This window comes from Fundulus heteroclitus, chromosome 6 (assembly GCF_011125445.2).
Source record: "Fundulus heteroclitus isolate FHET01 chromosome 6, MU-UCD_Fhet_4.1, whole genome shotgun sequence".
Lineage (NCBI taxonomy): Eukaryota > Metazoa > Chordata > Actinopteri > Cyprinodontiformes > Fundulidae > Fundulus > Fundulus heteroclitus.
In genome coordinates, this window is record NC_046366.1 from 6,891,219 (window position 1) to 7,035,397 (window position 144,179).

A 144,179-nucleotide genomic window follows, 5' to 3' on the forward strand; every position below is an offset into this window, starting at 1 on the left:
TCCGGTGACTTAATGGCAGCTAGAGTACAGAATGAGACTGCACACATCCTGCCATTGTCTTCATCCCTTCCTTTCTCCTCTATCTGTCCACAGAGTGTCCTCCAGTGCCCCCAATGCCTTTTAAACTCTCATGATCCAGGAATAGGTTTTCAGACTTCAATGGATCTCCGAGAGAGACAAAAGCAAAGTTTAGACAGCTTATCTATAGTATGCAGTGCTAATATGTCCTGAGCGGGTTTAAGTTTTGATACAGACTAAATTAACATAATCAGAAGACGTTATCTTTTAAAACATTTTCTGGCAGAAAATGACTGCACCTTAATATACAATAGAAAGTGGTGTGTTTTATAAAATATTCAATGGTTTCAACAGGTTACAAGTTTTACAATTTACCATTTAAAAATGGTGTAAAAACTCTTTAAAATAGTTTCTTGCCTGTACGCAACACTGTTCCATTGTGAGAAGAAAACAAATCCCTTGAGTCATTCATGCAATTTTAGTTTGAATCTTTACAGTTTGGCATTTGATGTTGGTTAATGTAACGTGAATTTCAGGCTATTACTACAGGCTGTAGACATTTAACTCCAGTTTACAGAGGGAATTCTTTCTACTTTTAAGACCAAAAGCCTGAACTTACCTTTACCACAGCCAACATGGAATTTATCGGTTTATAATTGTAAAGATCAAGGCAAAATCAGGACGAATGGCATGTGTTAGAACATTGTATAAACACATTTATAAAGTACCAAAGTAACAAACTGCCGTGACAATTGTGTATATATATATATATATATATATATATATAATTTTTTTTCTTCTTGTAGGGCAAAATTGCTAAGCTGTTTCCTTTAAAGGTATTTGAATGCAATACTACAATTACATGATAAATTAAAGCACTCTTTCTGGTTCCCTCTCACTACCTAATCATTGTAGAGATGTGGAAGGCCAAAACTGGGTATATTGCCTCAGCGTACCATAATGCCATATATGTTTTTAGTATGACCGATTGTGTGACGATCCTTTGAAAGAAAACACAAACAACTACATAAGTTGACAAAACTCTTTTCAGTTTATTGTCTTTCAGCAAGATAAAGGTCAAGATCTCACATTGCTTAGCTTTACCCGAGGAGTTTCCTCAGTCCTCCAGTGGAGTAATATTTGTCAAGAGGATCCATCCACCTCCTCCCATGAACCAACATGAGCAATACATCTTATGGCATCTCTATACAAAGTGTCCTTTACCTTGGAAAAATGTGCCGGGTTTAACATGGATTCCTTTCCTCTTAAGCTATGTAGGCTGCGTGTTATGAGAAAACAAAAGAACATTCATAGCTAGAGCGACGCCACAATTCAAGTAATGGAGGCAGGATACTTCCGGACCTCTGGCAGTTCACACAAACGACGGAGGCCGCACGATCCCAACAAACCACCGAGGAGAGTGCATTTTTTTTTTTTTTTTTTGTTGTGGCAAATGTCAACCTCTCAGAACAGCGACACCTTCACCACCTCCCGTCATTCTCATCACACATTGCAACAATACAAATACTGTTGGATTGCACTTTCTTCAAGCTTTCATCTTGTGGCGCGTTTATAGAAAAAATATATATAGAATACAAAAAGCTTATACTTCTTTGAGTAACAGAATATAACATACAGTACTTCAGATTATGTTTTCGATCAGCACATCAGCAGGTGTACATACATTGCCCTACCCTTGCCAAAATGCAGTTACCACACTAAACAGAGATGTAGTTTTGCTCACTATTAAGTGCTTTGGTCAATGGGTACAACATTGAGTATGCTTTTACAATGGTTTTCTACAGTATGTTAATGCTACATAATTATCCATTGTGTATGAATTCTTTTATAAAAAAAAAGAAAATAAAAAGGGGGCAAGTAGTTAAGATGCACCATGACTTTGTAACATATTCACACGGGGCATTTTAACCCACCTCACTGATACCAACCTGTTAACAGCATTGTGTTTTTGTTTTTTTCCTCCCTCACAAATGCACTTTGTAGTAGCAATACATCGAACATATTGGTTAAATCTGTAGAGCTGAATCGATTTCCCACGTCGGAAATGGACATCTCCAGCAACGTCAACTCGAAGGCGCAGCACCCGACGCCAGTGAACGAGCTTCCCGGCCGCGAACCTTCCCCCCGCCCTGGAGAAAGGGACCTTTGAACCGACGGCACTAAAACGTGAAGTAGAAAACTTGTTTGAAACAGTCAGGCTGACATTCAAAGGTCCGGTCCCACTTCAAACCAGCGAGACGCCATTCACGAAAGCTGATGGAGTCACCGTAGTGCAAATCTTTACACAATGCACTCTTAATGCAGTCCTTCTCACAGGATAAGACGAAAAGCCTCTTTTGCCGCTCGATTACATCTCTGGGGCGGCTGGGGGGAGTCCTGGCGGCACGCGTTTGGGAGTCTGTAACAGTTTGTGCTCCTCAGAGAGCTGGGAAGCGGGGGCCGCCGCTTTGGCGTGCACGGGGTGCAGCAGCCGGACGTCCAGGGCGTCGTTGTGTTGCGCTAAGGAGTGCAGGTGATAGTGCAGGACGAGGTCTTTCAACGAGCAGTGCGCGTCGTAGGGCTCGGCGAAGCCGTATCCAAGCGGCGTGCTGTAGATCATGCAGTGCTTCACCTCTTCATTCACACTGTGGAAAACGGAGAACACCGGTGAGCGACAGCCGGCCACGACATGGGTGAGTTCTAGGGGTGTAGCAGAGCAACCTGCTCATGAGACCAGACAAATCTCGTTATTGGGTTTATGTGAATGAGACGAGATCCATCTGTATTTTTGGGAAACTAGAAATCCCTCGAAAACAGTGTTGCGATACTCCATTTTCGATTTGATTAGTTAATATTTTATAGTTTAAGGTCTAAGTTGGTCCTAAAATACAAAAGGACACTAAAAATTGTCTGTTTTCACAACTTGAATCAAAAAGTTTCCAAATCTCAAACTGGGTTTTCCATGAATCAGTGTCAGGCCCAGTATTCTGAACTAGACATAAAAAAAAACAAAAAAACATAAACTTATACATGCCCTTGGTTTAATGCCTATAAGAAGCTCTGTAGCAGCTGTTGACTTTAGCGTCGTTAGCTGCTGGCAAACAGCCAGCGTGTACAATTAAGTTGCATCTTGTGTATCAGTCTTTCAACATTTATTTATTTCAACAAAGCACGCAACATGCTGCCGCACAAAAGGCTGATGAGTAGTGGAGGTTTTTGTCAACGCTTTTTGTAAGCTAGCGTAATGACGACCTACTAGTCAAATCTGTCTGCTCAACATCTCAACAGCCTCCTTTCTGACTTCAAAATAAGTCTCAAACATACTGTAAGTTGGCCAGGGTGTAAAGAGCGGCCACTTCCATGCCTGACTCCATATACAAGTTAGATGTCTGCTTTAACAAAGGCCCATGCCCAGACAACATGAGACAGATTTCCACAAGAGCTACTGTGGGGCCCTAACATTGAGATCATCTCATTTCACCTAATCTTTTACACCCCTGGTAAAGTGGATCTCTAAGGACCCTCCATTGCTGAATACTTACACAACAGAGCAGGCGTAGCATCCCTGCTTGCTGCTCTCTCGGATCAGGAAAGTTCCGGAAACTTTGCCGTGGAGCATCTCCTCCGCCTGCGTTCGGCTCAGTTCCCCGACAAACCAGCTCTCCTCATCCTGGTGTGGCAGGTTCTTTTCATCTCCCTTCAGGACGTACGTGCTGGAAGAACAAGCGTCGTATCATGAATACACGACACCAGCTAAACACGGCCTTTTCCTCTCCTGGCTGTAAGAGCATCTGGGAAAACTTACTCATCAAGGTTCTCGCTGTGTATGCCAAGCCAGTCGTTTATGCGTTTCTGCCGTACCCCTTTGTGATTAAGCCAGCTGGAAGAAGACAGGATTTTTATTAAAATTCTATCTACAATTTTTTTCTTCTTAATGAGCTTGGGGTGGTCACCACAGATAAAGTACTTACTTCAGATACAAATCTCTGATGTTGCGGAGCTGGATGAGGTCTGGCCGCAGGTTGTTAATCTTCCTGTCGGTCTCTCGGTAGTCCTCCACCTGCGTCCTCAGGTCCTCCTCCAGGTGCAGTTTGCTGTCGTAGATCTCGCCAAGTCGGCACTTCAGCTTCTCGTAATTGATCAGGAAGCTACGGAGGGGGGAAGCAAACGTCATGGCTCCGGCTGAGGCGAACAGGATTAAAGTGCGGGAGCAACGCTTTCTCGCACGGCGTCATGGTTAAGTACCTCTCCAAATCGTTGTCCACTCCCTCCGAGTGACTGTTCCTCTCAAACTCCTCTCCGTACCGCTCCTGCTCGCGGCACTGCTCCTCGAAGATCAGCATGGCCTCGTTGAACGCCTCTATTGCCGTGCGCTTCATCTGGATCTCCTGCACAACACAAAGGGACATTTGTGAGAAACCGCCCGCCAACAAAAATCCATTTCTAATGAAAGATGTCGACATAAAAAAAAATGAGGTGGTCACCTGGGAGGTCTTGGTAAAGGCTTCGTAAAGACGGTCAAACTCCTTCGACTTCTCTTGGTACTGATTGTGGACCTCTTTGAGTTTTCTGCCAGCGACGTCAACGCTGTCTTCCTTCACCTGCAGTCAAAAAAATCACATCCGATCAACAAAAGGCGCCCTTTGCATTCGGTTCGTCGGGAAAAACAAATTCTTCGGTACAGCAGGATCCATTTAACGGCAGCGGACCTCGCTGACCTGCTGGAAGCGGGACACGGGATGTGAGAGCATCAGATCCAGCATGGCGTTGTATTCCACCAGCGAGTGGTGCTGGTAGTACCAGATGAGCTCCACCACCGACGTGAACGTGAAGGGGTCAGAGAAGCCATACTTCCCGTCACGGTGGTAGATCTTAATCAGCTTGTTGTGCCCATCTTTCCTGCAAACGAGCAACAGCGATCGCATTGAATTAGTTCGGTTTAAAACATAGGGAAAGGAAGAATTTCTCTCTCTTTTTTTTCCCCCCTCTCTCTTTCAACTTACCGTAAGGTCAGAGTGAAGTCTCCTTGCAGCTTGGTGGAGGCGTCCCGTACCAGGAAGGAGCCGTCAGGCGTGTCTCGAAGCTTCTCGTTCACCTCGTCCCTGTGGAGAAAATCAGTACGGGGCTCTTATTTGTCAACCACCAACTAGATGCTACTCTGGGTAAGAAAAATAAAGAAATAAATGAAATCATGCATCCTGAAAAACCGTCGCTTTACCTTGTTATATCTCCCCAGTACCATTCAGCATCCTGAAGCGAACACACCGGGGGAGAAAGACAGTTGTTGTTGTTCACGGTGGACATCGCTGGCTTCGTGGACCGAGGAGGAAGAGCTACGCAAAAGGAAAAAAATAAAAAAAATTAAATAAATGAAGTGAACTTTCTGGAGGTCGGTGAAGGAAATAGTCATTAACTAATGAATGTCATCACCCCTCCCCGTTCTCACCAGCAGACACACACCCACTTCTTTGAAAAAGCCGTGCGGATGGAACTGGTTAGGATCTAAGGGCAAGCCCAGGCATGTTTCCAACAGATGTCAAAAGGCCAAATAATTAGGAAGCCCCCCGGGTGGGGGTCATTATCTCCTCCGAAGTTGTGGCGATAAACCGTAAAGTTTGAATTACTCAAAAATGTTGGAATTATCACAAGGCTATCACAGAGTCTGTATTTCTGCTTCTGGCAACCCCGCGGAATTATAATTTGATCCCTTTGGACCACCCCTCCTATGCTTTAATGACTCCAAAGTCAACTATTTTTCTGGTAGAAAAAAATAAAAAATCTAAGACTAAGCATTCCCCTAAAAATAACCCCTTACATATATAAAAGGATGGCAAACCACATCAAGAGGAGCTGAAGGGTGGTACATTTCACCGCTGGACAAAAGTGCCTTTCATGAGGGGGTTAGGGGGAGAAAATGTGGCTGTCTCGCAGCATCGCCTCACCTCTTTTTCAGACCTTAGACGGAGGAAAAGGCAGGGGCAGCAGGCATGAATGCAGCCGACTTTGAAAAAATTAAATCTGCGCAACTTCCTCCTCCTCCTTTGTCTCTCTCTCTCTCGCTCGCTCGCTCTCCCTCCAGTCCCTTTGCCAGAACACTCCGCTGGCTGCCAAAATCCACATCCTTGGGATGGGTCAGAGAGGGGAATGTAATATTTCATAATTAAAATACTAAATGTGACCCAAACTAAGCTTTTCTTTTCTAGCTTTCCTCGAGTCTTAACCTGTAAGGAACAGTGGCAAAAACCCAGCATAAAAGGCTCGCTGAGAGAGCATCATCGATCTGGCCCCCTCCCCTAAATGAACACATTTTTTTTTTAAACTCGAAAATGAGTTATTCTGGTTGTGAATCCAAAGCTTGGAATCAGAACTTTGTTCTACTGAACGTGTACAGGCATAACTTGTGAGAGCGTTTTTATTCTGTAGGACACAGGTGGGAACTGGAAGGAAAAAGAAGAAGAAAAAAAAAAAGGACAGAGAAGTTTGCCTCCTGTATTTTTGTGAGTGCTCCTGCCGCCCCCTGGGGCCATGCCGCCCTGGGCACTGAGACATGTCACCACCTCATTAACTGCAGCCAAAGCTGCAAACTCCACATGATGCGTGCCTTATGGATACCTTTTGACAAACCAGAATAGACGTGCATGTGTAATGTTTCAGCCTGCAGTATTTCGTTCTTACATTTATCTCACTATTACAACAGGGAAATAACGCATTAGTTCCATGGTAAAATAATGGTAATAATAATGAAAAAGGCAAAGCGAGCTGCTCGTCATGAGACCGATCTGTCGGCTCTTCCTTTTGCCCGTAGCCTACTTTCAGGAGCAGGCGGACAAATTAAGCACGGCTGGCTGCGGAGGAGGACAAAGCGCTCGTTTCATGGAGTCGCTCATTAACGCACCCTCAGCCAAGCCCGGCCAGCCTCCGTGCGCTTCTTTCCCCCCCTCGCATCCGTGCGCATTTACTTCTTTTCTTTTTCTTTGGCTCATGCCAAAGCAGACGTCCGCAGCCTCGCAGGACGGACTCCGTCACAGCCGGCCCTGCGAGTGCGCGCCGAGACAAAAGAAAAAAGGAGAGCAGGCTCGCTGCGCCCGATCCTCCGAGAGAGAGAGAGAGGTATTACGTAATCGCCAAGTGAATTGCGCTATGCGTGCCCGGGCAACGCCGCTGGGGGAGCGCAGCAGCAGCAGCAGCAGCAGCACCCACGGGATGGTCATTGAAGCCGCCTGCATGTGCATTATTTGATCATCTTTAATATATGACAGGGGAGGATGCTTTTGCAAAAGGGAGATGGAACGAGAGAGAGAGACAAGCTTTCAGGGACCCGCAGCCGAGACAATGGCTGCCTGTAGTTTAACCCTAACTTACCTGGTGGTGCTTGATCCATTTCGATGTAGAATAAACCGTCGGGAGGATAAACCATTCCGGTTTTACAGTAGTCCCGGTCGGAGTTCTTTTCTTTGCGCTGGCAGAATAATAAAAAAAAAAGAATGACCCCTTTTTTGTTGAAGAAAAAAAAAAAAGAAGAAAAGAGAAAACCTCCCCAACTAATTTAGGCTGCTGCTTCGGTGCAGACGCAACGTCCCGCATAGACTGAGACAAAAAGAAACCTTCTTAGATTCCGAGTTGGAAAACATTCCCGAGTCCAGATGTGTCGTCTCAGCATAGCCTGGCCAGGCTAAGGTTTTCTGCTCTTCTTTGCCCGGAGATTGTCTGACAGCGGGACGTTGTCAGAGCGCAGCGCAACTCCTCTTCAGCTCGGCTCGGAAGTGCAGCGGCTTTAAAGCGCTCCTCAGGCATCATCTTGGCGCAGACCAACCCGCAAAAAGGGAGGGTGGGGGAAGGCTGTGTGACAAGTGCACATTGTTTCCACGTAAATCCCACCTAATCCTCATTAAATGACATTCTCGCAAAAACACAATTGCTTATAAGACAACCCCAGCAGCCTGTCCTCTACGCGACGGGACACAGCTGCGTAGATTTGGGGGTATTTGACGCGGATGCCCCCCTAAAACGTAATGGTACTTCCCAGACCGTTTCATTCAACTCCCCTCAGCTTAGCTGAAACAGCTGAAAGAAATCCTTGCAGGGCATGAATGGAAAAGGGAAAACTGCTTGGAATCATTAAACGAAAAGAGTTCATGCTTCAGACATCCAGGGGTTAAGCAATTCTACTCAGTAAAGACAAAACAACTGGACTTCGGTTCTTGTGGTTGAAAACGCTTTGCTCTTCATCCGGGGGGGCTTTCTCGGTTCAAACCTATTGAAGGAGCAGTCCCAAGCTTTTAAACTGCAGGGAAGTCCCATTCTGCATGTCTAAATTCACCTCCCCTAACAACAGGACATGGTTGGTTGCGTTGGCTCACTGAGAGATGTTTGGACACATGCAAGAAGGTGTGAATTCTTCTGTCTCATGCTTAAAGCTGCTGTAGGTAACTTTTTTTGTCAATGTGTTTTTAAATATATTTGTTAAAACTGTCTTGACAGTAAAACATGGTACAGATAATCTGAAAAAAATAAAAAATAAAGCCCCACCAGCTCCTACCAACGGTCCTACTGTCGTTTGCAGAAATACACCGCTCCCGGTCAGAAACAACCAATCAGAGCCACGAGGAATGTCTTGCTCTGATTGGTTGTTAGCAGTGTCAATCACTGTCGTTCAAGGCCAAGATTGTCGGTGGGCTAGAGCTGTGGGGAGAAATGGCGGAGAAAGAACCCAATTTTACAGGAAAACTATCAATTTCTGGAGAGGCACCTGCTCAGAGAACAAAGACAGGTAAACAGCGGAGCTCCCTACTGCAGCTTTGCAATTTAAAATCTGAGGCCTGCCCCTTTGTTTAGAGATATATTATTTTCTTTTGACTCAAATGGCCTCCTTCACCCCCCCCCTTTAAACTAACTATCTTCTTGTCCAAAATATTTTGATCATCAGAAGAGTGTCCATCATCCTTTAGGTGCAGTTGCACAGCTGAGGCCTGTCCTGAGGAGATGGCTCTCCTGGCTTGTCTGTTGGAGAAGTTATTTAGTTTCCCCCATACAGACATCTGGACATTCCTTGCTGGACGAAATTGCATTCGCCACGCTGCCCAGTATGTGTTTGGTAATTTTATCCTTAGGATGGACCAACCTCTGCCTCGGAGTTCAATGCAGCCTGAAATGGACCAGGGTGTTGCGTTCGGAGCAACTCCTGAGTTTCTTAGAGGTTCGGGCGATTCCCTACCGCCTGAAAGCGTGGAACTTCTCCCTCACTGGCTTTGAAAGCTCTTCAGATCAAGAGCGGAGCATCTTCAAGTACAAGAACTGAAGTCCGGTTTGAATCCCACTGACTACCACTATGCAATGGGTCCCTGAGCAAGGTGCTCAGCCCCAGAATAATATTTTTACTATGTAAAAAGTTGCTATTATAAAATTAGATAATTAAATTAAAATTTTACTTGAGTCTGGTGTTATTTAGCTGGCCCACAACCATGAGTCTGGCACACCACGTTAGTCACTAATGTCTACTGCTTAGGCTACAAAAGAGTAGGTTCCCAAAAATATCCCATAACCTGGATCACAAAACATATAATATTGTGTTTAAAGGGAATGATTTTTCCCCCCCTGTCCATTTTTGTTTCATCCTTGTAGGGTCCGGGTGAGCCTGGTTCCTAACCCTAGTGGTTAAGAGGCAAGTGGCGGGTTACACAGGGCAAAACAGCTGCATGGGTGTCAGCTGTTTTAAGGCAATTTGGAGTGGCCGGTTAACCTAACATGCAGGTTTTTGGTGGTGGAAGGAAGCAGAAATATGAGGAAATAATATGAGGAAAAAAACAAAGTTAGCAGTCTTATATTGTATTTGGATAATACAATATAAGACTGTATTAACACTGTATTATATATATTGCTTGTTTGGATTGATTTGTTTGACCTGTTTATTGGGGATAAAGTATGAATGTTGAAAATGTATACATCTAGCTTGTGGGTCCACCAAAGCCACTGCCGTTGAAATTGTTAAGATGCACCATTTTACCATCATACCTTTTCGTATTTCATTCTCTAAAAGAGTTTCTGAGAACTCGGATTTGGTCTTTATACGGCATTCTGTCGAGGACTTATGAGACTGAGTCATCGTGTCTGACCCTATGTTTAGTGAGAACCGACTAACTCCTGTCCCTAAAGCAAAAACCAACTGTTAGAGAAAGAACCCAGCAGCTTTTAGAGGGTAGCCTTGGGTTGTGCGGTTTCCAATGCAGCACTGGGCCTTTTGTCTATGAAGCAACGGCCTCCCATGTTGGCAACGGAGCATTATATTCTTGCTGAGCTCGTCAAACACGTTCAGCAGCAAAAAATGGCATCTTGGCTGTCACCGCTCCTAATTATTGTTATAAGCAGTGGCACTCTATGAGGTCATCCCGTTGAAGAAATCCTAACAGGTGTGTTAACAATGACAAAAAAAAAAAACCTGTCGGTGTTGGGACTGAAAGAACCGATTATTTTTGCGATGAGACATTTTGGGCTCTCTTGCTTCATGTGCTAAAAATGGCCAGTTACTGTCCTGTTCATGCTGGATGAATACATGCATTGTGTGGGGCCGCCTGTGACACAGAATGACACTGTGCTGTAAAATTAAACAGCCAAGGCCTCTTCCTCCAGCTGACATTAGAGGCTGCACGGAGAGGGAAACAGCGCCTGGTTGATCAGAGGGTCTGTCTCTGTTGGGTTCCAGGCTTTTATGGCCAAATCCCTTTTGACCCCAGTCCAGAACGTTACAGGACATAGTTGCCTGGAGCCTTCCTTCTCTCTTCGGCCCCATCAGTGTCCAGTCCGAGCTCAGAAACTAAATGCCAGACCTGCAAACATATGGCTGATTGGTTATGTCTTTAACCCAAACGGCGAGTTTAAATACTACTGCAACAGACGTTGGGTACTTGTTAATTGTGTTTATGAAGTATCATACATTTCTACAACAGTCATTTTATCTCTCTATAAAAACAAGGCAAAATGTAAAGAGCTTATACAGATTGACCCTTCGAACAAATAAAAACAGGACAAAATTATTGGAGGGAGAGGAACTCATGAGTTGGAGAACTAGTCAAATAGCCATGTTTCCGTCCAAGTGTCATGCAAATTTTGAGCGAACTTTTAAAATGCAGCAAAAAGGGAAATGCGATTCGCGTGTTTCCATCCACTGGTTTGTAACAAATAAATCAGGCAAAGAGTAATTTCGTCAGAACTTGACGTCACACATGGCTGTAATCAACAGGAAGTTGAGGTTCCAAACTAGCATGGATCACACTTTAAAAAAAAAAGGAGGGAGGTGTTCAGGAATGTGTTGCTATCAGGAAAGTTGTAATTGTTCCGTCATGCCATCCAGCATTGCCGATGTCACCTGCGGTCCGAAGATGTAGAGAAAGAAATGCAGTTCTGTGCGCGTTTTAGGATAGCAGGGAGGACGGTGACAGCAGAGACCGCTGATCAGTCATGTGAGGTGAATGGTTGCTGTGTCAGAACTCATTCAGCAAATGTGTTTCCATCACCTGTTTTGCACATTCACTGTCCTTCACCTCAGGAGAGCGTAACATGTTTTTTTTTTTTTTTCACAAAATTGAGGTAGTTATATTGAATATGACCATTTCCATCAACCTTTACTAATGCAATATTTCATAATGCGCATTAAAAATGTTGCTACTGAGATGTCTTTTCCTGATTGGTGGAACTGGAAAACAGTAATAGGGTAATTAGCATCTGAATGTTGAAAATGAACCTTTACGCTTTAAACTGTGAGATGCAACAAGAAGAAGTTGAAGCACAACAAACACGAAGAGATGTCGGCATAGAGCCTGTCCTAGGATAAATGCAAAGGTAACAATAAATCCTGATTTTGTTTCAGGGTTTTTCGGTCTGACAGACATGCTATGGTCTTGTGTCCAACAGGAGAAATAGCTGATAGCTACCTGCGTTTGAGCTGCATGGAGCTGATTGCCAGACTAGGTTGCAGAATGATGCCCTACTGGCACTGCTTCCACAGTTTTCAATTTTGAAAAAGAATGTGTGTATTTGGCATCAAATGCACGTTATTTGTCTTTAATTTAAATAAAATTGTTGTCCCATATAGGGTATTTTAACCTTGTAATAGAAAATGAAAATAAAAGTGTTCAAAATAACAAAAGTAACCAGTGAATTGCAAAGCATGTCTTTAAATCTAATTTATCCAAGAATAAAATTTCCAGCTCGATGTAAAGGCTCTGTGGTTTGTAATTGGCAAGAACAGAGAAATTTGCTCTTTTATCTGGAAGGAACTGCAAAGCTATTTCAGGCCAAGACATTTAATACTTCACAGGAACTCAGTTGCAGAACTCTTCACACGTCTCTCCCACCGACTTCGTACTTCTCCGACACCCCTCACAAAAAAAGTTCTGCCCAGAATTACATCAAGAACAAGCTGCAAGAACTCCCAAACCAAGGCTGCAAGAACAGAACCACACCATTTAGTTCTGTTGGAACTAGGAGAGAGAATGAGTTTCCCCGTTCTTGTGGATTTAAAAATGCATTCCTATATGATCTTATTTTCTGCTCAACTAAATCTGTATTAAATTTAATCGACTGAGATGTTGCGAGAGTTAGCCGACTAAATGTTGGATTTAATTGTGACTATAACCAAAGTATATTTTATTCAGAATGCTGTGATCAAAGCTAAAGGTTTATACTAATTTGAGCCCAAAGTTGGGTCAAAAAGAATGAGCAACATTTTGAGGTTAGAGATGAGACTGGTGGACAACTGCAAGCTGGTCAGACTTTTCCTGAACCTCTTCTACTTGATAAAATAAGATGCTGCACAATGATGGTAATGTCAGTTGAATGTGTGAAATGACTTTAGCTTACCTTAGACAGCAAGTTTGTTATCTTAAGATGGCAATGGTGTTTCAACATGACTTCTTCTAGCTGTGTACATTTTGGAGTTTTAACCAAAGCTACACAAAGGAGAACAAAGATACAATTAATTTATTTTTTTATTTCAAGTGCTTTTGAATTTTGCTACCCAAAGTCAGTTGCTTTTTGGGGATCTTTTTGGGGCATTATGTATAAACTTGCAAACGTATAAACTGTTACGTTTTAAAGGCAAAATTAGGCAAAAGAACAAAACGATTCATCCATTATCTATACCCGCTTATCTTTGCAGAGTCATGGGGGGAGGCTAGTGCCTGAGAGATCGCCAGTCCATCACAGGGCAGCATAGAGACACAAAGAACAAAAATTAAAATGTGCAATCACACACTCAAACCTGAGGGCAGTTCAGAGTTACCCATTAACCTTCATGCATTTGGACTGTGCGAAGCAGCCAGAGTACCCAGGGAGAACCCACACACGTACAAGGAGAATATGCAGAAAGACCCAGACCGCGTTTGAAAGCCAAGACCCACTGCTGCACTTACTACGCTGCCCCAAATAATCACTTTTAACCTAAATAGTACTTGTAACTATCATTAATTTTATGTGTTAGACTTTCCAATGAAAAACTACGACCATTTTTTTGGTTAAAAGAGGGAACAACCTAGTGTAGTTTAATGAATATTTATCAAAATTAAAAATATCCAGATTCATTTCGAATTGCATGGAAATGCAATTTAACTTTTACCGTTAAAGAGGTCAGAGGAATAATTGTACAGCAACAGACGGTGCAGGTGGCTGTGCACCCACATCAGGCCAACGTCCTGGCATGTGTCTGTTTATGAGTGATAGATATTGTCCAAGTGTTGCTCTTGGGCCTGCCATGTCTTCATACTTGAGCTTGGAAGCATGTCATGGCATGTCACGGCATGTCACTTGGCTGAAACCCAACCACCTCCCCTCCCCCCCTCCCTACTCCCCCACCCCTCCCTCCTACCCCCCGCCGTCAGCTGAGCTCAGAATGTGCCCCTTCAGCTTCTAGGTCTGAGCTGCGCGACACATCGTCACCATCGTCCTGAAACACAACCACAGTGGAGCTCAGGATATGTTAGCCAGCAGTGAAGGAAATAAGCAATGTGCATAGCTTCTGCTGTGTTAGCGATGCCTTTTTCTTTCTTCCTGGTCTTCCTCCTTGTTGCTATCTCAGTGAAACGGTCACACCGAGACAGGGCCGACTTGTTTGTTAAATCTCCAGGCTCTGCACCCCCAACCCTGGCAGCCCTGATGGGATCATTGAAAGCTAATCGGAAGATTAACAGGATCGGCTGATACTGCAAGCATACCAGCTGCCGTTTGGCTGATGTGACCCGTCTTGATATCCACCGCTGCAGTCCGACCACCAGATTGCAGTGACGCTTGGAAGCCTTGTGCAAGTTTAAAAACGACAGGCAGCCGTTTCTCACTAATAAATGCAGAAAGCGGCCGAAATCAACTGCCTTTCACGGTTTTCAACCTTAATCTTGGAATCAGCCCAGAGTGGGCACCATTAAAGCAGGAAGAAGGAGAGATATATATTGTGCTTTGTATGCTTTGCTGGTAAGCAAGGCCAGGAAAAGAAGTTGAGAGACTGTCGGGAGTGATGCATGTGGGGTTGTAGAGATTATTAGGTCAGCGTTGTTTAGTGTGTGGTATGTGAACTCTGCGGTGAAAATATGAAACAAGTGTTAATCCCCTTATTCAAGAGTGTTAAATGCGTATGTGATAAGCTTCCAGCCATCAAGCTCTTTGCCAGTGTAAGCCCTAAAAACCGAGTCGGCTGCACAATGCACTGTCATTCTAAAAGAACGCTTGCTGTGATTTTTCGTCCGCTTTTCAGGTTTTCTTTAGTGCGTAACGTTGGGCATATCTTATCTAGTTTTGTTTAATTGTTGTACATAGGAAAAACAAAACTCGCAGACACAACTGAGAAGTTCTAAGAAGGATTTGTTTAGTTTACCAGTGTCAGTGTCTGTGTCACTGTCTTGCATTGTAGCCTTGAGCAAACTGCACGTCCCTTAAATCCTCTGTCCTCTGTGTGCTACTATTCATGGCCAATAGAGGGATACATAATGGTCCTGGCAGTGAGCTCGACGTTCACCATGGTGAAACTGCGGGGTTTCCCTGATTTGCAGCCAGAACCAGCGCACAAAGCATGCAGCGGTCCTGCCAGAGGCAAATCAACTGTGGGCAGAGTGTAGGGCGGCTTTGGTCTGGACCCCAGGACCCTGCCATTGTGGAAATGAAAGTAGGGACACTGTCTGAACGGCTTGACTTGGAACAGAAAACCTAGGAAAACCAAAACTATGAGCTTCAAATAGCCGGGCCCTGGGAAACATAGCTTGTTCTTTTAAGGAGGTCAAAGAGAAGCCAGAAAGAGGGAGAGAGAAAAAAAAACACAAACCAATGTTTGATGGAGGGAATGTCAAATTGGAGGCTACTGTTACTATAGACAACAGCAAAACTGACATACCGTTTTTTTCCCCCAAGTACTTTGGTGTCTAACTGACTGCGTCCCCCTTTTAAGTCTGGCTGCCTCCTTCTCTGTCCCTGTCGTCTGAATTACCACCCAGTGGTCATACCCACCACTCATCATCTGCCACTTCCTTTTGCCGGAGCTTAATCTTACTAACAGAGGTGACAACTGAGGAACCCGTGGCATGCCGCCGCGTAAAGTCTACCAGCTGAGTGTCCGAGGTATGCAGAGGATGATGAGCCTGTGGTTTCATCAGCCTGTTTCCCCGGAGGGTTTCCCCCACCCCTTTGGAGGTTCCAAATAAAGTTTTGAGTATGTGCAGCGTAAGCAGAATAGATCTGCAAGTTTATTCCTTAGTTAGAGTATCATTGGGTTTGCATTGAAGCAGACTGTAGACCTTGCATACCACAGTGTTTAGTGACCACAAATAGTTTGAGCTACTGTGGATTCTTTTTGGTAATCTATACAGGGTAACAAAATCACCATGCAAGTTTAAACACATACAACCATTTGCATAAATCTTTTAATGAGTGGTGCTGAACATCCTAGAGTGAGAAAGCCTAGGTCTGAAAACTTCTCGTTAGTGGTTGGTATTGATAGCAGTTGGTGGTTTCTGTTTGCCAACAGCGTAAAAGGGGTTTGTCAGACAACACTCTTCCGATTGACCAAAACTCTGAAACAATAGGAAAGTCAAGGAGCTCCAATAATATCTAAGGAGGAGACGTGTAGATTGACACAGTGTGGGAAGGTTTTTCAGTACCGTTTCTGTATGTACCTACAATCACCAAGGCCCAAGTCTGCTATGGACTACAAACTACATGAACACCAATCTTTGCATTAACATTCAAGACCCTTTTTCATCTCCATACACTGAGAAGGTGCCAGCCAAGAAATAAGCATTTATGCTAAAATTGACATCTTCAACCTGGCTGGAAATTTGAAGCAATTCCTGAGGACAAGCTAAATGCCTTTTGAGTTATGTGGCCCCGATGACAGCTTCCTTTGCTTTTCAAGGTCTAATTTTAAAATTATCCCAGACTCACGATCGGCTGCTTGCTTGCATCAGCTCATCAGGTCTATGTACAGTCATCAGCCTTCACAAATACAACTCAAGGGTGGCAACATGGACGTCCTTTTGTAAAAGTGTAGTTGACTAATATCTGCTAATATAGGCTTCAACCCCACAGACAAAAACATATTTAGTTTGAATTGCTTTAAGCTGCTAAATCAGCTAGAATGGGGATCCACTCAATTCACTTTAACAGGATATCCATCTACAACAGGTAAGGGATCAATTACTAAATATATGTTCACATAACCTTAGTTAAACAAATCCTAACATTCCATGTACGTAAACTGAACCAGCTATTTAGCATGGTGGTGGCAGCATCATGCCGTGGTTAAACTTGTTCACAACAGGACGTTCAAACAGAAATATGACCACAAATCATAAATCAAAACAGTTTGGGACTATATAAAGCAGACTAACAGCCTGGAACGTGGTTCTTAAAGATTTAACTTTAAGGTGTCTGAACATTTGTGGATAATCCTAAAGGCCATGTCTGTGCTGGGAAACAAACCAGTGGTCTGAAATACCAGTCAAAATTACGTCACAAGCTTCTTGTGGGCAACAAAAAAGAAACATGCAATCCATGAGCATCTTGCTGAGAGACAGTTAACTAAACATTACTTTTGTGGACATTGTTCTTAAAATGTACTGCAAAACAACTTTTACTGAACAGGCTTAGATTACACACAATGAGATCAGGCAGGAAACACAGGCAAAAAACAAAACAAAACATTGGGTATGGTGAGAGGAACGGAGAAACAGGGAGCAGAAAATCAAACAGAGGGAAACCAGCAATGAGAAACAAAAACCAGGGAGTTTAAATACAGAGGGATGGGTGGAGAAAAGTGAGGGAGATAAAGGTGAAGGTGATCTCGAGGTGATGAGGAACAGCTGAGATCAAGAAAACAGATGAGCGGGGAGGGGGGAGGGGGGAGTGCAATGAACAGGAACAAAAAGAAAACACATGGAAGGACTCTGACAGGAAATATTACAAAATATACAAAGAATGAACTAAGAACATAATCCACAAGAATACAAACAAAAAAGGGAGCAACTAGAAAATATTAACTGGAAAAAAAAGAAGCTTAAAGAAATCCAACACCTAAAAAATACCTAAGAATAAAATGCATAAGGAAACAGCTAAAGAAAAATCGACCCAGGAAGCATAACAGCAAAGAAAACAAAATGACATGCACAACCGAAAATCAAAACACCTGGAGATCATGACACTATTTACTTTTCTCCCCTTGCTAGTCTCAACACAAGGGTTTAAACTCTTGTTTAAACTTGTCCAAATCTTTTTTCAAAACATAAACGGAGTTCACTGACCAACGTTTTCAATGCACTTTCAGGAAAAATTGAGAATCACAGGACTGGACTGCAGGATCTTTGACAGAATCATTGTTGAATGGATGTCAACGGCAGGTTTGTACTTTAGGCTGCTGGCTGTGTCTCATCATCAGCCAAGATATCAGCAGGACAATTATGGATCTCCACAAGCCTGGTTCACTCTTACAAATTCCCTGGCGTCCAATAGTGCCGCATTCTTCTGTTAAAACAATCAGTCTACACGCAAGTATAAAAACGCCCATCATAATGACGAGCCATCATAGCATTCAGGAAGGAGGTGGGTTCTGTATCCCCGAGATGATTGAGGTTTGTGTGAAACGAGGTTTGTGTGCAAATTCTCAAACAACGTCTAAAAACCATGAAAGATGTTTGCTGAAGCATGTGTGAATCAGGTGTCATTACCCACAGCGAAACAAGTTCTATACCGACATGAGCTGAAACGCCACTCAACTCAAGAAGAAACAATTACCCCAAAAGGAAACAGGAATACCCAGATTGCAGTTTGCAAAGACCTACAACTTGTGAGATACGTCCTGTGGCCTGGTGAAACTAAAATGTAAGTGTTTGGCCAATATGTCCAGCGGTACAGCTGGAGGAAAGAGTGGAAAGCTTGCAAACCTGAAAACAACATCCCAGCTGCAGGTACAACGGTGTCCTGATGCGGCTTTGCTGCAGGAGGGATGGGCACACTTCACCAAACAAACTGTAGTGCGGACGGCTCTTCCAAACGGAAAATGACCCTGAGCACACAGCAAAAATAACTTTCCTAAGGCGAACAAAGGCCATGTGGCTTTCACAAGCCTCTACTCCATAGGAATGAGTGCATGAGTGCAGATGAAAAGATGTGTGTGAGCAAGGTAGCCAACAAACATGTTCCACCAGTTCTGTCAGGAGCAACGGGCCAAAATGTGAGCAAACTGTTGAGAAGCTTATGGAAGCATGCTAAAAAGACTGAACCCAAGTCATACAGTTTAAAAGGCAGTTTCGCCGAGTATCAAATAAATATGTGTAAAATTCTGAATTTGAAGAAAGTTTAAAAAATTTAAATACAAACATTGACTCAATCTTCTGGCATTTAGCAAAAAACAAATAAAGCGACCTAACACGAGAAAAATGCCGTCTGATTCAATGGAAGACGGTGGGAAAATAAAGCTATGTGGCTTTTTGTGGAGCGTATGTAAACATCTGGTTTCAGCTGTATATGTTGTCCCGTTCTGACACCGGAGAATGCAGTTTATTCCAGTGGTATGGTTAAAACAAGGAATGAGGTGTCGTCCGCGCAGTCTGACCACTCCGCGCCCCAAACCGATAAGTCACGCAGGCGTCGGCCCACCTGCGCGGCGGAATCGGCAGAACTTCTGCGACGCGTCTTGTCGGCCGTGACGCTATAAAGAGAGGAGTCATGGGTGTCAGCGAGCAGAAGATCCATGGCTTGAGGCTTACTGGAGTCAAGGGAGAAAAACGCTCTCTTTCTCGGTCGCGCACACAAAACAAATGCAGCCGCACAATCGCAGGCTTTCATCCCAAGTGAAATTGAAAAGCCGAGAACTCTCTCAAGCTCCTGGGCAGTTTACCCCCCCCCTCATATGAAAGGACACTACTCTACTCTGCTACACAGCCATCACATTAGCACTATAACTCTATTAGGCACAGCTCCAGGACACACCAAGCAACCCGTAGCCCACAAAGGCATCATTGTCAGTGGGGATGGAGGCCATTGTCGTCCGTGCTGCAGGATTTATCCCCCTCCTCCCATATTGGGACCTTCAACTCTGACCTCAGCTGCCATCTCACATGCTCTGGGCCCAGGAGCTTGTGAGGCCTTATGCCTTCCAAGCCCCCCCCTCCCAAAAAAAAAATCTCCTCCACAATGCCTCAAGCTTACTTAAGTGGTTTCTGTCCACTGCACCAGTGTTGGGGTTATTCAAGTTAGCGTCAGCATGGGCAGAAAGTAGGGGGTGAGGGTAAGAGCACGGAGCTGTGGTCGGACTGCTTGACCCATAGGAAAGGTCATTTGCGTGGCATGAGAGGAGAGGAGCTGTCTAAATGGCTCCTTTCTCTCCCCTTTTCTCTCTCCGGGCCAGGGCAGGCCAGAGAATCTGTATAGTTATTTATGAGTGTGTGGGAGAGCAAGCGAAGTAGCACCAAAACCCACCAGCTGTCTTTGTCGCAAGGACCGGGCTGAGGTTAATGTCATCGGTTCTGTCATGTATGCACATGCTAGCCCTCACACAGAATGATGAACTCCATCCCAGAACCCAGGACAGGACTGTGTTGGGAGTCATGAAAACCGCTATCAGCAGTTTAATCAGTGTCTCAAAGACTTTTCAAACCCCACAAAACTTTATAGAAATGAACACTTCGCCAGACAAATACTTTTTTTTTTAAACATTATTATTTATTATTTTCTATGAACGGTGTTTAAATCACTTTTCTGTTGTATATTATGTGATCTGCTCACAGTGCATTGCTAGATTTTTACCTTTTGTATTTTATTTTGTACTGCAAAGGGATTTTAGGACTGACCAACACAGAGTGGTGCATTTTTGTGACGTTGAAGTGGAACGTATACATAGCTTTTAACATTTTTACAAAAACAAAAGTGAAGAAGAAGAAGCTGTAGAGGTCCATCACTCAGGCGGGACGATCTGTTGACGGGACAACTTTTAATCGTGGACAAGACAAAACTTGCTTCTAGGGAAGGGCGGCTACACTGCAAAAATGGAATAAAAATAAGTAAAATGTTCATAAAATTTGTGTATTTGTCCTTGATTTGAGCAGGTAAATAAGATGATTTGCCAATGGAATAAGATTTTCGCACTTAAAATAGGAACAATTTATCTCCATTATCTTATTTCAAGTGCGGGGTGTCTAATTACCTTATTTTAGGGGTCAAAATACTCATTCCATTGGCAGATAATCTTATTTACCTCCTCAAATCAAGGACAAATACACTATCTTTAAGAACATTTTACTTATTTTTAGTTCTGTTTTTGCAGTGTAGAAGAAAACCATTGGTGACAGAAACCCATTAGAAGGTCCTGTGCCACAAACCATGTAGAGGACACAGCATGGAGAAGAAGACCAAAATAGTTTTTTTGTTGACCTAGAGGCAAAATGCTTTGTATGGTGGAAAAGTGACACTGCCCATCATCTTAAGCACACCATACTCACCATGAAAGGAGGTGGTGGCAGCACCATGCTGGGGGGTCAGAGGAACTGGTCAGAGTTGATAGGAAGATTGATGGACTGGACAATCCTGTTAGACGCTAGAAAGAACTGTAGCCTTTGGTGGGGAATGGCCTTCTAACTGGGCAAAGATGCTAAAGATCCAGCCGGGTGGACACGATCCATTTTAGAAAGGCAAAGTCAAGGTCCAGACCAAAGTCCAAATGAGAATCAATGACATGGCTTGAAGACAGTTCTCCAAGCTGGCTACGTTGCAAAGATGAATACGCAAAGGTTTCAGCCTTTACACAGAGCAACGCTGGACATAACCCAAGACTGGCAGCAAAGGGTGGTTCTATAAAGAATAGAGTTAGGAAGATTAAATGCACATGTAATTTTAACTTGTGAAAACTTTGAAACCCATGTATTTTTTTAGATTCCACTTCCCGTGTTTGTCTAGCACATACAATTAACTTGGTGTGACGTTTGAAAAAGTTCAAGGAGTAACGATATTCAGAGATGTCTGTGCTGTAAAAACACAGACATCAGAGATAGTTAGCGCCTACTTAGTATAACGCAGCTGCATCCTGATGCATGTTCCTGCCCCGTTAAGATTTATCCAAGTACGCTGATGATTGGCTTGGGTCATGTAATCCTCATGAGCTTGATGCCCTGAGAATAAATTAGCTTTGCCTTCTCAGAATTGCATAAAGTTACCGAGAACAGCGCCGCAGCGCTCTGCCAATGTAACGCACACCACAAGCTTTTTTTTTCCCCTGACAAATTTAAATTAAGCTTGAATTTCACGCTGAAGTCAAATGGTCATGATGTCATGGTTTGAGGACAGAATGACTCGGTTTGTCTGTTGACTGAGAAGGCCTATTCTTGCATGTTTGGGTGGAGAGTGCAGCATATAATTGCAGAGCGGGTTAGCGTGAGGGGATGGGGGGGGGGGAGGGAGAGAGTTAGCACGCAACATGAGTTTTGGCCCACGGTTGCGAGTGCGGGTGCCAAACTCGTCCCGAGGACTGCTGTGTGTGTCTGTGTGCAAGGGAAGCTCTCCTGCGCCTCGAGGTGAGCAAGACACATCTTTCATTTGCACACGCTGAATAGCTTAGGGGGAGCCCAAGGCAGTTTGGACAGGGAATAATCTGGTTTACTGGACTTTTTTTTTTTTTTTTTTTTTCATGGGATGCTCGGCTAGTAGAGTAGGTCGGTTGACAGTTCAGATCCTTTTTTGGGGATCTCGATTTTTTTTTTTTTTTTTTTGGACAAAGCAGTAAAGCATTTTTTTCGTTGTCAAGTAAGTTGTTAGGGAGCAACCAAACCGCTGTACACGTGTTCCAGCCATCTGAGGATTACACTGATCCAAAAAATCTGACAGTAAGGGAAGAGAATGGAAAGCTCTGTCGGCCTTTTCATATCCTCTTGGTGGGAGGTAGAAAGCCAAAACCTCCAGACATAGGCTTGCACTGGTGGGTGTTAATGGTGGGAGAGAGGAGGGAGGGAGGGCGCGGGGGGGGGGGGGGGGTGTGTGAGAGCTCTCAACTGCCAACCAGATGGACAACCCAGTCCTGTGTATTTAGGGAGATCATATGGGATAACCTTGCAAAGACAGATTGACATTTTGCTGACAAAACAAAACCCCCCTCCAGTTTGGCACGCGAGAACGCCACCACCTTGTTGCCCACCCACATGCACTCCAACTCCCATGAGCAACCCGTACAAGCCCATTCAAGCGCTGTTGGTCGTAGTAGTAGGTCTCCAAGAAGTTATTTGAACATGTGCTGCACACTCAGACAAGAGCCATAACAATAAGGGGATAGGACGGGAGAATCTAGGATTACACGGCTCCTGCACAAACAACAGCAGCATCGGTGACCTGGCTGAGTAAATGACACAGCCTTGAGCCACTGGAGGAACAAATAAACCTATTTTCTGCGTCATGCGTTGGGATTAAATCCAGCCTTTTGAGGTCATAGTTTGAGATGCGCCTCCCCGAGGGTTAAAAATACCCTTTCGTCTGTTTGACTTTACTTGACTTGACCTGGGGAATGGAGTTTGGCCTCTGAAAAGATCACATGTCATAACTTCATTACATCTTAAGCGACTGTTTAAATGTCAATATATGTTAATTTAATACTGCATCACTGTGGGGATAACTCAGACGTTGGAAGGTCGTTATACGTGTGGTTATTTACTCTCCATTTGCTTGAGTCAAGATAGTTAACTGAATTTTGGATTATATTGCGACATAAAAGGAGATAAAAAATGCACAGTTGAAATGAACAAGAGTTACAGTGTTCTGCTTTATCACGTATCTAAATCTTTCCAGTATGGGGCCACATATGCCCTAGTCAATTTGTGGGAAATGATAAAAAAAAAACCTTCTACAAACCATACACATTTAGAATATTAGGACAGCTCTTACCCTGCCTGTTCCAAAAATACTGATTACATTTGTTGTTGTAACATATAAGTCAAATTCATGTAATCTTTTCTCTGTTAACAGTAGGCTGAGGAGCTTTTTCTTTATACTAGCGCCTTAATCTCAGCACACAAGATTCTGGAGGGCAGGCGACCGTCCAGTAAAAGTGCTGACTGCTCAGGCTGAATTTGTCAGGGTGACACAAGCAAAGAATGTGTTTATTGTGAGCCGGGGATTTTTTTTTTCTTTTTTTTTTCCCTCAACCTCTTTCTGCAGAAATAAATTCTAATACATTTCATGCTGGCATGACTGAGATTAAACACAGAATTGGAAAATAAATTTGTTTGAGTTTAATTATGTTAGGGATGGTTGTTCAAGGTTTATGACAGTGTTAGTGTCCCAACATTACCTGTTAGGGAAATACAAAAAAGCGTAGTTGTGCAGGGTTATGGTAAAATCCTGTATATTATTTGTAAATAGTAGTTTATTTCAGCAATAAGAGCCAGGAATACTCTGCACTGTACCATATATGCTATATTGCAAGAAGTGTTATATTGCCTGCCTTCATACACGTGATCTTAAATGACATCCTAATCTTGATAGGTTGGGTTTAATAGGACGTTGGCTCAATCTCTGCTGCTATTACAGCCTCAACTGTTCTGGGAATGCTTTCCTGAAATGTTTAGGAGAGCGTCTTTTGGAACATGTGACCATTCTTCCAGAGCCACATTTTTAAGGTCAGACACTGATGTTGGACCTGAAGGTCTTCACTCTCGTTCTGTTAGGTTGGGGCCTGGACTCTGTGCAGGCAAGTCATGGTCTTTCCCACCCAACTCAGCCAGCCATGTCATGGGTTAGTGAGTTTGTTTAAGGTCTATAAAGAGCTTGTTTCTTCCACTGGTGCACAATTATGTCATATCAGGAAGATGTTGCTACAAAGTTAGGAGTATTTAGTTGTACCAAATACAGTAGTGGTAACATTTTTTGGGGAAGGTGTATTGTTGGTCAGAGATTACATTGGCTCAATAAATTCTACTTGAACACTAATCCATTCTATGCTCACTGGCCTGCTGCTGGATGTTTAAGTTGGTCCAGTCCAAATTCCTTTATCCAATGTTTTTACTTAAGTTTTGTAAAACAACTTTTTAAATCATTTTTGTTTTTGTTTTTACTGCTGCTGCTGCTGCATTGCCTCCTTTCTTTTTGTTGTTTTGGTCTGCATCAGGTTTGCATCAGGTTTGAGTGATGTTTGCACCTGGACACCTGCGCATCCAAGCTACCAAGGGTGACTTGGATTAACAGGTATCATGAGTTCAAACTGGTTGAAGAATGACACAAAAAAATAAATTAAAAAAAATAATAAAAAAATGCTGAGTGGCCAAAGGCACATATTAGAATCTTTAAGTAACCATTAAATCACATGGAAGACAAATGTTTTAGCTACAGTCTTATAAAAAGACACAAGCGGCTGCGGGGGGGGGGGGGGGGGGGGGGGGGTCTGAGTGGCTCTCTGTGCTGCTGCTGGAATAAATGCGACATTGGGCAGATGCGAACGTGTCAGTTTATAAAGATTTCGAGACAAATCTGGATCTTAGAATAATACATTTCTTAGTATTGATTATATCCCGGCATTATTTATTTTGACAACCCTACCTAATACCATCTTTGGTATCACTATTGTCTATAACAACACGTATTTAAAATAAATGAACAAAGTTGCTTAGCTTGGACGGTGGGCAAGTTAAGCCTGGCATCCCGGCAGGATTATAAGACAGTGGGGAAAACCCTGCATACATACTCACTTATCTGGCCTACACCCCTTACCACTGAAGCACTAAAAATAACCCTAACCTTACACTTGACTCAATGCAGTCAGACTAGTACCAAACCCAGACTCCTCTATTGGATTGCCATGCAGAGAGGAATTGCTCATTACCCCAGACACCATATCTCCACATGCCGTGTTTTACACCACTGCATGTGATACCTAAGACTGCAGTTGGTGATGGAAGGCTTCCATTCAGCTGCTTGGTCATTGAACCCCATTCATTGAAGTTCTTTACATACTGTTCTTTAGCTAATCTGAAGGCAATGAGAAGTTCAGACGTCTGTAGCTATTGAGAGACCTAGGTGCTCTTTGAGCCTCCGCTTTTACATATATTTTACGTGGACTACTAACTCATGGGTGATTTTCTTTCATTCCTAATCACTTACTCTTTGTGATAATACCACCGGTGAATGTGGAACACTTAGCTGTGAGAAAATCAGAGTGGATGGTCCATGCACTACCTGGTCAGAGATACTGGCATTGAGTGATAGCCCTGGTTTTTAACTTGTCTAACCATTCTTACTGTTCAGTCACTTTACCTAGATGCTGGAGAAAGTGGTGGAGTGGACTAATTTAGTGTTCTCCCTTCCCCATCCTTAGCTGCAGACTGATAGTGAGCAGGCTGAAAGAAGGCTTCTTCGTTTTTATCATATTTCTGAAAAGACCAGTTTGGATGTTTGGAGATTTTTTCCAAGCCCTAAAAAAGCAGAATGTCCTTCAAAGTCACCAGAATGTCTTCTGACTTTTGATTTAATATGCAGCCTTTATCTTAGGCTACCAAAGAGTGAAAAATCAGCGACAAAATTGTTTCAGTCATGGCAGTCTCGTGATTGCTTTATGTCCACAGTAAATTTCTGTATGGTTTTAGCTCAGATCTTCAACTTACAGTCTCAGTGTTCATGCCTAACAATAAAGAAACTGACTAACGATAAAGAATAATGTAATTTACAGTATTCTGCTGTGAAACGTAATGTCAGTGCTATATGAGGGTGACTGTGGATCAATGGGTGGAGTAGTTGTCTTGCAATTGGAAGATTGTGGGTTTGATTCCAGCTTCCAACGTCACATGACAATGTGCCCCTGGGCAAGGCACTTAACAAAGCTGCCTACCGATCTGTGTATTAATGATGTATGAATGCGAGTGCGATTGGGTGAATGTGGCTATAGTGTACCGCTTTGAGCGGTCAGCACAACTGGAAAAGCCCTATATAAGTTCAGTCCATTTACCAGTTATTACAAAGGTTATTACAAAGCACTTGAAAAGGTGATAAACTGATCTCGTTTTGAAGTACAATACTCAAGTTTAAAAAGTGTGAAATATATCCTGAATTATGCACAACTTAGCTAAAGAACACACGTGCCACTATAATAGCAGCCAACCAGCGTCTTACTTTAGTCTCGTTTTTAGAATGCTGCACTGTATGGTTTAATGATATGTACAGATGTAAATATTGTTTTAATCTTAGATATTTTCTTTAAAATATCAAAACTTCTTTCCCAACATAAAATATGGTGGTGGGAGAATCATGTTGTGGGGATCCTTTTTTATTCATCAGGGACAGGGAAGCTGGTTGATGGGAAGGTGGATGGAGCTAAATACAGGGAAGTCGTATCAGAAAAGCTGTCGGAGGTGGAAAAAAACTAGAGACTGGGCTGGAGCTTTCCCTTCTAACAGATCAGCGTCCATAAACACACAACCAGAGCTACAAGGAAATGCCTGAATTCAGAGCATGTCTGTATATTTGGCCCAGTCTGATGTTCACTGTCAGCCCGCCAGGCCTTCGCTACCGTGAAGGTAGTGTTCAAGTATTATTTTCAATTAATCGTGACGGTGTAACAATACCAATCGGGGGCAAGACAAGAAAATTGCTTTTCTCAGAAACTCTCCATTCAGTGATGGAGCTTGAGGTATTTTTTATACAAAGAATGGGTGTAAAATTCAGTCTCCATATGTTCAAAGATGGAGGAGGCACCCCCCCCCCACACACACACACACACAGACACTCAAGAAAAATGAACAAAAGGTAATTTTCTTCAGCAAAAGGTGGATGTAGAAAGTATTGAGTCGCCATTGACTAAAACGTCCTGAAAAATGTTTAGAAAACTATTGGTCTCTTTCCTTCCTCTTAAAAGTTATATGCTGCTTTGTGTTGTTCTCTCATATGACATCAGCAAAATATAAACACAAAATCCACACGGAGGTTTGCAGTTGTAACATGACAAAATGTGACAAAGGTCAAGGTGTATGAACACTATTACAAGGAGCTGTGTACTCTGAGCGTTACAGCAAACTTTGGAATTGAACTCGGATCTTGAGACCACCGTGTTGGTGCAAAAGCATCTGCTTACTAATGCATTTTTCAGCATAACTGCTTAGTTAGCTGGTCAGGTTACAGTTATAATGACATTTGGTAGCATGGCAGGCAGCTCGAGTGTGCTCTTTTAAAACCGTCGGCCAACTGTTTTCCAGATTCTTCTGTAAAATCCCATTTGGCGCAGACAAAATGACCTCGGTTAATGGATCCGATCCTGTTTATTCATCTCGTGGAGTTAGAGCAAGCTGCTTGAAACTCTTAAGACCTCTTAAGCCCTTATGACCACTTTGACAATTAAGCCCGTCACAGAGCGCTGGCCCTTTATCAACAAGGGAAATGTCAGAAGGTAATCGGGTCACAAGCAGCCCGTATACCTGGGCTGCAGAGGCGTCCCAGTGGGACGTTGGGGATAAAGGCGAGACGATCAGACAAACAATGAGAACCGGCGACCGAGCGAGCTGGGAGGCGAACCCAGTCGTGACAAAGGAATCCCTAACATCACAAGGCGTGTTTATGTTGCATGTCTAGGCCTTCTCCCTTTGATTACATTCATCATGTGCAAATTTATGTTACCCGCAGAGATTCTTCCCTGCGCTATTTTGGTGAAGGCTCTGTAGCTCGCGGGCTCGTCTCCACGACGATTCAGCTCTGTCGCTCTCCCTCTCTCTCCATCCAGCACACGCACCTCTCTCTTCCTTTCTGTGTCTTTCCCTTCTGACCGCCGTAGCCACTCTCAGTTTTCCATGGCCTCACATTCCTGCGTGCTCTGCAAACTGAAGTAAATGAACAACACAATCCGGAAATAGTGTCCCAGCCAGCGATGGTGGGAAGGAAAATCCCTTGGCCGGTGCACGCAGGAGGGTGGGAGAAAATAGGAAATAGTTAGACCAGCCATTCGCGTTTGATTTCGTAGCTTATTCCGCTTTCAATTCCAAGTCTTTGCACTGCATTTCATCTGTGCAGGTTACGCCTTCAGGAGGGAAAAAAAAACAAAACGACAACCTTAAAACTAGCCTTCTATAAGCTTAGAAACTACATATGTGCACCAACAAAACAGGCAATACCGGCGGCAAACTTGATGGCAGAGGTTAACTTTTCTTTAGCCTGTGACCAAAGATCAGCACTGACATGGGCAAATGTCTAAGAGGAAGCTGCTGTTATCGAAAAAATGAAGTGCAGGGAGCTGTACCAGTGCGGTCTGGACTGGCCTGGAGTTCTGCAGATAGAGGGGGGGGGGGGGGGGGTGAAGACAGGAGGCTCACCGGCAGGTTAAAAGCAGGGTCAACGCTTTGTAATCAGGGTTTTATCTGGAAACCTCTCCAGGGTCGCCAGTCACAATCAGGGTGCAGCGAGCACGAGGAGCGCTCTGGCAGACAGACATCCTCAGGAAACGTTCTCGCGCAACGGCCTCTCCTGCCAAGGTGGTGAAAATGTTCCACCGTCATCCGTCAGAGGATGTGGTTAGGGGTCAGCAGAGGCACTGCAGTCAGAGGCATGAATTTTAAAAGATGTTGTTCGCTTTGGCAGAGATGTCTCCAATGGGTGCCTCGCAGATTACAAAATGAGCTTAATCTGGTTGCCTTTTAAACTGCAAGCCAACAGATTTTTTTTTTTTTATTATTTTTTTTTTTTTACAAGGGAAGGATCGCCTGTGTGAGTAACACTCAGAGAACAGTGAGTAACATGAGACGTGGAGCTGCGCAACCGCTAGATCAGTAAAATTGGAACCCAGAGTCACTGTAATTTGGGAGAGAGCTGGTTAACCACTCCTTATAATGGATGGTGTTTCTGTTTAGCCTGAGGCGTTGGAGCTGAGGTCATATGCAAACAAGGCAGGTCAACTTCTCGATCTGGTTCGCAACAGAATACGCTGAACTGAAGTCTGCACCACAGACTGTTTTGTTGTTATAAAGTCGCTGTTTGGTGTTTTCCTAACTGCGAGCAGCAAAACTACATGCTTTGCCAAACTGGTGCTTATTTTTTAAATGAACAAGCCATACAATAGGATACAGATAGCAACAAAAAAACTGACAGATTACCTTCATTACCTTTCTTGTCACACTTAAATGTTTCAGATTAACTAATCTAATCCTGGACGACTATGGCACAGGCGTCAGGGAGTTATTCCTGTAACTGGCGGGTTGCTGGTTTGAACCCGTGCTCTGACCGTCTCAGTTGTGTCCTCGGGCAAGACACTTCACGTGCATTGCCTGCTGGCGGTGTTCAGAGGGCTCGGTGGCGCCGATGCACGGCAGCCTCGCTTCCGTCAGTCTGCCCCAGGGCAGCTGTAGCTGCTGACACAGTCAGCGCTGTCAGGGTGTGAATGTGTGTGTGAGTGCAAAGCGCCTTGGGGTCGTCGGACTTGATAAAGCGCTATAGCAGTACAAGCCATTTAACACTTAAAATAGACAAAAATAAATAAATAACCTGAACAAATACAAACTAGTTGGTTAAAAAAATCCACCCTGAGCAACGTAATCGTAAATGAACTGTGATTAACAGCATTCTTTGGAAAGATGAGTCTGATTACTGACAGACCTGTAGCATCAAGAAATTACATAAACATAACCCATATAATTACATGAAGTAGGCCAAAGACAGAGAGATTCAGGACAGAAAAAGTAAAGTTATTGACACACGCCTCTGTAAAGCCCGTTCTAGGTTTCTGTACGTAGCTATGTCTCTTTAAGAAATTCCTCCCACGAGTTCAGCTCAAGGCCTTTTCATGCTCCACGAGAAGTGGGAGACTTTGGAAGTGCTCAAAAGGCCCACCTTCTGCTTCAGAGGTAATTATCTATGATGTTCACTTCAGAATTTCTAACAATCACACAACAGCTGACAGATACCAACCACACGGGTAAAAGGATTTTGCCCAGATGATGTGCAGAGAGGGAGCCGCAAAAAACTCCCAGACCACTGCCGTAAGAGGGGAAGTAGCTTCTCAGTTCGTGTGGAGTCTGCACAGGCCTCAGTTTAACAGAGGCAGTGAAAGCGTTTCTGGCAAATAAGTTAGGTGATGTCAGACGCCTCAATTCACCACACAACACGGTGAAGAGAGCGTCATGGTTTGGGTGTGTGGAGCTGCAGTTCATTGATGGAAACTATAAATACCAGCATGCAGAGTGAGATACTGAAGCAGAGCTGGATCCCGTCCCTCTGGAAACTGGGCTGCAGGTCAGTACTCCAACTAGCCTCATGAGACCATCCTGATCTCGCGAGCTTTCAAGGTTTCACTCGCAGATCAGTCTGGCTACTCTCCGTTAAAGAAAATTTGGAGCCGTTCACCAAACGAACGTCCAATCAGCGTTGGCTTTGAGGCGGGTTGAGGTGTGACGCAACGGGAAGCGCGACAGTTCAGTCTAAAGAACATGGCGGCTTCAGCCGATGAAACTAGCGTTAGCGTGGCTATCGAGCAAGTTTTATCGGAATTACAGAGTATTTCTTTGCTGAGCTAACGAGCCTTTACCTGCAGCAGCAAGAGTAGCTTGGCTTGTGGTTGTGTTTTCGTCGTCGCTCGTAACAGAGCGACGAGGAATCTGATTGGTTCATTTGGCCCGTCTATCACCAACATAGGCCAATCAGCTAACCAGTATTTTCGCCCCTTCCCAAAATGACTTCAACGGAAGGTTTCCAGATGGATATGAGGAGCAAATCTATCTGGCGGAGTCAGGTAATACTCCAACATATAACGAGCCCAAAAACACCTCCAAGATGAACACTGGCATGCTAAAGAAACTGAAGGTAAAGGTGCTGCGCTGACCAACCACGTATCCAGACCTAAACCCAGTTCAGTATCTGTGGTACATCCTCAGACAGAAGGTAAGGTCTCCAACATCCACCAGCTCCGTGATGTCATCATGGAGGAGGGAAAGAGGACTCCTGTGGCAGCCTGGGAACTTCACATAAACTCCGTGCCCAAGAGAGGTAAGGAAGCGCTGGAAAATAATGGAGAAAATACAAAATATGGAAACTTTGGACCCAATTTGGACATTTTTACTTAGGGGTGTACTTACTTTTGTTGCCAGTGGTTTAGACAGTAATGGCTGTGTGCTGAGTTATTGGTAGGAGACAAATTTATACTGTTATACAAGCTCTACACTGACGACTGTACATCGTACAAAAGTTTCATGTTATCCCATTTTATATTAGAACTATAGCTATATAATACAATATTTACAAAAATGTGACTGGTGTGCCAACTTTGGAGAAAGATACTGGAAAATTTTAGTTTCTGGGTGTTTTTGATGTTTTACAAGTTTCATGTCTATTATTTTCTAATATTATATGAACGTTTTATAAGTAAATTATGTTTGAAGTTCCTGGAAATCCCCAAAAAACATGCCGATAACCAGACCCTGAACAGTTTTAGCTGATAATATGTCTAAATAATGTTTAAGTACTTTACAAAGGTGTGAGCTAAAATTGGTATATTTTTGGTGGAAAAGTAAAAGAGTTTTCCACATGTCTAAACATTTTTTACGAGTCTAATTTTAGATTTATTTTAGAAAACACTGAAAAGCACAAGAAAAAGAGCAAAAGAAGCCTCTCCATTACAAACACATCATCTTTACCATATGAGGTACACAGTCAAACAGTTCTCAAATTGTCATGTAATTCAAGGTTTTAATAAGTATTGCTAAAGAATATTCAACGGAAAATTAAAACATCCATCTTCATTTTGCCTTTGAGACATTCTGCCAACGCTGCATCATTGTCATGTTATGAGTGGCATGGTTACAGATGCTGTCACTGTTTGCAGTTCTGCCTTGAACAAAATAAACACCAATAAAATTAAGACAAAATCCTCAAAGTATTTAGTGCTGCTCTCAATTTGCCCCAGAGGTCAGAAATCTGAGGAGGAAGCAAAGTCACACCCAAGGTGGTTGAGTTCTAAGTTCAAGAATAAAAACTGTAGATTTGTTAATCGTTTTTGGTGTTAAAATCACAATAAAAGCTCATAATAATGTATTTTTTTAGGTTCTTTTATGCATTAAAACACAAAAGGAAACATGTTCACAAACACGTAGATATTTTTATTCTAGACTCTGTACCACCGATTTAAAGAGATGCAAACAGTCAGTCCACAGTGCAAGAAGAAGATTATATGTGCAACATCAAATAGATTTTATGTGCACACATGCATACTGGATACTAAACTCAGGGTTGCTGTGTGAGCTCTGACTTCAGCGGCCATTCTTATTGTCTTTTCTGACTGGCAACTTGGAAAATCTGACAACCCCCCATAATTAGACTTTTATGGACAAACAATTGAATAACAAGACCCCTTCTCAATGCGTCACATTGTTTGAACATCACCTGTGTGTATTGTCATTCTTCGCAGCACTATAGGCTATAATGACCTGACCAAATTTCACTGAGCCTGCACTCCATGAGATTTCATAAGAAATGGTAATAAAATGCTGCGTAATAAGTTAAATTTCAGCAGGGCGATGCCTTTTGTTCACACGAGAGAATGAGTTTGAAGGTTAGCCTTTTAAATCCGAAGCAGTAATAAGTCCAAACGCTCTGGCGCTGGCTATGTTCAACATTCCCATCGCCAACAAAAGGGTAAAATTCCCGATAACCCTCTCAAACCGATTATTTGAACCATTTAGGAAATGTGGGTGTATTCTAAAATGTGTTTACAGAACTCAGTGTTGCCATAACCTTAGACTAGGACCATAACCATCTGTAAAATAGAAACAGTAACATAGAAATATAAAAACGTGGAGTTTTTATATGATGTAGACAGTTTCTTTGCTTTTATTCATGGCTAAAAAAATGTTGCCTGTACATGTATGCACATGCAACTATTGGTGATGGTTTCAGCTGTACATCATGTGTCCACTGTCGCCGGCTTCACATTTTGTGAATGTTCCTTTAAAGGATTACATCATCCCTATTGCTCCTTTCCTTCCCCTGGTGATTCTCAGTGCTGAGCCTTTTCTGCCCAGAGACAATTGGTTAATTCACCGGTGCATAACACCGCCACCTCCCGATCCCCAGTTCCCATCGCTGGCTGCGAGGCTGCTGTGTTTTTATTGGCGAGTTTTGGTTGTCATGGCATCTGACATCACATACCTCCATGATCGGATTACAACACGTAGCCTGCAAAAAAAAAAGAAAAAAAAAGAAGAAGAAAGAAATGCTTTAAATAAACGATATAATTTTCACAGCTCTTCGGGCGAATTTCATGTGTTCATGGATGGATCATTCGCAACACACGCAAGATTGTAAATGTTGACGACAAAACCCAGACTGGCTGGGTTAATGTTGCTGATAATATATGGCCAGCATTCACAAGGCTACTCTGCCATCTAGCGGTAGAAATACTAAATACACCCCATTGACACGAATGTATGAGCTTCAGTTAAGGAAAAATAAATAATCCCCGTTAAATTCAGTCCTTTATTAAACAAAAGTGTGTTTTCCATTTGAGAAAAAAGTTAGCACCCTGATAATTCCATTTTAAACTGAAATAACCTCAGTTAGACCCTTCCTGTGGACATCTACCAGTGTCTGAAGTTGGTCTGAAGAAAGTTTTCATTTCAGCAGTCAGATGATGGAGGGGTTGCTTGCATGACAGCCTCTCTCAATCAATCAATCAATCAATCAATCAATCAATCAATCAATCAATCAATCAATCAATCAATCACGGTACAGAATATAAAAAGCGTAAGGATGTGGTCTGTGACTTGGCCCTGGACTTTCCATTTCTTAATTCTCAGCAGGCCCTTGATGGATATTCTGTTATGTTTTGGGTCACAACGATGCTGTCATTGCAATACCAGTGTGTGCAGTATTTCCTATCCCAAAGGACTTGTTAGCTGTTATATTCAAAGTGTCATGAATTTGCATTTTAGGTGCTAATGTAATATTTAGCAAGTCTCGCAGCACCATATGCTCCTTCCAGATAATAATAACATTGCTCAAAATGCCAGGGGTCACAGAGTGATGGAAGCCCAGATAAGGAAGAGAGGTAACATGATATAATCATCACAATATTTACCGTTAATATTACCATTGCAGGTTTTTTAAAACCGTGTGTACCTAACCTAGTCACAGTCTAGTTCAAGCACCCACTGATACATGGTAGAATTTATTGTGGGCTCTAAGATGGCGAGCTGGTCAGATCTAGCAGCAGCAAAGCATCCCTGAACCATGAAACTCCCACCTCCATGCTTCAAATTAGTAGGACTTTATTTTTGTGAGTGTGAGTTTTTCCTGGAATGCCAAACCTATGAATTCTGGTGTCCATATAATTAAATTTGAGACTCATCTGTTTAGATAGCATTACTCCAGAAGTCCTTGACTGTCATGATTTGGTTAGAAAAGACTCAGATGCAGAGCAGGACGCAAGTAGACGAAGCTTTTAAAAAAAAGAAAGGGAGAAAACAAACAAAAAAAAGATTCTTACTCAAGAAAGTCACCGGGAGGAATGGGAACAGACATCAGAGCAACGAACATCAGAACAAGAGGCAAACAAAAGAATCCAGCAACAGGAAATGAGAGCCAGGGAGTTTAAGTAGTGGGTGATGCAGATGTGCAGAATGAGCAAGACAGATAGAGCTGGACGAAGGAATCAAGGGGAAGAGAAAAGAAGAATTATTTTAGAACAAACAAAAGAATAAACTACCAGACTAAGCGCACAGGAAATAAACTAATAAGGCAACATCTAATAAAGAGCCCTAAAAATGTCAAAACTAAAGAACAAGGTAACGACCAAAACACACACACAAGAAAACCAAAATCCAAACAGCTCTAGATGGTGACATCATCTTTGTCTACGTTCTCCCGGGCAAACATCTTTCTGACCTTCATGTCTTTCTTAGAGAGCAAATGTTTTCTCCTTGCACTGCTCCCATGTTGGTGAAAACCCGGGCGGCCTTGTTGGGCTCGTTCAAGCATCCACTTAGACAGAAGCAGCAGCAAGGGCCTGCTGTAGGTTCTGCATGGCATTTCTGGAGATTTCTTTTCTTGCTGTCTGCTTTCAAAGTGAAACTGCTTGGATGGCCAGACTTGGCCATCTAGGCAGTTGTTTTGAAAAGCCAGCACTGTGACACTTATTTGACTCCTTTAGATTTCAGGCCATAATATTGAAGAAAGCTCTATAAAATTCTGTAGCATCTCTTTGAAATGTCTTAGCTACTCAGGTAACCAGCCCGCAGCTGGCTGTTTAACAGATATGCCACAGGTAGCTTAGAAACTATAAACCCATCCCTTAGGGAGCAGTGGGCAGCTATCAGGGAGCAATCTGGGGCTAAGGGTCTCGCTCAGGGACCCACAGTGGCAGTCTGCAGGGATCAAACCGGGTATTTGCAACCTCCTCAGAGTGCAAGCACACTGCTCTCTAACCACTAGGCCACCACTCCCCAATCAAGAATTCAATCAAGACCCCTTTCAAAATCCTTTTAACGTTGAAATGGTTCATGTGCTGTAAATACACAGCTGCCTTACCAGTACACATTAAAAGGTGAGGGATCAGCACATTAAAACCTGCGGTTGTGAATCTGCCCTGTGAAACATTTACTGGACGCACCAGCAGAAAAGACGTACCACCTTCCAGCCACCAGCAGGCGCTCTGCATCTATCCCAGTAAGATGTCTTAGAACCATAAAGTGTTCCATAAAATTCAGGATGTTTTTTTTTTTTTTTATCTCCTAAACAGACAATCCTAATTTAAAGTCATTCCTTATGGATTAAAAATGATTAAGTTGATCATTTTGATTCTTTAGTAGTTCTGGCTAATTGTCCAGTAAACAAGGCCAGGTTGTCATGGTATAATAGACTTGACAAAACATAACACACTTTCACAGTATTTCCATTATGTAAAAAAACATTCGGAAAAAAACTGTGAAAAAACAAAAAAAAAAAAACCCGCAGACAGCCGGAGGAAACACTGGTCACCCTGACACTTTCTCTAGGACCTCATTGCCATGACTTCAATTCCCACACACAGGATGGAGATTGTGGTTTTCACACTTTAAACATTAAACCTTGATATACATTCATTCCTGTAACCAGCCTATGCTTGAGTGCCTACTGCTCAAAGAACAATTCAATTGGCCATTCAGATATTCATGTCATTTTGATATTTTCTTTTCTTAGAATAAAAAATTACGTTTTGGTGGGGGTTTGTGTCATTTGTATAAAAAACCCTATCATGACATGCACTCTATTTGTCACATTAAAGGCGCCAAAACTATTTCTTCCTTTATTTACAAGACAGATTTAGACTCTGCAAAAATTATTTGGCAAAACTATTTTTTATATGATATAAATATATCTCTATAAAAACATTTTCTTGGCAAATTCAATGTTATGCCATGCTTTATATATTACTGGCAGATGTGTGGTTGCCTGGCACGTTATCCAGAGTTATAAGGAGTAAATACCCATTAAGGAGATGAAAATAAAGAGTTCCTCCTGGTATTTTTATTTATTGGTGTTTAGTTCTGTTTGGTGGTAAAAGATAGACAGGGAGCTTAAGTGGTAGATTAAAGTTTTCTTCCATATGAGATTAAAGGTCTCGTTAATATAAACTACATAAAGGGAATCAGGAAACATAGTCAGATTGATGGATGTGGTTATGAGAGTCAAACATGGTGTCATACACAGTACTTTGCGATCTAGCCGACCAGACTTGCAGACTTGGCAAGGTTAGACCAGCAGCCCACGGCCAACAGCAACAACACGGCCCATGCTGCTGTCGACCCTGAGGAGTCGTGTTACTTTGAAGCCAGAAGGATGGACAGCGAGGCTCTCACACAGACTGGGCTGCTTCTGTTGATGGATTAAAAAGTCACATAGCAGCAACTCAATTCCTTTAGGCTCTCAGACAGGGTAGGACAACTTTTTGAAGTTCACACTCGGCATCAGAGTAGGGAGCAAAGGGGATATAAATGACTGAACATGGAGTGGTTGTTGGTGCCAGACGGGCTGGTTTGAGTTGTAGAAACTCCGAATCCACAGGGATTTTCACATACGACCATGACGTTAACAGAAAGTATTCAGAAAAAGAAAAAAAGAAATCCAGTGTGGGGACAAAGTCAGAGGAGCATGGTCAGAGAAAGCTAATAGTATACTGAGCAAGATCCAGGGTCCAACCGAAAAACCTTATTGGGTAAGGACTCTTCATTCTCCTGACTTTATTCTCGTAAAGAATAAAAATAATTAAAATAATCTAACCTGGCCCTATTACTCCAGGACTGAAATAGTTCTGCAAACTGTGACTATTCTGGAAATGTCCCCTCTTAATTCTCATATAACGTTTTCCTCATAATATTACCACTTTTGTCTTTTTTTTTTTTTACTTTATTGTCCTAGGACTTTTTTTTTTCATATTAGTAACTTTCTCTTTAATACTCCCCCAAAACGTCTGTTTCTAATCTGTGGCTATACCAGAACTTAAAAGCTTCACATGTGACATGGTTTTATGAAATAATGAAGACCACAATGTTTAGATTTAACCAATTGACTTTTATATTCGTAACACACACACACACAAACACACACACACACACACACACACACACACACACACACACACACACACACACACACACACACACACACACACACACACACACACACACACGTGTATATATATATAAACGGTTGGTACATTTCCAATGCAGCACAGGAATGAGGCATCTTCTCTGATCGACGTTCATCAGAAGTTAACTTCTTTCTGCCACATACAATATGGCGGTGGGTTAAAATCCCAGTGGATGAAACTTTTCTGAAATACATGGACCACCAACAACCATACCACATTCACAGAAACGTAAATCCCCTTTCTTGTCCTTTTTCAACTTCAACAAATTGAATTTACCACCTCTCGATTAACCAGGCCAGCCAGATTGATAATGTGTAGCACTCTCCGTTCTACACATTATCAGTCTGGTACCGCTACCATGGAATTTGTTTGGGGGAAGGAGGGACATTCAGCAGAACTCTCCGAGCTGATTGGGCGAAGCGACGCCTAGTGCCCGCCTACCAAAGGTTGATTTCAGCCAATCATGGTATCAAATTGAAAACGCAAGTCGAGGCGATTCTTGTTCTTCTTTCAAAGAAGAAATCATGCATTCTGACAAAACAGATGTGATAGCAGCAGCTACGCATGCGTCCTCCTGCGCTCCCATGTTTGTGTTGGTTCAGCTGTGAGCTCGTCAGCTGCTTTCGCTGCACCGGTATGTCCCGCCTTAAATCACAATACTGCAACGTGATTGGTCCAAACCCTATCGGTTGAAGCCATAGACATGCAGTCCTTCATTGCTTCATGCTACAGCTGTAGTTCTGTTTTGGTACCCAGGAGTAATGTTGTTCTTTTAACATACTTGTTTTATGCCGAGCTGCTCGATTTTCCATGTGCTCGGTTTGGATGAAAGATTGCCCTGCTTTCTGGATCTTCTAATCCTTGCTACCGTGACCTCTGACCCCTGGGTGGCCTCTTAGGTAAGAAGGAAAGCACACGGGAATGCATTAACAACCGTTGCTGGTAAGCTCATTAACAACTATTGCTGGACGCTCAAGGCAGCAGCAGGACCCAGAAATAAACCTCACTGCTGACGACTAGATCAGGACCATGTGGTCACGTTCTGGGTTTATTTTGTTCTTGTTAATTCTGAACTTTCAGGGTTCAAGACCTTTATCTAACATTTGGTTTTATGAAAATAAGTTTGCACCTCAGTGTGTTCGGCTGTGCTGAAGTTATTTACAAGAGAGATCTGAACCAACAGAAATAGACAACACAACTGAAGAGATTTTTGTCTTTCAAATTTCATCACGGCTGCAGCAGAGACGTCAGCTCCCACAGCAATACACCGCAGGCCTTCCTAAATTACCTTCCCATCCTCGTTGCTGTCACGTAAATATTTTGCGTCCACCTTTTAAACCTGCAGAACATTTAAATGACAGCTTTCACCTGATTACATCTTTGATACTCTGTTGCACATGTGTCACATAGACAGAGGGAAATATAGTCTGCCGTTTCATTTTCCTTTGGGCTAAAATTAGTGAATGTGATAATTACAGCTGACAGTTTTTGTCTTGCACGTGCTAGAACCGCTGTTGCTATTCTGTTGGGTAGATAACCTGACTCCGCCAGATAGATTTGCTCCGCATATCCATCTGGAAACCTTCCGTTGAAGTAATTTTGGGAAGGGGCGAAAATACTGGTTAGCTGATTGGCCTATGTTGGTGATAGACGGGCCAAATGAACCAATCAGATTCGTCGTCACTCTGTTACGAGCGACGACGAAAACACAACCACAAGCCAAGCTACTCTTGCTGCTGCAGGTAAAGGCTCGTTAGCTCAGCAAAGAAATATTCTGTAATTCCGATAAAACTTGCTCGATAGCCGCGCTAACGCTAGTTTCATCGGCTGAAGCCGCCATGTTGTTTAGACTGAACTGACGCGCTTCCCGTTGCGTCACACCTCACCCCGCCTCAAAGCCAACGCTGATTGGACGTTCGTTTGGTGAACGGCTCCAAATTTTCTTTAACGGAGAGTAGCCAGACTGATCTGCGAGTGAAACCTTGAAAGCTCGCGAGATCAGGATGGTCTCACGAGGCTATTGGGTAGAGTCCAAACAAAACAAATAAACTTAAGGGGATATCTCAGGTTTTTTCTGAAGTGAGGCGTCATTAAGTTACTATCAGGAACAGTTTCTTTACTTGTAGTAGAAAGATGTTCAGTCACAGCCAGTTTGTTGCAAGCTAGTGATGTGGACACCCATTTTAGCTTATTTTAATGATTCAAAAACAATGAAAATATTGAAATTTGTGAGGCACAATGCAGTATTGAGAGATAGTATTGATGACCATTTCCTAAGAGGCCTTTGCAAAGTTTGTTGCTGTTTTCTCAGCCGAACAATGTTTTGGTTAAGCCAAGTTAAAACTCATTCATTTATGCAAACGTATTCCTACTCCTTGGCAATTTTTCATGTTTTCTTACCTCACAACCTGGAATTAAAATAGGTGGCTTGATAGTCAAATCACAGATACTCAATTGGATTGAGGTCTTGACTTTGACTAGGCCATTCCAACACATTTAAATGTTTCCCTTTAGATCATTTGAGTTTTGGACCAACGTCCTGCTGGAAGTTGAACCTCTGTCCCAGTCTCAAATCACAGGTAGACTGACCGGTTCTGCTAAAGAAAATCTCTTCATTTAGCTTTTCCTCCACTCAGACCAGATTCCCAGTTGCATGGTGTTCTTGGGGTCTTGGGATGTGTTGGGTTTGGGCCGAGCATAGCATTTTCCTTGGTGGTCAAAAGGTTTGGCAAACTCAAAATGTTGTACTTCTCTACAACTTTGTCCCTGACTTGTCTGTAGAGCTCCTTGGTCTTCATGGTGTGATGCCTGCTGTTTAGTGGTTCTGCAGCCTCTGGGGGCTCTCAGAAAAGTTGAGTTTGTATACTGACAGATCATGTGATGCTCAGGCCCTGTCCACACAAAGACGAATATGGTAGCCAGGTCACTTAATAACTCCTGCTGCACGCAATTTTTGTTTCTCATTGATGAAACACTGAAATGTGAGACATTTTTGGGGACAACTCTTGCCTGGGACAGGTTGTCCAAATCGGGGACATCTGGACATCTGGCTGTTAGTACCATCCTGTCTGAGGATGGTACTAACAGCCATAACAAAGCTAATATTTGCCTTGGCATGAACGCAACACCCGTTTACATTCACAGCCCCTCATAATAATGTCATTATAATGTCATTATGGCGATAATGTCCTCTTAGCATATTCACATTTTTAACCTCCCTGACTTCTGTTTTATTCCTTGCTGACATAAACAGTGTTTTATTATGACCTAGTTCCCAACACAACTACTCTGATTCACACATTTTTATTCAAATTCAACTATAATTATGACCGAAAGGAAGTTCATTTAGATTGAGTAATTATCCCTTTTTAATCCTCTCATTGTCACCAAAACAGCAAGCTGAAAATTGAAGTTGTCTTGGAAAAAGGCGGTGAAACACTCACTCATTCCCCAATTTTTCACCTCCGCTACAGCCATAAAATCTAAAATACATCCAGGTTGTTAAAAGATCACCATGCTCCTCCTTAATTAAATCCTGACTGTTTCAGCACAATAATTATTATTCCAATTATGTCAATCAGACACAACCTACTATTATTGTGGCTTTACTCATTTGCATGGTGGTCCAAAAGAAAAGTGATAGAATGTACTGCTGCAGCTTCTCTGCTTGTCTTAACTGTCCCCCCCCCCCCCCAATAAATACAATCACGGTGCAAAACAACTTTGATTTTGATCTGTTCGGTTTAAGAGTTAGTGCCTCTAACACCAGGCGAAGCCCAAGGGTAAAATAAGGTTAATTTGTTGGAACTCCATCCCTTTCTTTCCCAGAGATACCTTTTCTTAGCGTGCATTCAAATGGGAATTTCTCTAAATAAAGAACTGAATGTTTATCTCAATTACTGCGCAACTCCTCATCACTACGAAGCTGAGATTTTTACAGCAGGCATGCAGCTGAGCGCCTGCTAAAGGCAAGGAAAGACGGTGCTAAGGCATTAGAGGACAGCGGCCATGTGACCATGCTTGCAGGGATTGGTTTCCTGCAGATGTGACATCAGAGAGCCTCCCACTCCCCTCCTCCTCTCCTGTCTCTCCCACTCTTCCTCTGCCTCTCTCTGCCCATCTATCTCCCTGCACTGCTCTGTCTCCCTCCTCAGCATCCCCCCCCTTCTCAGAGATGGCGTGTGTCGATGCTGCTCAGGCGTCCGGGGCCTAGTGCACTCAGGGAGGACCCCCCCCCTCCTCCTTTCCCCTTATTTGGAGCCTATTCCCTTGGTTTCTCTTCTAGCGGCGTCCTCCACGGCTCCTGCAGTCTTCATTGCGCCTCTCTGCGCTGAGGGTGCCAGCGAGCCCGGCCCTCTGGGGCGGAAGAAATCATCATCGTGCTTCGCAGGGGAGCCGTGCACAATTAGCCATGCCCTGCCCAGGCTTCATCTGACCGCCTAGATCTGTCTTCTGCTGTCCACGTGTGCACCCGGAGGGCAACATAGGATGAAAATCTGCCACTATGATGCAAGGTAAATGTTCTGTGCGCTGCTTCTCTCCCGTATCTCTCTGCGTCCGCCTCTTGCCCTCTTGTGTCCCGCTTGGTCATTAAAGACAGGGAATCCGTTGATGTGATCTGTCATGCTGTGTGGAGCAAATGAGGTATGTGCTTGAACAGTTTAACACCCTGGCTGCAGTGTGTATGTGTGTGTGTGTGTGTGTGTGTGTGTACACGTGACAGTGTGTGTGTGACAGATTTACAGAAGGGCAACAGTGACGGTTGGGAGTGTGATGTAGGTTTAACATGTGACAGTGTGTGCCTTTGTATTGCTGGGTTTGTACATTCACAGGATACGGATCCACCTTGTAGACCTTGTTTTCAGAAACCAGGGAACAGGCTGCACTCATTCAGCACCGTGCTGCTACTGACCATTTGGTGTCTCGTTAAATGAAAGGTAGAAAGGATCACGCTTGCCGTTTGCAGAGAGTTTAGCGTGCACTTCTCTCCCTGCCTGGTGATGGATGGTGGCTAATATTAGCAAAAGGCCTGCAGTCATCCTGCTATGATGTGTTCACTGGCACGTGGGAATCCACACTGAAAGATGTCGCTTAAATTGGTCGCAGACCTCGGCAGCGGCACATTCACTGTTACATCATCTTAGAAAGGTATATCACTTTAATTTTTCAAGTTACAACTGCATAGTTTCCTGAAAATAATAAAAAGTGTGCAGTGTATTTGGTATTTAGCCACCATTTAGCCACCATTCTTCTGTAGAATGACTTTTAGCTGCAAAGACTGTTGGAGTATGTTCTGCATGTGATCCAAAAAGTAAAAGTTTGGTCTACATTGTTGAATTTCTTCAACACTTTTAGCCTTGACCTGTCTCTGCTGTGTTCCTTGGTCTTCATGATGCTGTTGATTCATTCATGTTCTCTTACAAATCTGTAAGGCTTTCACAGAACACTACTGAACACTAGTGAGGTCAAACTACACACAGTGGACTTTGATTTCTAGTTATGTGACCGCCTAAGGCAGTTGGTTGCTCTGGATTTTATTTATGCTAGTTATCTGAGTTGAGTGGCCGAACACAAATAAGGCACGCTTTTCAGTTTTTATTATTTGTAAAAGAAAAAAAAGAAGTTTGTGGTTGCAGTGTGACAAAATGTAAAAAATAATTAAGTGACATAATTTTTTGTACAAGCCACTGTAAAGATATGCATAATATGGAAATTCTGATGTTATTTTTTGCAAATAGGTAGAGAGTGTGATCTAAATGTAAAGTAGGTGCTGGTGTTACAAAAACTTTAGTTTGATACATTCCAGTTCTACATTTAAAACCCTTAAGAACCACAGAGAAAGACCTCGTAAATTTATTGTAATGGGCTTTGTCAAGAACCCTACTTTTGAGAATTTACCCTGCAAAAATAACTAAATGGACCTACTTTCCTGCCTTACTCTGAGAAAGGTTGCCTTCACAGTAAAAGTCTTGTTTGAGTTGTGACAAAAGCACATATCTAAATCATAAGTACTTCCAACCTGTGCTAGAACCATAGTGGAAGCCAAAGTAATGATCTCTGGTTCAGATTTTACTTTGGTGTGTTATTTCCAGATGCTGACAGTAGTTTTTGTAGGTATTTCATTTTCTGCTTTCCAGGACTCTGGCTGGAAAGAATTCATACACTGGTTTGGGAGTCAAATTTCAGAAACGTGACCTTAGCGATACATATCTGGAAGAGATGTGTACCCATTGGTGTTTGAATTATCTGAAATATAAATATGTGATAGATAGACTCAGCATCTTGAAAGGTCAAAATGATCAGATCAATCACTTCACATGTGTAAGACAGATATTTAGTGGTGATGAGTTAGTCTCTCAAATTGAACTTAAGCTGCATAACGGTATTGTGATGGCACTATTTCTACACTATTCCAAAAAAGACACCTAAATACAACTGTATTTTTCCTCAGTGCCTGACAATAAATCAGAATAAACCCTATATATTTTTAGCCAGTTAGGGTTGCTATGATTATTTCATTTTGCTCAATGCCAAAATAATGAAAGAGTTTTTCATTACCTTCGTCAAACAATTACATCCAAGTATAAACACCATGGGAATGACCAGCTAGCATATCATTTCCAGAAGAAGATGGTTATGACACAGTTGCACCAGCTCTGTCAGGAGGAGTAGGCTAAAACTTCAGCTAACTATTGCGAGAAGTTTCTGAAACGGGACCCCAAATTTGTTCAACCCAGCTCATACAAGTCAAGACCTATTCTATCCTGTAGTAAAGGAATTTAAGTTAGCTTCTGATTGTGTAGAAATTTGATCTTATTTTTTTGGAGTTTAGTATATGTAAAACAAGAAACGGACACAATTTAAATCATAACTGACCTTAAAGACGAAAGGTTTAGTCTGATTTAACTAAAGAAAGTGAGTGTATGTAATTATTAGGTTTAAACTGTATAAGCTTGAAAACTCTGTAGCTTTAAGTTGCCATAAAATAATACCCTAAATCTAATCAGTATCATGATCTACAGTAGTATTGTGCCCTTTTTAGATACCTGACCAATACAGTTTAGGGAGCTGCAGTCTCTACTTTTGGTCTTCCTTAACAGGAAGAGATATTTTCGTCCTGGCAAGAATGTTGGGTGTGTGGAGAAGTTAGATGCCCTTTATCTGACCCTAGACATGTATAAGTCCTGGATAGAGGGAAGGTCAGCCATCATGATCCTCTCTGCGGACCTAACTGTTCGTTGTAGTCTAGACCTGTCCTGTATAGTGGATTGGCCAAATCACACGGTGTGAGACAAACACAGGACGGGCCGAATAATGGCAGTATAGACGGTGAACAGGCTCAGCAGCTCCTGTGGAAGGTTGTTCTTGTTGAGTTGCTGCAGGAAGTTCAGTCTCAGCTTGCCTTCTTCCAAACTGTCTTATGTGGGATGTTGTGCAATTACATGCTTTTAAGTTATTTAATATTTATCAAATAACTCTCGGTCTGTTAGGTATTGTCTGGTGAATACTAGCCCAATTTGCTTTGATATTCAAGCCTTCTTCAAACAGCAAACTCTGCATTCATGTGAAATAAATGAGTGACAACTTATCTTTAAGTATCAGAATTTATAAACAGAAATAAATGGTCATCCAGGAAACACATTATATAATGTTGCATTAACAATATATTTCAATCAACAATTAGTCTTGACTAGGCTAGTGAGACTAAACTAAAGCTACTGATCAAAATTTATATTAAAGAAACTAAGGATTTATGTACTCACAAAAGAACAAAAAGACAAATAAAAAATGGTTGGTTGAAAACCATCACTGTAAGAATTATTCAATGAATTTCAGAAGTCAATGAGGATCTAAGTTAGAGAATCAAAGTTAATCTTAAAGAATTTGGAATGAGGTTAATTTACCTCAACTGCTTTAGAACAACATTTGGTATATGCTCAACCCATTCACAATACAAATCCATCCATATGTGCATAGATCCATGATCCATACATCATCAACCCTTCCTCTTCCGCATATCCAGGGTCGGGTCTCGGGAGTAGCAGCCTTAGTAGGGAGGCCCAGACTTCCCTCTCTCCAGCCACTTGGGCCAGCTCCTCCTGGGGGGGAGGAGCTGGCCCAGCAGAGAGACATAGTCCCTCCAGCGTGTCCTGGGTCTTCCCCTGGGCCTCCTCCCGGTGGGACGTGCCCGGAACACCTCACCAGGGAGTTGTCCAAGAGGCATCCTGACCAGATGCCCGAGCCACCTCAACTGGCTCCTCTCGACGTGGAGGAGCAGCGGCTCTACTCTGAGTCCTCCCCGGATGACTGAGCTCCTCACCCTATCTCTAAGGGAGAGCCCAGACACACTACGGAGAAAACTCATTTCGGCCGCTTGTATCCGGGATCTCGTTCTTTCGGTCACGACCCAAAGCTCGTGACCATAGATGAGGGTAGGAACGTAGATCGACTGCAGACGCAGCACCAATCCGCCTATCGACCTCCAATTCCATCGTTCCGTCATTCGTGAATAACACCCTGAGATACTATAACTCCTCCACTTTGGGCAGGATATCCTCCCCGACCCGGAGAAGGCAGTTTACTCTTTTCTGGCTCAAGAGCAATGCAACTCAGAGTGAGATAAAACATTATTTGAGAAAATGACATTTTAAAGAATGATTTACTAAATAAAAAAAACATAACCTTTAGGACACTCGATTTTAATTATTGTAATTATTTCTCCAGAAATATTTCAACTCAAATTGGTAACTTAAGAATGTCAAGGGCACTGTAAGGGGATGATGACTGAAGTTATGTTGGGAGCGTATCAGGGTCAAGCCGTTAGCTTGATAGCTTTACCTTAAGTTACACAAAATACTATTAATCAACATTAATATTCAGTGATGTCATATAGAAACGTCAACAGTTTCACAGATGATGTGCAGTCATTTATGTTGAGAGAGGAGTCAAAAAGAACACACCCCTGGGGGTGCTATACTGATGGTTCTTGTGCGGGAGAATATGCTCCCCAGTATTACCTGCTGCTTCCAATTAGTCAGGAAGAAGGTGATGCGCTGACTGCTGGAGGCCAGCACTGTGAGCTGGGTGAGCCTCTGCTGAATGATGTTTGAGTAGGGGTTGAAGACCGAGCAGACGTTTAAAAATAGGATCCTGACAGTGTTGCATATTTGCATAAGGAACTTATTGGCATGCATATCATACAGCTGTGTAAAGGTGCATTCACGTTGAACACGAATGTGTCAGGCCGAGCGACAGACTTACTTGATATCCATATAGGTGCCACATGGGAGCGACGTGATGAAAAGCGATGTTACGTGAAGCCACAGAGGCAATTCTACTGACGCAATACACGCAACTTCGGCAATTAAAGCGGTGCCAGAGCGACACGTAACCTGCAATGGATGCGAAGCGAAAGCTGAACTTTGTGTCTTCTCACTCCACGACAACCAATCAGGAACTGAATGTGGCTGTGATGTGGGGTGAAGCACTGCTTTCATTCTACAAGCAGATAGAGACTGCCTGCGTGAGTTGTATGATTCAACCAATTATTACTACCGAGATGAGTCCAGAAAGGACCAAGCCTGCAAAATAGTGAGTGGCGAGGCTGGAATGGCAGGGAAGTGAAAGCACCACTAGATGGTGCCATTGTACTGCTGTATTTCTGGCTTGTCGCCTGTTGTTCAATTGCTCTTGTCTGCTGTGCGAATGGCCGGCAATAATGTCGGGCGAGTGACAGCAAGCAAAAGTGGTGACTTTGTGGTGCCAATGTGAAATGTTGAGTGGGGCACTGAATATGTTGTCTGTATTTTGGAAGTTGATGGAGGAGGTCTGTACTGTTGAAATCCCAGAAAACAATGATAACAGACTATAAGTGTTTAGTGGGCTGCTTTTCTGCCATTGCGTTACAGGGGTTGTGGTGGGATGTAAACACCGGCCAGAACAAACAAGGAGAACGTCTTTGGTAAATAAAAAATGTTTAGAGTTTATAACAAAATACTGAATGTCTTCTGTAATAGTTTGATATTATTACACCCACCTTTGTTTATGTAAAAGCAATTCCACCTCCTCTCTCTTTCCCCGAAGACTGCGCACTGCAATCTGCACACAGCAGCTGGACGGCTGGCATCTGTTGTGGCCAGTCCGGGGTATGCTCAACGAGCCAGAAGTTGGTTAAACAGAAGGCGAAAGATCCATGGAAATATGAGTTTTAAAAGACTAAGAAGCAGCACTTTGTCCATTTTACTAGCCAGGGGGTGGACATTAGACAGTTGGATGGAAGGAAAAGGTGTGAGGAGTCTCTGTGTCATGGTCTGGGTTTTTGTTTGGACATTTTCTGGACTTCTGTCACCCCTCAGCCATTATCCATCAGCCCAGTTCACCTTCAGCCACCATCCTACCCTTGGTTATTTCCATCTGTTGCCACTAATTAGGTTTACTCAGTCCACCTGCCCACCAGCACACATAAACCCTCCTCAGCCATCTCTTTGCCGCCGGAACGTCACTTTCTCTTCCTCTACTGTGTCCTGCTGCTGACACTCAAAGTTGCCCGTGTCTCCATGCTGCCATGCTCCTGGTTCCCCCCACAGTCCCAAATGCCTGCTTTACCTGCCCTGGTGGTCCCCCGGTTAAAACCGCCAGATCTGCGCCGCTTTAAGCTGCACCATTTGGAATCCTGTTCATCCCCAACCGCCTGTTCGTGCTACTATTAGTCTCCTGCTCCATGCTACTGTTCATCTGTTTCATCTGCCACTATTCATCCTTTTAAATAAACTTCTTAATTGTGACACTGTGTGTGGCTGAATTCAGGTTCACCCGCCTCAGTTCATGACACCGAACAGAGTCTTCACCAGCATGCCTGCCTTTTTACCTTTTTGAGTCTGTGGTAAATCCGATAGAGAGCCGCTGCACTGCCAGCCAGGGTCTCAGTGAAGTTGGGGTCAATGAAATATGGAGGAAGAAAATGCCTTAGGAGGGCTGTGATGTTTATGATTTCATCTCTTGTGAAAGTGATTAGAAAATATGGGCAGAGAGCAGAGTAAACACACAAAAACACAAAAAGTACAAGAGAATGAAGTAACAAAGCTGCCATCTGTGTCGCCATCTTGAAATGCAGAGCACTTCCTGTAGTGTTACGCTAAAGCTAGCATGTTCACTCTACTTTGATTGGACTCCTTGATGACATATTTCAGAGAAGTTCAAGGTACTCATGTGTGGACAAAACCAACAAAACAGCAAATTTCGACAGCAGGACTTGTTGGCAGGCTTTAAATAACAGTACAGCGTACAACAACAATAATGAGTTAGGTTTAGTCACGGGTCTCTGATATTGTCATTTAAATTTGTTTTCATTAGGAGACATACTTGTATTTACTTTAATTAGTTAAAATCTTTCCATTGTAGTACTGTCTCCAGTAGGTCCAGCATCACGTGGAGGTCTAATTCTGTAAGAATGTTGAATGGAGCAACCAAAATAAATCTTTTAATAAAAAGCCTTTCATAAAGCAATAAATAAACTGAGTCAGGGGTCTTCTCTCTTAGATCCAAGACAAAGAGATGTATAAGCTGCCTTAAAGGGTCCAAAATTGGACTTACTGTTTTTGATCTGTCTCTTTGGACTCTGACTCTGTAATTACTTATGTAAAGAAATCCAAGGAAATTAATTGTTAAAATGTATCTAAATGTGATCCAAACTGGCACAAAAGAGACCCTTACTCGAGTGTATTTACAGATACTTAATGTTTAATGAGCTTCTCCTCAGGCTACTTCATAAATGGGTTACAAAAACAAGCTTTGCTGGAATACAGAGTGATCTACATTGCTGAGTAGTTGGATACTCCCATAATTGTACTGTATAATGGCCCTGAAAACCCCATCTTGTAAAGTGTTGTCTGTTTATTATTGAGAAAAGCTCATGGCGTAAGATGTATCTACTCGTCTCATGCATCAATTCACAGTATTTATTAGCAGCTGAGAAACTGGGAAAATAAAAATCAGAGAATGGAAGAATGTGTTGTACCCAAAAAACATGCAGACAGTAGTTGGTTGACCTCGGTCTATGCTTCATCAAAAAATTTAGAAAAGACACATCAATGAATCCTATTTTCCATGGCATGGACATCAAGGAATATGTTATTAACAATGTGGATGTCCATAATTCGGTACAGACCTGAAACTGAGTTAAGTTAGGAGTGAAAGGAGCAGACTTCCAGTGATCACCACGTTCAGCATTTCAAGGTTCCCTGGGTTCGGGTTCTGACTCAGTGTCTTTGTTTACGCCTGCGTTTATGTACTTCTGTATGTGGTAGTTCACACCTTTTCCCACTGTCAATATCATCACTGCTGAAGTGATTAACTTCTGTTGCATCAGGCAGTAAATAATCATCAGAATCCTCTTCAGGAAAATTAGGTGGATTCAGAGTCATCCAATGGTTGTTCTAAATGTAAGAGGTCCATATAAGTAATATGTTCGTCCACAAATGGAAAATTTGCTTCTCCATCTGATAAATCTTTAACATCAGAGTTGTCTACAATTGCCATTAGCAGTTTTTGACAATGTAAGTTTCCCTGTAATGATAAAATCAACCCTAAATTCAGATAAAAATCTATACCACAATTAGGTGGCTAATGCAACTTGCAAGATAATTATTTGGTTGAAAGATTTACCACTCGCAAGAACTATTTACACTTGGGAATCATTATAAATATTTCCAGATTAATTAAATCAAAATATGTGACTAAATAAATACAACTTCAAATTACCATTTATATTTGTAAACTCTTCTAAATATTTCCAGGTTTATCCAACTACATGGCACAATCAATGACGAAATATAGCCCTGATGTCCTCAAATGTGTACTTCATCTTTACCAATGTTGTGCTTTGCTTCAGTTGTAAAAAAAAATGTCAAATTTGCATGCCTTATGAATCTAAAGACGTAATTGTGCATAGAAACATTGGTTTCAAGCATGAAATATAATTTAGATAATGTCCCTGGCCATTTTTCTTATGAGAGTTGTTGTAGACGATTTTTACTGGGTTCCCCGCCATCTTGCTTCCATTCAAATAAGTGTAATATTGTCATCTTACCACTAGAGGTAGCTGGTAGTGTCTACTAATGAAGCCAGAGGGTTAAAGTTGAAAAAAATGGGGGTAGAGAGGCAAAAATGCAACGTCCCCGGAGGTGGATGCAGGGTCTCAGGAGGTTAAAGACATGTGGACGCATCACATTTCCCAATGACAATTATAACTTTTCCCTTTGGGTCTTTCGGTCCAACCAGTCGGTGCCTCGTGTGAGTTCGGTCCACTTTGGTCATCCAAGGAAGGCAGTGAAAAGGGAAAACGTCATTTCAGCAGCAGACTCTGGCCATGCAGCCATGGGCTAGTCTGCGGCTCTGCAGCAGCCACATGTGGTCAGGATCGGAGGCCCGATGCCCATCGTGGTTCAGGCCTGTCTCCCTCCTCCTATGTCTGAGGCAGGAAGAAAGTTAAGGCTGGGTGGCAGCCCCCTCAAGGGCTCCAGCAAGAAGAAGCAGACTGAGCTTTGTCCTGTGGGAGGAAAGTTTTATAGCAACAGGGAGAAGTGGTCTGAGAGAAGTGAGTCTGGTCAGAAGTGAAGACTGGAAGTCTGTGGTGGCTTGCAGAGGTGGCTAGATAGCCACCCGGCAAACCCAGGGAGGCAGAGCAGACTGGGTCTCAGCTAGGAGTGCTCAGACCTTTGTATGTGGGGGGAGGTTTAAAGCATGGGCCCTGCTGAAAGGTGGCTCCTTGGTGGCTGTGGGGAAATTCTTTGCTTAAAACACATTTTGATTCCTTCCCCATGGTACATGGTCAGAATTCAATCTGACTTCATTATTTCATCATGCCTTTAATATGGCACAACATCAGAAAGTGTGTGAAACACAGCTCATTACATTTTATGACGTCAGAAGCAAAGTCCTACATTTCTGAGGCAGGAGGAAAACCTTTTCTTCAAATTTTGTTTACAAATACCTCACATAAACCACAGTGAAATGTTTTAATAGCTGAATTATCAACGAGTCATATGAAGGAGGTTAAACATGCTCCTACTAGCCTACCACTTGGGCAAACTGATTTGCTGAAAACTATCAGCAGGAAAAGACGCAAGTTTATTAAGGACTAGCTGTTTGTGTCAAGTCAGATGTACAAATTTACATGTTATCCCTAGGTAAAGGCGTAATCAGGAGCAAATTAATGGTTGGCGATGCGAATGGTGCGAACTGGCCGAATAGAGCGAAGCAAAACTGCGATACGAGCGGTGGACGCGCAACTACAGTGAAGCAAAATTTTGCTCGAATTCAACTGTCTGAACTTTTATGTCAATTCGCGTCGCATTAAGGTCCTCCTCGTCCATTTATTTAAGTACAAACATTTTTTTTATGTGTTACACATTTAACACATAGCAGAAAGACGCTCCTCCTATTTGATGACACGGTGAAGCGAGCTGGGCAAAGTTTTACTGCGTTGTCTGCGCAAATTGTTTACGAGAGAGAGGGGCGAAATGTGAAGCGACCAACGGCAGGAGATCAACGCAAAAGTTTCGCCTTGTTCGCATTCGGTGTGAACGTACCTTTAAGTAACCCGGATATGTTGGGGCCTCAAATTCTTGTGGCATTTGAAAATGGCACAGGACCCAAACAACTGTTTAGAGTTTAGCAGACATTTTCATGTGGACAGCTTATCTTCTTTCATTTTCACATATGGTTATGGAGAGACTTCCAACGCAGATCACGACACCTCCGGTCATCCTGCGTTGCCAGCCTTTAACTTATAACTTTAACTTCATGTTTCGTGATTTACGACTTGTCAGACGGAGCTCAGAGGCATCTCGTCTTTGCGAGCTCAAGTACCAATGTTTTGTTCAAAGCAGCTAAGGAGCAAACACAGTCATAAATAAGGTTTATGAAATTCCATTCTTTATGCTTTCTCAGATTGCTGCTTTGGTTTATTGATCTGAATATATTTTTCTTCTACATGTCCTTCAGCCCTTCCTCACCAGCGTCTTTGTGTCCAGTTGTTCCTGTTGCTCCTCTGTCATTCCTTGAGCATCTCTGATGAAGCCTTACTTCACCTTAGCTTGTCTTTCTGTTTTATGCAGTAAATAAGGGGTGGACTCAAACCATCTATGCTAAGCGTTCTCCACCTAGCTAAGACTGCTAATTGACTAAAAAAATATCAGCATTAATGTATTTTTTATTTTATTTCTGGAAACTGTAGTTCCACCAAGGCTTGCAACACTGTTAATCCTGTTTGCTGTTGAGTAGCTTTTATTGACATGGCAATAGACTGAATATACAAGCCACTCGAGCTGTAAATAATTTTATGATGACTTTTCTCTCCGTTTTCTGCGCCAGGACTGAAAAAACGAACCAGGAGAGCTCTGGGCTTAGGGAAGAAAGACAAGGACACAGATGCAACGTGAGTTTGCTCCAATGCTCGCATGTTTATGCTGCAAGGCCAGTCTAGATGCAACCTAATAACTGAGGCAACAAAAAAATGATAGAAACGTTTGAAGTACTGTTAAAGGTCCTTTTATGCAAGCTTTCTTTTGCAAAGCTTTTAACTGAAGATCAGGAAAAGTTTTACATTCTGACACGTGAAAAATGTTTAAAAAGAAAATATTTTTATGTTTCTAATCTGTCAAAAGTCAGGTGACTTGCACGCCACTGATGAGGTTTTGACAACGTTTTCCACCAGTGTAACACGTCTCTCTGATTTTAAACAGGAGCTCACCTGACAAAGAGGGAAGCGAAAGTGGAAAGAAAGGAAAAGTATGTAAACTTTAGTCCTCATTCAAATTATGTTCTCCATGTTTGTGGTCCCAAAAAACGAAAACAAAAAAAATAAAACTTAGTCAGATTCCTAATTTCATTGTTTATAATGGGATTAAACTAGAATAGGAAGGTGTAATCCATGCTAGTTGAGGAGTTCATGCCCATTCAACAACTGCAAGGTCACCAGCTCTGGCGGCTGCAAGAATAAGCCTCAGTTACTCCTCCACCTTCATGCTTTATACTACCCTATGACAGGTTTTAAATAACCAATATTGTTTTGGTTTCAGAAAAAAACCAACGGAGCCCCCAATGGTTTCTACGGGGAGATTGACTGGGACAGATATGTAAGTATCCACAGCGTATGCCTTGTTTGCCTATCGAGATCCTCTCTTTTGTTTTGGATGTTAGAGAACAGGCCGACACTCTGTAGCTCTGGCATGAAACAGTGTGTTTGGCCTGGGTGCGTCATGGTTTCAAACGCTGTTTGGAGAGAGTTATAGCTGAGTGTTTTGGACCTCGGCCAGGAAGCCCAACATCTTGAGCAAGAGATTTGCGAAGCCGAAACCCCATTTGCGAGCAGAGCTTCAGCTTATGCCTCTTATATTCCCTCCTGCAGGCCTCGCCTGATGTCGACGAGGAGGGCTTCAGCCTACGGCCGGGTGAGGGAGATGATATCCTTTCAGCAAGATGAGGAAGCAGCGCTCTCGGAACATGTCGCTGGCATCGCTATTGACTTGTTTGCCAGAGTGACTCTTCGGCTGAGTGCCTTTTAGCATTAAATAAGACCAATCAATAGCGCCCGCTCCCCACATGTTTGTCTCTGCAGTGGCTAAATAGGAGGAGCATTGAGTAAGATGAACGCTGGAAAATATTCACAGTAGTGCGGTTGTTCTGCAACACTTCAGTCACTCCTTCCACATACTCAGTGCCACCTTACCCACTACAGCTTTACCCAAAGGTTTTTTTCCCATAGACAAAGAAATGGAGGAAGCATTTAGAATCCTTGAAGGCTAACCAGTTCCCTCTACTTTCAGGCAGAGCCATCAAACCAGTCATAAGACCATGGGCTGATTTTAAATTATTCAGCTTTTTAGTTATCTTTTACCCTTTTCATAAAAATCACTGCCTTAATGATGTTTTGTGAACAAAATCTGTCTGCTGCCACACCTTTAAAAAGAATCAATCATCTATAGGTCCCCGCGTAGTAACGCGGTGTGGCTTTTAAATAACAGTGACATTAAAAAAATGGCCAGAGATTCATTTTCTTTTCAACAGCTACACAAATATATTAGAAATATTAGAAAAAAGTGTGAAAAAAGTGAGAAACAAAACAAGCATTTTAACTGCGTGGTGATCATCAATGTTGCGGCTGGAAGGCGAGGATGTAAGGACTGGCAGTTGTAAGGAGAATGTAAACAATAAGACTGACACATAGAAGCGAGTTTAAAGGTGATTTGCTTGAGAGACATTTAAGACATTCCACTCTTTTCCACACTTGTTATTGTTCAGTCAGGTGCACTTTTACGTAAAACTCAGACAGTTCAAGCTGCAAGCTCCGCAGCTAGAATATGACTCTGATCACTGAGAAGCTGTGATGGATGCAGAGACCGAAGCAAAAAGCAACCGGGGGAAGGCGCTCGTCTTCCCAGCTTAAAACTGCTATGGATGTATTTGAATACCCGTTTGAAGTTTTTACCTTGATTTAATTCCCACACATGCTATTGCCTCACTTATGGGGCAGGTCTAGCACAGCAGCCCACCAGATGACATGCACAATCCACATTAAAGGGTTTAGTTTTTGTAACTTGGGCATAAATGAATCAGGAAGAGTGTTCCAAATATTCTCTCGTTCAGCCGCCATAGCGCACCTCGCTTTTAATATTGGATGAAATCACATACCTTGGATCATGTTCCGCGTACAGCCGTGTTGGAGCTAGCTGGCTGGAATACAGTCAGCCTGCTTGGAGATCGCCGTTGGTTGTTTAAACCACATCCCAGGCAGATTTTCTAGAAAATGTTTGCCATTTTATTGCTAATTTCAGCTACCATGCCCTGCATGGCTTTCTGCCTCACTTCAGCCTTTTCAGCTCATTTAAGCTCAACCCTCACGTCATCGTGGGACAGAAAGGGGCAGCCACTTTGAATTGGTCTCGGATATCTGCGCAGGCTGAACGAGTCGCACTTTGCCCTTGACAAGTGTTCACCAGCTTCCAAAGAAAAGCACTTCTCCTCCAGCGACTCAGAAGACGACGAGGACAGCAAGAAAAAGTTCAAAATCCGCATCAAGCCGCTGGTGGCGGACAGCGCCCGGTGCGTGCCCCCGTCCATGGACGAGCTGAAAGCCTCGGTGGGAGGCCTGGCCCTGTCTCCGTCTCTGGTGAGGACGCCGAGCCGAGCGCTGAAGCGCGCTGAGCACCGACACACCTGTTCTACTTTATAACATCTCTTTAAGTCTCTCACTGTTTTTGTCCTTTCTGCCGACTCACTGCTGTCCCTGTGTAGAGGAGAAGTCCGGTAAGCCCCTCGTGCTTTTTTGTTGTTGTTGTTTTTTTTTAATAAATGTCTCACCACCAAGAAGCAGTCTGCTGGCATGTGTTGATGTGGTGGAGGATCTTGTTTTGTTTTTATGATTGTCTCTATGGAGCTCTCCCTGTTTCTGCATGTGGATTATGTGTCAACTTTGTTCCTTTTTGGCCCTAAAACCGACCGATGTTTTGTGAATTCTTTCTGTTTAGTTAAAACTTTACTTGAACCTTTCTGGCAAAGCACATGTGTGACATAATGCAAAGCAAACAGAGACAGCTCTGACCCAGTGATCTGGTCTCAGCGCAGCTTCCCATGCCGCATGGGCTGGCCCGTTCTGTGCGTCCTGAGTTAATGTTGTCCAAAAGGCACCTATTGCATTATGGGAGCTTTGCGGTTAAAGTAAAGAAGATGTGCTGTATCCAGTTTTAGTTGGTGTCCAGTTGACTGATTTGTCACTCACTTTCTGACCCAGGTCTGTTCTCTCTTCCTTTTTGCTGGTCTCAGAGACGCAGTCCGGTGAGTTTGCCTCTCTTTCTGCCAGCCGGAAAGACGACCTCCTGCTCTCTGCTTTACGTTTCGCTGCACCGAATGTACAAATCCAAAAATGGATAATCAAGCGTTTTCACAGATGATTTGGGACAAAGAGTGTTATCTTATTAACAATGGTATCCTTTTAAGCTTAATAGTTAGTAAAAAATATATAGTGAATAAAAGAAGTATGAAATGTAGGACCTCGAGACTAAATAACTCATTCGTCCCTTCTGTATCACGCTTCTAACTGGTGACAGTTCTCTGTATTCATGTACTGTACGTAGTAATACTAATCTTACTGCTGTTTTATTTTGCACATCCTTCTTAGTTCATTGCCAGCAGCTGATTTACAGCATTTGAACAACACTTTTGGTATTTTGTGTATATTTATATTTTGTATTGCTAAAATAATTAAAATATACATTTTCCAGCTCAAAATACATTTCCATTAAATAATGACTGAACAAATATACAATATTTGTAGAAATTCAGGTTTACTTTAGTAAGAATTATTTTTGGATGTCATTTATTTAATAGATACATCTGGATGCACCCTAGATTTTCTATATTTTTAACCTTTTTGTTCTTTTTACATTTTGCAGGGGATGATAAAAAGAAACTTGTCATGTGAGTAAATTTATTTGGTGTAAATTTTTTCAATGTTTTTTAATTATTATTATTTCTGTCCCAACTTTCGAGCCAGTATTTTAAACTGCAGTGCCTTGCAAAAGTATTTATACTTCACAAATTTTTCTGGTTACAAACAAAACACTTCAGTGTAATCTATTGGTATTTTATGTGGTAGAGCAACAAAAGGAAGTATATATCTGTAAAGCTGAAGGAAAGTGTTGATATTACCCTATATTTAATGCAAAACAAATCTGGAAAATTTTGCATGCACTTGTTCTCAACTTCGTTCATGTTGATACCCTGTAGAGTCACCGTTCACAACAACTACTGTCCTTTGAGGGTGTGCCCCTAGCAGCTTTGCAGGTGCAGAGACCGAAAAATTGCAAAATTGCTCAAGCTCAGTGAGAGATACAGAGCACCTGTGAGCATCACCTCTCAAGTTTTTTGAGACAGACACATCCATCCATCCATCCATCATCTATCTATCTATCTATCTATCTATCTATCTATCTATCTATCTATCTATCTATCTATCTATCTATCTATCTATCTATCTATCTATCTATCTATCTATCTATCTATCTATCTATCTATCTATCTATCTATCTATCTATCTATCTATCTCTCTCTCTCTCTCTCTCTCTCTCTCTCTCTCTCTCTCTCTCTCTATATATATATATATATATATATATATATATATATATATATATATATATATATATATATATTTTATTATTTATATACACACAGACAGACTAAACACACTTCCTGAGAAGCTTCAGCGTGCAAATAGTCTTTAGGGTCTGATAAGACTAAGGACTATCTCAGTTGGATTTAGACGTCGACTTTGACCCATTCCATCGCATGAATAATCTTTAATCTTTTTTTTCTTTTTTTTGTAGCTCTCAATGTATGTTTAGGGCCTGCTTCTTGTGAAAAGGTGAAGCTCTGTCTCAGCCTTAAATATCTTGCAGCTTCTGTCAGTTTTGCTTTTTGTGTTAACCTGTATTTACAGTTTGCTAATAACTCTACCAATAACCCCATCTATGTTGAGAAAAAGCATCCTGACATCATAATACCATGATACCATAATACCTCTGTTTCACCATTGGGATGGGGTGTTCAGAGCCATTTAAATTGACAAAATATTAAAAATTGTAAGGGGTATGGATACTTTTTAAGGCACAGTATTTGATTACACTTTATATTGATTACACTATCAAGGCTATTTTTAACAAGCAAATTGTATTGTTAAGTCTTATTAATTTGATATGCAGACTAATATATGAGTTTCTGTATTGGTTTTTCTTATTATAGGTGAGGAAATTGCCAGACCCAGACGCTCAACCCCAACGCCAACTTATGCATCTGAGACGGCGAGGTTTGTGACTAACTCTTGTGAAGTGAACAATATTACCAAAGCCCTAAAACTTTCAAATGGTATTCTTACATAGTCTTGAAAGGTTCAGACAAGTCTGGGGTAGGATTTTCAATGTTTTACAAGTCTGGATAAGTTTGGAAATTTTGCATGCAAATTTTTTTGAGTTGTTCCATTATATAAATGATAAAAACCTGAATTTCTGAAAAATAAAGGGCATTTTACATTGATTTATTGATCTGTGCTGGTATAATCAGGTTGTATTACAGGTGACTTGTAACAAGGGGCTTATCTGTAATTTTTCATGACACCTTCATGTAACTTTTCTATGACTTTCTTTTATGTGACACCCAAAACAGAGAACCCAATATTCAAGCCAGATACGGTTCTACAATTTTGAATATTTATTAATGATGACGAACCTTCAGCAGCAGGAGCCTGCCGATGTCGAGAGCTGGCTGTGACAGGCAGGTGGGCAGAGACTGGAATCTGTTCCATACGGCAGGCGTGGGTCAAATGTGGGAGGGCAGAGACAGGCTGGCCTATCTGCAGGGCTAGGCAAGGCTCGTTGTTGTGAGATCAGTCCAAGTTATGTCCAGAATACAGAAGGCAGCATAGAGGTCCGACAAGGGCTTGGCAAGGCAGGAAATCTGTTGACACGTGGTCAACGGATTCCTACTTGGAATCAGGTAGAAAAAAACGCTGGACATCTCAAAGTTTTCAATAATCTGGCAACTGCCATTCTGCTGAAGTCAGATATACACGGGGAGATGAACAGGCGAAAGGTGAGCTTGACTGAGCTGCTTGCAGGTGCATCAGATAATCTTGATTGCAAATGTGCAGGATGATTGTTGCAGCAAGCAGAAAAACAGGCCTGAACACTTTTATGCAAATCACACGGTACTTTCTTGAACTTTAATTCTCAAGACCCATTGTTTGTAGTCTAAACATAAGCTTTTTGATGTCTGAAAATGATCAGTTTCTCTTCAGACAAATTTACTTCAACCAGATCTGTAAATGATGGTGACAATTGAGCAGACATATGTACTTGAAGAGAAACGGATCTTTTCAGCCTTTTTTCAATTGTTTAGAGCTATCGGGTTAATTTTAGAAGTTAATTTAATTTTCATGCACCATTTTTAGTTCTATGAAGATTTTATAGAACTTCTCCAGAACTTTCATTTAACTTCCATGAAGGTAAACAATGGAAATGTACCCACTTACAAGTGTCATACTACTGCTCACTTACTGAAAGCCAGTAAGTTTAAGGAGCGTGACAGCATGTCCCATTAAACCTCAAGGAGAGTACTCGGAAAGTTCCAGTAACGTTCAGTAATACCTGGTAGGTTTCCTTAAACTGTGAGGCAGGGGTCACCACCACCCTTTTGAAACTGAGAGCTACTTCACTGGTGTGTCATACAAAGAGCTACCAGTGCTGACCTTTGAACTAGAAGAGTCACCTTAACTGTATGTAAAATAAATAAATTTGTCAAACTTTGTTATAGATATTGTCATTTTTTAAATCTATTTACATTCAAGTGTGATTAAACAAAAAGAGTAACGGAATAAAATAAAGTTTAGATGCAGCTCACTGGTGGATTGTACCCCCATGTTGGTGACCCCTGGGGAAGTACCCAGTAAGTTTCTAGGAGATGTAGGAAAGTTCTATTAAAGGTCTGGAAAGTAGCTGCTAGATTGCTGAAAATGCCATGAAAGTTCATGAAGTATGAAGTAGTGCAACCAAACTAATCAACTATTTAGAATAACCGTGTTGAAATATATAAAGATATGTTGATGTAAGCTCCAAACTGAATTACTTAAAGCTGATCATGTCTGACTGGATCGCCCAGAACTGGAACGAAGCTGGCTCTGTTTTTGATCAACATGCTTTCTCTTGCAGTGCTACTGAGCCGCAGAGCATTCCTACCTTGTTCAGGCTTCCTTCAGACAGCAGATATGCCAGATATGATGGTCCGTCTTCCATTCATCATCGTACAGTAGCTTCCTATATTAACACTGGGTGTTTCCTGCTTTGCTCTGACTGCTTATATATTATTGCACCAGCAGTAATCCGTAGTGAGGCATGGGGGGAACCCAGACCATGTTCAGAATCCCAGCTGAGCCGAAGTTTCCCAACAGGAGGTGAGTAGGCGACCCTTTGTTGTGACTGTAAGTACAACTGCTGTGTGTGTGTTTGGTGAGGCAGAACTGTCTGTGTTGCAGCTCCTCCACCACTTCCTCCAAAGAACTTCCCATCCAGAAGTCGTTATGGCTACCCTTCAGACTTGGCAGGTGAGTTTTCTTCTAAAATCATCAGCGGATGTCCGCCGCACGCTGTAACTCAGTAGCAACTGTCCAACTTGTTTCCACAGCTGATCTACCCAACGGCAGGGCCGCCCGCAACTCTGCCCCCATCTACCTGAACGTTCTTTCCCCAGCCTCCTACCGGGGGTCCCCGGCCCCTGACCTGGACGACGTGTTCGGTCCCGCCGACAGCCCCAGAACAAGAGAGGATGCGCCGTCTCCCAAATGGGTCACTTTCGTGGATGATAGACCACCGCCTCCCGATGAACCGGCTCCCCCACCGCCACCAGACTCTCCTCCTCCAGACACGCCCTCCTCCACCCCTTCCACACCTGGCCTCTCTCCCGGGCCGCCGCCAAACGAGCCTCCGCCTTCTCCTCCACAGTTTTCCCCAGGCTCTCCTCCTCCGTTCACGCCACTAGACTCTCCCCCCTCCATCGTGCTCGGACCTCCGCCTCCAGATGAGCCAGCTCCCCCTTTGCCTCCTGACTTCTCCCCTTCTGAGTCTCCCGGTGCATTCCTTGACGAGGAGGGAGTTGACGAGGAGGTCCTGCAGTTGGCAGGGTACGCCTGCTCCGCTGCTCCCATCAGCTCTGTGCCCCCTCTGCCAGCAGAGCGGAGGTCCCCTCGGGCAGGGGTCACATCTCCTTTAGTCTATGGAAAGAGTACTCCGGAGGGAGCGTACCAGAGGGATGATGTACCCGACGTGACAGGCTCTCCCAGGGAGCTGACACCCAGCTTCAGGGGAACACCGCCTCCTCTTCCTCCAACCGCATACAGGTCCATCATGTCTTCCCCTGGGCCCTATGCTGGCAGCAGTGAGTGTTCTGGTCTCTTTGTAAATATGAAGTCCACCTTCAGGTGAATTTAGACCATAAGGTGTTTGAAATTATTGCATTACATGCATACAGGAGAAGACGTTGATTTTATAAAGGATGATATCAGGATTGATTTGAATTCCCTAAAATAAAGGAAGGAACATTCTGTCTCAGCACCACTGAGAATAATTTATACTTATCCATTCTGAAATGACTGAAGCAATTTTTTTCATTGTTAACATCTAACAACGGTGTTTTAACCCTACAGAGCTTTGCATGATGGTAGTGAAATAATCCTTTTCTAGTTGTTGCCTCTTTTGCTCAGTCACTCATTTATTTGAAGTATTGTTCACAGACGTAGACACAAACTGATGTGAAAAAAACTGTTGTAAAAATCACAGTGAGCAGAAAAAAGTGTACATGACACGACAGACACGGAGGACGCAAAAGTGAAATTGCAGAACTTTTAGTTCCGTTTCTGTAGTGTGTGCATGGAGAGATGAGTCAACTACTCAGTGCTTCCCCAGAAGATCGTAGTGGTGTCTGCCCATGCACCGCTTTACTCTGCATTTAATGGGAAATTCTGAACTCAACTGGATGTAATACATATAAAGCAGGAGTTATATGATCTCACGTGTTGGAAGGCTTTAATAAGCTGCAGCATTCTGTGAATGACTTGGAAACATCTTGGAAACCAGACATTGCATGTGTCCAAACGTCAGGAAAGCAATGCACGAGAAATGTCAAGTTGAGCAAACATCGCAGGTCTAAGTTCCTACACTGACAGAGACAAGATGGTGAGATGGATTTTGCATGGGAGTCAGGCTGAAATCAAACACAACTCCAGAGTAAGGAGTAAAGGTGGGTTTTACTGACATCTAGTGTTGGGATCGTAAAAATGTCCTTTCTTTTTCTACGTTTAGATCTGTGGGCCATAGGAAAAGGGAAAACACTTTTCACTTTGCAGAGTTCAACATTCAGTTCTTCAGAAGAGCTAAATGGAACCCAATGAAAATAAATCAAAAGTTTAATTTGACTGAAACCAGTTAGGACCTCAGGGTTGATCTGCTGGGGCCTTCCCAACCGTCTCACCCGCTCATTGCTAAAGCCTTTCCACTTTGGCAGCGTCCATCAAACTGCCAAAACTCCTGTTTTTATTCTGGTAGTCCCACTGATGATGGTGAATACACAAAGTGTTTAAGTCCAGCAGAGGCAGCATTTGTTTTGCTTAGCATTCTCACACACAGCATTTCCATTTTTACATCGGTGTGTTTATTTAAAATGACAGCGTGGAATGGGTTATGGGATTTTTTTATGTGTTGACTTTGTAATTCCGTAAATTTAAAAGCAGGTAAAGCTCAGAGCATTTGATTTCATGCTGATAGGTAAAACCGTTAGAACTGACAGAAGTGCTCTCCATTTTACTGTGACTGTAACATGAAATAAAGCGTTCAGGGGACAGAGCTAACCAGACACTGATGTTTGCCACAGGCCCCTCCTCTCCAGCCCGTCCTGTCACGCCTCAGTCCCGAGGGAGCCCGGTGCCTCCTCCTCCCCCTCCTCGTCCATCCTCACGACCCAAGCTGCCCCCCGGGAAACCCTTCCCAGACCTGGTACGCACAAAAAGCCCTGACTTCTTCTGTCTTCGCTCAGTCTCACTCGCTCAGCTCATCTTTACACCTTCTTGGGATCTGTTCTCAGAGTCGGCCCTTCAGCCCTCCGGTTTCAGGGAGCCCTCCGCCTTTTGCCCCCCTGGCCCGGGCTGAGAGCTCCTCCTCCCTCTCCTCCTTCACGTCCCACAGCGCAGCGTCCACTCCAACCTTAGGACGGGACCTCAGCATGCCCACCACAGGTATGGAACCTGCCGTCCAGCTGGCCTCGGCCGCCGAGCGCCACAGTTTCAGTCTACCCGCCGTCTGCCGCTCGTCATCCTGTTCTTGCCTCACTGTCTTGTCCCTCTCATGATTCTCTCCTCCTCATGTCTCCGCTCACCCAGAGGCCTCACAGCCTCTGGTTTGGTTTGACCACGGCAGGTTTTATTTAGCTTTTGAAGGTGAGTCGCTCTACAGAGCAGCAGCTGCGCCTTCGGTGCATGAAGCCCTTCCGGCAGGCTCCGTTTTTATCTGCTGCGCTCGCAGGAGTCTTGCTGCCCATCCCACCTCCTACTCACAGATCCCAGAATCATAGAGACGTGCAGCGTCGGTCCCAAGGCTCACATACGGTCACATCACGGGCATGAATGTGAAATTAGTTTGGAGCTTTTAATCATTTCTTTAAGCTGTTCCCTTTTCTACTTAATAAAGGGTAGTAATTATGCTTAAAGACTCAAATATTTACATACACTATATGTGGAACAATTTTCCTTGGTAACTTGCAGAGAAACCACACAGCCACCGCCAGGTCCTTGTGTAATTATTGCTGGAAGTTTTTGCACCATTGTCAGAAATGGCAGGACTCCTTTAAATTCCTTGGAAATCATTGTTTAATAAGACTGAAGTTGAAGTCTTTCCAGAAGATTAATATTAGCCATCCTAATCCAATTCAGAGCAAGCTTGGATGTGTGTTGGAGATCTTACTAACCCATATGGACTTAGAGAGTCCAAGGCCAAGAAAGAAACTCCTGCGTCAAAATGAAGACCGTCAAGTTCAGCCGAACTACGGACAAAACAACACCTGCTGGAGAAAGGTTTAATGGTGTTTAACATTTGGCTAAAATGATGAGAATAATGTTTGGAGGAGTCAAAATGAGACTTAACAGATCTAAGTACATCGTGCCAACTGCCAAGCATGGTGGCGGCACCATCGGTAATCACCATCAATTATATTGAACCATTTTTAATACGAAGAGTGGTCAAATATCCAGCTACAACATTATGGGTTCTCTTTAATTAGCTAAGGGACATCTAATTAATATTAGTGTTGAATATACATAAATGTTCAAGCCCACATGTATAATTTTGGCCTTGTGAGGATTATGAAAAACTCAATATAAATTCAAACTTGCACACCAAAATTTCATTTTTTCAAAGCCACTTTGTTGTATAATCAACATTGAAAAAAAGTTCCCACGTGTTACTGGAAGCCCTAAACTAATGACATTTATTCCCATGCTGAGTGTATGTAATCTTCTGGACAACACTGTGGTTGGTTTAGTTAAATGTAACCTTTTTTTTTTTTTTTTTGGTCCCTAGTTTGTATAGTTTGGGTAACATTTTTATAAATTCATCGCTGCAGAGATGTACACCAGAAGATATCTATATTTTGATTTTATTTGGTTCTAAGGGTGCTCCAGAGGACCCAGCCCGCTCACCATGGGACCCCAGGACACTCTGCCGGTTGCAGCTGCTTTCACAGAAACTATAAATGCCTATTTTAAAGGCGCTGATCCCAGCAGGTAAGTGTCCTGTTCGAAAGCACATTACTCAGTACGACAGCATACAGAATTTTTTCGATGTTAAAATATTGCTAATGTTTGCAGTTAGAAAAAACGTGAGAGTAGATTGGGATAGAATAATATTTTGCACTTTAGATTGCATGTCCTAAAGTGTTTGCTTCTCACCGTGACTTCTGTCCGCCTGCTGCAGATGTGCCGTGAAGATCACAGGGGAGATGGTCCTCTCCTTCCCTGCTGGTATAACCAGGCATTTTGCTTGTCACCCAACTCAGCCGGTCCTCACCTTTATCATCAGCAACTACAGCCGACTGGAGCAAGTCCTCCCCAATCCGCAGCTGCTCTGCTGGTCAGTTTAAACATAGCAGAAATACGTTTTTTTTCCCCTCAGGTATTCATCCAGAACCATGAAATTCAGTTATGCCCTTTATTGTGTCTATGGGAATTTTAAGATAAGGAGGTGCAGTGGCATAAACACCTTTGCAGAGGTGTTTATGCTTCTTGAACTTTGACTTTTGTAATTTTTTTCCCCAAGTAGTTTGTAAATTAACAATCCAGTGATTTAATTAATTTAATCTTTTTAAATCTGCTCATGTTGATTAATGCCCAAAAACTCTGAACATCAGAAAATGGAAAGAACATGGACCAGGACCAGCTTTTAAAAAAGCCTTACAGTAAATCTTAACACACAAAAAAAGAAAATAAATAAATGATGGAGAAGGTAGGAGCATCTTCAAGCGACATTGAAAAAAAAAGCTTTGGGTAAACCTATAATAGTGTTGTAAATAATGTGATGCAGAGAGGTAGATTTATTAAACTAACAACTTGTAGAAATAAACTGGAAATGTGAAAATTAAACTGAGCAGCATTGATTAATGTGGTCAATGAAAGGCCCACAAATGTGCCTCAGAGAGAGAACGTGACAAACTTCTTTAACGTCTAGACATAAAACCAGATTATTCAATCACAATTTATAACATGGGGAGGGGGGGGAGTGGGGGGGACTGGTGCACTGGAAGCAGCCAGTGACTGAGGAGATGCCCCCAGAGTGATAAGATGAATATCTGGAGTTAAGTGCAGTCCTGCTTGTTTTAGAGGTTTCCCCTGATTCAACGACCTGGATCAAATGAGTTGTTCATTTGCAGGTCTCTGCAAAGATGGTTTACACGCCGTTCATCCCTTTGAATCAGCAGCATTTCAGCGAGGATACATCACCTCCATTGTGTTGGCCTGAAACGTATAACATATAACCATGAGGATCTTTCGCAAAACCTGAAAAAGCTGTTTACAGATGCTGTCCGTTTAATCTCACAGGGCTGGAGATATTTAGCAACGAAGACTGGATGACAACGTCCTTAATTAGATATGCAAAGCTGGTAGAGACAGACCTCATTAAAACTAGCTGTTGTTCGGCAAAGTCCTGACTTATGTGGACTTAATGTTCGAGACTGCCACACTTTTCAGATTTTTATCTGCAAAAAAATACAGAGCACTGTAGCGGGCTGGACGGTAATGCATTTCCTTTTATGATCGCTATGCCTGAACAAAACATGTTCTTCTCATCCTGTAGTGATGCTACAACAGATGGTGTAGATACCAAGGAATTCTGGGTAAACATGCCAAACCTGATGAGCCATCTGAAGAAAGTAGCAGAGCAGAAGCCTCAGGCAACATACTACAATGTGGATATGATCAAATATCAAGTACGCAGTACCTTTTATCTGCCTAACATCACTGCTGTTGTTAAACATACCAGCTGGATTTACACATTCTCCTTCCTGTTAGGTGTCAGCGGAGGGGATTCAGTCCACCCCTCTGAACCTGGCTGTGAGTTGGCGAGGTGATTCCACCAACGCCGACCTTCGAATCGATTACAAATACAACGCTGAGGCCATGGCAGCTCCGGTGCCGTTGCACAACATCCATTTTGTGGTTCCTGTGGACGGAGGCCTCGCCAGGCTGCAGACCATGATCCCTCCTGCCACATGGTAAAGGTTCCTCTCATGAGTTCAGAGACTGTCTTGCAAGGAGATCTAACAACCGACAAACCTCCCGTGTATAAAGAGGGAAACACGTTCTTGCTGGTTTATCTGCTGGACTGTTAGAGATGAGATGATTTACTGTGTCTCTCATTCAGGAATCCAGAGCAGCAAACCATTCAGTGGAAGATCCAAAGCCTGTCTCAAAGATCAGATAACGGAGGCAAGTGCATTCGTTTTATTTATTTATTTTTTTTAAGTTCAAAATAATTTTCTTAAAAAAAATACAGTCATTGGGGAAAGAAACAAAACTGAGGACACCCGTCCTGCTCCTGTAAGATCTAACATGAAATTCACGATCACCTTCCGTAAAAGTAGAATTTTTCTGCTTCGGAGCAAACAGATGCGCGTCAGCATAAAATCAGGATGGACAGCAGGGGTGATGCCACAGATTCTGGGCCCTATGACCAAAAACTAGAAAAAATATATATATATTAGTAACAAAATTATATATATATATATATATATATATATATATATATATATATATATATATATATATATATATATATATATATACACACACACATTTTTGTTATGTATGCTTATTTCTCTTTTGGGGCATTTTCTTTTGTAGAAGAAAAAATTCTAGTAAAAATAAGACTGAACAGCAGGTGGATTCTGTGACACATCTCAGTGTTACACAATCCACCATAAACTACTTGGTAAACCAAAGTATTCTAAAGTACAAAGTAAAGCTCTGTCCAACCTGGGTCACCAACTGGACAGTAGCTACATTTACATGGACAAAAGTAATCGGAATAAAGGGCTGATTGGAATAAAAATGCATCATGTAAACAAGCCAATTGGAATACTGTGATCGGATTAATAATGTAATCCGATTGATAATGCGATCAGCGTGCATGTAAAAGTTTGTCAGGATCACGTTAATGTGAATGAGGCAAGTTGACCTGAGTGTATGTGGGAGAGCAAAACTGGCTGTGCTCCCGATAAAATCTTTCTATTAGAAATATTGAAAGAGCTTAAAATTGTTATTTATTCAGTAAAGTTTCAACCATAATTACAACCTGGTGCAAGTCCAGACTGGGCTGGAAGACAAACAAACTCGTACAATACTGCTTTGTTTACTATTTTTTGTTGCTCAGCAAAGACGGAAGTACTTCTTATGTGGGGTTTTTTTTTAAGGGAAATTTGATAACCTCGCATGTCAGAGTTGTTTTATTCTGAATAAAGCCCGGTGCATATAAATGATCAGGTTAATTGATCGTGTGCCCATATAAACGGTACAATTCAATTACTTTTTGTTTTTTAATCCGAATAGATTTCAATCTGGTTGTAAAATTTGGCGCACGTAAACACAGTTTATGAATCCAAAAACAGAAGCAAATCTGTCAGGGTTTTGCGATGGCCCATTCAATGCCCAGTCCTAAATGGGATTTAAATGCTGTGTAAACCTCAAGCAAACTATGAAGAACCTCAAGAAAAAACTACCCAGAAACCTTAAAGAAATAATTTAGCATATTTAAGCGAGGGGTGTCCTTAATTTTCCCAACGACTGTACTGCTCTATGCAAAGTCAAATATGTGCATATTGTGTAGGAGTAGGGGCTCTGCTGGGCCGCTTCCAGATGGAAGAAGGTCCCTGTAAGCCCCCCCAGTTGGCGGTCCAGTTCACCAGTGAGGGAAGCACGCTGTCAGGCTGCGACATCCAGCTTGTCGGGACGGGCTACCGGCTGTCTCTGGTCAAGAAGAGATTTGCTGCAGGTCAGTTCTGACTCGGCGTCGACTTAACATTTTTATTTCAAAGCAACACTCTGTCAATCTTCCCGTGTGGGTGGTGGACACTTGAGGTGTTATATTGTGTTTTTTTTTTTTTTTTTTTTTTGTTTTTTTTTTTTACAGGAAAATATTTGGCAGATAATTAGTGGACTTGTTGATGAAGAGCACCAAGGAAATGACTGGCTTTCGACTGTGAAGACTACGGACCCATCCCCATGTTTTGCGGACTTGACGAATTCTCTTTAGGAAACCATCAGAGTGAATGGTTGGGGTCTGCTTGAAGAACAGAGTTTATGCAAGTAAATACAAATCATCATTCGTGCATCTGGAACTCATCTGAGCTGACAACGAGTAAAATATAAGGAACCGTCAAGTCTTTGTTGTTAACTGTAAAAAAAAAAGTAATTGTAACTCATACAGTGATCCAGCCTTATTTATTTATTTATTTATTGTTTAACTGATTACTACTGTAAATGCACTGCGAGAGATAATGCGAGTTGTACGTATAAAATCCAAAACAATCTTGAAGGTGGAATGCTGAGGCGGAAAGCTGGGGTAATCGGGGGGTACCTTGGGAGATCTGATTTACACTGCCACCTCAAATCAGACATTCAGGGTGAGTGTCCATATTGTCAGCCAAGCAGAACTTTTTCATCTGTTTAAACAGCGTAGTAATAAAAAACGCCAGAGCCCGTCAGTCCCGGGATGAAGAAACAGGCTTGGTGTCTTTTTCACCAAACTAATCGTTGCCTGGCAGGACTTGAACATCGTCGTTAATTTGTATGTTGAGGTGACTGACTTCAGGGTTTTTAGGGATTTAGTACCCATCTGATAATGATAGTGAAATAAATTTTTGATTATGTTCACTACATGAAATCTACAGTGCTTTGCAAAAATATTATCTGGCAATTTTCCCTTTTGTTTTGTGTCGTTAAAACCAAACTTCAGTGGATTTTGTTGGGATATAATACAACAGACCAACACAAAGTAGACCCTAATTGTAAATTGGAAGCAAATGGATACATGGGCCTGAATTGCTGGGGGAAAAAAAAAATCAGAAAAAATTGGATTGGTGTTCATATTCCACCTAGCTGAGTCAATATTTTGTAGAACCAGCTTTTTGCTTAAATTGAGTCAGCAACTCTTTCGGAGTATGTCTCTAGCAGCTTTGCACATCTGGATACTGACAGTTTTTACCATTGTTAAATAATCTAGTTCAACCAGATTCAATGGGACATTCTAAAACCTGAATACGCTTTGATTTAAACCAAGCCATTGCACATCTGGCTGTATGTTCAGGGTTGGTTATCAGGGTTTCTTCCAGAGTTTACCTCCATATACGCCATCAACTCAGAGCGGCTTCCCAGTCCCTGCTGGAAGCATGATGCTGCCACTGCCATGTTTCACTGTGAGGACGATGTGTTCAAGGTGATGAGCAGTGTTAGTTTTTCTCTCCCAATAACAATAACAAAAACAATAATAAAATTAATACCGTATTTTTCTGATTATAAGGCACACTTAAAATCCTTAAATTTTCTCAGAAATTGCTGATGCGCCTTATAATCCGGTGCGCCTTATATATGATTAAAGTTGTGCATACTGACCAATTTTATGTGGTACAATGCGCTCAAAAATCTGTTAAAATGTGTAACTATGGCAACGAAGCCGCTCCGCTCAATGGACATTGTGAGCATTACGGTACACCTACAAGACTGCCTGACTGTAATGTCAAAACTAGAAGTGCATTCATGTAAGGTAGCCTGCGCCCCGAGTATGGACTACCAACGATAAATCTAGTAAGTTAATTCAATATTAAAGTTATGTTTATTTTGGCCTTATGTTAGAAACATGGTATTGTCGTCCAAATACTCTGTCCTCCTGGCAGTCAATAAATGTACACCAGAGCATAACACTACGCTAAAGCTAAATTAGATTCAAGTTCTAATTTCAGAACCGTATACGCCATGGATGAGGTAGTTGTGACAAACTAACAAACTAAAATATCCATCCATCCATTTTCCAAACCGCTTTATCCCTCATTGGGTCGCGGGGACAAACTAAAATATTCAATTTGTAATTGATCAAAACATAGGAGATCAAAACATGGCATATAATTTAACACCTTACCCATATATTACTGATAATTTGTCTTTCTTAATTACTTACCCATGACGAATGTTCTTCCCCACAGAATCACGCAGCTGCATACTTTGCAGCGTCTGGTGTAAATTCACGATTTTTAAAACACGGCCAGTGTATTTCTTCCTTAAGGTGACCAGATTTGATTTCTCTAATGAAAACTGGGGACGTCTCTGATTTTGTTAAGCACAGAATCTCTGCCTGGGGGTTGGTTTGCTTTGGCAGAACTGCAACACTGATGGGGGGGTGCGTTCGGCAAAGCTCTACTACGTTGGGACAGCAGCAGGCCCGGCTAAATACCTCCTGTTGTGCTAAACTTTTTTTACTCCATTATGATACACTGAAATCGGGGACAGCTTTTGCTGGGGACAGGTCATCCAAAACGGAGTCTGTAGCTGGCAGCATCTGGTCACCCTACTGGAGGGGCGGGGTGATATTACACACTGTGTGAAGAATATGTAATGCGCCTTATAATCCAGTGTGTTTTATAGTCCGAAAAATATGATGATGATGATGATGATGATAATAGTAATCAGAATAATAAGTATAATAATAATAATAATAATAAAAGCAAAAAGTCTAGAGATTCTTCCACCTGAGCTGTGAATTTCTCCAGCTTCCACATCCCAAGTATGCTGTGCTTTGTGTTGATCTGTCATTTAATATCCCAATGAATTACATTGAAGTTAGTGGATGCAATGCAACAAAAAGGGAAACTGTTAAAAAAGATGTGTACTTACTCTATTTTGTGTAGAAACACACAAAAAATTAACACTTTTAGCAATCAAAAATTTAATTAGTGAGAATATGTGCATATTTTGTTTTCACAATGGCTGAATTTGATTTAAAAAAGGAAAGCTTTCTTTTTCTGATAACATCAAACTTCTTGAAACTTTTCATACCCTGGTGGCTTAAATCAGAGGGGGAAAAAAATGGACAATTCAGGTGTGCGCTTGTGTGAGAATGAATGAACAACTTCTCTTTGAAAATCCAAATGCACAAGAGAAACTAGAATGTTTCTTTGTGCTCAGGACTGGCACAGATATGCAGTGTCAGCCATATTTGTAGATCATCTTTGTTGGCATCCCTGGTAAAGATGTGTGAAAAGCCTAAAAACAAATCCACCTATTATTTCAGCAGTATAATCTTGCATTGAAAGTTTCAGATAAATCTAACTTTTTTATAGACTATGTTGGACTGAGAGACATCTCGCATTAAGAAATAATCGTTTTTAGCACAATCAGTGGTGGGACTATTTTTGGTGCCTCTGGTACTTTCTGCAGCTCCCTTTTGCTCGTAGGACAGCACTAGCCTTCCCTTATAACATTGTACAAGGTTGGAGCATATAGAGAGGGACTGTATGTCTGGTGAACTAAATCTGTGTTGATTCATCCATCAGATTTTCTAACTAATTGTCCTGCTTAAGGACTAAACAATAAAATCGCTTCAGATTCTGTAGACTCTCGTAAATGTTCATTTAAAATGCCCTGGCGTTTCAAACAGTCCATGCAGCCATGCTAACTAACCAAGTTCCCCAAACAGTCCCACGGCATCACAGATCCTACACCATGCTTAACAGGGGTCAGGAGGGGCTTTTTCACCCCGTCCACATTTGCTGCCAAGCTTAGTCTTGTTCTCATCAGACCAAAGCTCATCATTCCAGTTAAAGGATCAGTAGCGTTTACTTTAATGAGAGTAAAAATTTAAATGCTTTTTCCCCCATGGCATCCCCCCTAGACAACTTGATGCCACTGAATGTTTTCCATGGAGACTCGACGGCCCAAGGATGACACTCCTCTGCTGCAGTTCTCTGCCAGAGAGGCTTGTCCTCATGATTAGAAGAAACCCTGATCAACTTTAAAGAAGTAACATATAAGTGATTTTTTTTTATTTTTGAAAATAACAACTTCCCAACCAGGGATCCGTACCCCCAAGACTCTGCTGTTGCTGCAGTGAAAGGTGAATAAAAGGCTGCAATAAAACACTTTCCCCCCCCCCACATCTTTACAAAGGGTACCAACAGGTGTAGCTAGGTAGGTATGTAAATAGAGTAGCACCCTACTAATACATGCACCCTTTAACACTAATCATGGCTGCGGTAGTTTACGGGGATTTTGTTCAATCGATGAAGTTGCTGCTTTCCCTGGACGCGCTGGAGTCGTATCTGACAGGCTCCCCAGCGCGTTCACGGTGAGTGCTGTCCGATATGCGACAAAATACGAGTGCCATATGTGGACGAGAGGGACCTGCTGGAGAAGTGCAGAGGTTTCTGGGTTGGTGATTGTAGGAGTTGCCTTTGATGCTGCTAAAAAAAACAAATTATTTGGCCAATGTTTGTTGGCCAGGATCACGAGGTCTTGAATAGGATTATTAGGGATGTTTTGATTATTGTTGGAGAACACTAAAAAAAGTCTTTCTAACGGAGACGGCACTAATTAAGTCTGTGTTTTACTATCTTCCTTTTTCACCGTCATAAATACATGATTTATCATTTTCTAATAGCAATATTTTAAAGCCTAAGTGTAAAAAATGTACATATATATGTATATATATATCTAAAAGCTGTTTCAGATATTTGTCTGGACATATGGGCGTCTCTGTGGTTGTCCCTTAGTTTGTTGATGTCAGCACTCAGAATACGTTTAGCTTTACCTAAAGACACACAACATGCTCTTCATCTGGTGTTTTACATGCAGGTTTGTGTTCAGAATGAATAATAATAAAAAAAAGCTACTTACGGACGATTCCTAATGCTGCCACATGAAAGTGTTTTTGTCCCTCACCATTCCCATCAAAGCAATAGCAGTCGGCCCGTTCTCCTCCTGGTCATGATGTCTGGTGCTGTGTAGGTGTGACTCGGCGGGGGACTTTTAGCTTCCTCCTGAGTCTCCACTCAACGTTTCCCCGTCCATGCACCTTCAAACAGTCACCGTCAATGAATCCGGCATGTCATCGATATACCATGAGTTGTTCCATGCAATGTAATAGCTGTTTGTTTGATTGACACAATTCAGTTTCACTGCATTTTATCGCTTCATGCCACACATAACTGGTTGGTGTGTTTGCACATCACGTTTAAAGAAATGTTGTACTTGATTTACTGACAGTGTTGGGAGTTATTTTTGATTCTTTAGCATTTTCAGTTGAGGGATGGGAATATTTTTTATTATATTACTTTGATTTTTTTTTTTTTACAGTGCCTTGCAAAAGTATTCACACCCCTATTTCCCTATTTTGTGACTTCGCAACAATTTTAAGGAAGAGACCAAAACAAATGCCTAGGTGTGAAGTTGAAGAAACATGGCACATGATTTTCAAGACTTTCTTTCTATAAATCTGAGAAGTGCGGCATGCATGTCCTCAGCCCCACTCTGTTAATATTTTGTGGAAGGACCTTTTGCAGCAAATCTTTTTTGGTGTGTTTCTACTACACATCTACAGCCTGAAACATCTTCCATTTCCTCTTTGTAACACAGCTCAAGCTGATTCAGATCGGATGGAACATCGTGTTCTAAATTTACAAGTCTGGTTTAAGTCGGGTTTAAGCCTGAACTTTGACTGGGCTGTTCTAACACATAAATATTCCTCAATCTAAACCATTCCATTGCAGCTCTAGCTGTAGGTTTATACACATTGCTCTGCTGGACACTCTTTAAGACTCTAATATGTGTTTCTCTAGAATACTCCTCAATAATCCAGTCCCACTTAAAACAAGCAAACAAAGAAACAAAACTCTCTCCCACAGCATGATGCTATCACCACTATGTTTCACAGTGGGGATGGCATGTTCAGAGTGATGTAATGGTTGCTTTCTGCAACCTGCATCTTTTTTTTACAATTTGGCCAAAAGTTTAAGTCTCTTAGTTTAAGTCATTTAGTCTCATCTGAGTAGAGCACCTTCTTTCATATGTTTGCTGAGTCTCCCTACGTTCCTTGTGTTAAACTTTATAAAGGACTTCCAATAGCTTTTTTCTTCCCCCTCTTTTAACTCCTCCAGAGTTACCATGGGCCTATCGCCTTCTCTGTGTATTGTTCTCCTTTATTGGTTGTTTCCATTTTCACATTATAGCTTGAGCATCTCTCTGGGAGATGGTCACAGTTTGGCATTTTGTTTTATAACCAAATTCTGCTTTCAGCTTCTCCACCACCAACTCCCTGAACTCTCTGCGGCGTTCCATCATCCTCATGAGCCTGTTTGTTCACTAACGTTTGAGGCCTTCACAGAGCTGCTGGAGTCATGCTAAAAATAAATGACACACAACTGGAGACTATTTAATAAATCAGTCACTTCTGAAACCAGTTAGCTTTTGTTTGAGGATATCAGTGTGAAAGGGACTGCATACAAATGCATGCCTGCACTATTCAGATGTTTTCTTGTACACTTTTTCTTCCTCTGCACAACTATGCACTACTTTTCGCTGGTCAATCACATAAAATCCCAATAAAATACATTGAAGCTTTTAGCTTTAATGTAACAAATTGTGAAAACGTTAAAGGGGTACGGATACTGTTACAAGGAGCTGCATATATATATATATATATATATATATATATATATATATATATATATATATATATATATATATATATATATATATGTATGTATATATATATGTATGTATATATATATGTATAAATAATATACTTTTTTGCCTTATTAATGAACAACAATGGTTTAACATCTGAAAATCCTTACTTTTCTGCCTTTTGGCTTTCACGTTTTTAATGTGTTAGAATCAGAATATGCAAGCATCTCATGTAAATTACACACCCAAAGGTTTTAAAGGTAAATACATAAAGAGTCTATATAATGTAATATCTGTTTTCCTTGGTAATAAAAAAGAGAAAAAATATAAAGGATGTCTTTGTGTTATTCTTAGAGTCTTAACTAGATGTATTGAGTACTGTTTCAACATCTGATCTATTAGAGAATGCAAAAAAAAAAAAAAAAAAACACAAAAAAAAAACACAGTATGTAAGATGTTACAAAGAAAACACGTGTTTATCTTTTTTATTTATCCAGTGAACAGCTGAGGATCCTTTCTATAATACTACAACACGGAAATTAGGTCAACTGACTTAAAAACTAATTTATCATATAATGGCACCCACAGGATGTACAGTCTTCTACTCAGACATTTTAAGCCGGAAATGATGGCCATAAAGCCCAACAATCAGGCTTTATGAGTGTTTTACCTCACAGCATTTGAGGCAGTAAAAGCTCTCACTCAAATCAATGTCCATATTGAAAACCCGCCCACTGAGTAGTAATTGTTGCTGTAAACACATCAAACTCTGGACGATTACTGCGTTGTACTTAATCCTGAAAATAAATATTTCAAATAACCAGAGTAAAACGTTTCTAAAACTTTCTAGCGCTTCAGTTGTGGTGGTGAACGGCTGCTTTTGGAAAGCCTTCAGTGTTACCATGCTGTCAAAATCACTTTTAGTAAAACCACATTTAAATACATCCTTACCTTTTTAATACACTTTCTAGCTGTGTGGTATTATTACAGACAATAAACAATCCCTTTCATTCAGGTCGTTTTCTACAGGCCCAGATATATGCAGCGTTAAAAACAGTTTTGAATGACAAATCCAGATGAAACAATAGTACAGGCCCATATCCAAAGCACCATTTCTGGTAGATTGTACCACAAATGGTATATCATAGTACCAAGACTCGATTAGTAAACATTTTAACAGTGATGGGAAACTTTTGCCTTGGTATAACTTGGTCTCAGTACTGTTTAATAATTGGTCTTAAGATACTAATTAATGGAATGAAAAAATGGGTGGGGTTATCTTTCACTGTGCTGAACTGGTTTACATCTTATTTGACAGAAAGGGAATAATTGTGTCATATGGCAATCATAAATCTGGACAAGCAGAACAGGAAACGTGGGATTCAATTGCATGGATTCATTCTTGGGCCACTTTTATTTAATATCTATATGAATCCCCTAACTTAGATTATAGAGGACTACAACACCCCCTACCATTTAAAGGCAGACAATATGTAACTTCATATCTCTATGTGACAGCATGGCCATTGTCCAGTAAAGTCACAGAGTTAGCGTCTCTATAATATAAATGATTGGGTCACTCAGATTTTCCCTAAAGCTCAATGCAAGTAAAACAGAATCATCCATTTTGGACCCAAAAATGTGAGTACCTAGAACAGCATTCATCTAGACTCAATGGGGCTAAATTCCACGGAACATGCAAGAAACATTGGTGTTGTTTTGGTCTTACATCTGAACCTTAACAACCAAAGTCTAGTACTTTGGTTTTTATCTCAAAAACATTGCTAGAATAAAGGGCTTCCTGCCAAAACAGAACACAGGAAAGCTGACGCATGCTTTTTTTCAGTATGTCCGGTCACTTCAACAATGTCCGTTCAGGTCTCTGTAAAACCCGTAAGTCAGCTGCAGCTCATCCAAAATGACCAACACCAGGAAAATGGATCATGTCCCACTGGCTCCCTGCTGGTGTGGGTTGCAACCCATATTAAGCAATGCCGTCTCACTGGTAATTTATTCCTGTTGTGCCTTTGATGTCGTGTAAAACCCTTTAGATTGCCTTATGTATTTGCCCCCCCCCCCCCCCCCCCCCCAATATAAATCAGTACTTTAGTGTAGCTCAAAGTAATATAATAAGTCATTTTTAGATGCTGAGCAGAATTTCAGTTTGTCTTGGTTTACAGTGACCCTAAGGAAAGCAGATGCAGTGATGTCGTCCATATTCTTACAAACTAAAAAGACAAAAGCAGGAAGAAGGCAAACTGCTGATGGAACCAGAGGCAAAGATAAAGCTGCTCGGACTAAACTGAGCAGGTGGAATCAACCCAGTTTCCCAGTTAACTCTATGATAGTTTTGTAATTATTTTAAGACCAGAATGCTCTTGCAGTTTTCTGACATTTTCTTAAACCAATCATCACTTTTAGTTGTGTGAATGCTGCTTCAGGCTTCTATGATAATAGCATAGACTTTACAGGGTTAGTCTAGATCCATTGTGTCAGCAAAGAAACCACATTTCTTTAATGTTTTCAAGCCTTTAGCATCACTATGATCGCAGATATTTTGTTCTGCACAACTTTATAAACAGTTCCCTGTCTCTGCCGTCTGAGACGTACCGAAGGAAGAAATCCCCAGTACTCTCCTAGAATAAAGGTGCCGTGCTTCCTGTCTGTTTTAAGTCAGGTTTTGGGCTGGCTGGCTGTTTCTCTAATTCTGCTCTGCTCCACTCCAGTAATTGAGAGAGCAGACACACCTTCTGTTATCATAATTACCTCCACTAGTTCCACCTGTTCCCACACCTTTAAACACCTGCCTTTCACAGCCATTCTCTGCCAGATCGTCTACAAGCCTAGTGTGAGTTGCTTTCCAGCGTCAGTGTGCATCGCCTATTATAACCAGTTTTTCTCATTTTAGGATTCTCTGCTTTCCGTGCCCTAGCTGGATACCTCCTCTGCTTTCTGACTCTGGAGACGACCTTGGACTGCACTCTGACCACGATACCTGCCCAGCCCTTTTGGACTTCTGCCTGTCCATTGTACTATGTTCCTAGTTGCTTCAGGAACTTTGAGTAACTCAGGTCAGGTTTTAGACGTTGATGAAAGACTTCCATATTGAACAAGAACTTTGGACAAACATTCATGATGCTTTTTATTCGTGCTCACAAGATAAATCACAACATTATGGAAACATTTTTGACTGAAATATCTAAAGTTTAGAATGAGGGTGTGGGGTAAATAATGGCCCCCCTCTAGCAGAGCATGGACAGCTCACTTCTTTGGCAGCCTTGTTGACAGCACGTTGTTATCAAGGCCTGGTCCTGGTCCCTCCGATGAAGATCCCTCACCGCGACGTCTCTTGCCTCCAGGAAGTCTGGCTCTTCTCCGTCTGCGGCCCAGAAATCTGTTGTGAGACAGAAAGGAATCGGCTTAACCTAGAGATTTGTGCTAAAACATCAACGTCGTCACGGTTTATCCAGCTGGTGCGCACTGACCGTCTGGCAGAGAGCCCGTCTCCTCCAGCTGTCTTCTCCATCTGGATCCTCCGCAGGTGAACACCAAAGCTCGCACCAGGGCCCGGCCGCAGAGCCTCAGCGAGTTCCTTTTCTCCTGAGCCTGAAGGTGTGCGGCGCACAACACGCAGAGCAGAACACCAAGTTGGAGTGACGGTCTCATGTTGCTCCTCTGCAGACGCCTGTCCTGTCCAGCCCTTATATCCAGCGTCCACCAAGCCTCGCTCAGGTCCTTCCTGTGTCAGCGCCTTTCCGTTATCTTTGGAGATCATCTGGTGCTTTCAGCCAGCGGATGTGGCTGCGGTGATTTGGGATATGTGTGGGGGAATCTAGGCTGCTGTAAAGATGACTGATAAGCTGCATTTTCGTAGAGAGAAGAGCTGCGTTACGTCGGAAACGTTGAGGTTTTATTGCCGGGGATTTAGTCAAGAGTTGGTTAATGGATTTCTTGAGATAGCAGACGGAGCTGACTGCTTTCTACATAGCAACAAAGTGGACTGTGTGTGGCTATTACAGACAGCTTTCAACAAACTGGGGAGAAAAACACTCTCACAGGTACACTTGTCCAATGAGCCTTTCATTGGACAACAATAAAGAACGTGTCACCTGTCTGGTTGCCATAGAAAAACCTGATTCAAATCAAATGACCAAGATAGTTTCTTTTGCAATACAGTTTTCTTCTTTTGCAATTTCAACCAGTCGATGCTGTTTTAGAGAGCAATAGAAACCACTGCACAAGACGCAAATTATTGCTCATTGGAATGAAATATGAACAATGCTGTTTTTTTAGACTGAATTATAACATTAGATTGTGATGGAACCTATTTTACATACCTGTATGAATCAGACCTGTTTTGGTTGTTATTGTGCTGTGAATCTTACTTTAACCGTCCCCACCTTCAGTATCTCACTAGGTGAGCACACGCCTCACATCTAGCGCCTCACATCTAGGAGGGTTTCCCTCCTAGACCATTCCAGCACTGCCTAAACTCTCCATGGTATGGAGTCCTCTTCCACTCCTCCATGCAAAAGTTATATAAGCTAAACACTGATTACTTTACATTGTATCCAAGTATCATATCTTCAGTGTTGTCTCTTGATAAGATATAAAATAATTACACAATGTGAGGGGTGTACTCAATTTTGTAAGATGCTGTAAATGAACTGAACAGAGATGACTGTAAATTGCAGTGAAAATAATATTTTCCACCTGATCATTAAAAAATGTCTGACATCAGATAAGGACCCCTAGCCCACCTTGTTAAATAATTAATTGACTCCATCTAAGCTAGGTTTTTGGAAAGCTGGCTTCAATTTCACAAGCCACACCCAAGCCTGATTACAGCTGAGCGATTTTAAAACAGCAACACATCATACACCGATCTGAGGAAATTTAAGAAGTGGAAGGGAAATGACACATGGTTCTCAATTTTTGACTGAAGTCCTCAAACAACTCTTTCGACCTTACTATGGTGTTAATGCATGTTTGCTCAGTATGAGGGATTGCTGCAAAGCCATGGACAATGCAGACGACTGTCCACTGTAGCTCTACGCTCTTTCAGGAGGAGTGAATGCTGCTTGTCCAGACTTGATGCAACCTGCTGGGTTTCCTTGGAAACTTTTTGACCAATCTGTCTGATTTGATTGAATTTGACTTTGTAAAGTACCTTAAGATAACGTGTATTGTGAATTGGCGCTACATAAATAACATTGAGTTAAATTGAATTCAATTCAGTGTAGCTTTAGTAATCAGGAGCACAGCAACTATCCACAAATCCAGGATGCCACAGTTAAGCATATTATATAGCATATATTAAACATACTTTTTTTTATTCAACCCACATTTCTGTATTAAAAATATTGTATGTTCATTAGCTGTAATCCCAATAATTAACACAAATCAATCAATCTATCTATCTATCTATCTATCTATCTATCTATCTATCTATCTATCTATCTATCTATCTATCTATCTATCTATCTATCTATCTATCTATCTATCTATCTATCTATCTATCTATCTATCTATCTATCTATCTATCTATCTCTATGATGCCATGGTTCATTCTAGTTACTTCACTGAAAATGTTGCTGCTGGCTACATGCAGAGCTGATACTAGCTGATATCTCAACAACAACTGGAGTTTCAGTTTCAGCTGTTTTGCATCGTCCATCTTTATCCAGACATAAATATGGTTTAAAGCACTGATATGAAAATTTGGATCGATGTCAATATCCAATATTAATAACGCTGTTACGGGTGATGAAAGATCTTTACTGATATTATATATTTTTCCTTGCCCTGCTCTGGGTCACATGACCCATTCAGAGCCAGATCTGCGCCTCTCAAGTTACATAGGTGAGTCTTTGAGAAGGGCAGCCTGCAATGAGCATCCGTACGTGGCGAGTGCTGCTTAATAAGCTGAAAAAATAATTTATTAGATCTCAAATTAAGCTAATATTTGGCTCGAAACTTACACGATGCTGCTTTAAAACAAAAAATGTGCTCCTGAAAATAACATCATAAAAAGTGGCAAATCCTTCAAGTTAACCTGGTAAGCATAGTAATTCAGGCTGTGCTCCCCCTCCTCTGGACATGGCTGCAGGAGGCGGCCCCAGTTTTCCTTTTCGTGTTCTCTTGTCCTGGTACTTTAAGTTTTTTTGGCGTGCTGTTAGTCTGACATCTCTACTACGCTACATTTTCAGTTCTGTGGAAAGGATCCAAACAGCTGAAATGAGCTGCCTCAGTGTTCTTTCACATTGAAAGCTGAGGTGGTCCAGATATTTGATCAAGATTCCTCTGTTTTGGTGTTTTCTGGGCGTATCCCAGTGGCAGGAGATGCCAGGGCAGACGCAGAACATTCAGAAAGCTGCTAGATTTAACCGTACCCTGTTGTAGTACTCCCAGGTTTGTTCCCTGTAAAAGTGGTCTTCTTTATTGTAGACTTCTTTAGTAATAAAGAGACTCTTGAAACAGAAACTATACTTGAACAAATTTTATCTAACAAGCCAGAGGAATGTTACAGCTTCAGTACTGGACTCTCATACATTATATACCCCTATATTGCCCTTTCTGGGGCCTCAGAACTCATTGGGATCTTTCAAAATGAGCTGGAGAGTGTTCCCAGGGAGAGGAATGTCTGGGTTTCCCTCCTAGACCACAGCCTGGCCTTACTGTACATTATTGGAAGACAAAGGAAAGATGCATTTTAAACTGCTCCACAACACTTTCAATGACTTTAGCATGAAAAAAATCTTTGGAAACTCAAAATAGTTGGAAAGTCAATTGAGCATTTTGTTTGATCAGCAGAGAGCAAACAGGAATAGATTTCCCCTTTGTGTTTTTAAATGTGTGTCCTCCCTTTCTGCAGAGTTCAACTGTTTATTTATTTATTTATTTTTATTGCTGACACTTCGACCCGATATTTAAGGGGATCTGTGTGAGCCGGGTCGTCTCTTTTGAGGCGTCTGTGTCAGTTCGCAGGAGACGAACAGCGGTACGGATGGCGGACAGAAGGCAGCCGTATAATCGGTTCCCTGTAAAAGTGAGGATCAAAGCGGCAAGCCGGGCTTCTTGGATCACAAATGGTGCCATTTTTCTTAAACCGCTACTGCATAACCTGTGACTGAAACCATACGGGTTTTTATTAATATCACTTTATTGTCAGTATATTTTCTTTAAGCGACCAGTATCTCACCAACAGTCAAATTGTAAAGCTCACAGAGATTATTACAGTAAAGGATGATCCTCAATAAACATGAATAAGGAAGAAGAGTCCAGTAAAGCAAACATGGCTAGCGTTGTAAATAATAAAAAAGAAGAAAAAGACCAACAATAATCATTCTCAATCCATGCATTAAACTGTGCTTTTGCATTCATATTTGTTTTGATTGATTTAGAGCAGGTCTCCTAAAATGCATGTTTAATACGCATTTTACACTCACCCTAAGTGCCTGTATGACAATATTATCATTATTATTAATATTTTTGCTTTCCTTATGTACAACCTGACTATTGGTGCTTGTAAAACGTGTACTTGTAACATTTTCATTTTGATTTGATCAAAGTAGCAAAGCAGAGAGACTGAAGGTCCCAAAAGCCACCCTTTTTTTTCCTGGCTCTGCTGAGCATTATCTCATATCCGACACTAGATGTCCTCCTAAAGTCAGTTTAAACGCCTAAACAGCTGCGAGGATTAGTTCAGGCAACACAGAAAGCATGGATGGCAAATCTGACATAGGCAGTAAGTAGACAGATAATACCACCAATTATCTTTAGTGGATCTGAGAGTGTGAGAGACAAAGACAGAGAGAGGATGGTCAGTGTGTGTGTGTGTGTGTGTGTGGGGGGGGGGGGGGGGGGGGGTCTGGTTGCCATCTCTGGGTAATTTGTTTCATAGGACTCGTCAGCAGCACATCTGTCCTCCTCCTTCTCCTGCTGATGCTGCTCCTCCTCCACCCTGCTGAGTCTGATTCAGCACTTCAACACCTACACACAGAACCAAGAATAGATTCAGATACACGGAGGACCACAGAGTAAAAAAAAAAAAAAAAAAAAAAAATGGCCAGTGCCTGAGCCCACCCTGGCCATCTCACCATGTCCTGTCACCTGTTACTGAGCAATTCTCTCTGCTGGTCTTTGGTGGGTTGTGAAAACAAAGACTGATGCTGTGCATAGCTTGAAATAAGCCATATGATGTGAGCACAGGCAAATAGGTATTAGATGGACGATGGGGCACACTAAGCACCCCAGGGAGTTGGGGTTGCCCCCTCAGGCGAAAACAACACAAAAGAATAAATCAGATCTCTCACCCTGCATGTGCTAAACACTTTTAGCTCTTATTTGCCTCTCTCACCACTTCCAAGCTGGAAGTGGTGAAAAATTAAAGGGGTATTTCAAAGTTTTTTAACGGAAACCAGACGCCATTTGATAATTTCTAGGTAAAATCTCTGAAATTTACTGCCCTCACTTGAAATGGGCTTTTCAACCGTTAACAGAGATTGTAACTTCACCGTTTGAGGTTCATACAACTTTCATCATAAAAAAAAGTATTTGCTCTAGAAACCCAATACTGTTACAAAAAGATAAATTATTATTATTATTATTATTTTGTTTTTGTTTCTCGTAAGCTTCATGATAAAAATCTTGTGTGTTTTGCAGAGACTAGGCTTCTTGGAGCAGAAGGGTGGTGCTGCCCAGGGCGCATTTCCAGCAGGATCCGCCACTGCGTGTGCAACGTGCTTATGTCATGAGCACCAGCTCATTTTTTTTTTTTTTTTTTTTTTTGCGCCAACACACATGAACCATGTAAATGTAATCATCTTCACACACATTTTCCTTTGATTACTGGAACCCACCTGAGTCATGCCACAGCTGAACCAGTCCAGGTGACCTTTATCTCTAAATGCCAAATGCGCATGGATTATCTGTCTTCCATGTGTAAGAGTAGTCTTGCATTCTCACTGGCACCCAGACCCCTCCACTCGTGCTCCAGCTCACTCCAAAGCGTGAGCTCGCTCTACAGCCCACCCCCCGCTCTACCACACCGCGCAGTTGGATTCAGTTACAGTGAGCGAGAGGACGGCAGAAAAAAAAATGTAGCGGAACAATTGAGCCGCGCGTTATGAGAGGAAGCTGTGAAATATTACGACGCGCGAATAACTGCCATCAAAATAACCTCGACAAATCAATGAGATGCGAGACAGCACGAAGGCATTTGGGGGTCAAGTTCATGGCAGCGGATGAGCGCTGGATCCAGAAGCAGCTGGCAGGATGAACTGAGACTCTGCGCGCAGGAGCGTGCCACGGGCGAACATTTGGGTCTGACCTCGGTGGGAATCATTTCTGGGACAAACAACTCGGCCCCGGTACATCAATGAGGGATGTGACTGTGTCTGTCTCTGTCCAGACGGGGTGGATGAAGCCCTCGGCGGTGTCATGCGTCTTGCCCCGCAGCCATCAAGCGCGCAACCCTTGCGGCTCGTAGTGTTCTTCGTCCTCCTCGGTCCTGGGGTCGTGTCGTCCCCGGTTATCTCTGCCGGCTGCCCGGACAGGTGCGTGTGTGATGACCAGCTGGTGGTCCAGTGCGCCGGGCAGCACCTGACCACCTTCCCGGTCAACCTGCCGCTGGCGACGCGGCAGCTCATCATCTCCAACAACCGCATCGCGGAGCTGCCGCCTCTGGCGCTCAACTACCTGTCCGACCTGGTGTACCTGGACTGCAGCAACAATTCTCTGACGGAGATCTCGGAGTCCACCTTCGGGAACCTGCGCAAACTGGCCTACCTGGACCTCTCCTTCAACACCTTGCGCCGTATCGAGGACAGGACTTTCGGCCCGTTGGCGAGCCTGGTGATGCTGAGGATGACGGACAACCCGGAGCTCTCCGACATCCACCCGGACGCCTTTTCGGAGAACGAGGCCCTTCAGGTGCTGGACGTGAGCCGGAACAACCTGACGGCGCTCAACATCACCTCCCTGATCGCGCTGCCCGCCCTGCGCTCCGTGGGGCTCAGCGGGAACCCGTGGAGCTGCCAGTGCGACAACGAGGATCTCTGCCTGTGGGTCCACCTGGAGACCTTCAAGTTCCAAGGTCCTGTCAGTTTACTTTATCCTGATGTCATGTAAGGAAGTCATTATAACGACCATGCTGAAAGAGCCAAGGGAGTGCATATGCTCCAATTATAGCTAATTATAATGCCCTGTTACATAATGAACTGGCCTTTTACTGGATGGAGGCTGTTTGCAGAAAACAACTGCTTCCAAATAAAACACAGACAAAGAAAACTAATAGACCTTCAAAATAAAAAAATATATATTTTGGATCATCACCCATTAAAAGTCTTGATTCAATCTAAAACAGGTTTAGTTGAAAACATAGTTTACAGTTTGCTTTTAACTTACAGAATGAATTGCTGTTTGAGAGAAAACATATTTAAGATCACACATAATGATCCATCAAAACCAAGGTGGCAGTTTAAAAGTTCTCCTGCACGATGATACCCTCAGAACCTTTTCTTGTGTTGCCGCATTACAACCACAAACTGTTGTAAGTAGGATTTTATGTGGTCGACCAACACAAACTAGCATCTGTTTTTAATTCAGCTTACGCTGGAAACTCTAAATAAAAAACCTCTGCAGCCAATTACCTAAGAGTCCGCCTGTGCATAATTTGTCTGCTGGTTGCATGGAAGTTTATTTATGAATATCAAAGTAAAGGGGACTGAATGCATGACAAAACAAATTAAGCTCCTACAAAAGGGGAAACAAAATAATCAATGGTTTTAAAGATTCTTTGAATGATGGAAAATAGTTACGTGGAGACCACCAGATGACCAGGACTGCAAAGATGGAGCCCAGCTGCACACGTTTTACACAAATACATGTGAAAAGCGGGACATTTATCTGCATTCAGCCATCTTGAGACTCATGTTTTCTGACACCCCTCTAAGATTTATACTAAGACAAAATTACATACAGGCAAACTTTATTTACTAATTACATGAAATATTAAAGGCAACTTATCATGCTTTTCAGTTCTTCCTTTTCACATGGAAACCATTCAGTTGTGGTCTATATAAAGGAGAACTGCAATGCTTTGGTCAATTCCTCGTTAATTTACCCCCACATTCCTTCTTTTTACCTTTGTTCTGAGGTGCATCTGAGAGCAACTCGTTTCAGTGCTGTCTCTTTAAATCTAAGGGAGACACTTCACAACCTGCCGCCCACCATGTCACAGAGCATCCCACTGCACCCAGATGCCATTTATGTAGTACGCTGGGGGACCGTGTGATGAATTGTGTGAGTTAATGCATCCAACAACCCAACATTTTCGCTTATCCACTTGTAGCTTCATCATCCTTCAACTTGGAGTACAAAATCGTAGCGAAAAATAAAATGCCGTACTCGCAGAATTGCTAAGCTGGAAATCCAAGACTTTGTTTAGCAGCTTCGCAAGAATAAATTAATGTAATTTTGTTCCGAAAATGTAATGAAGAATAGACAAAAACTGAATGGCATGAAAAATATGACCCAAAATGAATCTAAAGAAATCTCCTGGAGAGACTACATTCACATTTTCTGCACACATAGAGGCTCCAACTACACAACAAAATGTATTTAAAGGAGATAGCGCCAAGGTAACTCTTCCCGGCCAGTAGGTGGCGCACGCATGCTCATCCACTCTCATTCCAACCTTTAGTTGCACTGTTTGTCATCCGTTACCAGGTCCTTTTGTCAGTATTAGCAAACATTTAACTTACTTGTCCAGAAGGAAACCTCCACCTGGCTTCTGAGCCTCTTTACTTCCTTAAATCGGCACCAGCACTTAAAAGCTTGACCGATGTTTACCCTTGTTTTGCTTCTTTTTTGGTCTGCTTGAATCTGATTAATTTAATGGTGAGAGGAAGCCATTTCTCAGCGCTATCATGGAGGCACTATTTTCTGGCAGTGCCTGAGCTCCATATTATGCCAACCTACTATTCCTATTGGTGCAGAATCCTTTTATGTCAACGTTGGCGTCGTAACCAGAAGTAAGTGTTTATATATTTTGGAAACGTCAAAATTTACAAAACAATTATTTATATGCTATATATTTATTTTTCAGTAAAATAATACATTTTTGCTGCACCACTCTGGACTTTCTGTGGATGTATTATTTTTGAAAACATAATCATTTTGGTGAAAAAGTTGTAGCTATGATCTTTAAAGGCTAAAAAAGTGGATTTTGCATGATGTTTCCCCTTTAAGGCAGTTATATGCACTGCCTTTGATAGACAGGTATCAAAGTAAAGGGGTCTGAATGAAAATGCATGGCACACTTTTCAGATTTGTTATTTTTTGTAAAACAAGTTTGAAAATTATAATTTTCCTTCTATGTCACAGTAATGCACACCTTTGTATTGATAAAACCCCATAAAGATACGCTGAATGTGGATTCAATATGACACAATGTGGAAAGGTTTCAAGGTGTATTCACTCTTTTGCAAAGCGAAACAAATAAGCCCAAGTACAAATGCTTAAGTATTTGATGCAAACTATTTTGTTGATTAATATTTATTAACATGTCATCGATAGATTGATATTATCTGGATACTGTCAACAGCTTGTTTTTGCTTAACAAGCTGGGTCTAAATATTTGAATATCATCAAAAAAATTATTATTATTTATTTCAAAAAAGTTAAACCCATATAAATTGATCTATATGATTTCATCTACATCTGCTTCTGTTATTTTTGCTGATTATGACTAGCAGCTAATATAAACCCCACAATTACATTTCTTAGAAAATAAGAATATCATATAAGCCAAACGAAAAAAGGCTTTTAATCCAAAGAGGTTATGTTATTACTATGTTATGACCTAACCCTGACGTGTGATTAAAGAAACTACAAAAACAACAGGGATAACTGCAGCCTTCAGAGGACTGAGAAGCAAAGACACTTGAAGAAACTGTGGAAATACGTAAGGTGTGGGACTGTGACTGGGGTTCGAGCTTCAATAAACAACTATTCAGATGAAAGTACAGTTTGCATTTAATTTGAAAACTGGGTTCCCAGAGTCTAAAGGAAGAGTGGCGAGGTACAGAATCTACAGTTTCTTGTGGTCCAGTGGGAAGTTTTTTACAGTCAATGATCATCTGGGGAACCATGGTGGCTTTGTTGTATTTTATCAAGTCCAAAGTCAGCTCAGTGATCTAGCAAGAAATTCCTAATGATAAGAAGCTTTTTTAGAGATGCTGATTTCATATTCCAGCAGGACTTGGTACCGACCCACATTGCCAAAGGTACAAAATGTTGGTTCAGTGACCATGGCGGTACTGTGCTTGATTGGCCAGATCATAGAGGACCTATGGGGTATAGTCAAGAGAAAGATGAGACCAGACCCAACAATATGGATGACCTGAAGGCCGCTATCAAAGCAACCTGAGCTTCCATTACCTCTGAGCAGAACCACCGGCTGATCGCCTCCGTGCTACACCACACTGATGCAGTAATTCATGCAAAAAGAGGCCAGAACAGGTGCTCGGCCAAGTATTGGTACCATATACTCTGCAGTGCATGGACATGCCTTTCTGCAGGTCCCACATAACTGTTTTCAATTCAATTCAATTAAATTTTATTTATATAGCGCCAAATCATGAAACATGTCATCTCAAGGCACTTTACAAAATCAAGTTCAATCATATTATATTTTCTATTGGTTATATAGAAATAAACACTTAGAATATCTATGTTTGATAAATATAAGTGAATTTCATCTTTGGAGCTGAATTACTGTAATACATTAATTTTCTGATATAGTACCTAACGGTTGAGGTGGACCTGAACTACTTTACATGCAGTTCTACTGGAAGAGACAAGCAATAGAAAGAAAAGAAACTACCCTAAAGTTAACGTGCAACTGGCCAGTAATGGTTTTAGCTTCTACACTTTTTGAAAAAACCGTCAGGACATGTGAGCGTCTACTGGGCTGAAAAAGTTTAGAGGATTTAAAAGACCCCTGAAATATGTCTCAGTGGCAAAAGGCCTTTGTGAAGGATTTAAAATAAACACGCCCAGTGATTAAAAATCCAGCATTGGATTGTTAAAAAAATATGTTTTAAACCTTTAAACAAACTGCTGATTATAATTTTTTCTTTTGCATAGCTGGATTTTTATTGTAACTAAAGACATGAAATCAATTTTAAAAAGCAACATAATAATGATCTGTACAAAAAAAAGGATTCCGGTGTTTATTCACCTGTGTGTGGCAATTATTTTCTATAGATAAAGGTATTTTATTCAAATACCTGCTGGCCTGGATGCTGCACCACATAATATAACAAACATATTTCATGTGCTGTAACCTCACATGGAAATAACCACTGCTGTCCTGCACATGCAGAAGCCATGCTGGAGAATTTGTTTCGCCTCAGGTCACCCGGCAACATCTGCAACCGTAGTATCTCTATTAAAGACGGGGGCCATTAGCCCACAAAACAATAGATGTTGTTTTTATAGTCACAGCGTAAAGAAAGAGCTCAATATTTCAGTTTAGGGTCAGACACGTGACAAAATAAGAACAGAAATGTTCTGATCCAGCACTTGAAAATTAAACAAATACGCAAAACATCACAGTGTGTGGTTATTTCATCTAACAAGAAGTTCAGCAGCAAATATGAAAACAGCTGAAGGGAAGCCTTGCTACTTACAGCGGATTTAAGGTGGTAAAAAGAAGATAAAAGGATTGGTTAACTCATCATGAGCAAGTATGCATACGTCATACAAAAAAAAAAAGTCCCAAATGTTAAATCTCAGAGTCTATATCTGAGTTAGCATGCTAATTAGTCAAAATCATGGGAGCTCAAAGGCCTCACAAGTGTTGCGTGTTTAGAAGCGCTGTCTAAAAAAATAACATTTCAACCCAGATTAGGCTCGAAAAGTCGCACTTGAAGCAGCCCATCATACTGCTGGAACAGTGTCAACTGACCGCAAGACACAGCAGCACATTTGCAACATTTTAATAAAAGCCAGACGTCAGCATAAACACCTCATTCCCACTGTGGAGGGATGATGATGTGGGTTTGTTTTGCAGCCGAAGAACCTGTGCATCTTTCAGTCAGTGCGTGAGTAAACCATAAACGCCAGGTAGAAAAAAAAACTATACTGCCCTCAAAAAATGAGCCGGCCTGATCCGTCTGATATTTAAAGTTAGGCCACAAGCAGATCATGCAAAAGAAAACTGACCCTCAAACACAACAGCTAGGCTTCAACAAAACTGCTGAAAATCAAACACAAGAATTTAAAACAAAACAGGAACTGGGTCTTAACGATGACCCGGCCAAACTCCAGATCTACTACTGACCAAAATGTTGTCAGGCCAGAAAACTGTGCATCGATTATCGCATATACAGTCCAGTCAAAAGCATAAATGTCTTATACATTTTGTCATGTTGCGACCCAAAGACTCATGGAATTTGTAGCACATAAGTGTACAGTGAATGGAAAAAGATGAATGACTTTTTCTAAACCCTTTATAAAATGAGTGGTGTTGGTGCGTATGCAGCCCCCTTTTTTCCTGATACCCCTAAAAAAAATCCCATTCAACCCATTACCTTCAAGATCTCCTAATCAGTAAACACAGTAAACTGATGATGTGCCTGCTGAATGCAGTATGATTGGATTCTGTTTTGCAGTATCAGGATAACGGGCCCTGTAGAAATCCAAACCAAACTTTTGAGACTTGTAAAAAGATGCTAAAACCGGGTATCTTTTTTTCCCCTCCGCTTCAAAACCGTCTGCTACTGTGTGCTGTTCTACCCCACAAGATTACAGCAAATTAAAGTGAAGTTGGTTTTTGTAAGGTGACTAAATGTGGAGTCGGAATACTTCTGCAAGCCGTTAAAAACCCTTACAGAAAAAAACAAACAAAAGCAAAAACAACTGGGGGTTAAAAAGTGGGGCAGAAATGCTGGGTTGTAACTGGACTGTGACACAGGCTTTTGTTGCGTTAAGGCTTGTTATTTCTTGAATGAGAAGGACACTGCATGATATTATGAGGTTGGATATGTCCTCGCATATACGTCTGTTTTATCATGACTTTCTGCCACTTACACATAAGGAACCAGCGCTTTGCTAGAAAGAGTTCAGTCAAATCTGAAGCCCTCCTCTCGCAGTGCGATGACTTGCAGGTGTCAGCGGCGGGGCGCGGCCGCTGTTTGAAACAAATCGCAGGAAAGGAGGCAGCCTCACGTTTGTGTTCAGCAGACTCCGGCTCGTTTGTTCAATTTTGCCGGCTGCAGTTTTGAACGAAAGCAAGGCAGTATTTTATCCAGAAATGACAAATCGATCCTTATTTCATTCAGCTGTTTGGGGGGGGGGCGTGCTGCAGGTGTGATTAATGGATCATGTTTTCTTCATCAAATATTGATCGCCTCTGTTATTTGACTGCCAACTTGAAAAATGTCTCCCGATACTTTGTGAAATTTCTTCCTTTGGGGTTACCTTGCTCTTGGATTGGTGTGGATGTGTCACTATGCAAAAGGCCAGCTGCTATTTATAGTGCGTCTTACTGAGCAAGGAGCCCAGCTATAATTCTAACACCAGGGCCGTAACACAATTGCCACGCTCACTGAACGGCATCCCCTGCTCCTCCTGCTCCCTCGCAGGCACCGCGCACAGTTCCCCGCCGTCCCCCGCGAAGCTCGGGGTGGACTTCTGCCGGAGATGTCCTAATTTCCGCGCCGCTCGCCGCCTTTTTGTCTCGCCTAATTTGGATTGTGGCCTCTTCCAGTGACAGCTGCCAGGAAAGGAGGAGGCAAACGCGCAGACATGCACATCCTTTGGCCCTGCGTGCGCAGTCTGTCCATCTTTTTCGAGAGGAGAAAAGCACAGACAGAACATCCAGCCAGTCATGTTAGAAACACACACATGCGCTCTGTCAGAATTATGGATTCAGGCAGAAACGAGGCCCGCCGAGCCTCTCGGAGCTGGATACCCCCGTTGCTGCACGCTCTATCTCCGAGGAGCCCACCTGGGTTTGGATGAGGGCGTGCTTGTCTCCTTAGTTTAGGAAATCTGCACGAAACTCAGAGAGAGAGAGAGAGAGAGCGCCTTAGGAAGGCAACCAACAGATTCTCCTCTGTCTCGCCTTCCTGGCTACATTAGCACTCTGTCAGTCGTTATATAAGGGGAGCGTCTGGAAATAGAGCAGAGTGTGAATAAGGGAAGAAGAGAGGGAAAGCCCTTTTCTTTGATGCCAGTCCCCTTTGGGGGGGTTAGGTGGGTGAGACTGTGCGGGTTCACTTCCTGCCTGTGAAGCACGCGGAGCGTGGATGTGCACACGTTAGCCGTCTCCGTGACGATGAAGCGGGACGTGCGTACATACGCGTCGGCACAGAGCTGAGGTTGAACTCATGCGGATACGGGGCCGTATCTGCAGGTCATGAATTTTTTAGAGATCCTGTCGTGTTTTCGAAACCTTCTCTGACATGAGTCATGTGGATGTGGTGGATGTGGACGCAGCCCCCCTTTTCTTCGATACCCCTAAATACAGTCACATTCAGCTACTCGCCTCCAAGAGACTCCCAGCCAGTAGACATAGTAAACTGATTGTGTGCCTTCTGAATGCCGTGGTTTCAGGTTTCTCTTAGTGTCACGATAACGGGCCTCATAAAAAGTCAAGACAAACTTTTGAGATTTGTAAAAAAAAAAAAAAAAAATGAAAGCCAGGTATCTTTTCTCTTCCACTTCATAATTGCCTGCTACTGTGTGCTGGTATGTCCCATAAAAGTACAATGAATTAAACTGTCTCAAAATAGGAATGGAAGGAGATGGTGCTTGTTTAAAGCCGGATTCTAACAGCATATCGGATGAAGAGAGAGCGGCGGCTGCCTCAGAGAGGATCAGAGCGGCCTTTGAATTTTCTACAGCACATCTGAGCCAAACTGACTCTACAAGCTAACTTGAATCCTGGAAAAACTTTGCCGAGGATAATTGCGGAGATTCAGACATGGCATTCTTGAAATAATAGAGCATTTCAAATGATTTGAGGGTGAAATATCCATCAGTGTTTATCCTGAAACATTCCCTTCTTTACCTGAGTCAAGTTTTACCCATCGTAACTGTGAAAAAGTAAATTAGAGCAGGAGCTTACTTCCCAGATATTTTTCATAGATTTATTTAAAATGTTTAGACAATGTTACTATAACCGGAATAATCATTAAAAGTTGTTTTTGCCAGAGCAATGCAAGAAATGATTTTATAGTTCTAAATGAAAGCAGTCAAATCTTATAGCACATTCAGGTTTGAAATTTTTGATGTCGTGAAACTGTTGTTTTGTTACCCAATGCTATCATAGCACGAGAATTTTATACCATTAGAATCTGGCAGCCCATGTGTTGTCATGACCGCGCCCCCTTTTTCAGGAACTGGCTCCAGTGAATAAGCACATTGGCACCCCTGACCTGCCGTCCGTTCATTCATGGACTAATGAGGGATGTGTCTGACGTCTGGCATCTTCCGCCGTGCAGACGGACAGGAGTTACCGTCGTACCAAGCTTGCAGAGTGTCACATGGTCGGGGAATGCAGGAACGAACAGTGTGTGCTGGCTTTCATCGTTCCTGTCAACACAACAGAGCAACTCAAGAACTACTTCCTGACCCACCCGCCACCGTCCTGGGTCGTTAGAAGCTGTTGCTTGGTGTGAGTGGAGTACTTTGTCACCTGAATCATGACGAGATGCTGATGTAACCTCTTTGGAATGAGTTGGAGGATCGAACTGTAAAGACTGGGGAGTTAGAAATGCAATCCTCCTCTTTGTTGGGAAAGAAAACCTCATGCTGTTGCGATGACCTGGAAAACTGAGAATTTGTACGGGCAAAAACTGAGTTTCTTTACATTTTTAAAAGAAATGACCGACATGGGCAAAATGACGTGGGTTATTGCTATTAATTTTGGTATGGGCACATTTTTGGTTTATTGACCAGGCCTATAAGTAAACATCGGTTATTAGCCAAAACTGCAACGCTAATATCAGATATCAACAATGGTCCAAATATTCAGACTGGTGCAGTCCTAATCAGTGCAATAAGTGGCCTTTTTAACTTCAGTAAAACGATACCATGGCAATGACACCATTTTGCTTAATAATGGCCTTAGAAAAAGTAGGAGCTAAAGTGTTGACAGAAGAACTCATTTTATAATTACAGAGGAAGCTAATCAACTCAAAAGACAAGCTATTCCTGGTTTGAAAATTAAAAGTGAATTACGAGTTTTAAAAGTTCCTGAGAGAATTTTGCAACGAGAAGCATTTCTTTCTTCTGCAGTCAGTTATTGAAAGTAGAAAATTAATTATGGAAAAAAAATAATGAAAATACTGATGTTAAAAACAAAGAATTACTGTCGTTTTCTTTTGCATTCTCCTGAACGATTTTTTTTAGCATCAAGAGGGTTGAAGTAGCAGATCTAAAACATTTATGTATCTCCTACATATAATATTCTCACATCATAACATGCTGGCTAAATGACAGCGTGCATTTTGAGGGTGTTGGTGCAGAAACACAGTTTGAAAACACTATTCCCACCGCAGAGAATTTCAGAGCCCAAGACTGAAAAAAAAAAGCTGAAAAAAATGCAAGCAGATGCCAATTATCAGCAGTGGCCATAGCTACAACATTATATCATGTCACAGTTGTTCGCTTTGAGAGTAAAGTCACAGAAAATGGTTCTCCCCTCAGCCGCTGCAAAGCATCACATCCATCATCTTCTGTATTTAACTTTGATTGAGACGCCGTTGAATTTATTGTATCTTCATCCACTTTACTTGAAAAGATGACACTCGACGTTTTGCTCGGATGTGTGGATTTCAACGGGTCTTGGTTGGAGTCGTACCTAATGCCTTATGATGAGAAACACTGTTATCTGAGGTCTCAGGCAGACACAAAGACCTCAGTCATTCTCTAATCCTGTGCGGGGAAAAGGAGTTTGCATAATTCATCCTTTTTTTGTGAGATTTTAATGCTGCCTTAACTTAAGACTGCAGAACACAGGAAACCCCTAAAGCTTTGTGGTGTTTTGATAAAGAAGGCAGAATTTTAATGCTTGTGCAGATTTCTGCATTTTCATTGTCAGCTGGATATGTTTAACTCAGTTTACTAGTATTTTCTTGCTCAAATGTAACATTTAAATAAAAATTTCTCTGCTAATGGATGTGTCCTGTCTGCGTCTGGTGTAGCGTGTGTTTTGATTGGGGAGATGATTAAATTAATAACCCGCTGACCTGACTTTATTTCAGCGGCTTCAATTACATGGGTCTCTCGGTGCAGAAACAAAGCAGGACATATTCCGTAAAGTACTTTTGCAAGGTGTGTGGTAAAGTTGCTTAGGAAGTATCTTGCAAAAATCCTGGAAAAAAAAAACTACTGCTAGAATACTAACATTTAAGACAATACAGTTTCCGTGTATATATCCTTTTACTTCTTATTTTACTGTATTCATATTTTTTGTCTGCACCATCAACACCAAGTCAAATTCCTTGTAAGTACAAACCTACTTGCCGATTAAACTTGATTCTGATTCTTATATATGATCTTGGACTTTTTTCCCCATTCTCTTCCTGGGTCTTAGTGGGGCCTTTTGATACCATTGCCATTGACGTCCCCACTGACAGATTTGTAATTCTGATATCATTAACACCAGTGGCGTCATTGCCATGATAAGTTAAGTGGGGCACAAAAACTCAACACCCATTAGCAGCAACTAATTTTTTATGACGCATACAACCTGGCTGATCAATGTTAAATTAAACAGATAAATTAGCATAAACCCACACACTAGAAAATCTGTTTTATATAAGCTAAATGTAATTTAATTTTTATACACAAAATTACAAATAAAGATTCACTCATAGTGTTCATGTGTTGAACAGAAAAGATTCACATCTTTTCTTCAAAGAGCTAGCACCGACAACCGACACTAGAATAATGTTTGCTTTTAGTTTCCATTTTCCTGTTTTATTTTTTCTACATTTTATTCGAGCAGTTTTCTTTTTCCTTGCTTTTATTCTGTTCTTATTTTCCAATGTTTCAATCATATAAAGCACTTTGCATTGTCCTTGAACTGAAATGTGCTGTACAAATAAATTTGCCTTGCCTAGATGGTCGCACACGATCCGGCAGAACGTAAACGTAACGTGTGAATTTCCAGTGTTTTGATTGGACGATCTGAGCTTTGGGCCAGAGGATTTGTGCCCCATGGCTGTCTAATGAGACAGCATGCACACTGCAATGTCAGATGTTTACACCAGAATTTTTTTGGTAAGGGAATCTGTCTTTTTTACAATATTACTCTATATAGAACGATCATATCCCATTGATTATTGCGAACATAGAGCTTTACAGCGACATCTGGTGGGCCCTGGCCCCACTGGCCCCAAGTGCAGGGACCCTACAGATCAACACAGTTTGAACTGCATTGAATCTTATCTCACCAGGAAAACAGTTACTTAATTGTTTAATTCATCAATTGTTCTTGTTTTGTTTATAGTCTACCTCTTTTTGCTTGGTGACGTTTCATACAAACGTATTGTCAATTTCCATTCCTATCTGGATGACGCCCAGTGATTTACCAAACTTAGCTCTTCCTCCTTACTCCATCTTACAAGCTATCAAAACCTCATTTTCCTCGGCACAGAGAACACCTTCACACCCGACAGTTTAAAACAATATCAGAATCAGGGCCCACCAGATGTCGCTGTAAAGCTCTATGTTCGCAATAATCAATGGGATATGATCGTTCTATATAGAGTAATATTGTAAAAAAGACAGAGACATCGCGTCCTCGAGTGCGCATGCGGGACATTTAGGTTGAACGCGTTCAGTTCACACAGGAGATCACATACAAGTCACATATATTTGGAAATGTGAACAGACATGCAAAAAAATCAGATTTCACAAAAAAATCGTAATTGAGCATCAAGACCTACAGTGTGAACGTAGCCTAAAGGTGCGTGAATACCTTTGCCAGCCAATGTACATTGTAAAATAAATATCAAATGCGTGTTATCGATGTTACCTCAGGAGAGATGCTAAGTTTTTGGTGTGTGAGTTGATGTAAAACAGGAAGTCATTAGGCTTTATAATTACTGAAGAAAAAGAAATCCGTTGTCAGCAGTTCAGTCGCCCCTATAATGCTGCTGAATTGCACTGTCCCATGATTAATCCTCATCACTCCTTGTCTGTATGTTTTTTTGACAGATGAGGGCCAGACAGTGTGTGACTCACCCGCTGACATGCAGGGCCGCCGTCTGAGCGAGGTGGGCATTGAGCTCCGGACTTTATGTCACCAGACGCTGGACTCCTGGGACTACCTCTTCTTCGTGGTCATTGGCTTTGTCATCTTTGCCGCCGGGACAGTGTCGGCGTGGTTGATGGGCGTCGTCATGGTGCTATACGAGCGCTACATCAAGAAGAAAGACAATCAGCTGGAGCTGGAAAACGAGGAAGAAGATGTTGAGACGGGTAACGCACCGAGAGGCAGCACAGACCGGGGCAACAGGAGTTTAAAAACTTCACATACTGTCTGAAAGAATTAATCCCGTTCTGTTCACCATGGGTTCCCACAGTGCCTCCTTGTACACCTCCACGACTGTCTGTGAAGTCTGATATTAAATCAAAACAGAGTCTTTTTTAACAGGCTTGGCTCTCAAACCGAAGTAGAATTCAACAGAAATAAGGAATGTCTTTCTAACCATTTGTAGTGGGCTTTCAGGGGATAAAAGAGGTTTTTGTAGTCTCTGTGGTTGAGGTCCCCACTGCTGGGTGGTATATGCAAACATGAATCTGTATGTTGTTCACTTCTATCTAATGTTTGAGTGGGAATTGGATTGGTTGGCTAGAAATGCAGTCTGCGTCGGCAAAACTGCTATTAGGGGACCAGTTCGGTTTTTCTTCTGTAAAGCACCCATGCACACTTAGTCTATTTTATGCATTATATTTTTGGCCTATATAGTGCTCTAAAATAAGTTAAAAAAAATTCTCATGCTGTTCAATGTTTTAACATCTTTTGTGTGAAACACTTAATTAAATCTACTTTATCTATAACAAAGCTCTTCCTTCTCAAAGGCACAGTATGTTTTGCAGCGAATACACTGTAGAACATCTGCTTAAAGGCATAGTTCAGCATTTTCTTAATTAAGGTTAGGCTGAACTATAAACAGTTAAGACCTGCAGTAGATATTCTCCCAACATCTTCATTCTGTATAAATTCATTTTAGTTGGTCCTGGATGCTGATGATATCTCAGACAAGGGGTCAGTAACCTGCCGCTCTGACCCCTTGGATCTTCCACAATGGCTCTGAAAAACTTTGGCTAAAAATAATAAAGAACCAACAAATGTTTTTAGCAATAGAAACAATATCAAATGTAGTTTTTTGTTTTTCATGGAATAACTCCATTGACTTTCCTTAACAGAATGACACTGAAAGTACCGGTGATATTTTCGGATCTATCTTTGTTGTCATCACAATGGCAACCATATGCAAAAAAGGATGTTTTTGGCTAATATTAACATCCCAACTTTATAAACGTTTCATGTTTTCAAATTCTGTCTTACCCTTGGACAGTTTATGTCCAAATGCTATTTTACAATGTCCATCTACACAGGAAACTTGGATTGGAGGCAGCCAGCCTCCATGAACCTTCCTCAGTGAAAGGCGTACTGAGAATAGATCGAGTGTTTGAGGGCAGAAAGTAATGCAGTGTAAAAAATCATAACTAGCATCTACTCAAACTGATATATTATGTTTTCCATTTACATAGCTTTACAGGAGAAGTCTCACACCATACATACCCAATGGATAAACAGTGCTTTCCATTTGACCTCGGTAGTCTGAATTCTCAACCTCCAGGTTGGAAAATTTACTTGGAACGGTCCCTAAAGTCGGCATTATGAGTCAGAAACTCGATGTAACAAGATACCCTGACTTCTTTATTCATGATGGCTGCTACTCGCAAAGACATTGAGTAAAACCTCATACTTAGACTGTTTTAGGAGCTCTCTGTTATTTATGTAACATTTAGTGAGTCATACAGGTGCTGCCTTTCAGTGTTCATCAGACAGCATGTTTCAGCTCTGTTTATTTGCACAAAATACCACCTAGAAAAGCATTATTGTCATTGTTATCATTTTAACAACAGCGCGAGCATCCATGTTTTTTTCCTACAGTCCGGCAAGGGAAACTGGAACGCAAAAAGGTGGAGAGGACGTAATCTGCGACTCGTTAGTTCCGACCTCCGAGGCAAAAGGAACGCACCAAAACTACCTCACTGGCAGATGCAGTCAAGCCCTGCAGAGCTGTGCTAATGAGCTCATACTGGAGTCAGGTGTGTTGAAGCAGAGACACATCTAGAAGTTGCAAGGCTGGAGTTTGAGACTGCTGGTGTAAAGGCTTAGATTTTACATAAGAACAACAGTTTTGTGTTCCAAATTGTTCGAAGACTATGAAAACCTGCTTTAGTCTTGGCCCTTCTCAAACTAAACATTAGCATCAGCCTCTCTGGACCAACTAATCTGGATTTCTGTTCAGTGAAGACGCAGAGAGAGCTACCCACTGCAGGTAAGATGTTAATTGCTGAGAAGTTTTAATCAGAACCTCACTTCAAAAATCAGAAATTGTCATTTTAATGTGTATGGATGCGAAAGCAGATGGGCAGGATGAAGGTTATTTGAGGTGATGTATTAAGGACAGGAAGAAAAGCCTGAAGTACCGATAAATCTTTGAGTATTTACTTCTGTACAAGAAACTTTATATACTTTGAACTCTGCACATTGTAACGTTTTACATTAAAAAACGAGAAAGCAAGACACTGTGAAGGTTCATTTCCCCTTAACGTGCACTAATTCTTATTTTATGGCCTGTCTGCATAATAAATTTGATTTATACCATGAAATTTACTTTCAGATTAGTATAGCATAAGTTAAATCCATCAAGCTTTTGTATAGAGCTCTTTACACATCCAAAGTATCAAAGTGTTGTACTCATTTATAAAATAAGCAATAAAAATACCACTTCTAAAATAACACCAATAGAACCAGAGCAATTATCGTTAGAAAGGGGAGTCTTTAAAATTTGCCAAAAAAAGTAAAGGTCTACCTAAATTTTTACCTGCTCATAATTCATGACTTGCTGACTATCTTGTCCTGTAAGCAATAAGAAAGGAATAAGATGAGGTTGTTTCTACTGTTGGATTTGTCATAAACGGAGCACGTGAAATCATTTTTGTTACTGTCCTTCTTTCCAACATGGAAGTATCCAGCAGGGCTGTTTTAGAGCTTCAATGATCACTAATCATTACAAGCTGGAGTATGCTCACAAGTGGTGAAAAATAACTAGTTCTCTGGGATTTAGTCTTGCTGTCACTTATGCTGCATTTCATTTTCTTGGCTCTAGGAATGACGTCACGCTCTCCTAAACATTATGTTCCAGATCTAAGTTGTCTGATCAACGGGGACTGCCGATTTAATCAGCACCGACCAAGGTATCGACTGTTACCAGATGAAGAAAATAATGCATTTCTAAGCATTTTTTGTATTCAAATGTTCAAATATAAGAACGTGTCCACAAACGGATATCACTCCTGGTGAATTAATCTAGCAAGATAGGGACAGTCAAAAGTGAAAATAAACAGCAGTACGGCTGCTGTCATATTATGGATTTGAGGCTTTAGTTGGTTAAAACTCCCCGACTTACTAATCGGAGTCATGACTTTTATGGTTTGGATCGTAAGAATTTCCACTTCATGGAACAAACAGAACACATTATTTGCCAGGAAACATGTACATGGAGCTGATCTTCAAACTGATCCATATCATTTTCACAGTGATATTTGCAATATAAGCACAAATACAACAACTCATCCTTTCATTCAGCTGGCCGCGGTAGCTCAAGATCTCTACAAGTCGCCGATGAGCAGTTTCATTAAACAATTATGTATAATACAATATAGGGTGTCTATGCACATGCTTTTAATCTTTCTGACCATAAAAAGTGACTTGTCTCTTGGTATAAAATTTTTCCTGAGTTTCAGACCGTAGTTCCTCAACCAGAAAAAAGACGAGTATTCCCTCCAAGTTGGGGTTTAAACTCTGACTCAAGAGTAGGAGTGACATTCAAGGATGTTGGTGTCTTGTTCATGAGGGATGATGGGATGGAGAAGGCGCAGGACAACTTAATTGGGGCCTCGCCTGGAGTGATACAGGCTCTGCTCCGGTCTGTTGTGGTGAAAAAAGAAAAGCTCTCCATTAACCAGTCAATCTATGTTCCGATCCTGACATGCCTATGAGAGTAGGTTCTTGACTGAAAGATGCGATTGGTTGACAAGATTTATAAGATGTGTTGATTCAGCCTCAGAAGTCTGGAGCTCCATCATCTGCAGCTCCTCCACATAAAAAGGAGTGAATTGAGGCGGTTCAGGTGTCTCATCAAGAGGCATCCTGGGTACCTCCCTTTGAAGGCTTTCCAGGCCACCCTATTGGGAGGAAACCCCAGGACAGACCCGGAATTTGTTAGATGAACGCCTTGGGATGCCCAGAATGAGCTGGAAAAGGTCAATGGAAGTCAGCTGTGTGGGTATACCTCTTCACCTGTCAGCTCCACTAGCCTATGTTAGATAGGTGGAAGACAATGAATGGATGGATGGATATGAAGCTGAGAAAGCCAATCCACTCCCTGGTGACGTTGTAAATGTATTTTATTAACATAAAAATTCTCATTACACCCTTCTCTGTGGGGTCTGGTGGCAAATACTTAGACACAAACCCCCATTTTTCTTCCCCCTGCAGCCAAACAGTAAAAGAGGAGCTGTTGTGGGCACTGTTGATCAATAATTCAGAAGCTGTTTCCTCCTTTGAAAAGCAGATGGAATTCCAGAGGCACAAATTTTTTAAGAGCCACAGTAGAATCTCTCTCCTAAAACAAGATTACAATGAAGGCACTGACTAAGGAAGAAAAAGGAAAAGTACAAGTAGGTATTTAATTCTATCCTCTGATAATAAACCATGTGAATCGGTATGAAAATCTCTTGTTTTTTGGTTGTCCTTTCATCCTTATGTAAAGGGGTGATCCTGACTCATCATGGTTTGTATAACTATGCATGCACCAATCTAACCATAAAGGCATGGCATACGTAACCGGATGTGAAAATGTCAACCCAAGATCTGGATGTTTCCTACAAAACCGCAGGTCAGAGAGGCCTGTGGAAAATGTAGTCCATGACTTGCTGAGAGCTCCTAATGCTTCTGGCGCTTCCATACTTCCATGTGGACTCCTTTTAAAACAAACATATTGCCAAACGTTTTGCCACTATACATATGAGCTATATTCTGTACAGCTGCAGTGAAAGTTAAAATCTTTTTGGAGGTATTTAATATATTTTATTTACTGCACTGAGTCTTTCAGCATGCCACGTCTTGATATGCCAATTTTTTTCCCAATCTTCTTTGCAAAATGCCATAAATTAGGGCTGCACAATAAGATGGAAAGAAATAGTCGGAGCATCATTGAACATTGAAGACATTGACTCTGACCAACCAACATTTTTAGGACTTTTATATAATCTCTTCCCCACTCTCTACGAACATTCCCGTCTATAACCATCAAGCGTTAAGGACAATCACCGTTATAATTCATCCCAACTAGACTAAGGCCCCCGTTCCAGCTGAAGAAAACCAGCCCCAAAGAATTATTTATCCACTATTTTGCTTCACTGTTGCTGTAGTATTTTTTTTGTTATTATTATTTTGCTGATGTAGTGTTGTATTTGCATCCTTTGGCATTATGCCCAGAAAGTTCCAGTTTGTTTTTAGACCATAACACATTTCCTCCATGCTTTTAAGACCAATCAAACCTGTTCTGGCAAAAAAAATTGAATAAGGTGGAGAGCTTTTGTTGCTTGGTAAGCAAAAAAATCTTTCCACCTTACCCAAAAGCCTTGACATTTGTAGAATATTGGAGTTTTTTTTCACATCCATAGCCAGTCCTTACCTCCTTTAAAGTTGCTGTAGGTCTCTTGGCTGTCTCCTTGACCAATTTTCTTTAAAGGAGCAACAAGCAAAATGTCATTATTTTTAAATAGAAAGAACCAAAGGTAATATTTCCGAAGGACTATGGTATGACATCACATCGCATCTCTCTATGTTGTCCTACAGTCTCTTGTTTACATAGCCACCCACAGTCTGCCTTGAGTGGAAAATATTGTTTCTTTGGTTGCTTTTATTACATTACAAAATCTGTACCTTTAACATGGGTATCTAGACTGTTTAGGTTATGATGCACTAAATTTACTATCTATCTATCTATCTATCTATCTATCTATCTATCTATCTATCTATCTATCTATCTATCTATCTATCTATCTATCTATCTATCTATCTATCTATCTATCTATCTATCTATCTATCTATCTATCTATCTATCTATCTATCTATCTATCTATCTATCTATCTAGATGAACGAACTTTGGCAGGTGGCCTAATTTAGGTGAAATATACAGCTTGACAGGGAATGCTCAAATCTATCCTCCATTATAAATGTGTAATGCAGGATTTCTAGAGTGTACAATGTGCAATAACAGCCCTCATATTGCTAAGTGTATACTGGAAACTCCTTAATAATCTACAAGGACTGTTTTAACGTTTGCTCTCCAGGTATAATGCAGGATTTTAGAAACCGTTATATTAAGTGGCTGAACTGAATTTCAGCATTATGCACTTTTAACTCCCCCTCATTCACCCCATATTTAGGCACATGTGTGAATGTGCTTTAACACACAGACTTAAAAGCATCAGTCCTGCCTCCAGTGTGAATCACCTCTGGATAGAACGTTGTGTAAAAGCTTAGAGGTACTATCACAAGCCAGCACAACCCACACGATAAACATCTAGCTTTAAAATTGAAAGTGAGTGTGATCATCTGCTGCCTTCCTGAACCTGGAAACAACGACTTCCATGTTGATCTGCCTCTGCTGTAGCCAGCAGCTGGTTAGCTAGCATGAAGAGCAGCTAAGCTAGCTAAAGTGTTATTTAAAATAAAGAGGTAAAGTCTTCTAGTTAAAGCTAAATACAATCTACTCAACAGGACTTGTAAAGCTCACTTTGTTAACATTCAGTATAATAAATAGTGAGTCATAGTGTTTAGAAGGAATTATCAAGAAGAATAGTTCTCTTAATGCTCTTCTGAAAAACCTAATCTTCTGTTATTATTTTTTAAAACTTAACAAAACTTAACCAGCGAGTGGTTTCAAGATGAAAGGTTTACATCAAGGAGCTTTGATATGTTGGTGTCTCCCTCACAGGTGATAGGTGGAGAGGAGTGGACACATGAATCGGGTCTCGCCTGCAGTAAAATGTGGGCGTTGCAATGGTCTGTCTCAGTGAACAAACAGCTGAGCCAAAAATTTAAGCTCTTGATTTGTCTGTCTACGTTCCAGCTCTCACCTGTAGTTATTAGCTGTGCATCCAGCTTGAAAGGATGAGATCTCAGATACAAGCAGGCATCTCCTTCCCTAAACTTTCTGCATCTTAATGAACAAAAAACAGAAGTAAGACATAAGAGACCTCCTCTATAAATGTTGAAAATGTGGCTCTGTTCGTTAGGCCGATCATCACAAACCTAGGAGTTAAGACGGATGCAGACCTGAAACTTGACAGTCAAATTAGGGCAGCAGTGAAATCCAGCTTCTTCCCTCTGAGGCAGTTAGCCAAAATAAAGTCCTTACTACCACAGCAACTGTTTGAAACAGCAATGCAGGCTTTTATTTCTTCCAGACTTGATTACTGTAACGCGTTGCATTTAGGGATTAGTGAAACATCTATTAGCCGCCTGCCGATTGTTCATAATGCTGCAGCATGGCTCTTAACTGGAACAAGAAAGTCTGAACACATCTCCCCTATTTTAATGTCACTCCCTATTTTAATGAATTTGTAGAATTTATCAGTTTTAAATGTAATTTGGCGATCATAAAAACCACTGATGGTTATGTACTGTAGATGATTTGATTTGCTATCATGGTATATAGAAGCACATCGGTGGTGGCATCATGAGCCGATTGATGTGTGTGGATTACAGGTAGTTGCTGGAGAGCAGAGAGAGAAGGTCTCCACACAAAGAGGATCTCTTGGAAATAAACAGTTGATTGATAGTTTGCATGAGTCTGTGGGGTCTTATCCTTCAGTGGTGGACCAGCATGACTGTTCAGAAGTGACGATGGACCAATGCTGGAATGAATAGCAACATGAGGGCGCCCACACAGGGTCCTGCAGTTCCAACTGTCTTCATAATATTGTTCCTTTCATCTTAACACTCATGCCTCTCAAGGACCATTCTTTGTGTTCCTGCTATTTGCAAATCCTATCATTTCAATAACCATTGCTGGATTCTATGTGTACCAAATTACATTTAAATAAGACCATTCCTTTACTTAACCTTTTTAATCCAGTGAATACATCTAGTCATCTGCATAGAATAAACAAAGATGTTCCCTTCTGACTTACAAGTAAAAAAGTAAGAAAGTTGCAAATAAGATGGCACCCAATCCAGATACCAAAGCCCGAGAGATAATAAACATCATGCATGGCATAAAAATGGTGGTTATATTTTCAGATGGGGTCATGGATGTGCTTCTGGACTAAGATATATTAAACTGGCAAAAGTCAGTTAACTGGCACTGCTCGGCAAGAAAATGCAATAAGTTATTAGGTCCGTTAGCTCCTGCAGTAACTTTCCCCGTCTGCTGATGCTTCACTCCTCTTTCTGCACCGTTGAAAAAAAAGTCCCTGGAGTCAAGAAATGCGACGTCTAGCAAGGGTCTCTAATTGCCTATAATAACCTTCCGACGAATCTATTTAGAAACCTGCTCTCTCACACGCGCTCACCCACACAAAGTAGGAAAATCTTCTGTTGTGTGAGTGGTTGAATGACATACACAGACGCTATAGATTTTAGTGACGTGCATGGAAACTGGGCACATCTGTTTCAGTTATTTCAGCGAAATTTCATCATTGATCTGTGCCACTTATGGATGAAGAGAAAATATCTGTCAGCTGGGTCCAACCAGAACATGCAGCTCCACTAAACAGGAACACTGAGGAGCAGCTGCAGCTCAGACTGAATTTGATTGATCTTCTATGCCCAGACTGTGCAATAGTATTCATATGCCTTGAACATTTCCACATTTTGTGACATCACAATAACAAACTTCTATGTATTTGAATAGGATTCTGTGAAATACATAGATATACGTATGGAAGAAAACATACGCATTTTCAAAAGTTGTGCCACATCTTTAGGTTTTTTTCTTCCAATATTGTCCTGTCAATAGCTCCCTCCACCTTCCCATGAACTCTGACCGGCTTCCCTTGCATCACCCTCATGTCTTCATGTTCTTTCTGCTTCCATAGAGGCCAGATTTGTGAAGTCCACAACTAATAGTTGTTCTGTCAACAGATTATTTTACCTGAGTTGTGGATCTCTTTTACAAAGGTCACTCGGCTACTTACCTTCTCCTCCTGGCATTTCAGTTTAGGTAAATGATTTGCTATTCTGTCAAACTCCTTCCATTTTCTGAGGATTGATTGAGCAGTGCATAAACCTTTAAGCCATGCAATCAAAACAACTCGCATGCAGGTACATTTTGACAGAATTTCACAACAACAATGCAAACAATGGAGGCGATGGAGGATTGAGTCAATAGCTTTTTTTACATCCAATTCTCATTTGAATTTTGAGCAAACTTAAAATATTGCACAAAAGAGACTGTGCATCAGACATGTTTCCTTCTATTGACTTATAGCGAATTAACCAGGCGACGCATGTGTAATATCGTCATAGGTTGATGTTGGCTGTTTTAAACAGGAAGTAGATGTTGCTAACTAGCACAGGCCACAGATCAGTAATGGAGCGGTGCTTTAACGAATGTGTTTTTTTGTTGTTATTTTTTTCACGGATGAGAAACGCTTATGTCTCTTTGTCGGTCCAATACCGGTTTTTGCTTCCAGTCCTGTTTTCAAGAGTTATTGAAATAGAATCAGCAACACCTGATCAGTCATGTGAGGTAAGCGTTTGCTAAGTCAGAACTCATTCGACAAATGTGTTTCCATTGTCTCTTTAGCGCATTTAGATTTAGAAAAAGTCAAAAACCACCTCAAGAGTTTCCTTCAACCGTTTCTAATGTGTTATTTCAATATGCAGATTGAAAAAGGTTGATGGAAACGCGACTAGTGACTCAAGTGGCCTTCACAGCCCCATCTGCAAGATCATTCTGACTAGAATTTATAAACCCAGTCCATGCCCAGAACCAAAGTTTTTTGGATAAGAGGTGACACATCTTTGGTTTCCATGGTGCTGTGTATTGATTAATGCTCTTAAAAGAAACCTCTGAGGTCTTCAGAGACCAACTGGATTCAGACTGAGTTGTTAGTTGCTCTGCATTTAATTAGGGGTCTCAGACTAAAGAGGACTGAAGACAAATGCTTTTTTTTCTTTAGCCATGAAGAATTTTCCTTTCAAGTCACAATTTGGCACTAGATTGTGTTGGTCTGTCAGATAATATCTCATTAAAAGCCTTGTTTGTAGAAATGTGAAACTGTTCATGGGGCTTGAATAGTTTTGCAAGTCACCACCTGTAAGAAGTGCCGCTCGACTCTTACTCCCTTGAATGTTTTGCATTTTTGCTCTGATTCCTATGAAAGCCCAAGTACAATAAAAGAGAGAGGTATTAACAAAATTTGTTTTTTTTTTTTTTAGAAACTAATATTATGGGCAATTTGTTTCCCTGTTGGTTTCTGCTGGTGATGATTCTGCATTCTAATCAGAAATCTGAAACTGTGACTCATAAATCCAGTGCTCTCCTGCCAAACACCATATGTTTTGAAACAAACAACAGATAGGATGGGTACTGATTGATTGTGAGGTGTTAACCAACGCTTTTACCCAGCGGAGTGATGCTGCTGCTGCTATTGTAATATATCTGCATTCATACTCAGAGGCCTGCTGTTTCTGTATCCTTCCCAGCAATAAAAGGTCATGGCAGAGGAGAGGCTGTGTCCTTTAGTGCATCACAGCGCCTGGAGAAGTGCTTGTGTATGTCTTTTTATTTTCTTGCTGCTCAGTTTCTCTTCCTGCTCCTCTGCTCTTTCACTGTGCTTTCACTGCTCAGAAGGTTAGCTGGTGTCTAATGGGCCTCCAGCTGAAAAAAACCCAGCGACACAGAGGCACACTTGTGTGCTGCTCGCAGTGTGCATTCCCATTCAGAGCTTCAGATGCGAGCCGTTGTGTTAGTCTGTGCGGCCAGACCAGTTCACCACTGTGTTAATCCAATAACGATGGCTGCACATGTGAGATAACGAGATGCTAATTCACGCTAAGACTCGAAAGCAGCATGATGGTATTTTAGAGCCCGAAAGGGAGTCTGCTAAATCGGTGGCAGGATTTTTGCACAAACAGTTGTGAAACATGACAGGGGATTTTAATTTCCTTTGATTCAGCCTACTACTCTTAACTCATGCCTCCTTTTTTTTTCTTAGCTTTTGCTTTTGCATTTCTTTATTTAGCTCTTCCCTTTTTTATTTTTGGACACGCGTCCTATTTTTTGCACCTGCCATATTCCTCCAGGCTTTAGCTGTTCCTTTTGTCTGTCAAAACAAAAAAAAAAAATGTTCAGTGACATTTTGAGGAATTTGATTATGTAGTTTCTAACTGTGGCAGATCACTCTATCTGTACCAGGCTGCTTTGTGTTCCCGGCGCAAACAGATTTCCATTCAACCTGAACAGGCGCTTACTGTCTAACATAAAAAACACAGGATCGTCACAGAAGCGAAGAGTCGACTCGCATGACTGCATTGATCTACTCAAACACAGTAGGTGCTTTTTTTTTTTGTCTGTGTCCTGTAGATATGTCTCTCTGAAGTAGAAAACTGTGGCTAATTTTGATTTAAAGACTTGTCTGTCAATGCCCGACTAATTTTGTCACACAAGCATTGCAGCTTCCTGATGGCGATGGTTTTGGACAGGTGGACAATGAAGGCTCTCATGCTATAAAAAACTCCCATGCAGCTTGAGGAACAAGCCTTTATTTGTACTTTTATACTTACCTAACATTAAAGGTGGGAGAACTCTACAACGAAGGGTGTGATGAGAATGAGCTTTTTCTTGTCACTTATGTTAATAAAATACATTTAGTGACCAAAGAGTGTATTGGCTCTCTCAACTTCATATAAATCCATCCATAAATCCATCTGTTCATCCATCCATCCACTATTATTTCTATCCTTTCTGCATTGCACTGAAAGAAGATTTTGGCCCATTCCACACATGAATACTGAGAACGGATTGACTCAGAGGCTGTAGTGGAGTGCTGTCATGTGGTAAAATATAGTTAAGTGTCAACAGAAAACCTTAGTGCACCATTATTTAAACTTCATGAAGTACACTGCAAAAAGGGAACTAAAAGTAAGTCAAATTTGCTTGAAATTATTATTTTTTCTTGATTTAAGCAGGTAAATAAGACTATTTACCAACAGAATAAGATTTTTGCACTCAAAATAGGAACATTTCATCTCTATCATCTAATTTCAAGTGCAGGATATCTAATTATCTTATTTTAGGGGTACAAATACTCATTCCATTGGCAAATAGTCTTATTTACCTGCTTAAATCAAGGAAAATACATTCATTTCAAGAAAATTGGACTTACTTTTAGTTCCCTTTTTGCAGTGTATATAGAAGCTGAATAAAAGTGGGCGCAGTAATGGGGGTCTGTTGTGGTCATGAAAGACCTGAGCCAGAAAGCAAACCTCCTGATTTATCGGTCCGTCTATGTTCCAACCCTCATCTGTGGTCGTAAGAGTCAGGATCACAAAGCGGCCAAAGTGAAATTCTTCCAGAGGGTGGCCAGGCTCAGCCGAAGAGATAGGGTAGGGCCGGATTATCCATAAGGGCCAGTGGGCCAGTGCCCAGGGGCACCAACCATGGGAGGGTTTGGGAGCACCACATGACACATGCTTTAAATATATATTTTTCATAAATTGGTATATTATTTACTTGAAATGACCTGTCCAGGTTGTACCCCGCCTCTCGCCCAGTGAACGCTGGAGATAGGCACCAGCAACCCCCGCGACCCCACGTGGGATTAGGCGGTTTTGAAAATGGATGGATGGATGGATTTACTTGAAATTGTTGAAAGGCCATGCATTATTCGTTTTGTAAGCACTGATGTCACAATAATAATAAATGATAAATAAATCAAGATTTTTTTTATTTCAACATTTTAAAATGAGATATTTGAATATTGCTCACTGCTCATATGCCTACATGTAGTTGTGTAAGTTAGAAAATAGTAAATTACATTACAGAAATCCCCTTGATTATGTCTGATGTTTTTGACCGGAGGACAGCACGGGTAGGGGGGGGATCGGGGGCTTTGAGGTATAGTGCCCAGGGTCACCACATTGTCTTAATACGGGCCTGAGATAGAGTGAGGAGCTCTGTTATCTGTGGGAAGCACAAAATAAAGCCGCTGCTTCTTCGCATCCAAAGGACTCAGTTGAGGTATTTTGTGTTTTTGTACTAAAAATTCTTTTAGAATGAAATGACAGCAAATAAATAAATATATGGCCCCAACACGTCACCATAAATAAATCAACAAATAAAGCAGTAAAAAAGACATATTATCTTTCTGATAAAGGCAGCATGTTAAAGTTCAGAAATCCCCCAGCATCAACAGGGGCCCTTGGGAGCAGAAGCTGTTTTCGCCACGCGTCTCGTGACTCAACGTCTCACCGTAACCTTAATCCAAGTTCACAAGAGAAAGCTTGACCTTTTGCGCCAAGGGACTGCCACAGTTAGTCTGATGTTTATTGGACGAAGCGCTGTTCCCCTTTTTAGGACATCATACATCAAACGTCTACCTCAGCTAAATTACCAGCGTGCAAAGCCTCAGTCTACTTGTCAGACTCCTTTTAATCTGAAAGGTAAAAGTTAAAGACAGCAGCAGGGCTCAAACACCTCTTTGCAGCTTGTTTAATCTGCTTTTCAAAAGGAATCAGAAATAGGCCAATTTATAACAGACACCGTAGAGCAGCTCCTTCTTCCAGCTGCATTACATAAAATATAATGAATTCAGCATCTAGCAGAGAGTGTTAGAGCATGTGAGCGGGGGTGGGGGGGAGCAAGGACAGGAGGGGGGGCTTATTACCCAGTGCTCTGGCACAGATACAACCAGCTTGTGATTTGGACCTATACATTTAGCTAACACTTTATTTTTTATTTCATTTTATTATTATTATTTTTACATATGCCCGATATTTGGGCATAAACAGCAGAAGTACAGAAGCGCCATCTAGCGGCAGGTTTTGACGCTGTTTATCAAAGCTCCAGCTTTTTAACTTCAGTTTGGTTGGAGCCGTTCAGTCTGGCAAACATATCTAACATCAGCATAGAGAAATGTCTCCTTATCATTCTCACATCTCTCCAAGCGATGCAGCTGCCTGTTAAGTGGAAGGAAAGGAGGACAATTTATCTGAAATGATCAGCCAGCATTTGCATTCAGCCTCCCTGAGATTGTGCTTTTCACAGCCACCGTTCACTGTAATTACCACTGCAAGTATTTATGAGGTACGTCTCTACCTGCTGCTCACATCAAGTTTGCTTTGGTTTGAACTATTTCATAGCTCCAGCTGTTTGCTTGCTGGTCGGCTGAAAGGTCAGCCTTTGCACCGGTCTCAAGTTTTTTGTTTTTATTTGCATTCTCAAACATATTTTCATCCTACCTTATTTTTTTTTCTTTAGCTCCATATTTGTCTGCCTCTCAGTTTAACTGTGGGGATGGAGCGTTCATGGTTATGCGTGGAGTTACTTTTCCCTTGCATATAGCGTTTTGCGTTTAGAACAGAAAGTTGAACATGAAATTATCCCAGCATAAAATCTAATAAAGCTTCTTGCATATATAAATCAAGCGGAGAACTATGGCGAAAGGAGTAATGCTCCACTTGTGAAAGTAAAATTTGTTGGGCTCTAAGGGTGCATGGCCACTGTATTTAACTTTTTTTTTTATTTATCTGTCAATAGCTCACTCTGGCTGCATACAAAGTTTTTATGAAAGATTATCACGTCCAGCTGCCATATTAGTTGCTATTTTGGTGTTTTATGCTTTGTTTTTTCTCAGTTTGTTAGAAAATAAAGCCTTCTGTGTTTATTTACAATAATAATGGAAGTACGTACTGCGCACACGCAGCAGGGGTTAAAACAAGGAAGCGGTTAACGACTCTTAGAGTCTCCCAGTGAAACAATGAAGAAAGGTCCAAGATCTAGTGAAGAAAAATGCAAAAAAACATGATTCCAAGAGGGAAAAGACAGCAAATTCACTGGGAATACATTATGAACGTTGGTGTTCACTGAAGCGGACATAAAACCTGCCGAGGCTCAGATGTGGAGGCAGAGTTGACTGATGTGAGTAAATGTCCTGAGATGAGGCTCTTAAAGTTGTTGTAGATCGTTGGTCTTCGATCACGGCGAGCTGCCACTTTATTGTGAGGCATTTTGAATTATTAAGCATTATGATAGTTCTGTGATACTGCCGGTAGATGGCGCCACTTCTGTTTATTTCTGCTGATCGTGCCTGAGAGGGTATTATTTGTCAGCTCTGAAAGGACCATCAAAACAATATCAAGATGGAGGCTTGGTGTATATAACCTTATTTTATCATGATCAAACGCTTTATGGTCTTTTTTTTTTTTTAATAGGCACATTACATGGCTTTAAGACAACAATTTTTTTCCTCCCAGTGTCCTGTCTAGCAATGTGGCAATAGGAATTGATATCTCAATGCCAGATAGAGCTCGACAGATTTTGCTTTTACAAGTGAAGCGAACAGCTTTCGCCATAGTGCTCCACTTGATTTATGCTTGTAAATAGCTTTATTATGATTCCTGCAAGGAGAATTTCAAATTATGTGGACACTACAATGGGAAAGTGTCAAGGTTTTGTTTACCGATGAACTCAGGACGCACACACGGGACTAAAAGTTTGAGTCTTTATTGAAGGAAGTTTGCTGGGTGGTGAATGATGAAGACCGGAGGTTCAGGACTGCAGAAGGTCAGGGATGAATGTGATGGCAGGAGCTGACGGCCCGGAGTGAGAGAGAGTCACGACTATCCAGGCAGCAGGGAAAGCTTAGTACTGCTCGGCTAGCAGGCCCCGTAGCCACAACAGGTTAGCAGTTCGTTTGCAGACACCAGGACACAGAGCTGAGCTTCTCCAGGGCGGCTAGTCAGGTTAGCAGAACTTAGGAGACACCAGAGCACAGAGCAGAGCCTTTCCAGGATGGCTTGTCCAGTTAGCAGTTCTCTGGAGACACCAGGACACAGAGCAGAACTTCTCCAGGCACAAACAGCAAAGTATGAGTCAATAGAAAACTGGCAGGACTAACCTTAAACAAGAAAAACAAATCTTCCAAGGCAAAACCGGGGACTGGCATGGAGAGGTGTGGAATGATGACGGCCCAGTGCTGAACTGAAGGCAGAGGGAGGGTTAAATAGAACACTTCACAGGTGGAACAAGGGTCTGACTAATTAACTGGTAAATGATTATCAGGTGTGACTGACTGCTGAGGAGGTGAAGTGAAAATTGACAGAAAATAATGACTGAAAACTAACAATAAATAAAGTCAAACCTAACCCAAAAGAGATGAAAAAATGAAAATAACAGAAAAACAAAGCCAAACCAAAACTCAACCATGACAGAAAGTAGGAGAGTAAAGGAAGAACAAGAAGAGAAAAAAAGAAAGAGTAGAGGTGAAAGAAAGAAGAGATAAAAGGGAGAGAAGGATAAAACCTTCACCGTCAGGACAACAATTCTTGATGCTGCATTGCAAGACAGGAAACACACACGCAAATAACAAAAAGTTTAATTTTGTTCTGGTCAGACCAGAGTTTCTTCATGACTGTGTAACACAGAGGACTTATGGCTTTCTTCTAACACTGAGGTTCTTCTTGTACCTCTTTCTTTAAGGCCTTCATACAACTGTTGTCTTTGTTTATATAAGAATACACACATCTGGACCATGTGGACACCCCAGTTTCCATTCTTTTTTATTTTCACCAATCTTTAAAAAACATGGTTTATTTTATTGTTTATATATATATATGCTTTTCCATAATTACGTCTCAATTAGCACAGATCTTTCACATAGAATCTCAATTAAATACAAACTATTTTTTTCATGACGGTTTATTTAACAAGTCATCACTACTGTTCTGAACTACAGCTTTTGTTTTCTTTGTAACATCTCGGCCACCACACATTAAATCCAATAAAAAGTATTTTTAATCTACTTTTGTTAAGACTTTCCAGGCTCCGTCTTGACATTGGTCACCTCTGGGTGACCCTGATGTTCCTGCACCATGAGCATGATGTGCTGGGAAACCCTTTTAACATCGCCGTGTGTGTCAGGATGTGCGTCCAAAGCTTTCAGAAGCTCAGCCAGGCCCTCCTTGTCCAGCATGCCGCTGTAATGTGAAGCTGCACGTTGGAAAAGACAAAGAGATCAGAGAAGGGAGAAGAGTAAAGCCCAGCCCACACACATATCAGCACGGAGATAACCAGGCGGACCAGGCGAAGAACATCATCCAAGGTTTAACTCTAACTCCTCAAACTGAAACTTCCTCTGGGTGTCCAAATAAGTGTTTTTTTTTTTTTTTTTGTCTTACCGTTTTGACTGCAGACAAGGTGTATAGCCCACACTGCCCACAGCTGGACTCCCGAGGGCTGGCAAGTCTGAAGCAGAGGATAAAATGGACGGAATGACCTGAAGACAGAAGTAAATCATTAGAATCATAAGAAAGAAATAATCAGGACACTGATTCAGTACAGATAGAAATAAAAGGTTTATATTCCAGCCTCTTTTTTTCCCCCCCCATCAGGTTTTCACTTTCTGTTTCTCTAACGTTAAATTATTCTGAACAGACTCTAAAAGGTTTTCATCTATAGTCCGCTTCAGGCGCTGGTGATGGCACTCTGGCTATACCCAGCAGCAGAAAATTGGTTAGACAGTTACATTAAAGTACAGGGGTGTTTCAAGAGAGATATTTTTTGATACGCAGCATCAAGTGCTACACAGGAGCAGCGGAGTCTGCCGGATGCATAATTGATCTGAGGGCATTTCATAAAGGCACGGAAAGTGCTTTGCAAAGGTTTGCATAACCTTTTATCCCTTTCGCATTCTGTCATGTTACACCCACGAACTTCTCAGTAATTCAACCGGACGTTATGTAACCTACAAGGAAAAGTGACATTGGACGTGAATTGAAATGAAAATGTGGGCTTCACAATTTTTTATTTATTTATTTTTTTACAAATAAAACTACCAGGAAATCAATTAGCCCCCTTCCCCTGAGTCTTACCCCTCCCACCAAAAATAAGTAACCCAAGTTGAACCTTTTGACCGAAAATATAACCTTTTGACCGAAATATAAAACACTTTGTATGGACCAAAACTAACCCAGTACCTCCCCATGAAAACACAAGTGGATAGGAGAATCTACAGCGACATACAGGTCATGGAGGAACACGTCACCTGCCAACACAACAATGACCTAAACATACAGGCAGACCTTCAATGATTAACCTGACTCCGCCAGATAGATTTGCTTCGCATATCCATCTGGGAACCTTCCGTTGAAGTAATTTTGGGAAGGGGCGAAAATACTGGTTAGCTGATTGGCCTATGTTGGTGATAGACGGGCCTAATAAACCAATCAGATCAACGAAGCATATAACGTACTCGTCAACATGCTTCGACGTCGCTCGTAACAGAGCGACAACGAAAACACAACCACAAGCCAAGCTACTCTTGCTGCTGCAGGTAAAGGCTCGTTAGCTCAGCAGAGAAATACTCTGTAATTCCGATAAAACTTGCTCGATAGCCCCGCTAACGCTAGTTTCATCGGCTGAAGCCGCCATGTTCTTTAGACTGAACTGTCGATCTTCTCGTTGCGTCACACCTCAACCCGCCTCAAAGCCAACGCTGATTGGACGTTCGTTTGGTGAACGGCTCCAAATTTTCTTTAACGGAGGGTATCCAGACTGATCTGCGAGTGAAACCTTGAAAGCTCACGAGATCAGGATGGTCTCACGAGGCTATTCAATGGATTGCCTTAGAGCAAAACATCCTATAGTTTCAGAATGATCCAGTGGAAGTCCAGACCTAAATTCTTGGCAAAACTTGAAAATTCAAGTTCAAAGAAACTTAAAAGATGCTTAAAAACAGCCTAAGATCTGACTGCACTTAAGTTGTTTTTAAGATGTTTCAAAGAATAATGGAAGATGTGCAAAGCTAGTAGAGACGCACGGCAAAAGACACCAGGTGGTTGTAGAATCAGAGGAGACGTGGTTGTTTTAAAGTGACAAGCACAAAGAAATAGTTCAACAGTTTTACTTTGGCAACGTAAGTGGGTTTTATTTAAAGCTGAAGTTATCACACAGAGGAGCTCTAACCTTGTAGCAAAGCCTCCTTTCGGCTCTGTGCCTTAGCCTCACCTGTAAGACACCATCTCTTGCTCCAGATGGGGCCATGCCACTATTGATTCATGCTGCAGGGGGAAAAAAAAAAAAAAGAGACACCTTGAAAGAAACAACCTTAACAGGCTGTTTTCTGTGAGCGTCCATAACACACACCAGCTGCTCCAGGATGGTGCTACGGAGCTCATCGTCCAGAGTCCAGGCCTCTGCCCTGGAGGCCAGCTGGGCCAGAATCCCTCCTGCAAAGTAACGGACTCCCACCTCCAGCTGGGAGTCCTGCAGGAGACCCAGGATGTGTTCCAGCAGCTCCTCATCCATCAGCTCAGACTGGAGCTCCTCCACCTCTGCTATATTGTTCTAAAAATAAATAAATAAATAAAAACAAAGAAATGTATACTTTTAGTTTAATATAATCAACATCCACCATAATGAAAGCTAAATATCCAGTCATGATAAAAAATAAGAGCACAGAAATTGCAAGGTTTGAAATATCTTTATAATGTAACCAGAATAAGTGTGCAACAGTGGGTTTAATCATTTAAAATGCCAGGGGTGTTCAAAGTGAGACCCAGGAGCCATCTGTGGCCCTTGAAATGACTTTATGCGTCCTACCACCACAGTTTATGAAGGATACACACTTGGCCCCCTAGCACAGTCAGTTAACATAGACAGTTGCTAGTTTTTTTTGTTTTTTGTTTTTTTTGTAGTAAAATCTTCATTAATGTCATGGCTTGCAAAACTGATGTGAACGAATGAACATATCTTAGATATAATACAAAGTATAAATCTTTAATTCCCATTTTTACTTGATAGTATACAGAACAACACTCGTATCAAAGGGCAGACTCAGAGGGACCCTTTTATTAAATTTGGGTTAATAAAGCAGTTTCCATGACAGACAGACCCATTATGCTGCTCTAGATGTTTCAAATAATCTAAAAAAAAACGTTCTAGATCAAGAAAATTTAAAATAGTCTACCCACAAAACTTGGCTTTTCTTTAGAGTGTTATGTTAGTTTTAGTAAAATATATATAAAAAAAACCTAACTCTGTTTATTTTGCAGTACATAAATGAGGAAAATATTTCACACTTAAAATTGCTTCTGCAGTTTTAATACCGCTTTGGACACCACTGATCTCAGCAAAATACAGACTTGATGCAAACAACAACCCCCGAGCAATGGCTTCTGCAGTAACAATTTTTATTTATTTTTTTCATCCTCTTTTATTACGTGGACATGTTTTGCCCCCCTGTTCATCAGCGCTGGTTCAGTTCAAGTTCATTCATGCAGCTAATTAGCAAATGTCTGTGTGTTATGTAGTATTCTAATCAGGGCAGCTGAGATATGTCTGAGTCTGCAGTAGTTACAGAAGGCGGGATTTAGTGCTGAATCTGGACACAGTTCTTGTAACATTAGTGTCATTTAAGCATTCAGACGGATGTTGTGGATTCTGATGGCTCCAAACCCCTGGAGGATTTTCTATTATGCAAATAAAACTCATTCATACTTTCTGTACCCACCAAAAGGCCGAGGACCTTCTGTTGAATAGACGGTTCACCGTAGTAGGACTGCAATGAGGAAAAAAAAGTAAACAGAAAAATGCAAAATGACTGTTTTTAAAGGACGTTTTTATCCAAACGTGTCCATCAGCGAGTTATTCTGTGCTTTGTGACCTCCAGAACCTCCTCGTAGAGCTCCAGGCCCTGGCACTCGATGAAGTTGCGGGCGGCTGTGGGCGTCTCATCGGTCAGGTTCCACAGAGCGCTCAGGGCGAACTTCAGAGTGGAGTCTATGACTCCCAGCATGGCTTTCTGCTGCACGACAGCCAGCAGCTGCTGTTGGAGGAGAGCGGAGGAATCGGAGGTTTCAGACAGGAACAGACTCAAGAGAAATGATAGGATTGTGAAAACGGGAAGAACAAATTAGTTTACAGCAGGCTGCAGGTTTTATCAAGGCAAAAGATGTAGAATTGGTAACACACACACACACACACACACCTTCATAAATGAGACGTCCTTGCTGAGCTGAGCCGTCTCCTCTTTGGACAGCTGCACATGAAAAGCAAAGGGATGAGCTCTTATGGTCACTTCTACTGAATGTCAGACTAGATAATAAATGTTCTTCAAATCAGTCAGAAAACTGTTTTATGTTCAGGTGCTATGCCACTTGTGCACAGTGAGTTAACAACCTTGGCCACCAGAATGGAGATGACGGCCACCGCCATCCTCTGCAGGGCCGGCTCCTCGTGGTCGCTCAGCCATTTAATCACCAGCATGGCCGCTAAATACCTGAGTGGTGACCACAGCTTGGTGAGGGACTCAGTACAATCAATGTGATGAAAGCAAAGCAGTTCCACAGAAAGACTTCAGGAAGGAAAAAAGGATTTTTTTTTTTTTTTTTTTTTTTTTTTTTTACAAATTACAATGTGGTGAAAAGGTATTCACCCTCTTCATCTGATTGTAGTCTTCTGTTGCACTTTGAGTGTTTCAGATAATGAAGCAATGTTTGTTTTTCAGACAAAGATGGCCTGGGCGGATTCAAAGATGCAGTTTTCAAACTATGATTTAATTTATTAAGGGAAGAAAAATCTAGCTAAGTCACCCTGGCCCTGTGTGAAAAAGTGAACTTAGGAACTGGTTGTGCAACTCTTAGCGGCAATAGCTGCCATGAAGCATTTGCAATAACTGACAATCAGTCTTTACCATCGCTGTGGAGGAGCGTTGGATCACTCTTAAGCCACAATGGAGGTGTGAACATAAACCGCATGTTTAAGGTCATGCCACAGTATCACGACTGGGCGAAAGACAAGCCTTTGACCAGGCAACTATAAAACCTTCATTTATTAATTTTCTTTAAACCATTCAGAGCCAAACTTGCTCGTGTGCTTTGGATCCTTGGACTTTTGATTCTCTTTTGCTCCAGTGCACTTGAACTTAGGGTCATAAACTGTGGCTGGACCTTTTCCTGGAGGATTTTCTGGAGGAGAGCAGAATTTTGGCCCCACCTAACATGGCAAGCTGTCCAGGCTCTGAAGCAGCAAAGCAGCCCCAGTCTATCACCCTGCCACCACCATATTTGACTGTATGTGTGATGGGGTTTTGTTCTAAACTGCTGTCAGTTTCACAGATGTAACTGAACATACACCTTTCAAAGGGTTAACTTTCTTTCCTGTCAGCCTGCATAATATTTTCCCCTAAGTCTTTGGGAATATCAAATGTGAGACTGGCCTTTGGTTTCTGTTTGAATCTCTACCCTGAGTGCCATCTTAGTCCAGGCTCTTTCTTATTATTGAACGCTGTACACTGACATTAACTAGAGCGAGTGAGGCCTCAGTTCCTGTCATTTATACATGTCGTTTTGGCTTCTGCTGTAACCTCCTGAATAAGTCATCGGTGTGCTCTTGGAGTAACTCTGGTAAACGGATCTCTCCCACATAGGTTCACCACTGTTAGGTGTTATTATTGTCATTATCAAACCTTTATTTAAGCAAGTAGTGCCGCTGAGACAAGAGAGACCCGTTCTAAATCTCATACAGTACAACAATATAAGACTTACTAAAATACAATGCCACAATGTTTAAAATACTAAATAAGTAATTGTATATTAATAATGGCTTTTTCTGTGGTTTTCTGGAGTGCCAATGCTTTAGGAATGGCTTTGCGAGTCTTTCAACTTTGATAAAAAAAAAAAAAAAATATATATATATATATATATATATATGTATATATATATATATATATATATATATATATATATATATATATATCTATATATATATATATATATCTATCTATATATATATATATCTATATTATATATATATATATATATATATATTTTTTTTTTTTTTTTAGATTGGAGCATGCATGTTGCTTTTCTGTGGTACTTCAGATAGGATCTATTCGAGTTCTTGATTCTACAGGACAGGCAGGAATCAGGGCGGGTTGTGGCTGGTGAAACTGACCCCAAAAATAAAGTCAATTATAGGTTTTTACATATGTATGTATATATATATATATATATATATATATATATATATATATATATATATATATATATATATATATATATATAGTTTAAAAAGGTGGGCAAATATAGCTTTATATAAGGCCAGATTGGTTTGAACAGCTTCCCCCTCCCATATAAATGAAAACTGCTTTTTCTATCCACTCACGTTATCGTTGTCTGATATAAAATTCTGTTTGATGATCTGCAGCCTTTCAGTGTGACAAACACTTTTCCTTGAAACTGTAGTACAGGTAGTTTAATTAATGTCCGGTCTGGTCAGTCTTACTACAACTGAGGAGAGGAAACTAACTTGTCAAAAGGAACGTCCTGCAGGATGTAATCACTGCAGAGAGCCATCAGACAGTTCTTCTGCACCTGGACAAAACGGAAGGATGAAACATTGCAATGTGAGAAAAACCTGTACAAAGAAGCATGTTATAAAGTAAAAAAAAAAAAAAAACTCAGCTACTATTAAGTAAAACATGATTAAACCACTGACTGAGCTTCGTATTTCTGTAATCCTTATGTGACCACGTGCCACATATCTAACAGCAGAACAGTGAGTGCGGACCCTCACCTGCTGGTGGTTGGGGAAGGTCCTCATGGCGTGCAGCAGCTGGGAGACCGTGCGGCTCATCAGGCTGACAGGCACGGCCTCTGCCAGGTCCTGAGTGGTCAGGTTGAACACACACGCCGTGGCCACCAGGTGGACATGCGGGGACTCGGGGTGGCTCAGCATGGCCTCCACCACTAGCTGCGGGAACCAAGAGGACCACGAGGTGTTCATACATGCATCAGACAGTCTGCCATTGCTGTTGCAAGCTTGTTAGACTGGAAACTGTCTGGAACAGCCTGAAGCTAGGAATTAGCGTGTATAACCTTCCCGCAGCAGAGCGCTCCTCACCAAGCCAGCTGTGCAGCTGGTCTGTGCTGCTTATCTCAGCACCTCCTCTCGGCAATCACTGCTAAGCACAGTAATTAGAACATCGGGTCCCTCAACACTGAACCGTGCCAGCATCTGTTCAGAAGGAGATGGTTTCCAGAAGTGTGGAAAATAAAACATCTCATGCGTGTGCTTTTCCTCCTCCGGCAGATTGAACTTTTGGTCACTGAATGTTAAGTTTTTCCACATTATTGCTGTAGAAAACATTTCTTAGAAGCTACTTCTTCTGTAAAAGATTGTCAGAGCAAACCGTGGCGGTTCTTGCATGAATGGCGCCTTGGGTAAGGCCCTTTGTTCTACTGCTCCTCAACCAATCAAAATGCTAGAAATCCTCTGAGACCCTGGAGTGGGATAAAATGCTGCGCAGTCCCAGACAAAGCAGCTAACGTTGTCTCTCTGTTCTCAGCAACAAGCAGGGGGAGCTAACTCCCCATCGACAGCACCTGGTCAAAAACCGACGGAAAGGCCACAGCTGACGGATACGCTGTATTATCTTTATGTTGCGCTTGTGTAAAGTTAGATTTGAGGATTAAGTCGCACCCAAGTTACATGGTATTCAAATAAAACGTAGAAAACAACTTGGCTTTTGTTGTTCAGCCTGCCTGCTATTCACTGTCCAACTTATAACACTGTGTACTTAATGTATTCAGACGCTAGCAATAACAGAACTGATGCTAGAGGCACGCCGTCAGAAAAGCAAACAAATTTTATCACTGCATCTATCACCTATATGTTGGATTTTAAAGTCAAGGCTTGAGAAGAACCTTCCTTTTAGCAATCTGGCTTTATTCAGACATTTGATTAACCAGATACTATCTTGTGCTAACCAGAAAGTTTTTTTTTAATTTCCCTTCAATGTCCCTTTAAGGGCTTAGTATTAAAGCTTTGCTTCTTTCAAAAAGAACTAACAATGGTCTAAAACTGTTTGTCATTTCAATACACACCAATTTATCAATTTGTGGACTGTAAAACATAACAAGAATGCGTACTGTAAACCTTTTGAAAACATTGGAAGGTTTCTACTGCTGTGTGCAACACCAAAAATACATTATAGCTGTGATCACATCGAGTTAGGAGATGCTCACAGGGATAGCTGAACACATCATGACAATCTATGATATTTTATTTGGTTTTGAATCCAGATTTGTCCAAGAAGTCACCCTTTAGATTGGTTAAGTTTGTGAAACTGAAAATAATTTTTTATACTAACAGACGTTTAGCTAGCCTTATCCATTACTGCATTTAATAGTCCAAATTCTCTGCACTTGTGGAAATAATCCCTGGTTTCTTTGTAAATTACTGTCATATTCAATTGTGATGTTAATTCAAAGGTTCATAAAACAGTGTTTGCATAAACCGCGGTGGTGTTTTACAGATTAGAGTTGTTTTAAGACTATAGGGGTCTACTATTGGTCTGCGATCCTCTCATCTCCTCCCCGTTAGCTTCAGCCTCCGGGACCAAATAATAAAGATTCATAATAAAGGAAGAGGCTGAGAAATCCAATTTAATAAAAATGGATTAAAAGATGGCTGATATTAAGTGAGCTGTAGGAAAAAAACACAGAAAGTGAAGAAAGGAGGCCTCCACACCTTCAGCGTGTCTGGCTGCGGTTTGTCAGTGTCGGTGGTCAGACCGTAGAGATGGACAAGGGCCTCTCGTACGAAACACTCCCTCTCTCTGTACCTTCTGAGTGCCTCGCAGAGCTGCTTCTCATTAGCTTCTCCAGTTACCTGAGCACACACACAGCAGATCAGCAGAGACCGGAAATACAACGGTCATATTCAGGGAGTGCACAAACAGAGCCTCAGGTCAAAAATAGACCAGAAGCTCATGCATGAATCAACTTTCTTCTAAAGGAACCTTCTGATTTATTCATTTTTTTTTTTTGACATCTCTAAAACCAAATGCATGATTCCAGAAGGAGTCACTTACTTTCAGGTTTCTCTGAGAAGAAAGAACAGGACAGGAGCTAAGTCCAGTGGCAAGCAGTCCTAGAAAGACCAGCTCACTTCTGGACTCCACAAAGCCTCTGAGCGCAGAGTCGCCGATTGTCTTCCTCCCCGAAACGTCTAAAGAAACCAGCAAGGGGAGACCCTGATGACTCCCCTCCAGAAGCTGCCTCACTGACTCGTCCGCGTCTCTCCTCTCGTTGTCGTCACCAGCGAGGTGGTCATCTGAGAAGTCCAAATGTCTGAGAGCGTGAAGTTGGGTAAAGACGGAGAGCAGCCTGACAGGAGACATGTCCAGCCGATGCAGCCGGTGGGCAATCAGGGACCGAATGGTGCTTTTACACTGAAGGAGCGCGTTGAGTTTGGACACTGTGCTACGGGAGATATCCAGAGTCTCCAGCTGTGGGAGAGAACAGATATCCTCAAGGATATCATCAGTTAGATCTGTGTTCACGAGCTGGACGGTCCTAAGGCCCTGCAGGGAGCCAAAGCCAACAGAGACCCCGCCATCCCCCTCCAGAGACCCCCAATTCAGACTCAGGCCATCAAGGGCCAACTTCTGCAGACTGGCCCTGCACTCAGGGTTAGAGGCCAGGCCCGAGATGACGTCAGCGCCCGTCAGACCCCCGGGGACCCAGGAGGCGTCTAACTCCAGGAGCCGGTGAGGGCAGAGGGCCAGGCGGAAAGCCTCGGCGGACACCTTACAGCGGCGGATGGAGGCTCTGCGCAGGCGGAGCTTCTCGCTGTTTCGGAAAATCCCAACAGTTGTGTCATTCAGCGTTCCTGGAGGAGAGAGGAGCACAGGGAGACATTGTAGGAAAAAGAAGCCTCAGCTCAAACCTCTCTAATGTTTGCGGAATTAACTTTTTCCAACAACTTCAGCCTGGATACCCCCGACCTCCCGGTGGGCTGAAAAGCCGGAATACTTCTCGTCGTGAGCGCAGAAAAGGATGTTGCCGTCTGATAACTTCATTAGCTTTACTTTACAAAGACTGAAGCCTTAACTTCTGGTCAAGTCCTAAAATAATGATATATTTCTCTGTAAATGTTCTATAACGCCGCTCTCGCTTGGCAGCTGTTTTCCTAATTTCCTGACCTGATGGGGCGGGTCGGGGGAGTTTCAGAGCTCCCCTCCATACCTTGAGTTGCCATCTTTTGAAGCAGTTGGTCGGCCAGTTCCTGTGGGAACAGGGAGGCCCAGATGAGGCTCATTGAACCGTCTGCTCGCTTCCTGCACAAAGCATCTAATCTGCAGCACACCTGAGCCACGCAGAGGTCACACAGTGTCTGGGGGCCCTCGCCGTCCTGCAGCACACATCGCAGAGTAATCAGAGGAGGCTTCCTGCTGGATACGTTGTAGGTTGTAGATAAGTTCATGAAATGAATGAAGACGATAAATGCTACACACCGTCTTGCCATGTATGTCGCTGTTATTTGAGACATATTAAAAGTGTGTGTATAACTTCAACGGGACCCCTGACTTGCGTAGGACGCTTCCAGTGATTTCTTGATTCTACATGTTTGATACTAAAATAAAAGTAAGCCCTGCTTTCCAAATAGTGTGGTTGATTTTAGTGACCTTGTGATTTAACAAGGGGTTGATTACTTTTTTCAAGGACGGCCAGGCTATTTTTGGATACTTGGGTTATCTTTGTCTAAAATTAAAATGCTTTGATGATCTTAAACATGTAAGTTTAACAAAAAAAAAAAGCAGAACAAATCTGTAAGAAGAGAAATACTTTTTCACGTAACTGTAGTTAGCTGCATTACAATTAGCCAATCTCACAAGATTTCCAAACACTCGGCTGGAGTTTTTCACAGAAATTTCACAGAACTGGCTTCTGACTTTCAGAGGCAAATCTATGGCAGCATTATCGACTAGAACCAGGATATATCTTTTTGATTCTTTCTTAAAAAGATCTAAGCTACTTCCTCAATTCAAATAGAGCTTTTGTAATGGCAAAGGAAAAAGAAACATTTCAGTAACGTCTATGGAATCAGAAAAGGAAGAACAACATCCTAAACTTTACACGAACCAGACAGTCAAAGAGAAAGGCACGGTTACTTTCATCAGACATAATTATTCTCATTCTTAAACTTCTGAATAGTCTGGACCTGTGGACATTGTTGACAAAAACAATATGCTATTGTATTAGAGGCAGAGTTTGCTCCAAATTGGTGAAGAGACCATGGTTTAACTGATGATTCCCTAATACCCAGTCTTTCCAATCCTTAATTGTCAGCTGTGATTATGCTAAATAGAGAATCATCCAGGTTGTTATAACAGATCTTTGATTTATGTTGGATGTCAACTAACTACTTATTTATTTGCTTGCAAAGTGCCTTGAGATGATATTTGCTGTAATTTGGTGGCATAAAATGAGCTGACTCGGGTTTTAATATCTCTAATGTGAAAACAAGTATGAAACAGCCTGGAGATCAACCATGACTGTATCCCTCCAGGTTTCCTGCTTAGGGTTCAGTGACATAGGATCTCTAACGCTGCAGGAGGCTAATTTTATCCGCAGGAGAAAAGGCAAAGCACCAAGCAAAGCCTGTCTGAACCACCTAATCTCTATGGGACAAAGTGGACCAAGGCAACGTTTCTACTGCACAGTACATAACGAGGGGCTTGTTTCCTGGACATAGAGCACACAAACAAGTCAACATACAAATAAACTACATCTGATAACTGAGACAATCAAACTCACCATTCTTGAAAATTACAAAATAGTCGTCAGGAAAATGTTAACTTAAAAGTACCAATGCATTTGGAAAAGAACACATCTTGGTTGTTGTAAGTATGCGCTAACTTAACTATAAGTCTAAAATAAATATATAAATGGAAAAAAAATCCTCCTGTTTTTATTAAGGTCCTTGCTGTTGTTTACAGAGCCTCTGCTGTCACTTTAATGACATGCATCCCATTGGCCAGCCTGATAAACGTCACCAGCTGCCTGCCTGAAGACACCGCCTTGTCATTTAAAGGCACAAGCCTCATGCTAACGGCATAGCTCAGGTTCCTTTGCAGCAAAATAGCAAGAAAAGAACAACAAGGCTTCTTCTAAAATAATACAAAACAATAGTCATCTGTCTATAGCAAGTGATGTGTGTGGTAAAAAAAAAAATAAATCCATCCATTTTCTGATCCGCTTAATCCCTCATGGGGTCGCGGGGGTTGCTGGTGCCTATCTCCAGCATTCGCCGGTCGAGAGGTGGGGTACACCGTGGACAGGTCGCCAGCCTGTCGCAGAATAAACAACTAATAAAGTTACATTTAAAAATATATATTTCTACACACACACACACACACACACACACACACACACACACACACACACACACATATTATATTTATATTATATATATATATATATATATATATATATATATATATATATATATATATATATATATATGTTTGTTTATATATATTAATAGTCCGTTTTCATCTATTGAAGTTTATAATTCATGTTCAGAGACACTTTTTGTTATACTGGGTGAAATGGTCCTGCCATCCTGAGACACCAATCCCTGCCATTTGTACTGAATGGCAGGGATTGGTCAGAGAATTGGTCCTGGCCACGCCCACCTCTGTCTATCATCTATTGGTTGTTCCACACGCCAATCTTTCTGACGCGCTCACATAATGTCAGTGGCAGTGGAGGTTCCTTCTTAGTTTCCGCCTGCTGGCTGTGCATGAGCCCTTTTGGTGTTTATGTATCCGGTTAGCTTTGGTGTTAGCCAGTTGTTGTAGCTTCACTGCTCTCACTGTATATTCTGCCCATGCTGAGTGTTGCAAAAAGCAAAATGCGTTTAGTTTAAGGGAGGACAAGGAAGGCCTCAGTAGAACGAAATAAGACCAGAGTGGATTTGGAAGATTTTTTCATAAGATTCCCCAGAGGAGCGGAAGAACAAGGTAAGATGGTCTTGCACATGCAAAGTTATTCAAAAAGGTCCTCACAGTAAACTATGATAGAGATCATTTGTGATCTCTATCATCTTTCCTTCTCTAGGCTGGCATTAGAGCAGACGAGAGTAAATGCAGAAGGAGCAACTTTGCCTGTATTTTGTGCAGTTTGCAGTTACAATTTGTTACATTTGTTTGGGCTGAGATTAGTTCTGAAGATGTGTTTTTACTTGGTGAGCCCATTCCAGAAACCCAACGCATGACCCACAATTCTATGCCTATTAAATTTGTTGTTCCTGTATTTCAGGGTTAGGCTGCATCACATTGCAAAATTAAATACCTTGCAGTTACAGAGTATCAACATATGCAAGAAGCTGTGCATATGTTGGGTCTGACCTGTGGGGGAAAAAATCTAGCTCCTCCAGCTCCTCCCAGTGGTCCGACTGCCATTTGCAGAAATGCACCGCTCCCAGTCAGAAACAACCAATCAGAGCCGGGGAGAATGTCTGGCTCTGATTGGTTGTTAGCAGTGTCAATCACTCTTGTGTACTCGCTGTTCAAACCCCCTCCCCCACACAGTACTACAATCATTCGAGCTCAAGATTGCTGGTGGGCTGTAGCTGTGAGGAGAAATGGTGGAGAAACAACCTGCTTTACAGGAAAACTACCAATTTCTTGATTGACACCAGAAAACAAAGACAGGTAAACACTAGAGTTCTGTGGAGGAGGTCTGAAGCACAGGAGCAGAGAGCAAGCGGGAGAGACCTGTAAAGTGAGCTTGTTCAAATTTTCCAGCTAAGTCCAGTTTTTTTTCCAAAACTCCCTACTGCAGCTTTAACAAAGTAAATGCAGTAAATGAGCAGAAGAGAAGATTAGATCATATGAATAGTTTCTATGACGGTCACTGGCCTTTGAGACAGCATCTGTTCTTCTAGGTTCACTTGCATAGTTTTTCAATGAACTCGGCTGGTGGGTTGTTCTAAACATCTTGGAGAACTAACCACAGATCTTCTGTGGATGCAGGCTTCCTCAAATCCTTCTGTTTCTTCATGTGATCCCAGACAGGCTCTGTGGGGGCCATGCCATCTAGGACTTCTTGCTCTTCTTTATGTTGAAGATTGACCTTTATGGCTTTGGGGGTCCTTGTCCTGATACAGAATGTGGTCAGTGATATTCCTCCCTGATGGTTTTGAAAGATGGATAAGTATCTGTTTGTATCTGTCAATGCTGAGGATAACAATCCTGACCAAATGTCCAATTTGCAGAAATGCAGCCCCAAACTTACAAGGAACACTCCACCGTGCTTCACTGTTGCCTGCATACACTCATTATTGTACCATTCTCCAGCGCTTTGCCAAACATACTGTCTTCTGCTACACGGTACCCAAACCTTTCCCATTTTGAGGCATCAGTCCAGAGTACCCGCTGACATTTTCCTGCACCCCTATGCATAGTTGAGTCACTTGGCCTTGTTCCCATGTAGGGGGCATGGCTTTTTCCCTGCAATTCTTCCACGAAACCACTTCTGGCCAGATTTCTCCAGACAGTAGATGGGTGTACTTGGGCCCCACTGATTTCTGCCAGTTGTTGACACTGCTAGACATCTTCTGGTTTCAAAGGGAAATAAGCCTGATGTGTTTTTCATCTGCTGCACCAAGTCTCCTTAGCCGACCACTGTGGCTATGATCCTCAACATTGCCTGTTTCTTTATTTCTTCAAAAGAGCTTGAACAGCATATCTTGAAACATGAAATATGTGCCTGGGAAAGACTTTGCTTGATGCAGTAAAACTGCCTCCTGCCTGGTTGCTGTGGTCAGTCTCACCATACGCTTTGACCTGTGACCTGAAACTGTCTTCCACAAGCTGACCTTGGTAGCAGAGTTTGGATGTTCCTCCAACACAGTTGTTTCTGTTCCATTCAATCAATAACAGATAATTGCAGCCGTGGACACTGCCTAAACGTTATGCATGCATGAAAATGCATTATTTCATTGTATATGCTTCCAGGGTCAATCTGTTGAAACATTTGAATTACATTCTTGCAATTCTGAAAAAAATTCGAAGACCAAAGAAAAACAAGGTATCTCATGACGTTACGGTTTATCCTCTTGATTCGCAGTAGTTTAAAGAGTAGGTAATAAGTTATAATAACATGTCTGTTTATTTAAAAGGGACATATCATGCAAAGTCCACTTTTTTTTAGCCCTTAAATACATTTTGTTGTGTACTTGAAGTCTTCAGAAGTGCATACAATTTGAATGTAGTCTCTCCAGGAGCTACATAGACATATTTATATTCTTTTGAGTTCATATTTTTCTCACCGTTCAGTTTTCTCTGTGAGGTGGACGGAGTGCCTACTTAGATTTAAAGGGACAGCACCAAAACAAGTTAGTCTCAGACAAATCTCACAACTGGGGCAAAATTGGGGAACGTGGGGGTAAATTAACAAAGAATTCAGACCAAAGAATTGCAGTTCCACTTTATTTAGACAACAAGTGAATGATTTCAATGTAAAAAGAAGAATTGAAAAACACTAAATGTTCCCTTTAATCTATTGTCCACATTTAGGTAGTAAAGTTATTCAACCACAAGGAGGAGCTCATAGAAAGAGATTTCCTTCTTTATCAGTGGAACAGTTGAGTTGCTCTATAGTAGTGAACAGATAATTCACAAATTTAAACCCCATTCGTGCAAAAATCAGGACCCATGTTCCCTCAGTGGCATACGCTGATGTAGTGTTATTCCACCAGTGTTATTTGTGCTTCCTTTTTTTATGACAGTACGAAGTCAGAAATGAAGGATCCAACTGGAAATCCAAGGTAACAGAAAATAAGGGGGGAGGCGATTCGTAAAGAAAGACAAGTCATCGCTTGGGGATGATAACAAATGTTTTTGGAACAGAAAAGCCAGAATAATTCCTTCTATTAGCGCATTGTTTAGATGCTTTCTGTGCAGCACGCATGCCCTCACACAAACAGAATATAGACATCACTGCACTCCTCTCTGCATTATGAATGTACTCATCATCCCACATGCAGGAAAATTCACCCCCCCCCACCCCCCAACACCACCACACACACAGAGAATCCCCCACACAACTTCAAAGCCTGCGTCTTCCTCCTCCATCTGCAACATTTAGCTGAGGGGTGTTCGTTTTCTTCAGCAGAGCACTGTGCATATTGTCTCCACGACCAAACAAACACAGCTGTCAACTGTTCTTGGACTGCTGCAAGAGACACAGACTTCCCTCACAATCAGTAAACACTAGGAAACCGTTCCCATCCAACATGCACCCCCCCCTCCCAACAGTGTACCGAAGCTACTGGATCCCCGGAATAACGCTGGAATTAGATTAGAGCTGATAGGAAACAGATTTGTATGGAGGAGTGAAAAAACTGTGAGAACGTCGTATGAATGAAGCTGACACAGTGTGTGTGTGTGTGTGTGTGTGTGTGTGTGTGTGTGTGTGTGTGGAAGACGGAAAGAGAACGCTGACCTCCCCACATCTCAGAGACACGCTACAGTGTCTTGTACAAGCGTTCAAACACCTTAAACCTTTTCAGGTTTTGTCACATTAAGACCACAAACTTCAGTGTGGTTTTTTTTTTTTTGGTGTTTATGTGATTGACCAACAACAACTGGATCATAACTGTTACAAGGAAGGGAAATTATGCTTTGTTTGAAACAGTTCTTTTAATGACTAACATCTAAAAAAGTGTCAGCCAGTACTTTGTAAAACCTTTTTTTACATTCTCCACCAGCTCTGCACACCTACAGGCTGAAATTGTTGCCCATTCTTCTCTGTGACATAGCTCAAGCTCAGTCTGATTGGAAGGAGAGCATCTGTTAACGTCAAATGTCAAGCCTTGCCACCAATATGAGAAAAGGTTTATGTCTGGATCTTGATTAGGTCATTTTAATACGCCAAAATGCCATGGTCTGAACCAGTGGTCCTCAATCCGGTCCTGGAGGTCAGGTGTCCTGGAACTCTTAGATGTGTCGCTGATCCAACCCACCTGAATCCCAGAGTCCTGCTAATGACCTGATTATTTTATTCAGGTGCGTCGGACCAGGGACACATCTAGAGGTTCCAGCACAGCGGACCTTGAGGACTGGAACTGAGGACTGGTCTAAACCATTCCCTTGTAGATCTGCTGTCTGTTTGGGAGAGACCTCAGAAGTCTTTGAAGCCTCTGAAGGGTTTTCTTCTAGGGTTTCCTTGTATTTAGCTCTATTGATATTTCCATCACCTCTGACCAGCTTCTCTGTCCCTGCTGAAGAGAGGCATCCCCACAGCATGATGCTGCCACCACAGTGCTGCAGGGCAAAGATGGTGTGTTCAGTTTTACCCAAGTAAGAGTAGCGACACTTAATGCTATTACTCAAGTAAAAGTAAAAAGTAAAGTGCAGTAAACGGACTCCTAAAAGTACACTTCGTTGAAAAAGTTACTTAAGTAAATGTTACTGGTTATTACCACTGTTTACAACTAATACTTGCCCGTTCAAGAGGTTCCCTGCTCTGAACTCTGGGTATCTGAGAGAGTCATAATGGGATTCTTAGCTGGTTCTCTGATGAATGCTCTCCTTGACCAGCCTGTTAGTTTAGTTGAGCAGCCATGTCTAGTTAGGTCTGTGGTCGTGCCATAATCTTTCCGTATCCAGATGGTGGACTGAACAGAGCTCTGTGAGATCGTCGAGCTTGAAATGTTGTTATATTGCTTACCTATATTTTAAACTTCTCCACAACGTCACTTCTGACCTGTCCGCTGTGTTTCCCTGGTCTTCATAATGTTGTCTGTTCCTCGGCGTTCTCTAACAAACCTCTGGAGGCCTCAGAGAACAGCTGGATTTGTACTGTGATTATATTACACAATGAAAAGTAGTAAACTGTAATAATTACAGCGGCCCTTTTTGGTTACACTGGAATGTATTTAGTGGTATCAGAGTAACGGGGCATGAGTGCAAACTGTTTATTTTTGCACACATATTAGGCAATCCCCTGTTTTCATCTACCACTTAAAAATCCCAATCCAATAAATGAAAGTGCGTGGATAGAGTGTAACAAAGTGTGTACGCCGTATAACCTGAGCATTAACAGATGACAGACCGATGTGAAGGGCCTGTGTCCTTGCCACGCACTTCCCGACCGGCCAAGTTGGATTCATCCCGCTTCCAATTTGCTGTGAAAACATCCATCCCATCATCAACTCCTAAACTTTGCATGACATCAGAGGAGAAGGGGAGGGCCAAGACTACTGGCTCGGCTCAAGCTTCAAGGAAAATCACTCCATCATCCTCTTGCTTTCTGTACATGGACCACCCTCCGCCGCTCCGTAGCAGTGGACTGCGCCTGCCGCTGTGGTAAGTCAGTGCAGGCCCTCAGTCTCAGTGGGAGCAGCAGGCAAACGGAGCAACGAGAGGCGAGGAGGCGCAGAATGAACCTGACGGAGGCACTCAACTGAGACACCGCAGACTGAACTCACTGACACAGGTGGGATCTTGCCTCTAGTTATTTTTTTTATTTTTTTATGTTTATAAAAAGGCTTTTTATGTCACTTTCTGGCTCTTCTTTGCAACTCAGCTGTGTTGTGTTGTATCTGTAGTTCACCACATGCCACTGACTGGTGGAAAGAACGACTTATTAGTCTGAAGAATGTGTTAAATCTGACGTTTTATCCAGACACCGTCTCTAACAGCGCCGCTAGAATTAGTGGAGTGTTTATTCAGCTTGAAGCTATTGGGCATTTCTCCCCAGAAAATTCAACTTATGACTGAAAACTACTCAAAGTGAACTTTACCTCAGCCAGCAACAACAGTGAGATCTTGGAGGTTAAATCAATAAAAAGCTGTTGGAGAAATAACCTTTTCGCTGTTTCCTTTTTCAGGTTTATTGTACATAGTTTTACCAATTTTAACCCTTCAGTTTATGACTGACAGTTTTACAGTGTCATATGAGTTCTTTTATGAAGCCAAAAGATATAATCACTGTAAGGTTTTCATTTTTTTTACTTACTTTTTTGGGAAGTTATTCACAAATTTCCACATAGCCGGACTCTTTGGATATTTGGGCCGTTCTGTAGGTGCCATCGGTCAGGTTTTCTTTTTTTTTCTTTTTTTCTAATGTAAGTCTTACACGAAGCCCCTAATCACATTCAGCACGTAGAAAGCTTGTGTATCATGTTGCCTCCTCAGCAGACGGGCCTAATCAGTGGCACCAGCGCTTGTGGGCTGGTTGGCACAGTGCTGTGAAATCTACAGGCCCCTAGAAAAAGCCACAAAACAACCAGACTGGAAAAATGCGGATTTTTAATTAACAATATGTTTACGTTATGCTTGGTTCCCAGCAGAAGGTGGTGTCATCCCGGCACACTGGCTCTTTAGTAATCGGCTCTTGGAAAATCTGTCGCAAAACAAAGCGGGACTGGTAGTGGATTGTGAATTAGGTGCATTGCAAAAGTATTCACACCACTTGAACCTTTTCACATTTTGTCACATCATAACGACAAACCCCAATGCATCTTTTGGAATTTTATGCGACAGACTAAAACAAAGTGGCTCAGAATTGTGACGAAGACAATACGCTGTTTAAAAGTCTTACAAATGAAACTCTGAAAAGTGAGGCGTGCATTTGTTTTCAGCTTCCCTGAGCCAAGACGTTTGGAAGCACAATTCACTGCAATTAGAGCTGAAAGTTTGTCTCTACCAACTTTGCAGATGCAAAGGTTTTTTTTTTGTTGCAAGAACAAAGTCAGACTGAATGGAGAGCATCTGTAAACACAGATACTTAAATTTGGTCACTGATTATGAAATGTATTTAGGTTTGGACTTTGAATAGGCCATTCAAGCCTCCTGCAGCCAGGTTTTCTTTCAACATGACCCTGTATGTAACGCCATCCATCGTCCAGCTGACTCTGAGTCGCTTCCCTGTCTCCTGCTGCCAACTCTATAGTTTAGACTCTTTCACACTCCATACAATGAGTATTGCCCTCTACATGGTAAACTTTAAAGTGCAGTTATCATAGCCATCTGCGCCGTCGATCTCTGCAGCTCCTCCAAAGTCACCTTGCGTCTCTTGGTCGCTTCTGATTAACGCTTTCCTCAGCATGGCGTTCAGTTTAGGTGGACAGTCATGTCTTGGGGTTGGGGTCGTGCCAATCTTTCCATTTTCAAACGATGGACGGAACAAATCTCTGTGACGTGTTCATCGCTTGGGACGTAGTTTTCTAACACAACTCAGCTTTAAACTGTCCCACATCTTTTGTCCCCGAGCTGTCTGCTGTGTTCCTTGGTCTTCGTGATGCTGGTTGTTGAGTAACCAGTTCTGAAGGCAACTGGTCGCCTTGGATTTTATTTTGGGGCACCAGTGCAAAGGGGGTTAAATTCAAATGAATGACACTTTTGTATATAAAACAATTTGGAAACCCATGTATCATTTTCTGCATCAGATTCTCAATCATAAAAAACCTCAGCAAATAAGGTTAAAGTTTTCAGTTGTAAATGAGAACAGAGGCGTGTGAATACTTTTGTCAGGCACTCTGAGTGTCAGCAGATGGTGTCCAGCCCAGAGAACAGTGAATGGGGGGGGGGGGGGGGGTAAAAAAGCAGGAAATTAACCTTTAAATAAGTAATTAAAGACCGTCTGCTTTGTGCTACACTTGATGGAGTCTCGCAGGTTGTGAACGAAGGGAAGCTTGGGGGTAATAACCGCAGATGAGATTTACAGCCCTGGCTGAGGAGCCTCTATGTAAACACTGTCACCGCTGTCAGACCGGGGCCTGTGAGATTCATGCTGAGCGGCTGGGCTCGCGCAGACGTGCCAGGCTCTCAGACTTTTGCTTTGACTTTTTAAGCGAGAAAAACTGGAAAACCAAAAGGCCTTTGCTACAAATAGTAGGGGTCTGACAGTGGCAGAGTGTCGCAGAGTTCTAACATATGGCTCATTTTCCTTCGAGCACACTTTTGTTTGTGCTAATTTTGTTTATGATTCATGGTTAATTCAAACTACAGCCTGTTCCACATGGCAGAGCTGAGACTGTGGCTTCAGGAGAGGAACAGCGTTGTTGCAAAAATACTGTTATTAAAAACTTATGTTGGCTCAGAGGCTTGAGATCAACACAACAGTGAACTTCAGAAAAAACACACAAAAATAGATTTCCATTCAGTCAAACATATTATTTCTGTGACAAATGACACAAACACAGCGATCTGCAAGACCAGCAGTTTGAGATAATCCACCAGGATATGTTTCTTTGACTGTGGACAGGACTCTGCTCAGTTTGATGTCAGAATAAGACCACAGAAAAGAATTAAAGCCCCTGCTCTGTCTGCCTTGGAATGATTTATTTCGGCTTCTTCTATGGTTGTGGTTTCACTAACTCAGTAAATCGTTTTCCACCTATAGCCTTACAAAGAGGTCTGTCCTCCCACTGAGACTTTTTGACAAAGATTTAAAAACAAGAGTATGTTTTTTTGCTGTTTAATGTCATACAAAATTATATTAAATTTACTTGTGATCGATTGAAGGCTACAGTGTTGTCATGCCTTAAGGTTTTACTCAGAAGGGTCCAGAAAAGTCAGAACTCCAAGTGGGAAAGCTGGAGGATTCTGAGCAACCCCAACCTCAAAATCTAACATGGCTGCTTTGCAGATAAAATTTAATTAAACCCATGTTAAAACATAGTACAATTGTATTCTACCATCACTTTTTTTTTAATAAACACAGCACTTTACAACCCCCTTCATTGAACTTGTTAGCTTGTGTTGCCTATAATAGTCAGCCTGGTCACCGAGCAGGTCGAAGAGCAAATGATGCTGGTCTTAGAAACTTGGAAAAGAAGCTGGCTAAATTTAGCTCAACTGAGATCTAAATATTAACTTAAGTTGTAAATGGTACATAACATAAGTATTAAAAAGCGGTACATCGAGGTTCCCTCTAATCCTCTTCAGTTCATACTGAGAGTTCCTGACAAGTTTCTGATGAGACACAGATGTGAGCTAGAACAGTTAATGTTTTTAGCTTGGGTGCTAATTAGCTCTATATCACAGTCAAATAGTTCATATTCTGGCTGTACGTTGGGGGTGGAGCCAGCACCGTGGCAAGAAGGTCCCGGGTTTGAATCCCAGCTTGGGCTCCTCTTCATGGATTTTACATGATCTCCAAGTACGTACATGAGCTCTCTCTGGGTGCTCCAGCGTCCTCCCACGGTCCTTTAAACTTGATGGTTGGGCTAATTTTGTCTGGCTAAATTGCCCTTAGCTGTGTGTGCACCATTGTCTGTCCTGAGTGTCTCTGTGATGGACTGCTGACCGGCCCAGGGTGGACCCATTCTCTTGTCCAATGACTGCTGGGGTTAGGTACCAGCCCTCCCTAACCCTACAACCATGGATGGATGGAAAGGTCGTATTTAAGCAACAAAAAACTGACATCAAGGTTTCTTTTGAGGGCCAATACCATCACTCAGGATTTGAAGTCATGGTTCTATGGTATTCAGGTTAATATCCAATGTGGATTTTTCTCATGTAGCATCGGCCTCAGCTGGCTCCCACAGTGTTGTGACAACATCCATGTCCATCACACTGCTTTCTGGTTAGACTTGTCTCAGCCTGAGTTTGGGTCATCATTAGGGAGCCACCCATGTGGAGCTCCAGATCATGGAGCTCAACTTCTGTCTTTGTTCTGGTTTGTGTCAAAAGCTTTAAAAGGTAAGCTTTCTTCTTTAATTAAAAATTAAGATCCTTTTTGCTTTTTTAAACATACCTTTTTATTGAAGAAGCACATGTAAATACAAAAACATTTTTACATATGGGGTTACTCTTCAGTTTTTGCAGATTAGAACAAAAAAACATATTTGACAAAAAGACAATGGGGCGGGGGGGGGGGGGGTGGTACCTTTTTGTAACAAAGCATTGTCGTCTTCAGTAATCCTCATTTACAAAATAAATTTACATAAAACCAGGTCTTGTAGGCTTAACATATTCAGTTGGTTTCGCCTAAGTTCTATAAAATGAGTCCATTTGTAATTTTAGTTGAGATGACACGTTTTCCATTTTATGTATTTCTTGCATAATGTTGATCCAGTGCTCAGGTGTTGGTTGTTCGTTCTTGAGCCATTTTCTGGTGATGGCCATTGTTGCTTGCTGTTTGTAAAATGTAAAGTATTTTTTGTCTGTATTATTAAGGCCATCTGATACTGTGTTAAAAAGATATACAGTTGCAAAAGAGAAGGGAAAAACAGTCGAGAATTCGTTTTGTACGTGTTTATGGATCCCTACCTAATACTCTCGAATAATTGGGCAGTTCCAAAAAACATGAAAAATGGTGGGCTCCTTCAGTGCCACATCTCCAGCAGGCATCTCCAGCTCCTCTGGGACGTTTTTGAGTTGGTGTAATCAAAAAACGCGTAATTTTTTTCCAGCAGAATTCACGGCTGATGAGTTGAGACCCATTGGATTTTTTCCTAAGTGCTCCCAGTTCTCTTCAGTTATTGTTAAATGTCCTTCTCTTTTCTATTTTTCTTTTACATAATATGTGCTCTCCCCCTACTCTGCAGCATGCTGTTGTACTATTTAATGATAATTTTGGAAAGGGACATTGAATTAAATCCTCTTCACCTGATACTATTGATACTACTGACACACCAAGTCCTTCTTCTTGTGTTTTCTCAGGGAAAAATGGTGAAAATCAGCCTGTTTAAGCCCAATCAGAATGGTTTATTTCTTCTGCTGACACATTTCCACACCACGTAAATTTGTCAAAGGCTGTCAGCTGATGCTCAATAAAAAGACATTTTAGATCCCTCCATAGTTGACACGTTGATTCAACCTTCTGTGGAATATTTTAGTTTAAGTGAAATCTTTTATCCAAGCTGTCAGAGGATTACTTTCCATAACGCTCCACATAAGCCAGTGCAGGTACGCTGAAAGGCGGTGATGGAATTTTGTGAAAGGTCTGAGCGCTGAGCTCTACAGGAATATTAAAAACAGACATCAACACTTACGCGGACTGGGACACCTGATATCGAAGTAGTCAGGGCCATTATGAAACAAGAGCCATCGGGGGAACGTATTGAAAATATGAGTTAGGATAACACATTGGTGGGAGTTAGGTGGAATGACTGCTCCACCACAAGCAGAATGAGGAAGGCAGAACTGTCTGGAGGACGCAATGTGTGAGACTAGCTGGACATCTGTCAAGGTCTGCTTCTCTTCACATTTTTATTTCAATGCTCTTTTGCGTCATTAATAAGCAGGACTCCTCAGGCTTTAGCCCGGTTTGATTAATGCCAAACAGCCCTTTCTGAACTTCAGCTTTCCTTCTGCAGAAGGATTATAGTGAGTGAATTTAAAGCAAAAAGCAAAACATCGACAAAACTGCAGTTTTTTTAACAACACCAAATAGTTTAAAGGGAGTGAGGACAATTTTTCTGGAAATGTGTGTAAGAAACGACCGTCACTTTTTGAATAACTACCTGCTCGTCCGCTCCTCAGGGGTGATCACATGAAAAAAAATCTCCCAAATCCACTCTGGTCTTATTTCTTTCTTCCAAGGTCTTCCTCTTCTTCTCATAAACAAATGACAGTTTGTTTTTTTTGACTCTCAGCCATTTTCAGAGTATACGGTGAGAGCAGTGGAGCTCCAAAGCTAACTGGATACATAAACAGGAGAAGTGCGCATGCGCAGCCAGAGGACACAATAAGGAAGGAGAACATAGACTGGCGTTACGTGAGCACGTCACAATAATTGGCATGTGGGATAACCGATAGAGAAGGTGATAGCACCGGAACTTGAAGCTGAAAAAAAAAGATTGTCCGCTTTACCTTTAAGGGGAAAGTCATTATACTGTATATGTTTTCACGGTAACTTAATAAAAACATTTCAGTACAGAAATGTGGGCCTACTGAAAAGTTTTATTACTTACTGTTCTTAGTCAGGGTTCCTTTTACATAAATTACTGCATCGATGCAGCGTAGCATGGAGGGGATCGTCCTCCGTTGCTGCTGAGGTGTAATGAAAGCCCAGGTTGCTTTGATAACAGACTTCAGCCTGTCTGCATAGTTGGATCTGCTGTCTCTCATCTTTATTTTGACAATACTCCAGAGGTTTTCTGTGACGTTTAGCTCAGTCCAACCTGCTGGCCCATCAGCTCTGTGACACTTGGTCATTAAAGCAGGTATTGCTACCCTTGGCAGTGTGGCTAGGTACCAAGTCTTGATGGAAGATTAAGTCAGGATCTCCATCAAGCTTCTCAGCAGGAGGAAGCATGAAGAGCTCCCAGGTGTCCTAGTAGATGGCTGCTCTCACGTTGGGATTGATAAAACCCAGTGGACCCACACCAGCAGATGACGTACCACCCTAAATCATCACTGACCGCTTTAAATTTCACACTGGACTTCAAGCAGCGTGGATTCTATGCCTCTCCACTCTTCCTTCAGACTCTGAGACCTTGATTTTCAAATCCAAAGAAAAATGTACTTTAACTATAATCCCTACCTATCTCCACTTTGTTATTTTAAACCAACTATTTTTTACTTACAAATCCTTAACTTTTCTCAGTCTGTTTTCTTGTTGTTAAGTATTTTTCTCAAACAAAACAGACCTCATAATTAATTTTATTTGCATATTCTCTCTGCGATAGACTGCCGACATGTCCAGGGTGTACCCCGCCTCTCTCCCATTGACAGCTGGAGATAGGCACCAGCATCCCTCGCGACCCCACAAGGGATAGACATGTTAGAAAATGGATGGATGGATGGATGGATGGATGGATGGATGGATGGATGGATGGATGGATGGATGGATGGATGGATATTATCTGAACGTGTGCTCCCTCTTTCTATTATTTTGGGCCAGTTGACTTATGACGTATGGCAAAATGGGGCCCCTGATTATACCAAAAATAATGACAGTGCGACATCCTCCTGATAGATAACAGTACATTGGACTCATTAAACCACATTTCCTTATAGGAGGCCATAAGCAGGCAGAAAATACAACAGTTGTCAATTGTTGGTAGGAAACCTTCCTCAGACTGGTTTGCAAAAAGGCGTTTGCAACAGACAGCTCCATTCATATCCAGAAAAGTCAGGTATAAAACAACAGAAACTTCAAAAGCGTTATAGAGCAAGGGGGGAAATGGCTGGCACCCATGGAAGATAATAATAGAGGAATAAACTCCCACAAAAAATGATTACCTCAGAAATCTGAACATGTGGAACAACTTTTCTATGATGGGAACTGAACCCGAATGATGCAGTAAAACTGGCCTCTTAGAGCATAACAGAACTGCTGGTTCATGCACGCACCAGCTACAGTAGTAAATTCTCAATACCTAAATGCAGAAGAAACATTTACTATTGTTATTAATGACACTATTAAATGTATACGTTTTACGTCAGCAGTTGTCAAAGATCCATTAGTTTCATATGTTTCTTCTCATAAAAGGTTCTTTTTGGGCACTTAAATTTGGGCAATTAAGTTAAAAAAAACTTTTATATTGAGTGTGCTTGTGCATTCATTAAGGGATGAGTGTAACAAGAAAAATGGCTGATGTGCAGCATTCAGAAGTATGTGGTATATCTGTGGTATATAAAGCCTTTAGTTGTATTTTTTTTGATAAATGTAATCTTGTGTGACCCTGAGAGCTCCTTTAAGTCTAATGTGTGAGCTGCAGTTATGAAACAGTTAAATTCAAATTTGTGGAAACCTGTTTTTGTTTTTCTGAGGAGTTAGTACAGTTAAAAAATATATATACTTGACCATCAGTTCAGCACCAGTTCTAAACTGGGTTCTGTTTTAAAGCATGGCTGATATGTTAGGATATTATCCATGGCTGTAAAGGCTACATAAATATAATTAAAACACATTAAATTTAAAGTCTTCCAGCACACAAGCTGTTTGCACAGTGGTTTTCCCTGGTTATATTCAAATTTTTCTCTCAGAATCCTGAAACATGCATCTTAGAATAATTGGCCACCTTGAACCTTGCCCTTAGCTGTAATTCCTATTCATGGCTGTCTGTGTCTGTCTATGCCCCTGTGATGGTCTATCCATGGTCTATCCCATCTCTTGGCTGTTGAGCACTCGATATGGGCAGAAGAAACCTGCAATTTTAGGGAATCTGGTCAGTGACATGTCGGGCAAAAGATGATTTAATTAAGAAAGGTGTGTTTGTGCCTTTCATTTTGCGGTAGCAGGTTACAGATTCAGCAGAGGTCTCGGTATCTGCAGAAATGTCAACAACAATCAACAGTTTCCCTGGAGTTTGCATGCTCTCCCTCCTTAAGTTTAGCGTTTGTCTCAGGATTCTGTGTTCTCTGATGGTTCAAACATGCTTTAAGTCATTTCAAGTTATTAAATTGCCCTTAGGCACAAATAAGTGCATGAAGGGTTGTTTGTCTTGTACGTCTCTGTTAGCCAAACGAGATAGGTACCGATCCCCCACAACTTTATTTTGGCAAAGGAAATAGATGGATCAAATTTGTTTTTGACATATATTGTAGAAATTAATCTGGAAAAAGAGAGTCAGAGGCTGTAAAATTGGCAATAAAAGGGCATGTTGTTGGTGTTTGGGTATTTGCTGAAATACAGAAAACACATTTCTTATTCCTTGTACATCGTTTTTCATTTTATAGATCTTTTGGCTGTTTGGTGATAGCAAGAGGAGCAATCATGGGACTCGACATGTGGAGCTTTTCTCTCCTGTTGGGTTTGTCTCTCTGGAGCAACACCCAAGCCTTGGCCAGGAACCCCATCCTGTCCAGGATTCGAAGAGCTCCAGAGGCTGCTCAAGAAAACAAGAAATGCTCCTACACCTTCTTAGTCCCAGAGCAAAAGATCACAGGTCCCATTTGCGCTGCCCGTGGCTATTCCACTGACAAAGACCGAGTGACGCGCCTGGACGTCGCCGCGGTGCGAGACCTTCTGTCCAAACAGCGTCGGGAGATGGAAACCTTGAAGCTTGTGGTGGACGTGGACGGTAACCTGGTGAATGAGATGAAGCTATTGAGGAAGGAGAGCAGAAACATGAACTCCAGAGTGACCCAGCTCTACATGCAGCTGCTGCACGAGATCATAAGGAAGAGGGACAACTCACTGGAGCTGGCTCAGCTGGAGACACGCATCCTCAACGCCACAACTGAGTCGCTGCGGTTGACCTCCCGGTACAAGGAGCTTGAAGCCAAATATGCAGCGCTGTCTGCAATTGTGAACAATCAGTCAGTGCTGATCGGAGCGTTAGAAGAGCACTGCATGCAGATGTATAGTCGGAGACACGAACAGCCACCCATGGGACCTCCGTTGGTACAGGTGGTGCCGGAGAACATTCCGGTCAGCGTGCCACGGTTCACCAATGAGATCCAGAGTCGCAACGCCAGAGGGTATGGCCCGGAAAGGGGGGCTCGCTCCGGGTCATCTCCCACCAGCAGTACGCCTGAAGTCCAGAAATCTGAGAGAAACTTCAGCACAGAGGGTGAGTAAGCGATCTGTTTCAACTTATCCATTCCTAGACATGGTCTCACAGTCAGAGGCAAGACAGTGGTGTCATGGTAAAATGTAGGGCAGTCGTGACTTTGAAAGGCCAACAATAACAGTTCCTTCACATTCCCAGGCTGCAGCTGTAGATGGGCCAGAGGGCTCATTTCAAAGGTTAGAAATGTGCAGGATCAGCTGGAGCTCTGCTTCATGCTCAACAGAAAACACGCAGACCAGAATGGAAACACAAGGGCTGTACAATTTGAGCTGACGCAGGAAGCCTTCACCAAGGCAAAGACAGGCTGGACTAGTCTGATTTTGCTCATCAACAGGCCATTTTTGACACACTTGTACTGGCGTTTCCCAAGGAAAATAAAGTGTGAAGGATTTGAGGACAGCTACGCTGGCAAATGATGCGTTTGCA

At 41.9% G+C, this 144,179-nt stretch overlaps 6 protein-coding genes across 12 annotated transcripts in view; 3 read left to right on the forward strand and 3 right to left on the reverse strand.

Moving 5' to 3' along the window:
• Nucleotides 1–1,046: 1,046 nt before the first annotated feature.
• LOC105925284 (phosphatidylinositol 3-kinase regulatory subunit gamma) lies at nt 1,047–7,790 on the reverse strand. 3 transcript variants are annotated; one of them, XM_036137949.1, is made up of 11 exons: nt 7,518–7,790; nt 7,381–7,479; nt 5,237–5,351; nt 5,022–5,120; nt 4,728–4,917; nt 4,503–4,619; nt 4,264–4,406; nt 3,990–4,166; nt 3,824–3,898; nt 3,561–3,731; nt 1,047–2,663 (listed from the first exon to the last, which is right to left on the reverse strand). In XM_036137949.1, the coding sequence occupies exons 1-11, from the start codon at nt 7,600–7,602 to the stop codon at nt 2,387–2,389; spliced, it is 1,548 nt and encodes a 515-aa protein (XP_035993842.1). In that variant the 5' UTR covers nt 7,603–7,790; the 3' UTR covers nt 1,047–2,386. The 3 variants fall into 3 exon arrangements, with proteins under 3 accessions (XP_035993842.1, XP_012716500.2, XP_012716501.2); XM_012861046.3 differs by having other exon boundaries at nt 7,381–7,790; XM_012861047.3 differs by having other exon boundaries at nt 4,737–4,917; nt 7,381–7,789.
• Nucleotides 7,791–41,910: 34,120 nt separating this feature from the next.
• Nucleotides 41,911–70,767, forward strand: LOC105925305 (SH3-containing GRB2-like protein 3-interacting protein 1). 3 transcript variants are annotated; one of them, XM_021315589.2, is made up of 23 exons: nt 41,911–42,621; nt 53,480–53,543; nt 53,851–53,896; nt 54,187–54,243; nt 54,516–54,570; nt 56,104–56,276; nt 56,402–56,413; nt 56,930–56,941; nt 57,559–57,583; nt 58,904–58,967; nt 60,865–60,935; nt 61,032–61,106; nt 61,188–61,256; nt 61,337–62,086; nt 63,578–63,699; nt 63,788–63,938; nt 65,369–65,480; nt 65,671–65,826; nt 67,048–67,180; nt 67,263–67,465; nt 67,615–67,679; nt 69,082–69,240; nt 69,379–70,767. In XM_021315589.2, exons 1-23 carry the CDS (start codon nt 42,612–42,614, stop codon nt 69,399–69,401), a joined length of 2,607 nt encoding a protein of 868 aa, XP_021171264.2. In that variant the 5' UTR covers nt 41,911–42,611; the 3' UTR covers nt 69,402–70,767. The 3 variants fall into 3 exon arrangements, with proteins under 3 accessions (XP_021171264.2, XP_021171263.2, XP_035993843.1); XM_021315588.2 differs by having other exon boundaries at nt 41,912–42,621; nt 69,076–69,240; XM_036137950.1 differs by lacking the exons at nt 41,911–42,621; nt 53,480–53,543; nt 53,851–53,896; ... (1 more) ...; nt 54,516–54,570; nt 56,104–56,276 and having other exon boundaries at nt 56,898–56,941; nt 69,076–69,240.
• Nucleotides 70,768–79,049: 8,282 nt separating this feature from the next.
• Nucleotides 79,050–79,711, reverse strand: LOC105925227 (relaxin-3-like). Its single transcript, XM_012860959.3, has 2 exons — nt 79,406–79,711; nt 79,050–79,314 (listed from the first exon to the last, which is right to left on the reverse strand). The coding sequence occupies exons 1-2, from the start codon at nt 79,584–79,586 to the stop codon at nt 79,163–79,165; spliced, it is 333 nt and encodes a 110-aa protein (XP_012716413.1). The 5' UTR covers nt 79,587–79,711; the 3' UTR covers nt 79,050–79,162.
• Nucleotides 79,712–84,586: 4,875 nt separating this feature from the next.
• Nucleotides 84,587–99,464, forward strand: LOC105925218 (leucine-rich repeat-containing protein 52). Its single transcript, XM_012860952.3, has 2 exons — nt 84,587–86,016; nt 98,160–99,464. The coding sequence occupies exons 1-2, from the start codon at nt 85,362–85,364 to the stop codon at nt 98,486–98,488; spliced, it is 984 nt and encodes a 327-aa protein (XP_012716406.2). The 5' UTR covers nt 84,587–85,361; the 3' UTR covers nt 98,489–99,464.
• A 15,632-nt stretch (nt 99,465–115,096) lies between these two features.
• Nucleotides 115,097–127,296, reverse strand: LOC105925166 (protein zyg-11 homolog). Of its 3 annotated transcripts, XM_036137951.1 has the most exons (15): nt 127,088–127,296; nt 125,637–125,681; nt 125,516–125,555; nt 124,360–125,159; nt 124,017–124,157; nt 122,061–122,237; nt 121,794–121,858; nt 119,664–119,763; nt 119,473–119,523; nt 119,149–119,310; nt 118,996–119,043; nt 117,630–117,830; nt 117,492–117,544; nt 115,664–115,761; nt 115,097–115,475 (listed from the first exon to the last, which is right to left on the reverse strand). In XM_036137951.1, exons 1-15 carry the CDS (start codon nt 127,088–127,090, stop codon nt 115,294–115,296), a joined length of 2,166 nt encoding a protein of 721 aa, XP_035993844.1. In that variant the 5' UTR covers nt 127,091–127,296; the 3' UTR covers nt 115,097–115,293. The 3 variants fall into 3 exon arrangements, with proteins under 3 accessions (XP_035993844.1, XP_021171331.2, XP_012716346.2); XM_021315656.2 differs by having other exon boundaries at nt 119,158–119,310; nt 125,516–125,681; XM_012860892.3 differs by having other exon boundaries at nt 125,516–125,681.
• Nucleotides 127,297–133,568: 6,272 nt separating this feature from the next.
• LOC105925300 (angiopoietin-related protein 1) overlaps nt 133,569–144,179 on the forward strand; it is an 18,754-nt gene continuing 8,143 nt past the window's right edge. The window contains exons 1-2 of the mRNA XM_012861073.3: nt 133,569–133,777; nt 142,918–143,753. Of these exons, the coding sequence (XP_012716527.2) occupies nt 142,955–143,753 (799 nt within the window). The 5' untranslated portion in view covers nt 133,569–133,777; nt 142,918–142,954. The remainder of the gene's footprint in view (nt 133,778–142,917; nt 143,754–144,179) is intronic.

Bases quoted from the DNA above. Each gene is read 5' to 3' on its own strand.
- LOC105925284 (XM_036137949.1), bottom strand. From the start codon at position 7,602: ATGCGGGACGTTGCGTCTGCACCGAAGCAGCAGCCTAAATTAGTTGGG. The intron at 5,352-7,380 runs GTAAGTTAGGGT...CCTTTTGCGTAG, and splicing joins AATGGATCAAGCACCACCAG to CTCTTCCTCCTCGGTCCACG. The intron at 2,664-3,560 runs GTAAGTATTCAG...CGTTTTCCACAG, and splicing joins TGCTACGCCTGCTCTGTTGT to TGTGAATGAAGAGGTGAAGC.
- LOC105925305 (XM_021315588.2), top strand. The intron at 57,584-58,903 runs GTGAGTAAATTT...TTCTTATTATAG, and splicing joins GATAAAAAGAAACTTGTCAT to GTGAGGAAATTGCCAGACCC. The intron at 63,700-63,787 runs GTACGCACAAAA...ATCTGTTCTCAG, and splicing joins GGAAACCCTTCCCAGACCTG to AGTCGGCCCTTCAGCCCTCC.
- LOC105925227 (XM_012860959.3), bottom strand. From the start codon at position 79,586: ATGAGACCGTCACTCCAACTTGGTGTTCTGCTCTGCGTGTTGTGCGCC. The intron at 79,315-79,405 runs GTCAGTGCGCAC...GTCTCACAACAG, and splicing joins GACGGGCTCTCTGCCAGACG to ATTTCTGGGCCGCAGACGGA.
- LOC105925218 (XM_012860952.3), top strand. From the start codon at position 85,362: ATGCGTCTTGCCCCGCAGCCATCAAGCGCGCAACCCTTGCGGCTCGTA. The intron at 86,017-98,159 runs GTCCTGTCAGTT...TTTTTTTGACAG, and splicing joins GGAGACCTTCAAGTTCCAAG to ATGAGGGCCAGACAGTGTGT.
- LOC105925166 (XM_012860892.3), bottom strand. The intron at 122,238-124,016 runs GTGTGGAGGCCT...TGGTTCCCGCAG, and splicing joins CGCAGCCAGACACGCTGAAG to CTAGTGGTGGAGGCCATGCT. The intron at 119,044-119,148 runs GTCACAAAGCAC...TCCTCATTGCAG, and splicing joins TCTACGAGGAGGTTCTGGAG to TCCTACTACGGTGAACCGTC.